This window comes from Haliotis rubra, unplaced genomic scaffold, assembly GCF_003918875.1.
Source record: "Haliotis rubra isolate DU_JTF1 unplaced genomic scaffold, ASM391887v1 Scf1608, whole genome shotgun sequence".
Taxonomy (NCBI): domain Eukaryota; kingdom Metazoa; phylum Mollusca; class Gastropoda; order Lepetellida; family Haliotidae; genus Haliotis; species Haliotis rubra.
The window spans coordinates 1-142,950 of record NW_025765568.1 but is presented as its reverse complement, the minus strand read 5'-3'; the positions used below and the strand labels follow the sequence as shown (position 1 = coordinate 142,950).

General features: G+C 44.5%; 2 protein-coding genes and 1 long non-coding RNA gene across 5 annotated transcripts; 2 read left to right on the top strand and 1 right to left on the bottom strand.

Annotated features, from left to right (window-relative positions):
- Positions 1–53,968: 53,968 nt before the first annotated feature.
- On the bottom strand, positions 53,969–55,179 carry LOC124271508 (cell wall protein AWA1-like). Its single transcript, XM_046706657.1, has 2 exons — positions 55,171–55,179; positions 53,969–54,823 (listed from the first exon to the last, which is right to left on the bottom strand). Exons 1-2 carry the CDS (start codon positions 55,177–55,179, stop codon positions 53,969–53,971), a joined length of 864 nt encoding a protein of 287 aa, XP_046562613.1.
- LOC124271509 (solute carrier family 35 member C2-like) lies at positions 54,809–111,369 on the top strand. Its single transcript, XM_046706658.1, is given in 12 exon segments — positions 54,809–55,412; positions 72,732–72,927; positions 77,101–77,164; positions 77,167–77,253; positions 87,458–87,521; positions 88,251–88,323; positions 95,516–95,684; positions 99,492–99,575; positions 101,614–101,789; positions 106,796–106,919; positions 108,289–110,679; positions 110,930–111,369. Coding segments are annotated over 11 exon segments (1,233 nt in total). The 5' UTR covers positions 54,809–55,362; the 3' UTR covers positions 108,435–110,679; positions 110,930–111,369.
- Positions 111,370–111,523: 154 nt separating this feature from the next.
- Positions 111,524–112,385, top strand: LOC124271510. 3 transcript variants are annotated; one of them, XR_006897058.1, is made up of 3 exons: positions 111,524–111,595; positions 112,078–112,250; positions 112,288–112,385. It is a non-coding gene; the product is annotated as an uncharacterized LOC124271510 (long non-coding RNA). The 3 variants fall into 3 exon arrangements; XR_006897059.1 differs by lacking the exon at positions 111,524–111,595 and adding an exon at positions 111,746–111,782; XR_006897061.1 differs by lacking the exon at positions 111,524–111,595 and adding an exon at positions 111,845–111,956.
- The last annotated feature ends 30,565 nt before the right edge of the window (positions 112,386–142,950 follow it).

The following is a 142,950-nucleotide window of genomic DNA, read 5'->3' as shown; positions in this document are numbered from 1 at the left end:
CCCGCGCGCGCGTTGAGATATCATTACCGTCATCGGTCATTACTTCGCCATCATTACCACATCAATAATAATTAAGCCATGTTAATGGGGTCACAATGTCATCACTTTCCTCCTCTCACTAATAATAATATTGCTTCACACACAATAATAATAATAATAATATTTCATCACACACACACACACACAACAATAATACAATAACACACACACACAATATTGTCAATAATACACACAATAATACACAATAGTCATTGACACACACATTGTCAATACTTTCAGTCATTGGTTGTTATTTCATCAGCCACAATTTTCATTACTGGCCACACAACAATACTACACATAGAAAGTATACAATAATACTAATAATAATACAATATGTTACTTCGAATAATATTGAGCGACATCAATAGCCTCATCAGTTCACCAGCAACTTCTCGGAGACTCCTTACTTCTCCCAGGTATTAATGGGTAGTATCGCGAATCCATGTCTCCTGGAGATCTTCATTCCCCAGGTGATTACCGGTATCTTCTGAAGGAGTTCACCAGTGTTCCTGGAGACTTTTGTTCAGTAATATCGCGAGATCATAGCCCCTGAGACTATTCTCAGGTCAGACTGGACATGCTGAAGCCTGGGACAAGCGTCTCCCGGTTCTTGCATCTGTGTAGTGGTTTCGGTACTTCACAGCTCCATGTCTCCTGGGGAATCTACCGCCAGGTATTATCGGGTATTCATTGAAGTTCACTGAAATCTTCGGGGAATTCCATTCCCGTATTACCGTAGACCATGTAGTTCGCGTCTCCGTATTCACCCCGAAGCTGAGTTGCGACGGTATCTCGGCTGAAGCCATCAGTGCGTCTCGGTATCTGTTCGTACACGCCGGTGAATTTAACATCATACCGGCGCAACCTTATTCAGGTAAGGTCCGGGCCAGTATATTCACGAATTATTGCCTTCGGGAATTACCCCAAAGCATACGCGACCATTGTGCTCATCAGTGTTCTCCCGGAGACCATCTCCAGGTATTATCGGTATTCATTGTACCACCGGTACCCCGGACTCATTCGCATAACTGGCATATCACAGCCCGTTCCATCTCATCTCCAGTTATTACTGGTGATTGTTCACCAGCAAGTCTCCCGGAGACCTTCGATTCGGTATTACTGGTGATTCGCAGTTCATCGCAATCTTCTGGAGAATCTAATTCCAGGCATAACTGGCGATATTCGGTATTCATGTCTTCCGGGTAGTCCACCCCAGTTATCGTCAAGATTCGAAAGCTCATCAGCAAACCTCTGAGCATTCTTATCCAGGTATTATCGGTAACTAATAGTTCAATCGGCGTCTCCGGCAGTTCCACCGCATAACCGAAACATAGACACAGTTCATCCGGAGACTTAATCTCCAGTTACTGGCATTCATTGTGCCCGATCAGGCAACTTCCCGGAGACCGCACCTCATAATACCGGGAACGGAAACGGAAAACCAGAGAAATAACGTAGATTCAAAATGAATTTATTCTGCCCCTTTAAAGCACGCCAGAGGAAGGCCGACTTTGAATGATATCTCTTTCGATTCCATCATTTGAAGCGATTTTAGAGGATGCATGGAAAATGCAGCGATTCCGAAAACTTAAACAGGATAATGACAGCGAATAATACGGACTCAGCGAATTTGATATCAGAATTTTATCATAAATCACCAATCGCCGAGTCAGCACCGATAGCTCTCCACATGCGGCGATTGAATTTCGCACAAGATGAGAAAAAAAACGGATTATTCTCAACTGATAAAAACGTTAATAATGCAAAGTTAGAAACTCCGGTCAGAATTTATGAAGAAAAAATGATCTATCATTCACGGAGTAACGAAAACCCAGATAAGAAGAGATATGGCATTGGTGAAAACCCCGTCGTAAGCAAGACTAGATCATTTCACTTTAAAACTCCCGAAAGTTTCATCACATATCGCGACACGCGCGATAGTTCGATCAATCAATACCTTCCGGATTAATTCGTTGATCGCGAGATAGCGTTCGTGCCACTGAAATTCAACACTTCCATGACAGTAATATGCGCAAAAACAAACCACGATACAATGAACAAAGACCACAAATCTGCCGCAGATTTAAAACAGGGAAATATGTTCAGCAACGATCGCTTCTTCGAAACGCTTCGTTAATGATCGATACGCAACAGTCTGCCTGAGTAAAGAAGAAATTTGAAGAGGCCAAACGCTTGAAACAGGATACTGGCGTACGAAAAGCGACTATCATTACGATAGATTCGCGCCAAAGTTATGGTGATAAAGCCAAGAGCAAACAGAGAAACAGAGACCGGTTGCACAAAAAGAAAATGTAGCGACATTTGTCACATTCAAAATCTAAATGGAAAGAAGGCGAGAAAACCACAAAAACATTTCGGTTCAGAAAACGAAATCTTTTAAAACAAAGCGGGCTTTATAAAACTTTGAAACAATCAAAGGAAATTCTGTTCAAAAGTTTAAAGACTTTGAGCAACGGAAACGGAATCAGCCAATCATACCTTTACACATCAAATGCGTAAAGCGAATCCCAACAGAATTGCTTAAAACATAGACGTTCCAAAGTTATCGTAATCAACAAGAAAATTCAGAAGGACAATACAGGCGGTGCGATAACAAAGTCTTTGAAAAAATGAAAAATGAAAGAGTCCTGGTCATCGGAAGCCACTGCCGAATTCCCTTCATTTTTAACCAATTGCGATACCGTTGAATTTAGCTGTTTGAAAGGAGAATTAATCTTTGACCGAAAGCAAGCGTTATTATAACCTGTTTTCCTTAAAAGGTAAATCCAAACATTTACTGAATTACGCCCATTATTGCCGAATGTATCGATCATCAATCATTGCAACAGTCTATTTCGGAATTTCCTGGAATAAATGGCGATCAAAACAGTTTATGTCAAAATGATTTGCGAGCGTACTGCCTGAATATATGACATCATTGACTACTGAAGATGAATATACAAGGAATTCTTACTTTATTGACCATGAAAAGAAGCATTCGATTCTGTTGACTGGCATTCATTCAAAAGTTCTTCATTCTTTACCTCTTGACCATCGATTACAAGACGGACAATCCACAGTCAATCATGCCGTTGCGGTATTTCTTCAACATTCGCATAGCGAGATCCCATCTCCCGCCATATTTTCATCAGGCGCAGAATTTTCGCTGTTCGATTGAGAATACAGCTGCACAGAATTCAAACGGAGATGAAGAGCCGCCCGTCATTGCGTTCTGAAGAAGAGTTCATACCTCCGATACGGAGCGGGCCGAACATGGAAATGACCAGTTGCCTTCGGCATACGCCATGATTTAACCGAAGTATGAAGAACTTGCGCCAGCGATGAGGTAACACAGCAAATAATCTCTGTTACTCATTTGTGGAAGTTACCAGCAACGGTGCCCGTTCCCCGGAATAATGGCACAGTGTACGAACAGCGTTCTTTCTTCGTGGTTACCTTCGCGCACTCGTGAAACTATTCATTGAGACAACGACTGTGCCGATACTTCAGCGGAAACCATATGGCCAATACCGTAAAGCCGCATACCGGTTGAGCCGCGCGCCGGTGCCGGCATAAAATCATTGCTCAGAGTCAGGGCACACCCGGAGTTGTCCGCCTGCGTTAAACTCAATTCCGTGTTAAATCCATCAAAGTTCACGAGTTGTTCTTCCACTGCAAACCACTCGGGTGTTGTTCCACTCATATACCCCATGTTGTGTCATTCTGAGTTGTCTCATTCACTCAGTTACCGTGTTAACTTCATCTATGCAAATACCCGAGCACCAATTCGTGTTGCATCATCGGTAAACCTTCCGGAGCTAAAATTCATTCGCGCGTCCCACCCGAAGTTAACCTTTACCCGTTTTGTACCGCCTCGAAACTCACCGACAGTCCACCGCCGTTCATTCGATGTTCACCAGTTTAAATACTCAGTTGTTCATTCCGATTCATCGAGTTGTCCACTAATTACAGCCAAATACCTGTACAAAACCATCTGGCGCCATCATTCCGTAAATAAACTTCAATTCCGCGTTGTGGGTTTGTTTCGTAAACAACTAACTCCGTACAACACTCGTGCTGTTCTGCCTATAAAGGCATCATTCGAGCTGTCCTGACGTGCTGAATGTTCGTGCTGGTTTCAACTGAAAGCTGTCTTCCACTTCAGTACACCCTTCATTCGAGCGCCTTCATTCCGTGCTGTCCATCACCATTCGAGTTGTCCCCTGACCGATTAAACCAAAACCGTAGCCACTCGACAAAACCATCTCCGATGTCCACCACCCGAAACCCCACCCGGAAAGCCGTCCCATTCGTACAACCAATTCGAGCCGTTCCATTCGCGTCAAAATCAATTCCGCAGCCGACCAATTCGCCAAACCTCCATTCGAAGCCGTTCCAACCGAAATAAATTCCGGAGTTAAAATCACACCCGACAAACCATCCCGTGTGCCAATCAATACGCCGACTGACCAAAACCAAAACCAATTCGTATTGTTCATCCCAGTACCCGGTGCGAATAAACCATGTTCGACGACGGTACGTTGTTCCCGGTAACCTCTTTCATGCCCAACTTCCGACACAGCGTTAGTTGTACGTTTCGGTACGATGTACGGGCAACCTCGATGACCGTGACGGGTGCGGTTTCAGCCGGACCGTACGCGTCCCCATACCGACCGTTATGATCATGATTCTACGATTAACACACGTAATATGCCACTCACGATTGCCGCGGTGACACTTTTCTTTCGACGATTTGCGGACATAATTTACAGTCAATCAATTTCCTTTGAATTAACGGAAGTCATTTGTAGCGGTCAAACGGTCACGTCATATTTCAGATCACACTTTCAGTACAGCACAGATTCCAGTTTTCAAGTTGTCCGTACCTGAACCGCACCAGCGTTCGAACCTGACGACCTCGTCCCTCAAAAGTACTAGAATTTGTTCATTAAGTAGCGTTATCGCAAACATAACACGTAACACTTCTTGAATATAATACACAGCCGATATTGAAAACCGACGAGCCGAAGAACAGCAGTTGTTCATGTTTCAGTAAATTTGATGCGAGGAATCAACATAACGGGCATCCGGTAGGGTAGGTATCGGTAAGTACCCGGTAGACCGAACCGCCCCTTTCCTGGTGACGATGCGCTGATGGTAACATCCCTTATCTCTTTTCACAGCAGCCTCAACAACCAGCGAAACATATCTTCGAAACAGCCATTCAATTCGTAGTTTCTGTCCTTGACCTCTACGCAGAACATAGCTCAACACCTTGTTCAAGTTATTCTCACTTCCACCGAATCAATAATTTCATCTTCATCCTGATCTCAATTTCTCTGTCCTCCATTCCTTATTCCAGCTTCAACCACATCAAACAAGTCACGATAACCCCGTTACAATCATTCAACACTCATTAATATCATCCTCTTACACTTGTTTAAAACCGGCCTCGTGTTCGACGATTCATGATTTTACGTTTCACCGTTCACCGAGCCATGCCCACTTCATTAACATTCCATGACTCTCCAGTCCGTACATTTCATACATACCCTACGAATTCCTCTGGTTAACGACCCCACCGGTGCCAATTTGGTCAACAATACTCCGTTCACTCCATGAGCGACTTCATGATCCCCCGACCACGGCCCACCAGCCTCATTCTACGATGACCACATACTTCGTCGAGTTCACTCATACGCATTAACTTTCTGCCTCAAGCTCAATCGGTTACTTCATTAATAGAGTCCTCTCCATCATCACCTTTCGTTCAATACACCTTACGACGCTTCTTCACCAGAGTTCACTTCCGCTGTTATGACCCCTTTCCATCAATATTCACCACTGACACACCTCGCCACATGCTCACATGCCCACCGGTCACCATAACCTCCTCCATCTCCAAATTCGTTCACCGACACACCATACACAGCGCCATTGCTCACTTCCGACATTTGCGACATCTTCATCATTTCCTTCATAGTGCCCACCGACACACACTCTACACACTTCTCAACACCACTGTTCTCATCTCACGACACACCCCCTCTGACATCATCCCCTTACTCTGCTCGCCTGACGATTATCGTGCGGCGTTTGGTTAATATACCGTCACGTTCCGTTCATTCGACACACTTTTCAATACCCTCTGTTTCCGTTTCGCTACGACATTTTACATATCTCGGTCATCGTCACACGGATATACCTTTCGCTAAGGCTAATACGCGAAGAATATACAAGACTGCTCGTTTGTTTGATACATTTCTACATATCTCGTCACCTGGCCATTCCGTACCGACACGTTTACACTTCAATATCATTGTTATCATTTCGTTCATTAATACCACAATACCGTAATTAATAATATCTCTCCTCACCGAACACTTTCACTTCGTTCAGTGACACATTCGTTATCACTCACGTCTTCAATTCCGTCATCACAGTTGTAGTTTTACCAATATCTCAATACCTCGGTGAAATTCTTCCTCGGCCTCTCAGCCAATTACCTCCTGCTCATCGACAATACTATTAATAATACCTTCACGGCTTTACCGGTTACCGTAAGCAAGTATACAATTTACACACAATTCCCCACAATTAATAATGACTAACATCACTCTGTGCCTGCCGGTTAATACCTTATTATCACCAAATTACTGTTACTTATATACCATAATTTCATCAGCCACGGTTACCACAATACCTCATTATTAATTCTCACTAAAGTCACGTTACGCCATACTGCTGCCAATTACAATCTTCACTTCACTACTGGCACAATTTCTTTCGTCTCTCAGCCATTTATTCTAATTTCCTGTCACAATTTCACAATCTTCACTCATTACTACCTCACAATTCAACGCTAAGTCAATACGATACTTGGCCAATATTACTCTTCGTCGTCTTCACTACCAGCTGGCGATAATATCGTTACTCACTACCAGCTCTGTTGTTGCTGGTCCTTAATACTCACTTCAGCCTGGTTACCTTCGTTAATACCTCACATTCGTTCGCTACCGGGCAGTCTTCGTCTTCAGCCCTCACCCAGCCTTCAGCATTACCTGCTATTACCTCTTCCACTGTTGCGCACACCGCTCACGTGACGTTTCACCAGCTCGCCGGCCTTAATACAACTTCACTCGTTCGGTCGTTGTCATTTCACCACTTTCACCGTTACCATCAATATTTCCAGCATTACGTTTCCTGTTCAGCACAGCTTCTTTCTTTCACAGAACTGTAGAGACACCGATATTTCGACTGCGAGTCCTCTTTCCACTTCCGTTCAGCGTTTCAAAGCCGATTCGTTACCAAAGCTCAATACGCCTTTATGCGATTCGCTGGCAGTTACCAGTTTGCATCACAAAGTCAGTGGCATAGACAGACAAAACATTTTACTTAATACGCATATCTGCAGCAGTGACACGTTCAGCTATGAAGAATGATGTGAGCAGCCATTTTCGAGTGGGGCATCACGTGTCATGAAGTGAAACTTCAGTTCAGCAACACGACACGCTAATGTAACACGAGATTGTTGGTGACCAGGCACTCCATCTCGTAAGTCAGACAGAGAGTTAAAGGCAGACGCGTCAGTGACCTTCGGCAAAACAGATAGACGGTTGTTACACCATACAAGTCAGGCATCTTCCCGTCAGATAGACGGTTGCGCCACAGACCAAGGCGTCAGGCAACCTCGTGTCAGACAGTAGGTTGTGCCATATACCAGCAACAGTAACTTCGGTGTCAGATAATAGCTGCTGGCACCATACGTCGTGACGACTCTCCGGTGTCAGATAGACGGTTATAGATCATGCGTCAGGTGACTTCGGTAAACAGATAGACGGTTAAGAGACCATACGTCAGGTGACCTTCCCGGTTCAGATAGACATTGTTACAGACCAAAGATGACTCTTCCTGGTAAAACAGATAGATGGTTGCCACCATAAGGGTGATTCTTCCCGCGTCAGACAGGTGGTTACAGATCATGGCGCCGATGATCTTGCAAGTCAGACAGACGGTTGTTACAAGACCATGTCAGGTGACTCCTCCTGGTGTTGATAATTTGCCGTTGAAAATATATGTCAGGTGACTCATCTCTGGTAAACAGACAGACGGCCGTTATGACGATATGTCAGGTGAGGGTGTCAGGGATAGACGCCGTTAAGATCATATGTCAGGGTGATTCCTCCCGGTGTCAGATATGGTTGTTTGTTCATAGTCGCATTTTCTGGTGTCAGACAGACGGTTGTTACCATGTCAGGTGGTTTTCCTCGCCAGACGGCCGTTACAGACGATAAAGTCAGGTGACGTCGATAGATGGTTACGCTACGTCGATGACACCCCGGTGTCGATGATTTGTTGTTACAGCACCGCGACTCTTCCCAGATAGACGGTTGTTACAGACCATGCCGCACACCGCGTCAGACAGAGGGTTGGTTACAGATCATATGTCAGGTGACTTCGGCAGATACAGATGGTTGTTACAGACCATACCTCTGCGTCAGATAGACGGTTGTTATAATCATATGCCAGGTGATCTCCTCCGGTGTTTCGATAATGGTTGTTACAGAGATCATTGTGTCAGGTGATTCCCGGCGTCGATACGGCTGCCGCTGGCATCATGTCGTGGTGCATTCCTTCCCGGTGTCGCCAGACGAAGAAAGATCATGTCAGATGACCTCCTGGTAAAGTCAGATATGATAAGCTGTTTGCTGGTATCATAAAGTCGATTCCTTCCTGGTAAAGTCGATAGTGACGGCTTCGTTACATATTCACACGTCAGATTCTTTGGCAGTCGATAGATCTTTTATTGTTACAGACTGATACGTCAGACTCCTCCTGGCAGTTAGATAGACGGCCGTTGCTGAGAACATAAGCATCCTGGTAAAGTCAGACAGACCGGTTGTTACAAATATATGTCAGGTGACTTCTCTCGGTGTCAGATAGACGGTTGCTTGAGTCATATGTCAGACTTTCCTGGCAAGTCAGATAGACGGTGTTGTTACAGACCATACGTCAGGTGACTCCTCTGGTGTCAGACAGACGGTTGTTACAGACCATGTCAAGTGGTTTCTCCCACAGTTACAGAACAGCGTCGGGTGATTCTGCAACAGATAGATGGTTGTTAAGATCTTCCGGTGATAAGACGGTTGTTACAGACCATATGTCAGGTTCTTCCTGAAACAGATAGATTTGTTGTTACAGACTGGCGCAAGTCAGATGATCTTCGGTAAGTCGATAGATTTGTTGTTACAGACTGATAAACAGGTGACCTTCCCGGTACGATGGCTGTTACAGATCATACGTCGATGACACTTCCTGGTGCTGAGGATGGCAGCCACAGCATCATACGTCAGGTGATTCTCCTGGTGTTAGATAGACGGTTGTTATTCGATAGCGTCAGGTGACTATTCTGGTGTTTCAGACAGACGGTTACAGGTCAGTGACTTCTCCTGCAAGTCAGATAGACGGTTGTGCCAATTATGTTCAGGTGACGCCCTGGTGTCAGATAGACGGTTGTTGGCGACTGATACGCCTGCGACTCTTCTGAAACAGATAGACAGCTGTTACACTATGTCAGCGGCTCCTCCTGCGTCAGATAGACGGCTGTTACAGAACATATGTCAGGTGACTTCCTGCGCCAGATAGACGGTTGTTACAGACCATACGTCAGATGACACTCCTGCGTCAGATAGACGGCTGTTACAGACTACACGTCGTAGTGACTCCTCCCGGTTAGATAGACGGTTGTTACAGAACATATGTCAGGTGACCCTTCCTGGTGTCAGACAGACGGGTGTTGGCAGACCATATGTCAGGTGACCTTCTGTGTCAGATAGACGGTTGTTACAGACGATATGTCAGGTGACCCCTCCTGCGTCAGATAGACGGCTGTTACAGACCATATGTCAGGTGACCTCCTGTGTCAGATAGACGGTTGTTAAGCAGACCATACGTCAGGTGACCCCTTCTGTGCCGATAGACGGTTGTTACAGACGATATGTCAGGTGGCTCCTGGTGTCAGGATAGGACGGTTGTTGGCAGAACATATGTCAGGTGACCCCCTCTCCTGGTGTCAGATAGACGGCTGTTGTTCATGTCAGGTGACCCTCCTGGTGTCAGACAGGCGGTTGTTACAGACCATGCTGTGTGACTTCTTCCTGGTGTCAGACAGGCGGTTGTTAGCAGACCATGTCAGGTGACCCTCCTGCGTCAGTATTGCAGACGGCTGTTACAGACGATATGTCAGGTGGCTCCTCCCAGTCAGATAGACGGTTGTTACAGACCATACGTCAGGTGACCCTCTGGTGCCAGATAGACGGCTGTTACAGACCATACGTCAGGTGACCCTTCTGCGTCAGAGGACGGTTCGTTACAGACGATATGCCAGCACCTTCTGGTGTCAGATAGACGGTTGTTACAGACCATGTCATGTGGCTCCTCCTGGCGAAGAAGAGTAGTCCCCCCTCGCAGCCTCAGCAATGTGACAATCAAGCACCCAGTGTTTGCTACTATCCCTGAACAGCTGCAGGCCCCAGACACCGAGAACCGTGAAAACTTGGCGGCCCAGGCTAGCTTTTCTCCAAACGTTCGTAGCCCTATGAACTTCTTAAGCACATTCTTAACACATTGGCTGTGATCAAAGTTAAGAATTCTTAGGGCTACGAACGTTTCGAGAGTAAGGGCCCTGGATCAGAAAGTGTAGGCCCTATAATTTAGCTACAACATAAATAATTCTCAGCAAATAACAAAGTGAGTTAAAGAGTTTAATTTAACTCTTGTGACTGACTATGTCTGAAAAGTCTAAATCAGAATGTTCAGGCAGCGATATGTCAGAGCTGATCGAGATAAAAACTGGAAATTACTGAATGATATTTTCTGAAAAATAATACTCTTTGTTATTGGGGATGAAAAAGCTGTCGGCCATAAGGACCTGCAGAAAACAAGAGCTGTGGGTCCGAGTGGCTTTTAGTAGGCTTCTGGCCTAAGGACCGACGTTCATTTCGAACGCTGCAAGCACTCGCGTCACACTTGCTCCCGTCTAAGGGGGAACACTGAACACAAAATTCGAAACCGCATTCCGGAGAGAATGTGAAATTAGAATTTTTTTTCAAGTTTTGTAAGAATGCAACTCCCAAATTCTATCTGACGTTTCAGTGACAGGTGGCCACTTTTTAATGCGATTCGGCGGTGTTATGATGACGTCAGGGCTCATTTGAAGAACATTCAGGACGTTCTGACTGTATTCGATGTGTATTTGAGGTACATTCGAGCTTTATTCCAACTGCAATCGAAATATGTAACAACCGTCTATCTGACACCAGGATGGGTCACCTGACATATGGTCTGTAACAACCGTCTATCTGACACCCGGAGGGGTCACCTGACATATGCTCTGTATCAACCGTCTATCTGACACCAGGAGGGGTCACCTGACATATCGTCTGTAACAACCGCCTGTCTGACACCAGGAGGAGTCACCTGACGTATGGTCTGTAACAGCCGTCTATCTGACACCAGGAGGAGTCACCTGACATATGGTCTGTAACAACCGTCTATCTGACACCAGGAGGGGTCACCTGACATATGTTCTGTAACAACCCTCTATCTGACACCAGGAGGAGCCACCTGACATATGGTCTGTAACAACCCTCTATCTGACACCAGGAGGGGTCACCCGACGTATGGTCTGTAACAACCGTCTATCTGACACCAGGAGGAGTCACCTGACATATGGTCTGTAACAACCGTCTATCTGACACCAGAAGGGGTCACCTGACATATGGTCTGTAACAACCGTTTATCTGACACCAGGAGGAGCGACCTGACATATCGTCTGTAACAACCGTCTGTCTGACACCAGGAGGAGTCACCTGACATATGGTCTGTAACAACCGTCTATCTAACACCAGGAGGAGCCACATGACATATGGTCTGTAACAACCGTCTATCTGACACCAGAAGGGGTCACCTGACATATCGTCTGTAACAACCGTCTATCTGACACCAGAAGGGGTCACCTGACGTATGGTCTGTAACAACCGTCTATCTGACACCAGAAGGGGTCACCTGACGTATGGTCTGTAACAACCGTCTATCTGACACCAGGAGGAGCCACCTGACATATCGTCTGTAACAACCGTCTGTCTGACACCAGGAGGGGTCACCTGACATATGGTCTGTAACAACCGCCTGTCTGACACCAGGAAGGGTCACCTGACATATGGTCTGTAACAACCGCCTGTCTGACACCAGGAGGGGTCACCTGACATATGGTCTGTAACAACCGTCTATCTGACACCAGGAGGGGTCACCTGACATATGTTCTGTAACAACCGTCTATCTGACACCAGGAGGAGCCACCTGACATATCGTCTGTAACAACCGTCTATCTGACACCAGAAGGGGTCACCTGACGTATGGTCTGTAACAACCGTCTATCTGACACCAGGAGGGGTCACCTGACATATGGTCTGTAACAACCGTCTATCTGACACCAGGAGGGGTCACCTGACATATCGTCTGTAACAACCGTCTATCTGACACCAGAAGGGGTCACCTGACATATGGTCTGTAACACCCGTCTGTCTGACACCAGGAAGGGTCACCTGACATATGTTCTGTAACAACCGTCTATCTAACACCAGGAGGAGTCACCTGACGTATGGTCTGTAACAACCGTCTATCTGACACCAGGAGGTGTCATCTGACGTATGGTCTGTAACAACCGTCTATCTGACACCAGGAGGGGTCACCTGACATATGTTCTGTAACAACCGTCTATCTGACACCAGGAGGAGCCACTTGACATATGGTCTGTAACAACCGTCTGTCTGACACCAGAAGGGGTCACCTGACGTATGGTCTGTAACAACCGTCTATCTGACACCAGGAGGGGTCACCTGACATATGGTCTGTAACAACCGTCTATCTGACACCAGGAGGGGTCACCTGACATATCTTCTGTAACAACCGTCTGTCTGACACCAGGATGGGTCACCTGACATATGTTCTGTAACAACCGTCTATCTAACACCAGGAGGAGTCACCTGACGTATGGTCTGTAACAACCGTCTATCTGACACCAGGAGGTGTCATCTGACGTATGGTCTGTAACAACCGTCTGTCTGACACCAGGAGGGGTCACCTGACATATGGTCTGTAACAAATCCGCCCTATCTGACACCAGGAGGGGTCATCTGACATATGGTCTGTAACAACCGTCTATCTGACACCAGGAGGAGTCACCTGACATATGGTCTGTAACAACCGTCTATCTGACACCAGGAGGGGTCACCTGACGTATGGTCTGTAACAACCGTCTATCTGACACCAGGAGGGGTCACCTGACATATGTTCTGTAACAACCGTCTATCTGACACCAGGAGGAGCCACTTGACATATGGTCTGTAACAACCGTCTGTCTGACACCAGAAGGGGTCACCTGACGTATGGTCTGTAACAACCGTCTATCTGACACCAGGAGGGGTCACCTGACATATGGTCTGTAACAACCGTCTATCTGACACCAGGAGGGGTCACCTGACATATCTTCTGTAACAACCGTCTGTCTGACACCAGGATGGGTCACCTGACATATGTTCTGTAACAACCGTCTATCTAACACCAGGAGGAGTCACCTGACGTATGGTCTGTAACAACCGTCTATCTGACACCAGGAGGTGTCATCTGACGTATGGTCTGTAACAACCGTCTGTCTGACACCAGGAGGGGTCACCTGACATATGGTCTGTAACAACCGTCTATCTGACACCAGGAGGGGTCATCTGACATATGGTCTGTAACAACCGTCTATCTGACACCAGGAGGAGTCACCTGACATATGGTCTCTGCAACAAACTGTCTATCTGACACCAGGAGGGTCACCTGACGTATGGTCTGTAACAACCGTCTATCTGACACCAGGAGGAGTCACCTGACATATGGTCTGTAACAACCGTCTATCTGACACCAGGAGGGCTCATCTGACGTATGGTCTGTAACAACCGTCTATCTGACACCAGGGGGGGTCACCTGACATATGGTCTGTAACAACCCTCTGTCTGACACGAGGAGGGTTACCTGACATATGGTCTGTAACAACCGTCTATCTGACACCAGGAGGGGTCACCTGACATATGGTCTGTAACAACCGTCTATCTGACACCAGGAGGTGTCATCTGACGTATGGTCTGTAACAACCGTCTATCTGACACCAGGAGGGGTCACCTGACATATCGTCTGTAACAACCGTCTATCTGACACCAGGAGGAGCCACCTGACATATCGTCTGTAACAACCGTCTGTCTGACACCAGAAGGGGTCACCTGACGTATGGTCTGTAACAACCGTCTATCTGACACCAGGAGGGGTCACCTGACATATGGTCTGTAACAACCGTCTATCTGACACCAGGAGGGGTCACCTGACATATCGTCTGTAACAACCGTCTGTCTGACACCAGGATGGGTCACCTGACATATGTTCTGTAACAACCGTCTATCTAACACCAGGAGGAGTCACCTGACGTATGGTCTGTAACAACCGTCTGTCTGACACCAGGAGGTGTCATCTGACGTATGGTCTGTAACAACCGCCTGTCTGACACCAGGAGGGGTCACCTGACATATGGTCTGTAACAACCGTCTATCTGACACCAGGAGGGGTCATCTGACATATGGTCTGTAACAACCGTCTATCTGAACCAGGAGGGGTCACCTGACGTATGGTCTGTAACAACCGTCTATCTGACACCAGGAGGAGTCACCTGACATATGGTCTGTAACAACCGTCTATCTGACACCAGGAGGGGTCATCTGACGTATGGTCTGTAACAACCGTCTATCTGACACCAGGGGGGGGTCACCTGACATATGGTCTGTAACAACCCTCTGTCTGACACGAGGAGGGGTTACCTGACATATGGTCTGTAACAACCGTCTATCTGACACCAGGAGGGGTCACCTGACGTATGGTCTGTAACAACCGTCTATCTGACACCAGGGGGGGGGTCACCTGACATATGGTCTGTAACAACTCTCTGTCTGACACGAGGATGGGTTACCTGACATATGGTCTGTAACAACCGTCTCATTATTTATTAAGCGTGTCGTGTTGAGTGGAGAACGGAACACTTGGAGGCTAAGAGTTTCACTTTCCCCATGACACGTGTTGTTTACCTTGCCCCCCACTCGAGGACAAAACACTCACATCATTCTTCACTTAGCTGACTTTCAGGGCCATTGTCACTGCTGCAAATTATGCATGACAAAGCCAGTCACGTGAACATCTGTCTAATGCCACTGACTGTGATTGCAAACTGAGGTGCTACCAAGCGGATCACCTCACAAGAAAGACCATTTGTGTGAAACTGAGTAGCAGGGCAACAGAGCACTAGGGAACCAGAGTGGAAGGACTCCTGTGGGTCCAAAGATGTATAAAATATTCAATTGTCACTCTCTGGTTCATAACGAAGAAAGAAGGTTCTTGTGCTGCTTCACTGAACAGTGCACTAGGGTGTGTCTGGAATGTGTGATGGTGTGCCGGTGAACGGGTGAGGGTGTGGGGTGTGTGTAGGGTGTGCCGGTGAACGGGTGGGGGATTGTGGTGTGTGTGTGTAGGGTGTGCCGGTGAACGGGTGGGGGATTGTGGGGTGTGTCGGTGAACGGGTGTGGGATTGTGGGGTGTGTGTTGGGTGTGCAGGTGAACGGGTGGGGGATTGTGAGGGTGTGTGTAGGGTGTGCTGGGTGAACGGGTGGGGATTTTGGGGCCGGTGTGTGTAGGGTGTGCCGGTGAACGGGTGTGGGATTGTGGGTGTGTGTAGGGTGTGCCGGTGAACGGTGGGGATTGTGGGACCGGTGTGTGTAGGGTGTGCCAGGTGAACGGGTGAGGGAGTGGGGTGTGTGATGGTGTGCCGGTGAACGGGTGGGGATTGTGAGGGTGTGTAGGTGTGTCGGTGAACGGGTTGGGGATTGTGTGAGGGTGTGGGGTGTGCCGGTGAACGGGTGGGGATTGTGAGGGTGCGTGTAGGGTGTGTCGGTGAACGGGTGGGGGATTGTGAGGATGTGGGGTGTGCCGGTGAACGGGTGGGGATCAGAGGGTGTGTGGTGTGTAGAGGTGCCGGTGAACGGGTGGGGATCAGAGGGTGTGTGTGTAGGGTGTGCCGGGTGAACGGGTGGGGATCAGAGGGTGTGGGTTGTGTGTAGAGGTGCCGGGTGAACGGGTGGGGGATTTGGAGGGTGTGTAGGGTGTGCCGGGTGAACGGGTGGGTCATTGTGAGGGTGTGGTGTGTGTAGGGTGTGCCGGTGAACGGATGGGGATTTTGAGGTGTGGGGTGTGTGTAGGGTGTGTCGGTGAACGGGTGGTGGTAGGGGGTGGGGTAGGGAGGATTTCTGAGGGTGTGGGATGTGTGTGTAGGCTGTGTCGTTGAATGGGTGGGGGGTTGTGAGGTGTGTGTGTAGGGTGTGTCGCTGAACGGGTGAGGGTGTTTCGGTGGGAGGGTGTGTGGTGTGTGTAGGGTGTGTCTGTGAACGAGTGAGGGTGTGTGGGGGTGTGTAGAGCGTGTCGGTGAACAGGTGTAGGTGGTAGGGATGTGTGTAGAGTGTGTCGGTGAACGGGTGAGGGTGTGTGTAGAGTGTGTCGGTGAACGGGTGGTGGTGGGGATGTGTGTACAGTGTGTTGGCGAACGGGTGAGGGTGTGTGAAGAGTGTGTCGGTGAACGGGTTGTGGTGGTGGGGTGTGTGTAGAGCGTGTCGGTGGACGGGTGGAGGTGGGGATGTGTGTAGAGTGTGTCGGTGAATGGGTGGTGGTGTTGAAGTGTGTAGAGTGTGTCGGTGAACACATGAGGGTGGTGGGGATGTGTGTAGAGTGTGTCAGTGAACGTGTGAGCATGTGTGTAGGGTGTGTCGGTGAACGGGTGGAGATGGAGGGATGTGTAGAGTGTCAGTGAACGTGTGAGCGTGTGTGTAGGGTGTGTCGGTGAACGGGTGGTGATGGAGGGAATGTGTGTAGAATGTGTCGGTGAACGGGTGAGCGTGTGTGTAGGGTGTGTCGGTGAACGGGTGGTGATGGAGGGGATCTGTGTAGAGTGTGTCGGTGAACGGGTGAGGGTGTGTGTAGGGTGTGTCGGTGAACTGGTGAGGGTGTGTGTAGAGTGTGTCGGTGAACTGGTGGTTGTGGTGGGGATGTGTGCAGAGTGTGTCGGTGAACGGGTGAAAGTGTGTGTAGAGTGTGTCGGTTAACGGGTGGGGTGTTGTGAGGGTGTGATGTGTGTAGGGTGTGTCGGTGTACGGATGGGGGTTGTGAGGGTGTGGGGTGTTAGTAGGGGTATGTCGGTGAACAGGGGTGGGGCGTAGAGAGTGTGTCAGTGAACGGGTGGGGTTTTGTGAGGGTGTGGATGTGTGTAGGGTGTGTTGTTGGATGGGTGAGGTGTAACGGGGGGTTGTATGAGCTTGTTTGATTGTGGTTGGCAGGAATAGGATAAGGACAGAGAGCAGGGGTGGGATGGGATGGGAGGTGGTATTAATTAAATTGTGTAAGTTCGGTGGGGTGGGAATAGCGATGGAGTGTAGGGTTGTTTAATTGTCATTCTGTGGGAATAGGACAGAGAACTACGGGTGGGGTGTGACTGGAGATATATGTATGTTTAGCTGGTTGTTGGGAAATGAAGCTGCTTTCTGTAGAAAAGAGATAAAGGAATATTCCTGTCCAGCATCAGTACCAGGAAGGGCTGGGACGGGTCTACCCGGGTACCCCACCCCCTATTACCCTACCCTACCCGGATACCCGTTATGTTAATTCCTCACATCAAATTTGCAAGACATGACAATATATTCTTCAGCTCGGGGGCTAAAATTTCGAGTTTTTCAATATCTTAACAATGTATTATATTCAAAAGAAGTGTTACATGTTATGTTTGCGATAACACTCTCTTAGTAAAGAACAAATTCTAGTACTTTTGGGGGTTGAGTCCCATCCAGGATTCGAACACTGAGGGTGTGGGTTCGAATCCCGGATGAGACTCAACCCCCAAAAGTACTAGAATCTGTGGAGCCGTTGTACTAAGAAAGTGTAATCCCAAATATAACATGTTACATTTGACCACTTTCTAAATGGCACCGTGTAATTCAAAAGAAGTGACTGTAAATTATGTCTAAATCGTCAAAGAAAATGCAACCTTTTAATCATGAAGGAATAACATATTACATTGTTTAATCTATTAGTCACATGATCATAACGGGTCCGGGTACTGAGACGCGTACCCGGGTCCAACTCATTACCCACCCGTCCCGGGTATCCGGGTTGCCCGTCCCATCAGTACCGGGGGTAACAACTAACACGCTGAAGTAGTCTAAAGGTTGACATAAACAGGGTGGTTACCGGAGGCATGTCCCTGTCATCAGCTCCCTAACCTTGATTCATTGCTACACCGGGAATTTCGGACAACTCGGGTGGGACAATACAGGTGAGACGAGACAGGTGGGTCAACACATGTGGTACAACACAGGTGGGACAACTCAGGTGGTACAACTCAGGTGGGACAACTCAGTTGGGACAACTCAGGTGGGACAACTCAGGTGGGTCAACACAGGTGGTACAACACAGGTGGGACAACTCAGGTGGGACAACACAGGTGGGACAACTCAGGTGGGACAACTCAGGTGGGACAACTCAGGTGGGACAACTCAGGTGGGAAAACACGGTTTGGACAACTCGGGTGGGACAACTCAGGTGGGACAACACAGGTGGGACAACACAGGTGGGACAACTCAGGTGGGACAACACAAGTGGGACAACTCAGGTGGGACAACACAGGTGGTTCAACACAGGTGGGACAACTCAGGTGGTACAACATAGGTAGGACAACACAGGTGGTAAAACACAGGTTGGACAACACGGGTGGTACAACATAGGTGGGACAACACAGGTGGTACAACATAGGTGGGACAACACAGGTGGTACAACATAGGTGGGACAACTCAGGTGGGACAACTCGGGTGGGACAACACAGGTGGTACAAAACAGGTGGGACAACTCAGGTGGGACAACACGGGTGGGACAACTCAGGTGGGACACCACAGGTGGTACAAAACAGGTGGGACAACTCAGGTGGGACAACACGGGTGGGACAACTCAGGTGGGACACCACAGGTGGTACAACACAGGTGGTACAACTCAGGTGGTACAACATAGGTGGGACAACACGGGGGGGACAACACAGGTGGGACAACACAGGTGGGACAACTCAAGTGGTACAACATAGGGTATACAACATAGGTGGAACAACACGGGTGGGACAACACAGGTGGGACAACTCGGTGGGACAACTCGGGTGGGACAACACAGGTGGGACAACACAGGTCGGACAACTCAGGTGTACCCTGTCTATCCGACATGGTCACATACCGGCACCAGCATCAACCAGTCTATGTAACTACGGTGTGTACACGCTATATGGTTTCCTTGAAGTATGTGCTGAATGCTCAGGTCGTGTTGTCTCAATGAGATAGTTTCCACAGGAGTGTGCGAGGTGAGCTGCACAGAGAGGGCCGCTGTTGTACACGCTGTACGCCATTATTCAGGGCAGGCTTTGATTGCACTGCGTGCTTCCCGGCCCAGTAGGTGTTCACAGTTAACACTTGTGACATTTTATATTGCTGCCACCTGACACCTGAGGTTCACTGTAATACCTTGGGTCAAGTGTGAATTGTGTACTCGAGAAACGCTGATTGACTGTGACAAACCCATTGATATCCGGAGAGTGTGAGCTGTGTACCCAGACACAATGACAGATGTCCAGTAATACCTGTATCTCCAATTTGAATTCCTTTTATTTTATTATTATTTCTAATCATTGTTGCCAAAAATTCTGCGCACAGTATAAAAATATAATGGGAGATGGGATCTCCTTGTCTGCGTCCTCTTGAGATATTGAAATAATTTGAAAGGAAACCATTTACAACAACACATGATTGACTGTTATTAAAGAAGGTATTTATCCATCTTGTAATCGATGGTCCAAAGTTAAAGAATAGAAGAACTTTTTGAATGAAATGCCAGTCAACAGAATCGAATGCCTTTTCATAGTCAATAAGAAGTAGAATTCCTTGTATATTCATATCTTCAGTATAGTCAATGATGTCATATATTAGGCGAGTACACTCACCAAAATATCATTTTGACATAAACCGTTTTTGATCCTCATTTATTATAGAGGGTAGGGCTGTTTTTATTCTGTTTGCAATGGTTGATGATCCGATACATTCAGCAATGAAATGGGTGTCCAATTCTGAAGCAAATGTTTGGATTTACCTTTTAGGGAAAACAGGTTATAATGCCTTGCTTTCGAGTCAAAGACAATTCTCCTTTCTCGTAAGCTAAATTTAATGATCTTATAAGATACTCGTGTATATTGGACCAAAAAAATGTGAAGAATTCAACAGTGAAACCCGATGAGCCAGGACTGCTTTCATTTTTTCATTTTTTTAAGACTGTTTAATACTTCTTCATATATTAATTGTCCTTCTAGATTTTCTTGTTGATTTTTTTTGATAGCTTTGGGACGTCTATGTTTTTAAGCAATTCTGTTAGGTTCACTTTTACGCATGTTTTGGTGTGTAAAGGTTATGGTTAAACGATTTAGTTTCAGTTATAAGATCTTCACTTTTGGTTAGGGTTTCCTTTTGATTGTTTTCAAGTTTATATATTGCTTTGTTTAAAAAGTTTCGATTTTCTAGAGACAGAAAATATTTTGTAGGTTTTTCTCCGCCTTCTTTCCATTTAGATTTGGATCGTAGTAGTATCCCTTCTGTTTCTTTTTTATTAATAGTCTCTATTTCTCTATTTGCTTCTTTTAATTTATCCTGTAGCTTTGTTTTGGAATCTGTATCATGTGATGAATCTATTTTTATTTCAAGCTCATCTATGTTTTTTTCAAGCGTTTGGCGCATATTCAAATTTTCTTTCTTTTTATAGAATGAATAATTTTTTGTGTGTCCTCTGATCATTAACAAAAGCGTTTCAAAGAAAAGCTGATCGTTTACTTTGAAGACATATTTCCCTGTTTCGTCTACGTAAGATTTGTATTGTTCTTTGATTTCATTTATCAGTAGTTTGTTTTTTGCACATATTTTTTATCATAGAGTAAAGAATTGTTGAATTTCCAGTAGCTTTTGGCACTTTCTATCTCACTGATCTTTAGATTAATCCAAATTATTGAATGGTCAGACCTATATGCTGCGTCAATGCCGGTATCGTGAATTAAACTTTCGAGGTTTTTGGAAACGATAAAGTAGTCTAGTCTTGCCTGTTTGACGGGGGTTTTCTGTCTCCATGTGTATCTCTTGCTATCTAGGTTTTGTTCTCTCCATGGGTCTATTAGATCATTTTCTTCCATAAATTCTAACCAGGTTTCTCTTGCTTTTGCATTATTAACGTTTTTATAGTTGAAATAATCCATTTTTATATCTTGTACAAAGTTCCAATCACCACATATGGAGAAGCTGTCGGATTGTAACTCAGCGATAATTGAGGTGATTTCATGGTAAAATTCTGGCGTATCGGTATTTGGTCCGTATATTGTTGCTAAAGTAATTGTCTTATCCATAATTTTCAGTTTTAGTGCTACATAGTTTCCATGTACATCATATCTAGAGTACTCAATGGTAAAATCAAAGATATCATTAAAAAGTATTGCTGTTCCTCTGGCATTGCTTTTAAAAGAACCGAAATAGTAGTATTTAGATCCCAATTCTTCTCTAATTTTGATTTCCATTTCCATTCCCAGTAATACCTGGGAGTAGGGTCTCCAGGAGACACTGGTGGGCTGTGAGATACCCAGTAATAACTGGGAGTAGGGTCTCCAGGAGACATGGGCTGTGATATACCCAGTTATACCTGGGAGTAGGTTCTCCAGGAGACACCGGTGGGCTGTGAGATACCCATTAATACCTGGGAGTAGGGTCTCCAGGAGACACTGATGGGCTGTGAGATGCCCAGTAATAACTGGGAGTAGGTTCCCCAGGAGACATGGGCTGTGATATACCCAGTTATACCTGGGAGTAGGTTCTCCAGAAGACACTGGTGGGCTGTGAGATACCCAGTAATACCTGGGAGTAGGGTCTCCAGGAGACACTGGTGGGCTGTGAGATACCCAGTAATAACTGGGAGTAGGGTCTCCAGGAGACATGGGCTGTGATATACCCAGTTATACCTGGGAGTAGGTTCTCCAGGAGACACCGGTGGGCTGTGAGATACCCATTAATACCTGGGAGTAGGGTCTCCAGGAGACACTGATGGGCTGTGAGATGCCCAGTAATAACTGGGAGTAGGTTCCCCAGGAGACATGGGCTGTGATATACCCAGTTATACCTGGGAGTAGGTTCTCCAGAAGACACTGGTGGGCTGCGAGATACCCAGTAATACCTGGGAGTAGGGTCTCCAGGAGACACTGATGGGCTGTGAGATGCCCAGTAATAACTGGGAGTAGGTTCCCCAGGAGACATGGGCTGTGATATACCCAGTAATACCTGGGAGTAGGTTCCCCAGGAGACACTGGTGGGCTGTGAGATACCCAGTAATACCTGGCAGTAGGTTCCCCAGGAGACATGGGCTGTGAGATACCAAGTACTACCTGGGAGTAGGGTCTCCAGGAGACACTTGTGGGCTGTGAGATACCCAGTAATACCTGGGAGTAGGGTCTCCAGGAGACATGGGCTGTGATATACCCAGTAATACCTGGGAGTAGGGTCTCCAGGAGACACTGGTGGGCTGTGAGATACCCAGTAATACCTGGGAGTAGGGTCTCCAGGAGACATGGGTTGTGATATACCCATTAATACCTGGGAGTAGGGTCTCCAGGAGACACTGGTGGGCTGTGAGATGCCCAGTAATAACTGGGAGTAGGTTCCCCAGGAGACATGGGCTGTGATATACCCAGTAATACCTGGGAGTAGGTTCCCCAGGAGACACTGGTGGGCTGTGAGATACCCAGTAATACCTGGGAGTAGGTTCCCCAGGAGACATGGGCTGTGAGATACCAAGTAATACCTGGGAGTAGGGTCTCCAGGAGACACTTGTGGGCTGTGAGATACCCAGTAATACCTGGGAGTAGGGTCTCCAGGAGACATGGGCTGTGATATACCCAGTAATACCTGGGAGTAGGGTCTCCAGGAGACACTGGTGGGCTGTGAGATACCCAGTAATACCTGGGAGTAGGGTCTCCAGGAGACATGGGTTGTGATATACCCATTAATACCTGGGAGTAGGGTCTCCAGGAGACACTGGTGGGCTGTGAGATACACAGTAATACCCTGTAGGGTCTCCAGGAGACATGGGCTGTGAGATACCCATTAATACCTGGGAGTAGGGTCTCCAGGAGACATGAGCTGTGATATACCCAGTAATACCTGGGAGTAGGGTCTCCAGGAGATATGGGCTGTGAGATACCCAGTAATACCTGGGAGTAGGGTCTCCAGGAGACATGAGCTGTGATATACCCAGTAAAACCTGGGAGTAGGGTCTCCAGGAGACATGAGCTGTGATATACCCAGTAATACCTAGGAGTAGGTTCTCCAGGAGACATGGGCTGTGAGATACCCAGTAATACCTGGGAGTAGGGTCTCCAGGAGACACTGGTGGGCTGTGAGATACCCAGTAATACCTGGGAGTAGGGTCTCCACGAGAGGCTGATGGGCTGTGAGATACCCAGTAATACATGGGAATAGGGTCTCCAGGAGAGGCTGATGGGCTGTGAGATACCCAGTAATACCTGGGAATAGGGTCTCCAGGAGTGGCTGGTGGGCTGTGATATACACACTAATACCTGGGAGTAGGGTCTCCAGGAGACATGGGCTGTGATATACACAGTAATACGTGGGAGTAGGGTCTCAAGGAGTGGCTGGTGGGCTGTGATATACACAGTAATACCTGGGAGTTGGGTCTCCAGGAAACATGGGCTGTGATATACCCAGTAACACCTGGGAGTAGGGTCTCCAGGAGACACTGGTGGGCTGTGAGATACACAGTAATACCCTGTAGGGTCTCCAGGAAACATGGGCTGTGAGATACCCAGTAATACCTGGGAGTAGGGTCTCCAGCAGACATGAGCTGTGAAATACCCAGTAATACCTGAGAGTAGGGTCTCCAGGAGACATGGGCTGTGAGATACCCAGTAATACCTGGGAGTAGGGTCTCCAGGAGACACTGGTGGGCTGTGAGATACACAGTAATACCCTGTAGGGTCTCCAGGAGACATGGGCTGTGAGATACACAGTAATACCTGGGAATAGGGTCTCCAGCAGACATGAGCTGTGAAATACCCAGTAATACCTGAGAGTAGGGTCTCCAGGAGACATGGGCTGTGAGATACCCAGTAATACCTGGGAGTAGGGTCTCCAGGAGACACTGGTGGGCTGTGAGATACACAGTAATACCCTGTAGGGTCTCCAGGAGACATGGGCTGTGAGATACACAGTAATACCTGGGAGTAGGGTCTCCAGCAGACATGAGCTGTGAAATACCCAGTAATACCTGAGAGTAGGGTCTCCAGGAGACATGGGCTGTGAGATACCCAGTAATACCTGGGAGTAGGGTCTCCAGGAGACATGACCTGTGATATACCCAGTAATACCTGGGAGTAGGGTCTCCAGGAGACATGAGCTGTGATATACCCAGTAATACCTGGGAGTAGGGCCTCCAGGAGACATGAGCTGTGATATACCCAGTAATACCTGGGAGTAGGTTCTCCAGGAGTCATGGGCTGTGAGATACCCAGTAATACCTGGGAGTAGGGTCTCCAGGAGACACTGGTGGGCTGTGATATACCCAGTAATACCTGGGAGTAGGGTCTCCACGGGAGGCTGATGGGCTGTGAGATACCCAGTAATACCTGGGAATAGGGTCTCCAGGAGAGGCTTATGGGATGTGAGATACCCAGTAATTCCTGGGAGTAGGGTCTCCAGGAGACATGGGCTGTGATATACCCAGTAATACCTGGGAGTAGGGTCTCCAGGAGAGGCTGATGGGATGTGAGATACCCAGTAATACCTGGGAATAGGGTCTCCAGGAGAGGCTGATGGGCTGTGAGATACCCAGTAATAACTTGGAGAAGGGTCTCCAGGAGACATGGGCTGTGAGATGCCCAGTAATAACTGGGAGTAGGTTCCCCAGGAGACACTGGTGGGCTGTGAGATTCCCTGTAATAACTGGGAGTAGGTTCCCAGGAGACATGGGCTGTGAGATACCCAGTAATACCTGGGAGTAGGGTCTCCACGAGAGGCTGATGGGCTGTGAGATACCCATTAATACCTGAGAGTAGGTTCCCCAGGAGACACTGGTGGGCTGTGAGATACCCAGTAATACCTGGGAGTCGGTTCCCAGGAGACACTGATGGGCTGTGAGATACCCAGTAATAACTGGGAGTAGGGTCTCCAGGAGACACTGATGGGCTGTGAGATACCCAGTAAAACCTGGGAGTAGGTCCTCCAGGAGACACTGATGGGCTGTGAGATACCCAGTAATACCTGGGAGTAGGTTCCCAGGAGACACTGATGGGCTGTGAGATACCCAGTAATACCTGGGAGTAGGTTCCCAGGAGACACTGGTGGGCTGTGAGATACCCAGTAATACCTGGGAGTAGGGTCTCCAGGAGACACTGATGGGCTGGGAGATACCCAGTAAAACCTGGGAGTAGGTTCTCCAGGAGACACTGATGGGCTGTGAGATACCCATTAATACCTGGGAGTAGGGTCTCCAGGAGACACTGATGGGCTGTGAGATACCCATTAATACCTGGGAGTAGGTTCCCAGGAGACACTGGTGGGCTGTGAGATACCCATTAATACCTGGGAGTAGGGTCTCCAGAAGACACTGATGGGCTGTGAGATACCCAGTAATACCTGGGAGTAGGTTCCCAGGAGACATGGGCTGTGAGATACCCAGTAATACCTGGGAGTAGGGTCTCCAGAAGACATGAGCTGTGAGATACCCAGTAATACCTGGGAGTAGGTTCCCAGGAGACACTGATGGGCTGTGAGATACCAAGTAATAACTGGGAGTAGGGTCTCCAGGAGACACTGGTGGGCTGTGAGATACCCAGTAATACCTGGGAGTAGGGTCTCCAGGAGACACTGATGGGCTGTGAGATACCCAGTAATACCTGGGAGTAGGTTCCCAGGAGACACTGGTGGGCTGTGAGATACCCATTAGAACCTGGGAGTAGGGTCTCCAGAAGACACTGATGGGCTGTGAGATACCCAGTAATACCTGGGAGTAGGTTCCCAGGAGACATGGGCTGTGAGATACCCAGTAATACCTGGGAGTAGGGTCTCCAGAAGACACTGATGGGCTGTGAGATACCCGGTAATACCTGTGAGTAGGGTCTCCAGGAGACATGGGCTGTGAGATACCCAGTAATACCTGGGAATACGGTCTCCAGGAGACACTGATGGGCTGTGAGATACCCAGTAATACCTGGGAGTAGGGTTCCCAGGAGTGGCTTTTTGGCTGTGAGATACCCATTAATACCTGGGAGTAGGGTCTCCAGGAGACATGAGCTGTGAGATAGCCAGTAATACCTGGTAGTAGGTTCCCAGGAGACACCGATGGGCTGTGAGATACCCAGTAATACCTGGGAGTAGGTCTCGAGGAGACACTGGTGGGATGTGAGATACCCAGTAATACCTTGGAGAAGGGTCTCCAGGAGACATGGGCTGTGAGATGCCCAGTAATACCTGAGAGTAGGTTCCCCAGGAGACACTGGTGGGCTGTGAGATACCCATTAATACCTGGGAGTAGGGTCTCCAGAAGACACTGATGGGCTGTGAGATACCCAGTAATACCTGGGAGTAGGTTCCCAGGAGACATGGGCTGTGAGATACCCAGTAATACCTGGGAGTAGGGTCTCCAGAAGACATGAGCTGTGAGATACCCAGTAATACCTGGGAGTAGGTTCCCAGGAGACACTGATGGGCTGTGAGATACCAAGTAATAACTGGGAGTAGGGTCTCCAGGAGACACTGGTGGGCTGTGAGATACCCAGTAATACCTGGGAGTAGGGTCTCCAGGAGACACTGATGGGCTGTGAGATACCCAGTAATACCTGGGAGTAGGTTCTCCAGGAGACACTGGTGGGCTGTGAGATACCCATTAGTACCTGGGAGTAGGGTCTCCAGAAGACACTGATGGGCTGTGAGATACCCAGTAATACCTGGGAGTAGGTTCCCAGGAGACATGGGCTGTGAGATACCCAGTAATACCTGGGAGTAGGGTCTCCAGGAAGACACTGGTGGGCTGTGAGATACCCGGTAATACCTGTGAGTAGGGTCTCCAGGAGACATGGGCTGTGAGATACCCAGTAATACCTGGGAATACGGTCTCCAGGAGACACTGATGGGCTGTGAGATACCCAGTAATACCTGGGAGTAGGGTTCCCAGGAGTGGCTTTTTGGCTGTGAGATACCCATTAATACCTGGGAGTAGGGTCTCCAGGAGACATGAGCTGTGAGATAGCCAGTAATACCTGGTAGTAGGTTCCCAGGAGACACCGATGGGCTGTGAGATACCCAGTAATACCTGGGAGTAGGTCTCGAGGAGACACTGGTGGGATGTGAGATACCCAGTAATACCTTGGAGAAGGGTCTCCAGGAGACATGGGCTGTGAGATGCCCAGTAATACCTGAGAGTAGGTTCCCCAGGAGACACTGGTGGGCTGTGAGATTCCCTGTAATAACTGGGAGTAGGTTCCCAGGAGACACTGACTGGCTGTGAGATATCCATCAGATCTTACATAAAACACCATGGGCCATGGAATATATACACAGTTTGTCCTCACCTGTGAGCAAGACCCGTCATTTACTTGATGTAAATCTATACTTCTCCAATGACTTCTCCGTGCCTGCCTGTACACTGGCAAATAACGAATCTTGACTGGAATGATCCGGCCACGATCAACGCTGGAGGAGCCGGAGACGACAGATGATTGAATTCATACAGGAGAGCATGCAGTATGATGTTACTATTCTGACTTAAATCTTCTCGATTTTAATTTGTACAATTGCTTGACGAGCCTTTGCGTGTGTTTGTGACGTGCACCACCTGTGGTGTGGTGGTTCACCAACATACCCACAGTGTGGACTCGGAGCCGTACAACGGACCATGCTTTCAGCAGATATTGTTGAGGATTATGGAACGGGTTGTGTTGCTGTTACTTTCATCAACTGTGGGGACTAGATTAGCCCTTACCCAACACCATAAGTCACCTGTGTGATATTGATAAGCTGGTTTATTGTAGCCACAGGCCGATGTCCTAGACAAGAGCATTTATATCTGTGAATGTAGAAATAACTGTTCCATGGGAGTCGAAATAGCAACGTCACCTTCCATTAACTGGTGATTGATATCGATCGCAGTATAGACTTGGCATTATTTCAGATTATTACAGATAAAAAGCGGCTTGGAAGATACTGCATGCTGACTGTAACGTGAAGCGTATATTACATGTTGAATAAAACGTAAAGGCCATAGCACAAGCCGAATATACCTGAAGGGCATACTACAAGCTGAATATACCTGAAGGTCATACCACAAGCCGAATATACCTGAAGGACATGCCACAAACTGAATATACCTGAAGGGCATACCACAAGCTGAATATACCTGAAGGGCATACCATAAGCCGAAGATACCTGAAGGGCATACCACAAGCCGAATATACCTGAAGGGCATATCACAAGCCGAATATACCTGAAGGCCATACCACAAGCCGAAGATACCTGAAGGGCATACCACAAGCCGAATATACCTGAAGGGCATACCACAAGCCGAATATACCTGAAGGGCATACCACAAGCCGAATATACCTGAAGGACATGCCACAAACTGAATATACCTGAAGGGCATACCACAAGCTGAATATACCTGAAGGGCATACCACAAGCCGAAGATACCTGAAGGGCATACCACAATCCGAATATGCCTGAAGGGCATATCACAAGCCGAATATACCTGAAGGCCATACCACAATCCGAATATACCTGAAGGGCATACCACAAGCCGAATATACCTGAAGGGCATACCACAAGCCGAATATACCTGAAGGCCATACCACAAGCTGAATATACCTGAAGGGCATACCACAAGCCGAATATACCTGAAGGGCATACCACAAGCCGAAGATACCTGAAGGGCATACCACAAGCCGAATATACCTGAAGGGCATATCACAAGCCGAATATACCTGAAGGCCATACCACAATCCGAATATACCTGAAGGGCATACCACAAGCCGAATATACCTGAAGGTCATACCACAAGCCGAATATACCTGAAGGACATGCCACAAACTGAATATACCTGAAGGGCATACCACAAGCTGAATATACCTGAAGGGCATATCACAAGCCGAAGATACCTGAAGGGCATACCACAAGCCGAATATACCTGAAGGGCATATCACAAGCCGAATATACCTGAAGGCCATATCACAAGCCGAAGATACCTGAAGGGCATACCACAAGCTGAATATACCTGAAGGGCATACCACAAGCCGAATATACCTGAAGGGCATACCACAAGCCGAATATACCTGAAGGACATGCCACAAACTGAATATACCTGAAGGGCATATCACAAGCCGAATATACCTGAAGGGCATACCACAAGCCGAAGATACCTGAAGGGCATACCACAAGCCGAATATACCTGAAGGACATGCCACAAACTGAATATACCTGAAGGGCATATCACAAGCCGAATATACCTGAAGGGCATACCACAAGCCGAAGATACCTGAAGGGCATACCACAAGCCGAATATACCTGAAGGGCATATCACAAGCCGAATATACCTGAAGGCCATACCACAATCCGAATATACCTGAAGGGCATACCACAAGCCGAATATACCTGAAGGGCATACCACAAGCCGAATATACCTGAAGGCCATACCACAAGCTGAATATACCTGAAGGGCATACCCTAAGCCGAATATACCTGAAGAGCATACCACAAGCCGAATATACCTGAAGGGCATACCACAAGCCGAATATACCTGAAGGGCATACTACAAGCTGAATATACCTGAAGGGCATACTACAAGCTGAATATACCTGAAGAGCATACTACAAGCTGAATATACTTTAAGGACATACCACAAACTGAATATACGTGAGGGACATACTACAAGCTGAATATACCTGAGCTACGAACTGAAGTTTGTTACGCAATGGGTGTAAATAAACTCTTCCGAAAATGAAACGCACAGGCCAAAATATGCAAATGTTTTAGACGTATTTAAGTGTACATAAGTCGATTAAACTTGTTCATAGATGAAGGAAATTCGACACACTGATGGACATATGTATTGTTTTTCATTGTCAACTATAATTCACTCACACCACATGTGTAGACAAAGGGGGCGTTCAGGTCAGTACCTGGTGACACCACCCCATGCAGCCGTCACTGCTCGACGCCGCCTTGGAAGGGATTGCACAAGTCGTCGGATTTTTGCTTGGGGAATTTTATGCCATTCCCCCTGCAACGCGTTGTTGGCATGTTCTGCAAGTATCTGAGGGTGATGGAGAGATTCATGGAAACGTCGATCAAGTTGTCGTATTGAAACAGCTCCCTCTGGCTGTTAAAAGTGGGAGGACGTGGTTGCAGGACGTGGCCGATGTAAAGATTTGCTGTAAGATTGTCTTAAACCACCACTAGCTCTGATCTATCCGTGTAGAACATGGCTCCCCACATCATGACTATTTCTCCACCAAATATGTCCACCTGTCGAACGCCGTTCGACTCAAAACGTGCGTGTCGACGTGGATAGATACGTTGTCTCCTATCCCGTCGTTGCAGGGGGAAACGCGATGAACCAAACGCGTAGTCAATTCCCCATGTTTCATGCCTGTACCACGTTACACCATTGAACACGTTGGTGTCGGTGTAGTCGTGTCGATCCTGGGTCGAATTGAAGCGGGCATATCTATGCAATAGTCAAGATATGGTGTTGTTGTGTACGTTGAGGTGTCTTGCAACGGCAGACTGGGACACCCTTGTATCCAAACGTGCAACGGCGATATTTCGGTCAGTAGCATTTAATCTTGGCAAAAAAAATTATCTTCGTTTACATCGTAATAAAATGATGAATTTGGTGTGGCCTGTTATAGTCGATGTCTCTACTCATGTTCCCGACACATTGCACGTCCATTACGTGGAAAACGTTTTCTGCATGCAATTTTCATTTTATGATGCGTTTGCATCTCGAGAAGCTGGAAGCCCTCAGGCTCCAGAACCATAAAAGTTGTAGGTCCGGGTCAGAATCAACAAACTCAACATCCATGTCAAGATCCGAGTCTTCTGAAAAGTCTGAATCAGAATGTTCCGACAGCGATATGTCAGTGCAGTCAACCACAGTCATTGGGGATGAAAAACCTGTCGGTCATAAGGACCTGCAGAAAACAAACGCTGTGGGTCCGAGTGCTTTTCAGTTGGCGTTGGGCCTAAAGACCGACGTTAAGTTCGAACGCTGGTTTCAAACATACGACGATTGCTGTAAAATATACCGAAATGAACTGCTGAAAACGCTTTCATTTTCTGAAGAGAGTAGTTAAATTTGGCTAACCAAAGCTCAGGTAATAATTCAGTAATATTTATATTTTCTTGTATGTATGCGTCTTCCACCTGATCAGTGATGCGATGTGAACACTTGAAAACAGCAAAAGGACGTTTGTCAGTCGTAGCCCAAGGTGCAATAGTCATTATTTATCTCTGTGACGCCTGAGACAACATCACGGTGATGAGAGATCACTTGATCAATATTGTACAGAACCACGTGAAGATCACGTAGACAACGCCGTTTGCCGCTGGGTGTGTCACGCTGTCCGGGGTAACACAGATAGGCCCGTGCAGGAATGTTAACTAGATGCTCGATCATAATGTGATATCTGTGAATAATTAATATACCAGTATATTATCCTGTTACAATAGGCTATGGTATGATGCGATGTGAACAGTGTAAGGTTTCACACCACATGGATGGTTCACAATTGGTGACACTCAAGACGTGTCTGGTGGGACAGTCCCTGATTATTAATTGAATAAGCCTTTTGAAATATATTTTTCATATACACTCTTCAAACATAGAAACGCATAGGTGATTTTGAGAATATTGGAGCTGCGGGGAAAACAATACAAATATACTATTTCTTTCCAAAACGTCAACTGTGTGTGATTGGAAATAGCTTCAGTGCAGTATTAACTTTCCGATTGTTTTAGGAAATATTCGCCAAAACGTCACCAAGAAAACATGTAAAGCAAAATGCACGTGCAAGTAAGCGGAAAAGCATGCTGTATCGATCACTGTAAAAAGGCAAGCGTTGTGTTTTTCATTCGTTTTTGCCTGGAAAAGAGGAACTCATCATGCCACGACTGAGTGTCACCAATCGAAACATCGCCATAGGCCGCCTTGAAGCTGGGGAGTCGCAGTCAGCAGTTGCCCGACATTTCAACGTTCATCAGAGCACCATATCTCGCCTTTGTGATAGTTTCCTGCGTATCAATTCCGTTCCCTGTTTTGAGAGACTTTCATCGGCGCAATCGCTTGTGGTGGTGTCGTAGAGTCCGGAACTGGAACCTTAGAAACTGGAGGTGAGTCTGGTTCAGTCATGAATCACGATTTCTTCTTCACCGGCGAGATGGAAGACAGCGTGTTTACCGTCAGAGAAAGGAACGTTTTGCCCCTAATAGCATTCTACAGGTCGACAGATTCGTCGGAGACAGTGTCATGGTGTGGGGTGTGTCTCATTTAGTGGTGGTTTTAGGGGAATTTGACAGCAAATCAACAAAGCCCTTGCACGTCACATGCTTCCGATTATGGACCGACAGAGGGAGTTGTTCCAGCATGACAACGCTACTTCACATTCAATTTCCTGCCCTTGCCTTCCCGATCACCAGATCTAAACCCGATGTGATAAACTCGATCGACGTGTACGTCAACGTCAAAACACTCCTCCTCACACACTTCCACAAGTAGCCATCGCATTGCAGGAAGAGAGGGGATGAATACGCAAGAGCGTCTTATCCAGACTGTGCCGAGACGAGCAGTAATTGCTGCCAACGGTGGTCATACAAGGTACTGATTTTGACGCCACCTTGTGAACTCAAGTAAACAGAAACACAACAATAAAGGCTGCTGTTGTGTTGGCGAACTCTGTGTCTATAGACTTTTGAAATTTCACCTTGTTACGATTGAAATTACATGAAATAATTGCTGTTAAACTAAATGCTTCTAAAACTGGCTTTTGCGTTTCTTTTTTTATGAGTATATATACGAAGCAGAGTCGATTGTACGGTTGCAACTTATTAACGAGCAAGGGTTTATAAATCACTATCAGTTGTTATGATACCAAATGTTCGATAAACGACCCCATCGGGTGCACCAGTCACAAATACATGCATAGGCAAGTTAATTGTTTACCTGGCAAAACATATGTTACTCTCAAAATAGGGAATCGTATAGGACAGGGTTTTCTTCAGAATGCCCACCCATAAAACTGTTTAAAACCTTAACTAGTGTTTGAACGTTATAACCTTGATAAAACAGCTGTCGTATGACACTTTATGAAATCTTGATAAAAGAGCATACTCGAATGTATCTAAAAACTGAAATTTAAACACTGAATGCGGAAACTGCTGGAATATTGCTCGACATAAAATGAACTTTGACTTTGGAAAGTTGAAGTCATCCTTCTTGCCATACGGATTGATATACACTAGCCAATAATATCTAGATGGGACAAGAACTTGAATGATACACATTGGCTTGCGTAATAACGTCCAGCTATGACTAGGATTGATACATATAAGACAGTGATATTTAGCTAGGACATTGCCCAGATCGATATGTTTTAATACCCATGGTCTAAGTCCTAAAATGAAAAAAATGATTCATAATATGTATGAAAATGTTAAAGCTTGTGTTAAGAATAACAATGAATTCTCAGATTCGTTTGAACTACAAATCGGGGTAAGACAAGGCTGTATACTTAGCCCATTTTTATTCTCATTTTTCATAAATGAATTAGCAACCCAAATTGAAAACAATTGTGAGTATGGAATACAGTTACACCCTGACCTAGTACATATTTTTCTTCTGCTTTTTGCAGACGATATCGTGATATTCTCAAGCACTGTTGCAGGTTTACAAAGACTTATACAAGAACTTGAGAATTATTGTGACCAGTACAAATTAGCTGTAAATAGAAATAAAACTAAAGTAGTAGTTTTAAAAAGGGGACGTTTATCAAAAAACGATAAATGGTTGTATAAAGGTGAAGAATTAGAATGCACCAGTTCGTACAAATATTTGGGAATGTTCTTTAGTAATTGTTTATCTTGGACAACACATGTTAATTACGCTTGTGTGCAAGCACAAAAGGTCATGATAGGTATCTTTAAACAATTAAATGTACTTGGTGACATAAATATAAGTTCATACTTTAAAATATTTGATGCCAAAATTAAGCCAATTTTATTGTATGGAGCCGAAATATGGGGTTTGAATTATTACAGTGATATTGAAAGAGTTCAATTGAAAGCATGTAAAAGATTTCTTGGTGTTAAATCCAATACGATGAATACAATGGTGTATGGAGAATGTGGTAAATACCCGATGCACTTATTTACAAATATCAGAGTTATAAAATACTGGTTAAAATTACTGAAGATGCCTTCTTATAGGCTACCAAAGAAATGTTACAATATGATGATGCTATTCGATAAAAAATGGACACACAAATTGGGTTTCTGCTGTTAGACATTTTCTATTCTCGAAAGGGTTTGGTTTTGTATGGAACGATCAGTATGTTGATTCTGAGGGTAAGTTTATTTTAGAACTAACACAAAGATTAAAAGATATCTATTTGCAAGAATGGTTTGAAAAGATATCACTTTCCAGTAAATGTCTGTATTATAAGATGTTTAAATGTAGTTTTGACTCCGAAACTTATCTTTCATGTCTAAACGTAAAAAAATATAGGATAGCGTTAAGCAGATTGAGATGTTCTTCACATGATTTATCTATCGAAAGTGGAAGATTTGAAAATGTCAAAAAAGAAAATAGAACTTGCAAACTATGTGATCTTAACCAAATAGAAGATGAATATCATTTTCTTTTAATTTGCCCTGTTATAATTCCATCAGAAAGTTGTATATTAAGAAATATTATTGTGCCCATCCAAACCTTTATAAATTCTCAGCATTGTTGAATAACAAAACCCATACTATACTTCAAAACTTGTCCATGTTTGTTTACTATGCCATGTTGTTTAGGACAGAATATATCTCAGAACACAATGTAACCTAAAGTTGATTATTTTCCCTTCTTCATGTATATTATCCGTGCGTGTAAATATTTATAAATTTATAAATGCATTGTACTACAGGCCTGTGGCCTTTCAGTACCGGAAATAAATATATATAATATATATATATCAGTATTAACAAATGAGGTGAGGTGAGGTGAAATTGGGTTTAACGTCGTGCTTGAGAATATTTCGCTCATATGACGACGTGAATGCGTGTGTATGTGTATGTGCGGCTGCTTGTACTAGCCCAGACTTAAGCTGGTTTTATAGTGCTAGCTCACTGAGATACCATGCCGCAGTGAAGCATGAATACCCCACTCAGACACATTATACTGACTCCGAGCCGACCAGTCCTTGTTGTCCCCATTAATTCCGAGCACCAGGCAGGGACCAACAAGTACCATATTTTAACGTCTTTTGGTATGACGCGGTCGGGGATCGAACCCGCGACCTCCCGCTCTCCGGGCGGACGCTCTAACCACTACACCACGGAGGCGGTCATTAACAAGGCATGGGTTGATATACACTAGCTAATGATATCTTTAGTTGGAACAAGGCATGGATTGATACAGACTAGTCAATGATATCTTTAGCTGGAACAAGGCATGGATTGATACAGACTAGTCAATGATCTTTAGCTGGGGCAAGGCATGGATTGATACAGACTAGTCAATGATCTTCAGCTAGAACAAGGCATGGATTGATACAGACTAGTCAATGATATCTTTAGCTGGAACAAGGCATGGATTGATACAGACTAGTCAATGATATCTTTAGCTGGAACAAGGCATGGATTGATACAGACTAGTCAATGATCTTTAGCTGGGGCAAGGCATGGATTGATACAGACTAGTCAATGATCTTCAGCTGGAACAAGGCATGGATTGATATACCCCGGCCAATTATATTGAGCTTGATTGATGTAATATTTGTACCCAGATCTCTGGAGTAATAAGGGATATCGCTAAATGCTAGTCTGAAGCTCAAAACCCCTCTTGAAAAGCAAAATGGCATTTGAGCAGTCGTAGCTTGAAAACGACACTGTGTGCTGCACAGTACTGCACAAGAAGTGTGAACCTGTTAGCCGTCTAAAGGATCTATCAGGGGAGAGGCGACGCCGTTTAATGAAAAATGTATTTCCAATAAATATTTAATGTTAAATTTTGGACATTGTAGTGATTAATATCCATGTATAATCCTGACACTTAAAGTTGCTTCAAGCAGAACAAACATCTTCCTGTATATATGAGGTACAAACGAAATATACATTTTCATATTGCCTTGATATTACCACGTTAGGCAGAATAACATCCGTGATATAGAATCATATGTGAGAAAGTGTATACACTTTCATATTATATCAATACCACACCATATGGGGCAAATCAGAACATACGCTTACTTAATTCCTTGATATTACCTCATGATACGTGACAAACTAAGAATTTATGCCTCAATATTTCCCTGGTTTCCCAGATTATATGCGACAAAGGACTTGTGTGAGTGTGTCCTGTTGCTCCCATTCCACACAGAGACTCTCTGATGTGACAACGTGACAGAAACACGGACATTTACAGCAGGAAATTTACTTTGATGAGAAAGATTAATGCTTCCCTACATCCAGCCGTGTGAGGGTTGTTGTCAGAACACAGACATGTCTTTGTCATCATACTACATTCAGACCGACACGTACAAGGCCATACAACTGTAAATCACATCACGCTTCACTGGAACAATGAAGGTTTTGTCGTGGCACAGGGTTTACAAACAAGTAATATCTCAGGATAATTTCAGTGTGATGTATCGGAACCTTCCTGGGTTCCGCGGAGCGGTACACTATACAGCGACTGCCTTGGAGTTGGGCGGATCATCGGCGCGACTGCACCCCCGATATTTGGGAGCAATCGGGAGTCTTCGACATATAATTTGGATCGTTGATAATTTAAGAGAATAATTACGACACCGTCGAAGGATCTGCTATTTCATGAAAAGCAAATGTATTTAAATTCCAACGATTTCCGAAAGTCAGATATCTCTACAGAAAGCTAAACTTACCTTTTGTAAATTGGATCCTCTTTAGAGAATCGAGTAAAAAGTTTCTCCAGGAAGAGCAAGAGCTGCCTCTCGCTGTCCATGAGCTTCTGAAGCTGGGCCGATGAGGTATAGACGTCCGACATGATCACCGCCATCCCTGTCCACATCAAGTACAACAATAACAACGAGGAACACAGCATGGTTCTATTGCAGCTGCTGAAGGCTCTATACAGAGCAGTTGAGGTTCTATTGCAGCTGCTGAAGGCTCTATACAGAGCAGTTGAAGGTTCTATTGCAGCTGCTGAAGGCTCTATACAGAGCTGTTGAAGGTTCTACTGCAGCTGCTGAAGGCTCTATACAGAGCAGTTGAAGGTTCTATTGCAGCTGCTGAAGGATGTACATGGAGCTGCTGAAGGCTCTACACGGAGCAGTTGAAGGCTCTATACGGAACAGGTGTAACCTTACTCTAGCTGTTGATCACTGGTGTAACCTTCCTCTAGCAGTTGATCACAGGTGAAACCTTCCTCTAGCTGTTGATCAGAGGTGAAACCTTCCACTAACAGTTGATCACAGGTGAAACCTTCCCCTAGCTGTTGATCACTGGTGTAACCTTCCTCTAGCAGTTGACTGCAGCTGAAACCTTCCTCTAGCAGTTGATCACAGGTGCAACCTTCCTCTAGCAGTCGATCACAGGTGAAACCTTCCCCTAGCTGTTGATCACTGGTGTAACCTTCCTCTAGCAGTTGATTGCAGCTGAAACCTTCCTCTAGCAGTTGATCACAGGTGCAACCTTCCTCTAACAGTTGATCACAGGTGAAACCTTCCTCTAGCTGTTGATCACTGGTGTAACCTTCCTCTAGCAGTCGATCACAGGTGAAACCTTCCTCTAGCAGTTGATCAAAGGCGAAACCTTCCTCTAACAGTCGATCACAGGTGAAACCTTCCTCTAACAGTCGATCACAGGTGAAACCTTGCCCTCACATGGTGTATCCCGGTACGCAGTCTGACAGGTTGTGCTGTAGTGCTACACTCCGTCAGGAAATGTCGGGCCTTATTAGAGGGAGTGGAGCGACAAATCATTGCCAAAGTGGTTATCAACACCATATTATATTTTGGGATATTATTTATATAAAACACGTCTGTTAGTCAACGAATGGCAGTTAAAGATAACATAGTTGTGTAGATATAAATTCAAATGTCAACAATATCACGACGACTTCAAACACTTAAACTGCTTCTTTCCTTCAATACTAGTATAATCTGCAAAAACTGATTCTTTCCTTCAATACTTGTAGATTCCGCAATTTTGAAACCCCAAATGCAAGATGTGTAGGTGAGATCTTCCCACGCCTGTCCTTCCAACCCGCCGATGTATGTTTTCATGCGGGTAGACGGCATTGATTAATTAAACACCAGGTACAAAGACAGCGTTCACTCACATCCAGGAAGAAGCGGGTCCAAGTACTTCAGGTATCCTCATCGTTGTGTCCCACTTCAGAGTTGTGAAGATATTATGCAAGTCCCAAAGCAGAACATTTGTTTTTGTCGTCTAAAGCTTTGTTATTGATGAAATCCCGAAATACAAATCTTCCCAGCAGCGAGTTGCGAGGAGTGTTGACATATCATCCTCCCCGCCCGTGTAGTTGGTACAAGGCTTCACCGTCTGCTGTGGTATAAATCATGGGACCACTGACACCAGACATTCACTGTACTGCTGTCACGATATCTGCTTAGCGCAAAGTATGATTGACAAGTAGCAGACGACACGGCACTCTCACTGCGTACCGCCCGCACCCTCCTTATAACGCCATCGCTATACCATTTTTGGTTCACATGGAATGAAAACATCTGCCCAGCCACACAAGAATATGCTGCAAGATACGGCCACAAACAAGCAGAATTACGTGTAAATAAATAAATACATGTGCGTGTGCGTGTGCGCGTGTGCGTATGCGCGCACACGCACTTGTGTTTAGTGAACTATATTGATTGACTATTTTGATCATCTCTCTTATGGTTTTTATATTATTTACTTCGCAATAAATTCTACTTCCTATGACAATCTGGAGTTTCATACGATATATCCGAATGCAAACTTGACAAAAGCTTGTCCAAGCAGTAGATATATCCTACTAAATGATTGACACAGCCTCCCCCAGCAAGCATGAGATACATTAGATATATCCTACGACATGATTGACACAGCCTCTCATGGCAAGCATGATATACATTAGATATATCCTACGACATGATTGACAGAGCCTCTCCCAGCAAGCATGAGATGCATTAGATATATCGTGCTAAATGATTGACACAGCCTCTCCTAGCAAGCATGAGATGCACTAGATATATCGTGCTAAATGATTGACAGCCTCTCCCAGCAAGCATGAGATGCACTAGATAAATCGTGCTAAATGATTGACACAGCCTCTCCCAGCTAGCATGAGATCCACTAGATATATCCTACTAAATGATTGACACAGCCTCTCCCAGCTAGCATGCGATACCCTACATATATCCAACTAAATGAGTGACACAGCCTCTCCCGTCAAGCATATGAGATACCCTAGATATACACCACTAAATGATTGACACAGTCTTTCCCAGCTGGCATGAGATACCCTAGATATATCCAACTAAATGATTGACAGCCTCTCCCAGCAAGCATTAGATGCACTAGATATATCGTGCTAAATGATTGACACAGCCTCTCCCAGCTAGCATGAGATACACTAGATATATCCAACTAAATGATTGACACAGCCTCTCCCGTCAAGCATATGAGATACCCTAGATATACACCACTAAATGATTGACACAGTCTTTCCCAGCTAGCATGCGATACCCTAGATATATCCAACTAAATGATTGACACAGCCTCTCCCGTCAAGCATATGAGATACCCTAGATATACACCACTAAATGATTGACACAGTCTTTCCCAGCTAGCATGCGATACCCTAGATATATCCAACTAAATGATTGACACAGCCTCTCCCAGCAAGCATGTGATACATATATACTGCTAAATGATTGACACAGCCTCTCTCAGCAAGCATGAGATACACTAGATATATCCTTATAAATGATTGACACAGCCTCTCCCGTGAAGCATATGAGATACATTAGATATACACCACTAAATGATTGACAAAGTCTTTCCCAGCTAGCATGCGATACCCTAGATATGTCCAACTAAATGATTGACACAGCCTCTCCCAGCAAGCATGTGATACATATATCCTGCAAGTTTCACAGCCTTGCACCAAGCCGTGTTTTCTTACAAAAAGGTGCTTCGAATCAACTCAATCCTCTGAGACCTTGAGACACATGGCTCATTCATATCCATAAGCTTGAGTTGTAAGAGTCGACACTGTATGGCGCTGTATGTGTGGTGGCCTTATCCCGCGCGTGGAGAGGACGATTGCTTCTGAGTTATTGTCGGCCTGGCTTGTTAAGGGAGATAATCCTTTGACCTTACAACAAGAGGTGTTACAGGGATCGTCATGTTGGGCTTTCGGCTGTCGGCAATAATAACACTAGCGGTCTTACTTACTTGGGCTGTCGGCAATAATAACACTAGCGGTCTTACTTACTTGGGCTGTCGGCAATAATAACACTAGCGGTCTTACTTACTTGGGCTGTCGGCAATAATAACACTAACGGTCTTACTGACTGACGATGGGGGAGTCGTGTTGTTTGTTACCACTTTTAGTCAATAAGTCAATATTGACAAGGGAATGATATATTCTACCAGCTCTAGTGCCTGCATGAAGTAATGAAAGTCTATCATCGGTTGGGCACCGTAAACACTAAGCATTGTGTGGGCCGGGCAGTAAGTCTGTAGAGACAGTGATTGGGCGAGATACTGCGTGCGTGTGGAGAGGGGTGGGCTGGAGTGTGTTGGGGTGGGGACGCAGTAAGTGGGTAGAAATTTGTGGGAGGGACACTGAGTGGGTGGGACTATGAGTGGGTGGGGCTATGAGTGGGTGGGGCTATGAGTGGGTGGGACAATAAGAAGGTGGGACAATAAGTGGGTCGGGCACCGAGAGGTTGGGACAATTGGAGGGTGTGGACAATGAGTGGGTGGGACAAAATCAAGTCCTTAGATCTGTGTTATCATTTTCCAATATGGTATTCTAAAGGATACATCTGTCACAGAGGAAATATTGACCTGGGTTAAAATTTCAAAGAACAGTATGTCTAATCATTCATTATATCCAGGCTGCTGATTCTATTATTCGTTTGGAGTATGCAATTGGTATTTTGTAGAAAGAACTTTCAGCAGATGTATATAATACACTCTTAAAAAAAAAAGAAACGTATAGGTGATTTTGAGAATGTTGAGCTCATGCGGCAAAACAATACAAATATACTATTTCTTTCCAAGACGTCATCTTTGTGTGATTGTTAACAGCTTCAGAGCCAAAACGCGGCAATTTTAATCTTTTCCTTTGTTTTAGAAGCGTTTGAAGAAATATTCGCCAGAACGTCACCAAAAAACAAACATGCAAAGCAAAATGCGCGTGCAAGTAAGCGGAAAACGTGCGGTCTCGTTCATCATGGTAAAAAGACAAACGTTGTCTAATTTTGTCATTCGATTTTACTTGAAAACGAGGAAATCATGATCATGCCACGACTGAGTGCCGCCAATCGAAACCTGGCCAATGGCCGTCTTGATGCTTGGGAGTCGCAGTCTGCAGTTGCCCGACATTTCAACGTTCATCAGAGCACCATATCACGCCTTTGGGATCGTTTCCTGCAGACCAATTCCACCCAAGATCACCCAAGAAGCAGCCGCCCAAGAGTTACCACGCAAGCCCAGGACCGCTACATCCGGGTTGCTCACTTGCGTCATCGTCTTGCCACAGCCGTGGAGACTGCACAACGCATCCCTGGTTTGAGAAGAATTTCCGACCAAGCTGTCAGAAAAAGATTGCGTGAAGTGGGGATTCGACCAAGAAAGCCAACTGTCGGCCCTGTTTTCAGAGACTTCCATCGGCGCAATAGAGTGTCGTAGAGTCTGGAACTGGAACATTAGAAACTGGAGGTGAGTCTGGTTCAGTGTTCAAGAAGAAGAAATGAATGTTTTGCCCCTAATAGCATTCTACAGGTCGACAGATTTGGTGGAGGCATTGTCATGGTGTGAGGTGCGACATCCAGCACACAAATATCTGATTTAGTTGTGGTTCAGGGAATTTGACAGCAAATCGGTACATCAACGAAGACCTTGCACGTCACATGCTTCCGATTATGGACCGACAGAGGGAGTTGTTCCAGCATGACACTATTTCACATGCAGCACGCGTCACGATCCGATACCTTGCCGATTCTAACGTCAATGACGTGCCAGGCCTTCCCGATCACCAGATCTAAATCCGGTAGAACACCTATGGGATGAATTCGATCGACGTATACGTCAACAACTAAACACGCCTCAGACACCTCCACAACTGGCCATCGCATTGCAGGAAGAGTGGGGAAGAATTTTGCAAGAACCACTTCGTTGTCTTATCCAGTCTGTGCCGAGACGGTGCCGATCAGTAATTATTGCCAATGGTGGCCAAACAAAGTACTGACTTTGACGCCATCTTGTGGACTCAAGTAAATACTTTCACTAGATATATGATATACATTTACCAGATTATGAAATACCTTTCCTAGATATAAATAATACTTTAACTTCATGTTTGTAATGCTTTTACTTGATGTAATACTTTCACTAGATGTATGTAATACTTTCACTAGATGTATGTAATACTTTCACTAGATGTATGTAATACTTTCACTAGATGTATGTCATACTTTCACTAGATGTTTGTAATACTTTCACTAGATGTATGTCATACTTTCACTAGATGTATGTAATACTTTCACTAGATGTATGTAATACTTTCACTAGATGTATGTAATACTTTCACTAGATGTTTGTAATACTTTCACTAGATGTATGTAATACTTTTACTAGATGTATGTAATACTTTCACTAGATGTATGTCATACTTTCACTAGATGTTTGTAATGTTTTCACTAGATGTATGTAATACTTTCACTAGATGTATGTTATACTTTCACTAGATGTATGTAATACTTTCACTAGATGTTTGTAATACTTTCACTAGATGTATGTAATACTTTCACTAGATGTATGTAATACTTTCACTAGATGTATGTCATACTTTCACTAGATGTATGTAATACTTTCACTAGATGTTTGTAATACTTTCACTAGATGTATGTAATACTTTCACTAGATGTTTGTAATACTTTCACTAGATGTATGTAATACTTTCACTAGATGTATGTAATACTTTCACTAGATGTATGTCATACTTTCACTAGATGTATGTAATACTTTCACTAGATGTTTGTAATACTTTCACTAGATGTATGTAATACTTTCACTAGATGTATGTAATACTTTCACTAGATGTATGTAATACTTTCACTAGATGTATGCTTGTTTAACTTTCACAAGATGTATGTAATACTTCCACCATATGTACGACATACTTTCACCCTAGTATGTCTGACACGTATATCAGATACTAAGATATAGATGCAGTCAAGAGTAAAAAGTGGGCTTCGGGTAGAAGGAATATTGTCCTTCTGGTTTGGGGGTTTGTCTGGGAGTCTCCATATGTTGTTGAGACGAAATGTTCCTTGAATGAATTCACCAGCTGGATTAATGTCCCCAACAAACGTTCTTCTGGGGCTTCGATGTACTCTAAACTGGAATCATGGTCAGTGTTACAGGTTATGTCAGATGTACTCTTGTTATGTATATCATCAAAATAACCAGAGATATGTATCCTTTATCAAGGAAAGGTGAATTAATAACTATCACAGAGATATGTATCCTTTATCAAGGAAAGGTGAATTAATAACTATCACTAATATGGAGAGGGCTTTTCTAAGTTGGATAACTTGTGCCCAATCCTTTTCTTGAATGAATAAAATATGTTTAAAACAAAAAACAAACTAATATGGGAGGAACACTGGCATTAGACATCTTTGCCCATTGTGTAACTTACATGTATTTGACAATAATATGCCCTATATATTACCATATATGGTAATATTTCCTATGTTTCAATGTCAATGGTTATGCGAGTTCAGGGGATAGTTAGATACGAATGCTGCAGTCCCCAGATGTATTCGTCCTAAAACATTTAGCAAATTACCGCAAAGATGCCAGCAATCTACCATCTTAAAACTTGTAAATATTTGTTTTCCACATTTATATGTAAACTTTTATTTCTGGTCAAGTAGGTTGCTTCTATTCTTAGTCCCCGTGTTTGGACAAAACGTGTTGTCACCTGTCAACTTAAGCACAAATAAATGAAAACTGAGGTCGAATCACACGTAACATTCAGCGTGAACGTAAAATTCAATATTTGTAATATAAAGTTTAAAGGCCTTTGGGTGAGTTTTGGCACATTGTTTTTCTGCTGCGTTTGCGCAACGGTCCTTCCGTGTAGTAAAGCGCGAGTGTTGGGGATCAGCTCGCTTGGCAAGAGCTACTACTATCAACACACACACAACACAATACCTGAGTGAATAAACGTGTGCTTGGTAGACAGCCACCACATGGTTTGTGACTGTCGTCCGTGTTATATACCTAGTCCAGCCACCACAGATAATGACATTTACTGATAACACTCACGATAAAGTTATTATTGTGAACTCAGGATTATATCATTTAGTTGGACTCAAGCAGCGATGCTATGTGTCTAATGGATGACCAGTTGCGAGTATACCACGAATGTATGTGGCACGAGCGTGATCTGACCAACCTGGAATATATACATACAATACAGATAAACGTACTGCACCTTGGGTTTGTTAGCATAAGAGATACTGGGTTATCGTTATCAGGGTGACATCAGTGGCAGGTTTAAGATAGTGGAACGTGGTCAGTTAGTCTTTAATATTTTCGGGGCGGTGGGGTAGCCTAGTGGTTAAAGCGTTCGCTCGTCAAGCCGAAGACCCGGGTTCGATTCCCCACATGGGTACAATGTGTGTAACCCATTTCTGGTGTCCCCTGCCATGGTACTGCTGGAATATTGCTAACAGCGGCATAAAATTAAACGCACTCACTCACTCACTGTAATATTTTCAGTTTCCAGTAAGATATGTTATAAAATACTGGTACAACTTTGTCCATTCTCTCTATGGTAATACATACATTAACTGAGTGTTTGCCGCCTCTGGTTGGGTCAAGTTGGTTCATCGCTCACGGCAGATATCTTCATCACTATTTGTCTGCCATTTCCTTGTCATTACATCTACTACTATGGCAGTGTGTAATCATGGCTTTCGGCCGTGGGAACCGTGCCAATTTACACTTCTCAGAGGGGTACACAAAGTCCTTGGTCAAGACTACCAGTTGTCAGACTTCCATTTTGTGTGCCGACGATTAGGTCCCTGACTTTGAGGGCGTGGGTTCCAATCCCGGATGGGGCTCAATCCAACAAAAGTGCTAGAATCTGTACTTTACTGAGAAAGTGTAATCCCAAATATAATATATGTTAAAACAGGATACTTTCTAAAGGAAATAAGACGCCCAAAACTTCATACTGTAATTTAGGACCTGTATAGATTGCTGTATTTAAAGATGTGTCTTCCTACTTTGATGATGCACCTACCAAAGTCTGACTTCTGTAGTTTGTCGGGGAGTACACACGGGAAGTAAGGCAGATACCACTTGCTTATGATGACATTATTCAGCAATATTTGCCAGAAGGGAATATCCACAAAATACAACTGAGAGTCCTTCCATACATTTTTCTATGTACATCAACGGTGGAAGAGTCATGTGATAGTCGTTAGACAAATTTTGAACTTGTCTTCCAAGAGCCACCTTTACGACGTTCATTTCCATACAACATTTACATACATCCCTTGCACTTCAGCAGCACCAACTTTCAGGTTCTGACGTGGCTAGTTGTACGTGGGATACTGGAATATATGATTTATGCTATATTGTATATGAAAACTACATCAATGAAGTTATTCCTTAGCACCAACTCTCTCCCCGCCGCTAGGCTGAAATACACAGCTGTACAAGCTCCAGTTTCGTCCATACCTTCAGCCAAGACAAACCATGAAGAACACGAGGTGAGGTGAGGTGAAATAGGGTTTTAACGTCGTACTTAAGAATATTTTGCTCATATGACGACGTGCATGCGTACGTGTGTATGTGTGGCTGCTTGTACTAGCCCAGACTGAAGCTGGTTTTATAGTGCTAGCTCACTGAGATACCATACCGCAGTTAAGCATGGATACCCCACTCAGACACATTATACTGACTCCGAGCCGACCAGTCCTTGTTGTAATCATTAATGCCGAGCGCCAGGCAGGGACCAAAAAGTACCATATTTTAATGTAGTTTGGTATGACGCAACCTTCCGCTCTCCAGGTGGACGCTCTAACCACTACACCACGGAGGCGGTCCATGACGAACATGAGTATAGCTTCACCCATACCTTCAGCCAAGCCGAAACAGGAAGAACATGAGTATAGCTTCACCCATACCTTCAGCCAAGCCAAAACATGAAGAACATGAGTATAGCTTCACCCATACCTTCAGCCAAGCCGAAACAGGAAGAACATGAGTATAGCTTCACCCATACCTTCAGCCAAGCCAAAACAGGAAGAACATGAGTATAGCTTCACCCATACCTTCAGCCAAGCCAAAACAGGAAGAACATGAGTATAGCTTCCCCATACCTTCAGCCAAGCCAAAACAGGAAGAACATGAGTATAGCTTCACCCATACCTTCAGCCAAGCCAAAACAGGAAGAACATGAGTATAGCTTCACCCATACCTTCAGCCAAGCCGAAACAGGAAGAACATGAGTATAGCTTCACCCATACCTTCAGCCAAGCCAAAACAGGAAGAACATGAGTATAGCTTCACCCATACCTTCAGCCAAGCCAAAACAGGAAGAACATGAGTATAGCTTCACCCATACCTTCAGCCAAGCCGAAACAGGAAGAACATGAGTATAGCTTCACCCATACCTTCAGCCAAGCCAAAACATGAAGAACATGAGTATAGCTTCACCCATACCTTCAGCCAAGCCAAAACAGGAAGAACATGAGTATAGCTTCACCCATACCTTCAGCCAAGCCGAAACATGAAGAACATGAGTATAGCTTCACCCATACCTTCAGCCAAGTCAAAACAGGAAGAACATGAGTATAGCTTCACCCATACCTTCAGCCAAGCCGAAACATGAAGAACACGAGATACTTACGTTAACTAAATATAATGATGGTAAATAACGGTAAAACTGTTGTGATCCTTATTGGCACAGAAGTTCTAATTAACAAAAATGTGGTTTCCTTGTCCTCGCGAGGATATCTGTAGTGTTAAGTATTTCCGGGTGTGACTGCACCCAGACCCATCAATGGATGCTCCATGGAGACTACCAGTGGCAGAGAGACGGATTCAGATGAGATCAAGGAGGCAAAGAGGTTGCACATTTTAACCAAACTAGAAACGTGGAAATTCTCACCAGGATCCTCTCTACACACTACTGAGGATCCACGGGGTCTCTGTATTGCCTGCCTCGAGACCCCGAAAACCACCATGATGTTGCTTCAGTACTGTTGACTATAGATTCAAGTCATCACTGCGTGGACACAATTCCGCGAGTATGTGTTACTGTCGGGTATTTTACGGGCGCTTCCGTACAGTCCGTTTTGTGTGGGGTGGATACATTTATATGACAAGCTGATCTTTGATGAGAACCTTCACATCTATTCTGTTTACCCCAGACTGCACTGTTTCCGTGAACCTCGGCTATACATATTTATGCGTTTTCGGGTCATTCCCATCTTATTTATACATTGAATGTTATTATCACTGCAATATCATACAATTACATACCAGCACCCCTGTATGACCATTCCATCTCTGTATCGTGTAGTGATGTACTGCTGTCTATCTGTAATATACGGACAGAACGATGTCTTGACTGTCTTGCCTCCAGTACTGACTACTAACAGAAGTACCACACGACCACCATGCAACCACCCACGACCACCCACAATCACCACACAACCACAACAAACGAAAACCCACAACCACCACACGACCATCAAACACACGACCACCCACAACCAAAATACAACCACCACATGACCACCACACAATCACCACACAACCACCACACACGACCACCCACAACCACCACACAACCACCACAGACTACCACCCACAACCACCACACAACCACTACACAATCACCACATACAACCACCACACGACCACACACGACCACCTACACAACCACCACTTACACACAACTACCACACACAACCACCCACAACTACTAATAATCACCATCAATAACCACCACATAGACTACACACAACCACCACCAATAATAACCTTAACAATCACCACACACAACCACCACACAACCACTACACAATCATCAATTAATAATAACCACCACACAACCATTCATACACGACCACCACAATAACAACCACCACACACAACCACCACACAACCACCACACAATCACCACACGACCACACACACACGACCACTCCATTAACCACCACACACCACCACCCACAACCACCACACAAACCACCATACAATCACTACACACAACCACCACATCGACTACACACACGACTACCACTCAACCACCACACACTACTACCACCACTACTTTCACACCAATACACCACACACGACCACTCTCATAATAACTCCACTACACATCAACTACTCATAATAATAACTACCATTAATCACTTCATTATCGACTACACACGACTACCCACAACCACTTACACACTACCACCCACAACTACTCACTACACAATCAATACACCATTAATAATAACTACCACACGACCACACACTGACGACTCACTCACTCAACTACCATACACATAAATCCCACAACTAATCTACACATAACTACCACACATAACCACACAACTACCCACAACAACTACCATACACAAACTACCCATACGACTACCCACAACTACTCACACACAACCACACACACTACTCACGACTAACCACTACTACATAACCACCACACGACTACTCCACAACCATAACACATTTAACCACATTATCGACTACTCCACAACTACTCACACAACTTACTACACAATGACTAACACAACCACTACATTAATAACACACATACCACCACACAACACACACAACCACATTACGACTACTCACACAACTACTCACACACAACCACACATCGACTACTCATACAACAACCACCACATAACCACACACGACTACTCCACAACCATAACAATACAACCACACATCGACTACTCCACAACCACTACTAATAACACCACATACTACTAACACGACTAACCACATTAATAACTAATACCATAATAAACTAATAATACATGACCACTCCACAACTAAACATTAACAACAACATGGCCACCATTACAATCACTAAATAACCACACACGACTACACCACATAATACAACCATATACACGACCACTAATATCGACTACTCACAATAACCACACACGACTACCCACAACCACAACACACAACCACATTAATGACTACCCACAACTACTACACATTATAACCACTACACAACTAACCACAACCACTACACAAACCACTACATACAACCACTACACATTACTAACCACACATCGACTACCCACAACTAAAACACAACAAATAATATGGCTACCACCTAATAACTCACTCACACAATAACCACACACGACCACCCACAACCACTCACACACTACCACCCACACAACAACACACAACAACCACACACTACCACAACACAACCAATTTCACTACAACCACACACGACTACCCACAACCACACGACCACCACCACAACCAGCACACGACCACCCACAACCTTCCTCACAACCACCACTTTACATCCACTACACAACCACCATACACAATCTCACACAACCACCACACAACCATCACACAACCACCACCACACAACCACCTCACACAACCACCAACTTAACTACTCCACAACCACCACACAACCACAACTTAACTACCACACAACCACCACACAACCACACAACAACTACAACCACAACTTAACTACCACACAATCTCCACACCACCCACACCACCACACATCCACTACACAACCACCATACAACCACCACACAACCACCACACACAACCACCATCACACAACCACCACACAACCACCACAACCACAACCACAACTTAACTACCCACAACCACCACACAACCACCTCACACAACAACCACAACTTAACTACCACCAACCACTACACAAACCACCTCACAACCACAACTTAACTACCCACAACCTCCTCACAACCACCATACATCCACTACACAACCACCATACAATCTCACACAACCACCTCACAACCATCACACAACCACCACACAACCACCTCACAACCACAACTTAACTACCCACAACCACTACACAACCACCTCACAACCACAACTTAACTACCCACAACCACCACACAACCACCTCACAACCACAACTTAACTACCCACAACCTCCTCACAACCACCACACAACCACTACACACCACCACACCACACACCACCACAACCACCTCACAACCAACAACCACACACACTACCACCACAACCACCTCACAACAACAACTTAACTACCACCCACAACCACCACACAACCACCACACAACCACAACCAGCTACTCCACAACACAACCACCACACAACCACCATCACAACCACAACTTAACTACACCACAACCACCACACACAACCACCTCACAACCACAACTTAACTACCCACAACCACCACACAACCACCACACAACCACCACACAACCACCACAACCACCACCTCACACCACCACACAACCACCACACAACCACCACACAACCACCACACAACCACCACACAACCACCACACAACCACCACACAACCACCACACAACCACCACACAACCACCTCACAACCACAACTTAACTACCCACAACCACTACACAACCACCTCACAACCACAACTTAACTACCCACAACCACCTCACAACCACCATACATCCACCATACAATCTCACACAACCACCACACAACCACCTCACAACCATCACACAACCACCCACAACCACCACACAACCACCACACATTTAGTACAGGAGACACCACATGAATGCAGCCTGTCAGTTACTATTGTCCCTATGCATAGAACTCCTAGGCTGACAGTGCATGCAACTCTGCAATTAAAATGATATTTTAGAGTGCTGTTTGCCGTACCAAACACATTCAGTTTCGGTAGAAACTTTATGAGGAATATAGAGTTTATTCTACACGTTCATATTTTATAGAAAACATAAAACCGAAAAATATGTGATCCCCGTGTTAGCTTTAGCCTGGAAATAGAACAGCAAATACACTTCATATCTCCCTGGTTGATCGTGTCGTCAGAGGTGTGTGCAACAATTACCTACTCGTATTGTCGTTCAACGTTGTCATGGGAGATGAAAGCACTCGCCTGGAATGAGGGTCGCTAAGTCAAAGAGTGAGGGACCGGACGACCGTAACTCCTAACAGTCAACATGCACTGGCGCCCAGTCATACAATGATTAACACAACCCCAGGCTCTATACTCACATAGGTTTACTTCGTCTCGACACAAGTCAGGATAGCCTCGTCCCGGAGTGGGAAAACTGAGCAATAGCCTGGGTCAATGTAAAGCCCGCACCACTCTGCTAGTTGAAGGTATCTTAAGGTGTTATCCGACCCTGAACTCCTGTTGATCGTTATTCAGCCCCGCCTTGTTGACTTGTCCTTTCCTCATCAACGCGATCTGTCTTTGGTGTCAACTTCAACAGATTCGACAGCATCGAAACAATCCCTAACCTAACAGGTTTCTACCAAGCTAACAATTTCACGTTGTCACAACGTTATGCTTTCGTGATTACAATGTTATTCTGTGGACTCCCATCTACGTTGTCACAACGTTGTGGCCTGACGCTGTGATACGCCATTTGTACGTCGCACAAGGTTAATGTATTTAACGTATTTTACGTTGTCCTAACGTTCTATTTAACTTTAATTGTTGGAGCGCAATACTGCAGTGGTAAAGCGTATGCCTATCACGCTAAAGGCCCGGGTTCGATCCCCGGTGGAGGCACCTAGGTTCGGGTCCCGAGGTGGGCACACTTGCGTAGTATCCTTGGACAAGATACTTAGATCCACATTGTGTCAGTTCACCAAGCTGTAAAATGGGTACCCGTAAGGATGTGCTGGCAATGTGAGTGTTAGTTCATTGCGCCTAACAGGCAGCATGGCTGTATGATCCCCAGGGAGTTGAAAAGTATTGGAAAGTACGATAGTGACCGGGGATAGTAATGTACGTAGCGCCGTGAGCAGGCAATGTGCCTGGATATGAGCGCCATATAAGCGGACTATTACAATCACTAATAGTTCTCCCAGTAGTGAACAGTACATAAGAACAAAGCAGAAATTCACTTCAATGTTTATTGGTCAATTTGCACGTTGTTTTGGTCGTGTGTTTTTTAAGCTGTAGCTGAATAGTGAAGAAAGAGTCTGAAAGTGAAAGGTTTTACAGAAACCTCTATCGTGACAAGTTATAGGAACAGATAAGGGCAGTACTCAAAATTCGCGTATCGTTCCTTCTTGTTATAAAACTGCTCGAAAAGTGTAACATATTTGGCTTTAATGGTTATAACACCAGACTCTTCGTTTGAACAGAGACTTGCTCGGGCCGTCTTCATTTTCACAAGCTGTTCCGAATGAAGTCCTGTGTGGTTGTGTTCGTGGGGGTGGGCGTTGTTATAACGTTGTGAGGATCCCCAAAGCATAACGTTTCCTTAACGTAAATTTGCAACGTTGTTATTACGTTGTGACATAATGTTATACAATGACTTAATACTAACGTGACAACGTTGTGCCATGACGTTACCAATCTACAGAGGGGCATCGCTACTCCATGATGCTTGTCTTAACACCAAGAACTACCGTAACGTTCAAGCCGGCATCACGGCAAGCGTCAGGTTAAAAGATGACTTTCTTACAATTTTCTAAGGTTTTGGGGATGCCGTTTTTACTTATAACAATACCAGGTTCTAAATTCAAATTAAACAAGTAATTTAACTCAGTCTTTGTTCATTTAAAAAAATAGTTAAAGATTAATTTGTTTCTGTTTTGAACTTATTTGTTTGTAACTAGTTTCGCGTCTGAAGTATGCCTGTAGCTCACTAACAGTTCCTTAACAAAGGATGCATCTTTCTAAGATGTAATATCACATTACAGAACTCATTAGGCCTCGAGCCTTTGTCTGGAGGTGGCGTTTCGTTTCTCTGACACTTGGCTTGAGGACTTCAATCAGTATTATCGTATCTAAAAATATATATACCTACAAGCAAACTATGAAGCTAAATAAAAACGCAAAGTGAGCATAGACCAGTTTTGAATTTCAGAGCTGAGAAAATATAGACTTGCCCAGTCATTCTAAACTGCATAGGGCCTACTTGAACCCGATATCATTTAATACCCAGCTGATCCGACCAGAGCAGATCCCGGCACAACAGATCCACACTCAGTGGACCCCAAGACAGCTGATCCTGCAGCACAAGATCGTGGCACGCTGAATTCTGGCCCAGCGGGTCCATGGGCAGGGGATCCAGACACAAGGTGTCCCGAAATAGCTGATCCTGTCACAGCGGATCCAAACACAGGGTGTCCCGAAATAGCTGATCCTGTTACAGCGGATCCTGTCACAGCGGATCCAAACACAGGGTGTCCCGAACCAGCTGATCCTGTTACAGCGGATCCAAACACAGGGTGTCCCGAAACAGCTGATCCTGTCACAGCGGATCCAAACACAGGGTTTCCAGACACAAGGTGTCCCGAAACAGCTGATCCTGTCGCAGCGGATCCAAACACAGGGTGTCCCGAACTAGCTGATCCTGTTACAGCGGATCCTGTCACAGCGGATCCAGACACAAGGTGTCCCGAAACAGCTGATCCTGTCGCAGCGGATCCAGACACAAGGTGTCCCGAAACAGCTGATCCTGTTACAGCGGATCCAAACACAGGGTGTCCCGAAACAGCTGATCCTGTTACAGCGGATCCAAACACAAGGTGTCCCGAAACAGCTGATCCTGTCACAGCGGATCCAAACACAGGGTGTCCCGAAACAGCTGATCCTGTTACAGCGGATCCAAACACAAGGTGTCCCGAAACAGCTGATCCTGTCACAGCGGATCCTGTCACAGCGGATCCAGACACAGGGTGTCCAAAACAGCTGATCCTGTTACAGCGGATCCAAACACAGGGTGTCCCGAAACAGCTGATCCTGTCACAGCGGATCCAGACACAGGGTGTCCAAAACAGCTGATCCTGTCACAGCAAATCCAGACACAGGGTGTCCCGAAACAGCTGACCCTGACACAGCGGATCCTGTCACAACGGATCCTGTCACAGGGGATCCAGGCACAGTGTGTCCCGAAACAGCGGATCCATTAACAGCGGATCCTGTCACAGCGGATATTGAAACGTGAGATAAAGTTTCTCATTCTGAAGAGGGGATCGAATATGTTTGCAGTGCCCTTGACAGTGAAACTAGTGGAAATCCATGTATGTAAGCGTTTGTTATCATGCCTGTGTGAGTGAGTCATTATTTGTTTGAAAGGTAATGAACGTCGGCAATATTTCAATCATATCGTGCCCAACATGTCTGGACTGACTAGCAACATGGCGGCTGTACATACCGGGCCCTGAAACACCACGTCCGGGACCACTGTGTTTCAGTGAATTGTTCTTGTATACGAGCTGCCCAATAGGAACCTTGTGTCAAGTCCACACCCACACCTGACAACGCGTGTTGGGAACCGCGGGCCATGTACACGTGAGGAGGTAGCAGAACACCCTGTCATAGCATGCACAATGTTATACAGCGACATGTGGCCAAGTCAAGTATGGAACACACGTGAGTATATGTGTACATTTTGGTTGTGGTTGTGGACGCTGGGCGAGTGTTTGTGACACTAGTTGTGTGACGATCCAGACATGAGCTAACTGTCGCAACGTTACCGCAAGCCTTTGTAGTTAACCCTTGACATCCCACGGATACTGATATGAAACAGAATCGAATCCCACAAGCAAATATCACAAGTTGTGTACTTCTAGTGATGTAGTTTTTACACTAATATCCTTGCCCGAGACCCAGGTGTTCCGCTCTGACGTCTGACCGAGCAGGCGCTCATGATTGCCTCCAGCAGTGAACGGGTTAACGCCATTCGCTGTCTGCTAAAAATATCGGCTTACACCTGGCGGGAGTTGTTGATTCGACTGTCATTGACTGGAGTTTTGTCAGCCATTATATACCTACTGTATTTAAGTAGACACGAAGGTCAAGGTCGCTTTGACAAGTGGCCAGCATTGTAAATTGTTATTAAGTAGGCAGTGTCGGTGGAAGTTGTCCTCTAGTTAGTCCCTGGGTAGTCCACCGCAAGTGTCAGAAATCAAATTGTGTTTCATCAGTGGTCTCCCCAGCCGCACTGCCTCAGGATACGGCGCGGGCAGTGTCTGGGATCTGGGAACTCACGCACGCACGCACGCACGCACAGACACACACGTTTACGCACATCCAGACACGCATAAAAGATTTTTTATCACTTCTGACAAAGAAAGAGATATCTGTAATTAAGAAATACAGTTCGCTCTACCACCATGTATAGTGTAATAAAACTCACTTTTGCCCTGAACTATTATGACGTTAAAGCACATAATAGTTCAGGGCAAAAGTGAGTTTTATTACACTATACATGGTGGTAGAGCGAACTGTATTTCTTTTCTAAGATGCCAAATTTAATACTTTCTAAGGATAACTACGATAAATTTAAGGCAGAAAACAAATGACGGTAAATTAAGAATCCTCGCACAGGGCTAACTGGCGCGCTGTTCTATTGGTGTGTCTGCCCCCCTACGTTACGACGAACGTTACTAGAAAAACAAATGATAAACAGTTTGATGACGGTTTACGTTCGGGTTAAATATCTTCTCTAAATTATTTTTATTACTCTCGTGATTAACGTAAACCATGTGAACGTCGCATTTCTACTACCAACGTATGTTTAGATCAGTACATCCAGACGAAGCTGTGTAGTCAAGCGGCATTCCACGATTGCATTGTGGGAATGTAAACATTGCGAACGTTACCGTGTCGCTGAAAACTTGTGAGTCGAATTGAGACATTTAAAATGTCAGAAAACATAAACGTAATGTTTCCACCAGTGATGTTAGGTGAGTGAAGCAACTGCAAACCAAGAAACGGGATGCAACGCAGTAGTTTACTGTAGGAGGCTGTACGAGGCGATGACAACTGCCATGCATCGTGACGTTGCTTACATTGTAAAATGGTTCGATTACGAGGGGGCACACTAGAATGGCGCAGTGACGGGATAACGTCATTCAATTGTTACGTCATCAAAAAACTATACCTTTATTGTATGATAATGTTTGTTTTTTTCGATTGTTCTAAGCGCTAGGCATCTTAGAACGTGTCATAGTAAAATAAATAAGCCACATTTAACAAATAACTTTATACTCGATTCAAGACAGATACCATGAAACGTCACTACAACGCGACGTATGGTATAGACACGTTACAGTCACGTGATGCGTGGTAAACACAAGTCACTGTAACGAGACGCATGGTATAGAAACGTCACTGTAACGAGATGCATGGTATAGACACGTCACTGTAACGTGATGCATGGTATAGAAACGTCACTGTAACGAGATGCAAGGTATAGAAACGTCACTGTAACGTGGTGCGTGGTATAGAAACGTCACTGTAACGTGATGCGTGGTATAGAAACATCACTGTAACGAGATGCATGGTTCAGAAACGTCACTGTAACGTGATGTATGGTATAGAAACGTCACTGTAACGTGATGCGTTGCATAGAAACATCACTATAACGTGGTGCCAGGTATAGAAACGTCACTGTAACGAGATGCATGGTATAGAAACGTCACTGTAACGTGATGCATGGTATAGAAACGTCACTGTAACGTGATGCGTGGTATAGAAACGTCACTGTAACGTGATGCGTGGTATAGAAACGTCACTGTAACGAGATGCATGGTATAGAAACGTCACTGTAACGAGATGCATGGTATAGAAACGTCACTGTAACGTGATGCGTGGTATAGAAACGTCATAGAAACGTCACTGTAACGAGATGCATGGTATAGAAACATCACTGTAACGTGATGCATGGTATAGAAACGTCACTGTAACGTGATGCATGGTATAGAAACGTCACTGTAACGTGATGCGTGGTATAGAAACGTCACTGTAACGTGGTGCGTGGTATAGAAACGTCACTGTAACGTGATGCATGGTATAGAAACGTCACTGTAACGTGATGCATGGTATAGAAACGTCACTGTAACGTGATGCGTGGCATAGAAACGTCACTGTAACGTGATGCGTGGTATAGAAACGTCACTGTAACGTGGTGCGTGGTATAGAAACGTCACTGTAACGAGATGCGTGGTATAGAAACGTCACTGTAACGAGATGCGTGGTATAGAAACGTCACTGTAACGAGATGCATGGTATAGAAACGTCACTGTAACGAGATGCATGGTATAGAAACGTCACTGTAACGTGATGCATGGTATAGAAACGTCACTGTAACGTGATGCATGGTATAGAAACGTCACTGTAACGTGATGCATGGTATAGAAACGTCACTGTAACGTGATGCATGGTATCGAAACGTCACTGTAACGTGATGCATGGTATAGAAACGTCACTGTAACGTGATGCATGGTATAGAAACGTCACTGTAACGTGATGCATGGTATAGAAACGTCACTGTAACGTGATGCATGGTATAGAAACGTCACTGCGTAACGTGTAATGCGTGGTATAGAAACGTCACTGTAACGTGATGCATGGTATAGAAACGTCACTGTAACGTGATGCATGGTATAGAAACGTCACTGTAACGAGATGCATGGTATAGAAACGTCACTGTAACGAGATGCATGGTATAGAAACGTCACTGTAACGTGATGCATGGTATAGAAACGTCACTGTAACGTGATGCATGGTATAGAAACGTCACTGTAACGTGATGCATGCATGGTACTGAAACGTGCATGGTCACTGTAACGTGATGCATGGTATAGAAACGTCACTGTAACGTGATGCATGGTATAGAAACGTCACTGTAACGTGATGCATGGTATAGAAACGTCACTGTAACGTGATGCATGGTATAGAAACGTCACTGTAACGTGATGCGTGGTATAGAAACGTCACTGTAACGAGATGCATGGTATAGAAACGTCACTGTAACGAGATGCATGGTATAGAAACGTCACTGTAACGTGATGCGTGATGCGTGGTATCGAAACGTCACTGTCACGTGATGCATGGTATAGACAAGTCACTGTAACGTGATGCATGGTATCGAAACGTCACTGTAACGTGATGCATGGTATAGAAACGTCACTGTAACGTGATGCATGGTATAGAAACGTCACTGTCACGTGATGCATGGTATAGAAACGTCACTGTAACGTGGTGCGTGGTATAGAAACGTCACTGTAACGTGATGCATGGTATAGAAACGTCACTGTAACAGTGCGTGATCACTGTAACGTGATGCGGTATAGAAACGCGTGGTAACACAAACGTCATAGAAACGTCACTGTAACGAGACGCATGGTATAGAAACGTCACTGTAACGATGCATGGTATAGCGTCATGGTATAGAAACGTCACTGTAACGTGATGCGTGGTATAGAAACGTCACTGTAACGAGATGCATGGTATAGACAAGTCACTGTAACCTGATGCATGGTATCGAAACGTCACTGTCACGTGATGCATGGTATAGAAACGTCACTGTAACGTGATGCATGGTATCGAAACGTCACTGTCACGTGATGCATGGTATAGACAAGTCACTGTAACGTGATGCATGGTATCGAAACGTCACTGTCACGTGATGCATGGTATAGAAACGTCACTGTCACGTGATGCATGGTATCGAAACGTCACTGTCACGTGATGCATGGTATAGAAACGTCACTGTAACGTGGTGCGTGGTATAGAAACGTCACTGTAACGTGATGCATGGTATAGAAACGTCACAGTCACGTGATGCGTGGTAAACACAAGTCACTGTAACGAGACGCATGGTATAGAAACGTCACTGTAACGAGATGCATGGTATACACAAGTCACTGTAACGTGGTGCGTGGTATAGAAACGTCACTGTAACGAGATGCATGGTATAGAAACGTCACTGTAACGTGATGCATGGTATAGAAACGTCACTGTAACGTGATGCATGGTATAGAAACGTCACTGTAACGTGGTGCGTGGTATAGAAACGTCACTGTAACGTGATGCATGGTATAGAAACGTCACTGTAACGTGATGCATGGTATAGAAACGTCACTGTAACGTGATGCATGGTATAGAAACGTCACTGTAACGTGATGCGTGGTATAGAAACGTCACTGTAACGTGATGCGTGGTATAGAAACGTCACTGTAACGTGATGCGTGGTATAGAAACGTCACTGTAACGAGATGCGTGGTATAGAAACGTCACTGTAACGAGATGCATGGTATAGAAACGTCACTGTAACGTGATGCATGGTATCGAAACGTCACTGTCACGTGATGCATGGTATGCATGAAAGTCACTGTCACGTGATGCATGGTATAGAAACGTCACTGTAACGTGATGCATGGTATAGAAACGTCACTGTAACGTGATGCATGGTGCATGGTATGATGAAACGTCACTGTCACGTGATGCATGGTATAGAAACGTCACTGTAACGTGATGCATGGTATAGAAACGTCACTGTAACGTGATGCATGGTAAACGTACTGTAACGACGGTATACACACTATAGAAACGTCACTGTCACGTGATGCGTGGTATAGAAACGTCACTGTCACTGTAACGTCACTGACGCATGGTATAGAAACGTCACTGTAACGAGATGCATGGTATAGAAACGTCACTGTAACGTCACTGATGCATGGTATAGACAAGTCACTGTAACGTGATGCATGGTATCGAAACGTCACTGTCACGTGATGCATGGTATAGACAAGTCACTGTAACGTGATGCATGGTATCGAAACGTCACTGTCACGTGATGCATGGTATAGAAACGTCACTGTAACGTGATGCGTGGTATAGAAACGTCACTGTCACGTAACGTGATGCGTGGTATAGAAACGTCACTGTAACGTGATGCATGGTATAGAAACGTCACAGTCACTGATGCGTGGTAAACACAAGTCACTGTAACGAGACGCATGGTATAGAAACGTCACTGTAACGAGATGCATGGTATAGAAACGTCACTGTAACGTGGTGCGTGGTATAGAAACGTCACTGTAACGAGATGCATGGTATAGACAAGTCACTGTAACCTGATGCATGGTATCGAAACGTCACTGTCACGTGATGCATGGTATAGAAACGTCACTGTAACGTGATGCATGGTATCGAAACGTCACTGTCACGTGATGCATGGTATAGACAAGTCACTGTAACGTGATGCATGGTATCGAAACGTCACTGTCACGTGATGCATGGTATAGAAACGTCACTGTCACGTGATGCATGGTATCACTGTAACGTCACATGGTATAGAAACACTGTGACGTGATGCATGGTATAGAAACGTCACTGTAACGTGGTGCGTGGTATAGAAACGTCACTGTAACGTGATGCATGGTATAGAAACGTCACTGTCACGTGATGCGTGGTAAACACAAGTCACTGTAACGAGACGCATGGTATAGAAACGTCACTGTAACGAGATGCATGGTATACACAAGTCACTGTAACGTGGTGCGTGGTATAGAAACGTCACTGTCACGAGATGCATGGTATAGAAACGTCACTGTATCGTGATGCATGGTATCGAAACGTCACTGTAACGAGATGCATGGTATAGAAACGTCACAGTCACGTGATGCGTGGTAAACACAAGTCACTGTAACGAGACGCATGGTATAGAAACGTCACTGTAACGAGATGCATGGTATAGAAACGTCACTGTAACGTGGTGCGTGGTATAGAAACGTCACTGTAACGAGATGCATGGTATAGACAAGTCACTGTAACCTGATGCATGGTATAGAAACGTCACTGTCACGTGATGCATGGTATCGAAACGTCACTGTAACGTGATGCATGGTATCGAAACGTCACTGTCACGTGATGCATGGTATAGACACGTCACAGTCACGTGATGCGTGGTAAACACAAGTCACTGTAACGAGACGCATGGTATAGAAACGTCACTGTAACGAGACGCATGGTATAGAAACGTCACTGTAACGAGATGCATGGTATAGAAACGTCACTGTGACGAGATGCATGGTATAGAAACGTCTCTGTAACGTGATGCATGGCATAGAAACATCACTGTAACGTGGTGCCAGGTATAGAAACGTCACTGTAACGAGATGCATGGTATAGAAACGTCTCTGTAACGTGATGCATGGTATAGAAACGTCACTGTAACGAGATGCATGGTATAGACAAGTCACTGTAACGAGATGCATGGTATAGAAACGTCACTATAACGTGGTGCGTGATATAGAAACGTCACTGTAACGAGATGCATGGTATAGACAAGTCACTGTAACGTGGTGCGTGGTATCGAAACGTCACTGTAACGTGGTGCGTGGTATAGACAAAAACTGATAATAACAAACTGCCAATTGTACTCCAATAACGTTTCGATGTCTTGCTGCGCTCTCACGGAGTTTTCTCCTGGTGATAGACTTCAGTCTTAATTTGTACTTGAAATCATTTTACATGGTGCCTATCCTGCACATACATGTAAACGACTATCTGGGTACAATCGGTGGGGGTATACGTGACTCTGCCCCGACCCTCCCTTCACCCCTTTTGGTTCACTCTCACTTAGCCAGAGTCTACCCAAAAAGGTACAGTTAAGACAACATTGCACTATGGCTAGGTGAGAGATGTAATGGCCAAAATGGGATTATTATTCTATTTTCATTTAGTTGTATCTTTATTAGGTGTTCAAGTTCATTAGCAAGTTAATTTTTCCAGTAAAGTAATGTTTTACATTATTTTTCTAAATGTAAGTTCATATAAGAATATTTATTCATTCTTCATCTTAAGTTATTAATATTTTTCTATTTTATTTTAAGCTTGAATAGGTTTGTGCATCTGTACCTTAAAAGTTACTAGTTAAAGGGAGATAATTTCCTATTATTTCATTAATTTTAAGTATTCCATTATTAAGGGAGGTAATTCAGGGTGGATTGTATTTTAGCCCTTGATCTTAGTTCTGGGAACCCTGGTTATTTCTCATATCACTTATGACAGAGCACATGGAAGGGTGCACATGGCAGGGTCCTCATGGCAGGGTGCACATGGCAGGGTCCTCATGGAAGTTTGTCAAGCAGAAGTGGAAGTTTGTTCAGTTAAAGTTATCTTTATGGGAATACAGTAATGGTGATCTATTTCTATTTATTTTGTAATTTATTATTTTATGTATAATAATTTGCTAGGATATTTTTAGGTATGTATATTAAACTGTTTCTCTGTTTGCATTTCTTGTAAGTAACTTTTGATATTACACAGAAATAGGGTTTTATGTTATAAGTATTAAGCTCGAGTAGCAAGTGTATATTGTCAATCTATTTATCATAAATAATTATACTATTTTACTCTTTTGTCAGTCACTTTTTAAGATAGTTATTTTATTGTTTTGCAGTTAATCTGCTAGTTCTGACTAAAAAAGAAAAGAAGAAGTCAACATTAAGTTTAAGTGAAGTTTGTTGGTCCTACAAGAGATGTGAGCCAAGTAATTAGCATTAGCCACTGACTCGCTAGCCTTTGTTCAAGGGCTATATAGTCTGTATCTACAATGCGACACAATCTCTGCGTGTGTGCGTGCGTGTGTGTGTGTGTAATAAATACCAGCGCCTTGAGCATGTACTAGTTGCGTGGATACGTGCGCTATATAAATATCCCATAATAAAAAAAATAATAATATTAAAGCGAAAGAAACATTTGTGATAAAATAATATTTATTAACATGTTAACATTTTCAGCCACCATTTCTTCATAATTTTCTTAATGCAATACACCTTTTGCACCATGCATGTATTTATTTACATTTTGTGAAAGTCACTTTATAAAAAAAACATTGTGTCAAGTTGTATACAATACCTGTCTTGATTCTTTAAACGTTGGACCTTCTCTTAAAACAACTGGATTAAAACCTTTTACAATTATATAACTTCAAGTGTCAATGGATTTGCATCTGATTTCTTTTTTGCAAATAACAAGAGGATGTAGACAGGGTGATCCTCTGTCACCTTACATCTTTCTTATTTGTGCTGAAATACTTGCCCACATGTTACGAACAAACAAATATAGAAGGTATTAGAATGTTTGATCTTGAGTACCTCCTTACCCAGTTTGCTGACGATACTACTATTATTCTTGATGGCACTGAAAATGCTTCAATGCAACCATTGATACCCTAAATATATACGCGTCCTTCTCTGGCCTCAAAATGGACATTGAAAAAAGAGTGACATGGATTGGATCAAAGCAATTTGCTTCCACGATATATACTCAAAGGCAAAATTTAATGTGATCATCACATTTGTTTAGATACATTAGAAAACATTTATGACGCGTTTTGACATTCTTTATAATACACTTAATCCGTAGCCCAAACAGACGTCGTCATATGAGCGAAATATTCTCAAGCACGACGTCAAACCCAATTTTACCTCACCTCATAACCCAAACAGGGACCTGTTGGTAGGTTTGGTTTAGCATGAGTTTCTAGTGCTTTCAAGAAGTCGGTGGAAAAAAGGCATAAAACGTCCCTTTCAGAAAGTATGGCTCTAAACCTCGAATCATTGTTCAGACGTCGACGGGTCCGAACAACACAAATTCGGAAGAATATTCTTGCATTTCTCTATGCCACGGCTAACTGAAAATGAAAGGTGGTGAGCCGTATGAATGCTTGAAACAGGAACACCCCAGCGCAACGTTGCACAGTAGATTAACGTGCACAGGAACACCATATGCCGCTTGCGGAGACGTTATCAACAGACCGTCACCGAAGTGTCCGTCCACCTGTAACCACGCCACGTAACGAACGTTGGATTCGAACCACCCATCTGCGCCAAAGATTCCAACCAGCCACACTAACAGCCCGAACAGTTCCTGGTGTCAACAGGATATCGCCAAGGACCATTCGCCGACAAATTTTGACATTACGTCACAGACGTCTACGACTGCAATGATGCAGACAGCATCTGCGGCGGGGAGCGCGTGAGTAGAGACATGTTCTCTTCAATGACGAGTCCTGATTCCTCTTGCACCGCCATGACGGCTGAACCCAGATCTGTTCCCTATCGAACACGTCTGGGACGGAATGTTGAGGAGATTGAGACGTTGGCCAAATCCCCCAGGACCTCAGCCAGGTGCTTCCACAGATATGGAATGCCATTCCACAAGACTTTTTGCGACGTTTGATTGACTCTACTCTATGAGGCGCAGGTGTCAAACATGCACCAATGCTCATGGCGGACATACACGTTATTGACTGTGAATTTCATTTTGTCCGTTCTCTCACTGTGACCTCATTAGCATGTGTCCGCTAGAAATGTTTAAGATGTGCCATTTGCAATCATTTTGTGGAATGATTTTCTTGCAATATTGAAAAAAGTCCCATCATAAACATATCAGTTGTTTACTCACATATCTAACTTCAAGTCAATCACACAAACGTTTGCATTTGAGTATATTTATGACTATAGTATATTGAGTATATTATGACTATAGTATATTGAGTATATTATGACTATAGTATATTGAGTATATTATGACTATAGTATATTGAGTATATTATGACTATAGTATATTGAGTATATTATGACTATAGTATATTATGACTATAGTATATTGAGTATATTATGACTATAGTATATTGAGTATATTATGACTATAGTATATTGAGTATATTATGACTATAGTATATTGAGTATATTATGACTATAGTATATTGACTATAGTATATTGAGTATATTATGACTATAGTATATTGAGTATATTATGACTATAGTATATTGAGTATATTATGACTATAGTATATTGAGTATATTATGACTATAGTATATTGAGTATATTATGACTATAGTATATTGAGTATATTATGACTATAGTATATTATGACTATAGTATATTGAGTATATTATGACTATATATTGTATATTATGACTATAGTATATTGAGTATATTATGACTATAGTATATTGAGTATATTATGACTATAGTATATTGAGTATATTATGACTATAGTATATTGAGTATATTATATTGAGTATATTATGACTATAGTATATTGAGTATATTATGACTATAGTATATTGAGTATATTATGACTATAGTATATTGAGTATATTATGACTATAGTATATTATGACTATAGTATATTGAGTATATTATGACTATAGTATATTGAGTATATTATGACTATAGTATATTGAGTATATTATGACTATAGTATATTGAGTATATTATGACTATAGTATATTGAGTATATTATGACTATAGTATATTGAGTATATTATGACTATAGTATATTGAGTATATTATGACTATAGTATATTGAGTATATTATGACTATAGTATATTATGACTATAGTATATTGAGTATATTATGACTATAGTATATTGAGTATATTATGACTATAGTATATTGAGTATATTATGACTATAGTATATTGAGTATATTATGACTATAGTATATTGAGTATATTATGACTATAGTATATTGAGTATATTATGACTATAGTATATTGAGTATATTATGACTATAGTATATTGAGTATATTATGACTATAGTATATTGAGTATATTATGACTCGTTAGACATGGATTGGACTCAGCGTCCATTCAAACTTCTTGGTACACAGCTTCAGCATGTGGCAGAAATGGTGGATCGAAACTACAAAGATAAGCTTAAAACATAGATAATCAAATGACTGTATGGTGGCGTATGGACCTCACACCTATTGGTATTATAGCAGTTCTGAAAAGCCTTCATTTGCCAACAATAAATCATCTCTTTACGCCAATTCCCAACCCAAAGGCAGCTACGTATAATAAGTTACAGCAAGAATGCTTCTCGCGATGGAGAGGTAAACCAGATAAAGTAAAACCGGATTGTTGAAGACTATAAACATGGTGGCCTAACAGTCCCCTTGATACTAGAAACTATGCCAGAAAATGTCATGGATACGAAGACTACATATGAGGAATACTGAGTTGAACAATCTTCTAGATGCTCTTACCAGATAGTGTTTTAGATCCTGTAGAAATGGGATCAACATATTGGAGAAACTTTATTATACCAAATATTAACACTGTTTTCTGGAAAGATGTTTTCAACGCATGGACCATCTTACAAAGCAAGAGAGTGAGTGAGTTTAGTTTTACGCCGCATTTAGCAATATTCCAGCAATATCAAGGCGGGGAACACCAGAAATGGGCTTCACACATTGTACCTATGTGGGGAATCGAACCCGGGTCTTCGGCGTGACGAGCCAAAGCTTTAACCACAAGGCTACCCCACCGCCCCACAAAGCATAAGAACTGTTAATGTCTCAAATGCATGAATACATTTAGACAAATGACAATATTTTGATTGACAAAAAAACCCTGTTATGCTCAAACGCTGTGTGAGAGAAAATGTAAAATACGTTAAAGACCTTTTGAAACATGATGGTTCATTTCTCAGTTTCTCAAATGTTTTAGAAATACATGCATATCAACTGAAAACTAACTTCTTGGAATATACGGGCTTCATTCACTGCATAAAATAATTCATTAAAAACAATTGCTTAACAATTGACAAGCAATTCAATATGCCTCTCCTGCCTGATAAGCTGAAAATATTATTCCGGGCTACCAAAGGATGTAAAGAATTCTACATGAGCCTAATGAAACAAAATGTGTTAGCAAATCAAATCAGTAGTGAAATAAAATGAGAAATTGATATTGGGTCAAATATAAGTGAAGACGTGTGGAAATATATAATCGTTTCGAAGTACAGTTAGTTTTAAATTAAGATGGTTTCAATATCGCACAATTCATAGAATACTTACAACAAACAGAAGTGATTTTATCTACAAACTGCAAGATTCTCTTTTATGTGCATTTTGTAAGGTACAAATGAAACTATATATAACATCTTTTATTTGACTGTGTACATGTGAAAAGCTAGACTAAGGCTTAGTCTCTGAATATATATAATTTTCAAAGTAACAAACAAGCCCATTTAAATTGAAAAGGAGACCAGAGATCCTGAACCTGGGGAAGTCTAGACTTGCTTCGTTTATGGCTTTAGCACTACAGGGAAGGCTAGGCTGTAGGGAAAATAATGTGGTTCAGGGACTGTGAGACAGACTAGTAATAAGCTTGTGGCAACACTTGTTGGAATGGATCAAACATATAACTGGAATCAGTTTAGAACCAAATGTAACACATATCATATTTGGTTACAAAGAAAAAAAAACCGATGTACTAAACTTGATTTTTATTGTTGCCAATATAACATATATATACTGAACTGCAAAAGAAACGCAAGTATCGAAAAAACGAAACCTCATAAAAGTAAGCGTTCATGTTGATGGAACGTTCATGGTAAAGTGACGCAGGCCAGACCTGCGTTTCTTTTGCTGTTCAGTATATATGCGAATGCCAGAAAAAAAGCTGCACATAAATGGCCTTAAGTTAGTTTTAAAATACTCCTATAACGTCAGAAAGCATCTTCTCTACGCAGATTGTAGATATGAACAATTCGTCTCCTTCTGGTCTTCATTCCCGACTTTTTACATCATTGCTTTTAGTTGTATTCTACCATATTGAAATGGATGCCATGAAACAGAAAATGTCTGGATCAACAGTATACGCTATGTTGAAAATGTATGTGTAGATGTTGTGATGCCTATGAAAAATACATTAAATACAATACATGAAGTGATAAAAAAAGTTATATACAATACATTCAGATAGTGAATACAATACATTAAATACAATACATTATATACAATACATTCAGATAGTGAATACAATACATTATATACAATACATTATATACAATACATTCAGATAGTGAATACAATACATTAAATACAATACATTATATACAATACATTCAGATAGTGAATACAATACATTATATACAATACATTATATACAATACATTCAGATAGTGAATACAATACATTATATACAATACATTATATACAATACATTCAGATAGTGAATACAATACATTATATACAATACATTATATACAATACATTCAGATAGTGAATACAATACATTATATACAATACATTATATACAATACATTCAGATAGTGAATACAATACATTAAATACAATACAGACAGGGCTGGTAACTTCAAAATGTTACCAGACAATCCAAAGGAAATCAACTAAATTTTTTAGTTACAATGAATAATTCAATGAACCTGAACATGTATTTACTGTTCATCTATTCACAGCAGTCATTTTCAATGAAATCCGACTCCGCATCGATAGGTGTCTGCTTCAGTCAGACATAGTGTAATTTATGTCAACGCAGTGCTTTGAGCTTGCGATACACTAGTTCAGTGTTCAAACAGTGATTGTCAAGTCTAAATGTAACGCTCAATTTGAAAACTAGATTTTAACATATGGTGAATTTACTCAGATGTATGGAACATGCTATCAAAAGATTTTACCAGACCATCGGGCTGGCTAGCTGTAAACTTAGACCGTCCGTCAGAAATCGAGCCCGTCTCCGGCGGTCGGACGGGCCTTATTTCATACACTGTCTTCACATGTTGGAGTCTCGTCTCAAGATCGCGGTACATCTTCCTGTATCTCAGTCTCCCAGATGACTGGAGCTGAATGATCTTCGTCTCAGTCTAAGCTTGCAGTCTGTAACAGTTTGTACAGGCTGGGACGTGGTGTCTTCATCGTCCCGTTCAGCTTGTGGTGTCTTCATCATCCCGTTCAGCTTGTGGTGTCTTCATCATCCCGTTCAGCATGTGGTGTCATCCCCCAACGTGGCGGTCCTAGGCCCTACTGTCTCAAAGTGGATCCGGGATGACCGATTGTATGTTGATCCACTGGTCTGTGACATAATCTGCAAACCTGTTAACACCTGGCACCTCTGACGGTCTGTCTTCAAGTTGAAGAACCAAGTCTTCAACTCTGTTGACGGTTAGAAGGGCAAACACTGCAGCAAGTCTAACGAAGGAATGAACAACGGGGTTGTCCTTGTAGGGAATGGCAGGCCTCCATACACACTGTGTGTAGTGAAAAAACACCACTTAACTTCAGATGTGGGAAACACTGACATCACTGCATTCCTTGCTGCTGTCTCGAAGTTTGTGAACACTGTTGTCGGCGACACAGGAACAGGAGAACGGGTACCGAGTGCGGAGAACAGATGTTCATAGGTCGTCTGCTTCTTGTCGGGTAGAAGGGCGTGTGCTCTTGTCGGGTAGAAGTGTCGAATGTACTGGTTGGAGCATCTGTGGAAAACAGGAGCATGTTGTCCTCGCTGGTATGGAAATTCTCCCCGGTCGTCATCTCTCTCCATGGACATTATAGTTTGGCATGAAATGCATGTGGACCCGTTTTTTTGTAAATATCTCTTCATCCAATGACCCAATCGATCTTAAACTGTGCAAGTGGATGTTTTGTCAGACAACCTAATCACATTGTAAATCACCGGGTTTAAGCATTTGAATTAAAGAATCTGTCTATGTAACTGTCAACAAAATAAACAGCAGAACGCAGAATGCTTGCAGAGGGCGGGAGCCAATGACCTGTAACAGCGTCAGTGTTGGGTCATAAAGGTCAATGCACGTGCAGTTCATGATAGTTACCTGTGCACTGCACAGTGATAGACCGTTTGGATCATTCACATTGACTACTTCTAGCTGTCATCATGAAAGCTTATTCAGATGATGCTAAACGTTTAATAAGAAATGTGTTGAATTTTTTTTTAAAAGAGAGCAAACGTAGCAAACCGATTGATAAGGGGTCGGATTACATGAAACTACAACTTTTGCTCTTGGCATGAAAAGAATATCGTGCTAAAAATTGTGAAAAACCCCAACAACCAATAAACAAAACCTTGTACAAAAAGGTAGGCATCCAAAGTTAGGTTCTTTTTGCGAAGATTAAAGATTTAACAAAATTGACTCGAAATGCTACTCAGTACAATACATCATGACAAGGCCGGACACTTCGGTGTACCCCACCCGCCTCCTTTGCCGATCGCTACGCTACCATCGTATGTAATCGAGTAAAACTTAATGTAAACATAATCATGGATGATTGGCCTACCGAGCACCACTCATGACACCTACCAATTCTTTATTGTTGTTTCTGCAAGTGAAACCCAATTTTGACCCTCAACTAAACGATCTTGACATAAATGTGTGACGATATGTCCGCACAAAACGGGTGTGTGGTCAAAGCACATGAGTTAACAAAGAAAACATTGCAATGGTGAAAAGCAGTTTCATTACTTGGACGGGCGATGGGGGTGGCCTAGTGGTTATTAAAAGCGTTCGCTCGTCACGCTGAAGACCCGGGTTCGATTCCCCACATAGGTACAATGTGTGTAGCCCATCCCTCGTGACCCGCCGTGATATTGCTGGAATATTATTGCTAAAAGCGGCGTAATTTAACCGTACTCACTCACTCATTACTGGGAGCACTGAACATTACGCTGATCAAATATGATGCGCTGTCTAATTTAAAGATGATAAGAGAAATATAACCCAAGTCACAACATTGTACCATTCTTATTTTCTCGTCTACTTGGTTGCGCATTGCGGTGTAAAACAGTTTCACTCACTCCGTTAACTTTGGATGCGTTCGAGTTGGTGCTCTAATGGGAACAAAGTTCTGCTTTTGTTTTATTTATTGCGTTGTAAGCGGCAGAATGGCTATACTCCTTTTCTATGTGAATTAGTCTAAAACAAATGAAGCTTGTCACAGTCATAGTAACATTGCTTCAATGGTTCTTACCTAAGACTAGCTATCAGGAAATGAAGTACTGCACCGCATACATCAACATCAAGTGGCCAACATGTCACTCGGAAGATGCGGGGTAACTTATTTGTAGGTGGTGAATGCGACAGCGAGATCATGTGATTCGGGTTTTTTACGTGAGCAAGCACAGGTAATTGAAGTGTTTTAGACCGAAGCACGAATAACAATAGATCATGTCCAAAACTTCATCTCACGAGTTGTGAGACTCGGAGGAAAGGCACTTGGAGATATGGATTTTGCCATCTGGTGACATCGTCCTATCGCCTACTGTAGATGCATGTTGTCAGATGTAGGCCGCCTTGTGACACTTTTACTCGCTAACCAATATATGACCACATGGAGTGTGTTTATTATAAATATAAACTTTATATCATGCTGACCTTTAGGTCGGTTGTATGACGGACCTTAGGGTCCGTTCTTGATTTATGGCTTAGAGGGTTGATGGTGATTTTTATGGAGAATCGTACAATGTGGATAGCGCCACCTCCCCCGACCCGAAATCAATGACAGTACTGACACCCATGTGATGCTGATTGACTGAACTGAAAACAGGAACAGTTACACCAGACAACCCTAAAAATGACAAGGAACTAATCTGTGCCAAGTTTGTAGTTTAAATTGAGCAACAATGAAAAACACATAATACATAAAAATGGTAGATTTACCTTGATATGGAATAGATTTGATTATTATTCTATAAATCCAGACCCAAATCTCTCAGGAGTATCACATATCTACACAACCTGGACTGTACGTTTTGTCTTCCCATAGTCATGAAAGTTTGTAGAGGTTTACAAGTCATGATAAACATACAGGTCCAGATTGTGAAAATAACACAAAAATAACTGTCGAAACAAGTGTGATTCAAACCAGTTTCCTTATCCAAATTGTATGATTAAACTACAGCTCTATGATACAACAATAAAACATGACATACAGACATTAACAGTATTGAAAACCCTGAACATTCACCAAAAGACTAATTTTTTGGTACAGTTCTTTGTCGAGTAATGAAAATATGATTAGTGTATATACACAGTTATGTACCTTAACCTCACCTTGATGAATCAGTGAATAAGTTACAAATATTTATCTGAACAAATTTATGTTACCATGGTTACAGGACTTCCAAGGAGGAGGGGATGGGGAAACTGCCGAAGCTTCGAGTGCTGGATGTGGCCAAACCAAAAGCCGAATTGGTCAAGAAGTCCATGTGCTCGGCCAGCTACCTGGCATCGGCCATCAAGACACTCGGCCTTGTCATTTTTTACTTCACTTTCTCTATCAGCCTCACCTTCTACAACCAGAAGTTCATTAAGGTCAGTCATTTGTAGATAATATGGTCTTACATCTAGCTTGGTATCACCTGAGACCTGTCAGTTCTAGATAATATGGTCTTACGGCTAGCTTGGTATCACCTCAGACCTGTCAGTTCTAGATAATATGGACTTACGGCTAGCTTGGTATCACCTGAGACCTGTCAGTTCTAGATAATATGGTTAGCTTGGTATCACCTGAGACCTGTCAGTTCCAGATAATGATTTTTAATATGGTTTTATGGCTAGCTTGGTATCACCTGAGACCTGTCAGTTCTAGATAATATGGTCTTACTGCTAGCTTGGTATCACCTGAGACCTGTCAGTTCTAGGTAATATGGTCTTACCACTAGCTTGGTATCACCTGAGACCTGTCAGTTCTAGATAATATGGTCTTAGGGCTAGCTTGGTATCACCTGAGACCTGTCAGTTCTAGATAATATGGTCTTACGGCTAGCTTGGTATCACCTGAGACCTGACCTCAGTTCTAGATGGTATATGGTCTCTAGACATTTTAATCTAGAGACCTGGTTTACTGTTCTAGACCTGTCAGTTCTAGATAATATGGTCTTACCGCTAGCTTGGTATCATCTGAGACCTGTCTGTTCTAGATATTATGGTATTACGGCTAGTAGATGTCCAGATCAGCGTGACCTGATATAAGTGGCTAGTTTAGTGTAACCTAAGTAGATGTCCTGATCAGTGTGACCTGATGTTAGTGGCTAGTTTAGTGTAACCTAAGTACATGTCCTGATCAGCGTGACCTGATATAAGTGTCTAGTTTAGTGTAACCTAAGTACATGTCCTGGTATCAGTTTGACCTGAGATATATTTTTTAGGTCTAGTTTAGTGTAGCCTAAGATAATATGTCCTGATAGCTTGGTGTCACCTGATATAAGTGTCTAGTTTAGTGTAGCTTATGTATCACCTGTCCTGATCAGCTAGATGATCTGGTCTTACGGCCTAGCTGGTATCTAGCCTTAGTGTAACCTGATGGTATCACCTGAGACCTGTCAGTTCTGATGATATGGTCTTAGGTAAGTGGCTAGTTTAGTATAGCCTATGTACATGTCCTGATCAGTTTGACCTGATGTAAGTGGCTAGTTTAGTTTAGCCTAAAGTACATGTCCTGTCCAGTGTGACCTGATGTTAGTGGCTAGTTTAGTGTAGCCTAAGTACATGTCCTGATCAGCGTGACCTGATATAAGTGTCTAGTTTAGTGTAACCTAAGTACATGTCCTGATCAGTTTGACCTGATATAAGTGTCTAGTTTAGTGTAGCCTAAGTACATGTCCTGATCAGTGTGACCTGATATAAGTGTCTAGTTTAGTGTAGCCTATGTACATGTCCTGATCAGCGTGATCTGGTGTAAGTGGCTAGTTTAGTGTAACCTAAGTACATGTCCTGATCAGCATGATCTGGTGTAAGTGGCTAGTTTAGTATAGCCTATGTACATGTCCTGATCAGTTTGACCTGATGTAAGTGGCTAGTTTAGTTTAGCCTAAAGTACATGTCCTGATCAGCATGATCTGGTGTAAGTGGCTAGTTTAGTGTAGCCTAAGTACATGTCCTGATCAATGTGACCTGATGTAAGTGGCTAGTTTAGTTTAACCTAAGTACATGTCCTGATCAGTGTGACCTGATGTAAGTGGCTAGTTTAGTTTAGCCTTAAGTACATGTCCTGATCAGCGTGACCTGATGTAAGTGGCTAGTTTAGTTTAGCCTTAAGTACATGTCCTGATCAGCGTGACCTGATGTAAGTGGCTAGTTTAGTTTAGCCTTAAGTACATGTCCTGATCAGCGTGACCTGATGTAAGTGGCTAGTTTAGTTTAGCCTTAAGTACATGTCCTGATCAGCGTGATCTGGTGTAAGTGGCTAGTTTAGTATAGCCTACGTACATGTCCTGATCAGCGTGACCTGATGTAAGTGGCTAGTTTAGTATAGCCTATGTACATGTCCTGATCAGCGTGATCTGGTGTAAGTGGCTAGTTTAGTGTAGCCTATGTACATGTCCTGATCAGCGTGACCTGATGTAAGTGGCTAGTTTAGTATAGCCTATGTACATGTCCTGATCAGCGTGATCTGGTGTAAGTGTCTAGTTTAGTATAGCCTATGTACATGTCCTGATCAGCGTGATCTGGTGTAAGTGGCTAGTTTAGTATAGCCTATGTACATGTCCTGATCAGCGTGTTCTGGTGTAAGTGGCTAGTTTAGTATAGCCTACGTACATGTCCTGATCAGCTTGGATCTGCTGCGCTAGTTTAGTATAGCCTATGTACATGTCCTGATCAGCGTGATCTGGTGTAAGTGGCTAGTTTAGTATAGCCTATGTACATGTCCTGATCAGCGTGATCTGGTGTAAGTGTCTAGTTTAGTGTAGCCTACGTACATGTCCTGATAGGCGTGTTCTGGTGTAAGTGGCTAGTTTAGTATAGCCTACGTACGTCCTGATCAGCGTGATCTGGTGTAAGTGGCTAGTTTAGTATAGCCTACGTACATGTCCTGATCAGCGTGATCTGGTGTAAGTGGCTAGTTTAGTATAGCCTACGCATGTCCTGATCAGCTGGATCTGGTGTAAGTGGCTAGTTTAGTATAGCCTACGCATACGTCCTGATCAGCTGTTCTGGTGTAAGCGGCTAGTTTAGTATAGCCTACGCATACGTCCTGATCAGCGGTTCTGGGTGTAAGTGGCTAGTTTAGTATAGCCTACGCATACGTCCTGATCAGCTGATCTGGTGTAAGTGTCTAGTTTAGTGTAGCCTATGTACATGTCCTGATAGGCGTGTTCTGGTGTAAGTGGCTAGTTTAGTGTAGCCTACGTACATGTCCTGATCAGCGTGATCTGGTGTAAGTGGCTAGTTTAGTATAGCCTACGTACACGTCCTGATCAGCTGATCTGGTGTAAGTGGCTAGTTTAGTATAGCCCACGCATACGTCCTGATCAGCTGATCTGGTGTAAGTGGCTAGTTTAGTATAGCCTACACGCATACGTCCTGATCAGCTGGATCTGGTGTAAGTGGCTAGTTTAGTGTAGCCTACGCATGTCCTGATCAGCTGGATCTGGTGTAAGTGGCTAGTTTAGTATAGCCTACGCATGTCCTGATCAGCTGATCTGCGTAAGTGGCTAGTTTAGTATAGCCTACGCATATGTCCTGATCAGCTGATCTGGTGTAAGTGGCTAGTTTAGTATAGCCTACGCATACATGTCCTGATCAGCATGATCTGGTGTAAGTGGCTAGTTTAGTATAGCCTACGCATTATGTCCTGATCAGCTGATCTGGTGTAAGTGGCTAGTTTAGTATAGCCTACGCATACGTCCTGATCAGCTGGTCTGGTGTAAGTGGCTAGTTTAGTATAGCCTACGCATTACGTCCTGATCAGCCGATCTGGTGTAAGTGTCTAGTTTAGTATAGCCCACGCATTACGTCCTGATCAGCTGATCTGGTGTAAGTGGCTAGTTTAGTATAGCCTACGTACATGTCCTGATCAGCCGATCTGGTGTAAGTGGCTAGTTTAGTATAGCCTACGTACATGTCCTGATCAGCGCGATCTGGTGTAAGTGGCTAGTTTAGTATAGCCTACGTACATGTCCTGATCAGCGTGATCTGGTGTAAGTGGCTAGTTTAGTATAGCCTACGTACATGTCCTGATCAGCGTGATCTGGTGTAAGTGGCTAGTTTAGTATAGCCCACGCATACGTCCTGGCTATCAGCATACGTCCTGATCAGCGTGATCTGGTGTAAGGTGAGTGGCTAGGTAATGTATCTCATAGGTCCAATACTGTGGGTGTCTGACACGAGAGCATATGAACAGACGTTTCTGTATGTCTGCTTCTCAGACATGGAATAGTGTAGGATGATGAAGGATAGTGTACCCTGTACAAATGCTACATGCTATGTGGGAAAACACATGTGCAGAAACTGAATTTCCAACACATGAATCATTTCATTGCCACTGGAGGATTTTTCATTCATTGTGGTAGTTTGTTTTTCTTTTTGTTTTCACTGAACAATATGCATGTTTACAAACCTGGAGCGTGTACTGGCTGCGTTAGTGTAGGTTGTGCCTGGATTGGAACAACAGTGAGATTATCTATTATTTGGAGCAAGACACATCTTAGTTAGATCGCTTTGACTAATATTCATTTTCACAACCTGAGTGTTTGTCGTTCTCAGGCATTGCACTATCCGCCGCTGACCTTTACGATGACCCACCTGGTGTTCAAGTTTATGAGCGCAGCGTTGTTCGCTGCATCTTGGAGTGTCGCAGCAAGGAGGAGCGGGTAACTCTGTCCTGGACTAACTATGTCAAGCACATAGCTCCCACTGGTGAGTGTGTAAGGGGTGGGTAACTCTGTCCTGGACTAACTATGTCAAGCACATAGCTCCCACTGGTGAGTGTGTAAGGGGTGGGTAACTCTGTCCTGGACTAACTATGTCAAGCACATAGCTCCCACTGGTGAGTGTGTAAGGGGTGGGTAACTCTGTCCTGGACTAACTATGTCAAGCACATAGCTCCCACTGGTGAGTGTGTAAGGGGTGGGTAACTCTGTCCTGGACTAACTATGTCAAGCACATAGCTCCCACTGGTGAGTGTGTAAGGGGTGGGTAACTTTGTCCTGGACTAACTATGTCAAGCACATAGCTCCCACTGGTGAGTGTGTAAGGGGTGGGTAACTCTGTCATGGACTAACTAGGTGAGTGTGTAAGGGGTGGGTAACTCTGTCCTGACTAACTAGTTGAGTGTGTAAGGGGTGGGTAACACTGTCATGGACTAACTAGGTGAGTGTGTAAGGGGTGGGTAACTCTGTCAAGGACTAACTAGGTGAGTGTGTAAGGGGTGGGTAACTCTGTCCTAGACTAACTAGGTGAGTGTGTAAGGGGTGGGTAACTCTGTCATGGACTAACTAGGGGAGTGTGTAAGGGGTGGGTAACTCTGTCCTGGACTAACTATGTCAAGCACATAGCTCCCACTGGTGAGTGTGTAAGGGGTGGGTAACTCTGTCCTGGACTAACTAGGTGAGTGTGTAAGGGGTGGGAAACTCTGTCCTGGACTAACTATGTCAAGCACATAGCTCCCACTGGTGAGTGTGTAAAGGGTGGGAAACTCTGTCCTGGACTAACTATGTCAAGCACATAGCTCCCACTGGTGAGTGTGTAAGGGGTGGGTAACTCTGTCCTGGACTAACTATGTCAAGCACATAGCTCCCACTGGTGAGTGTGTAAGGGGTGGGTAACTTTGTCCTGGACTAACTATGTCAAGCACACAGCTCCCACTGGTGAGTCTTTGTCCTGGACTAACTATGTCAAGCACATAGCTCCCACTGGTGAGTGTGTAAGGGGTGGGTAACTCTGTCATGGACTAACTAGGTGAGTGTGTAAGGGGTGGGTAACTCTGTCATGGACTAACTATGTCAAGCACATAGCTCCCACTGGTGAGTGTGTAAAGGGTGGGAAACTCTGTCCTGGACTAACTATGTCAAGCACATAGCTCCCACTGGTGAGTGTGTAAGGGGTGGGTATGTCTGTCCTGGACTAACTATGTCAAGCACATAGCTCCCACTGGTGAGTCTTTGTCCTGGACTAACTATGTCAAGCACATAGCTCCCACTGGTGAGTGTGTAAGGGGTGGGTAACTCTGTCATGGACTAACTAGGTGAGTGTGTAAGGGGTGGGTAACTCTGTCATGGACTAACTAGTTGAGTGTGTAAGGGGTGGGTAACTCTGTCATGGACTAACTAGGTGAGTGTGTAAGGGTGGGTAACTCTGTCCTGACTAACTAGGTGAGTTTGTAAGGGGTGGGTAACTCTGTCCTGGACTAACTAGGTGAGTGTGTAAGGGGTGGGTAACTCTGTCCTGGACTAACTAGGTGAGTGTGTAAGGGGTGGGTAACTCTGTCCTGGACTAACTATGTCAAGCACATAGCTCCCACTGGTGAGTGTCTAAGGGGTGGGAAACTCTGTCCTGGACTAACTAGGTGAGTGTGTAAGGAGCGGGTAACTCTGTCCTGGACTAACTATGTCAAGCACATAGCTCCCACTGGTGAGTGTGTAAGGGGTGGGTAACTCTGTCCTGGACTAACTATGTCAAGCACATAGCTCTCACTGGTGAGTGTGTAAAGGGTGGGAAACTCTGTCCTGGACTAACTATGTCAAACACATAGCTCTCACTGGTGAGTGTGTAAAGGGTGGGAAACTCTGTCCTGGACTAACTATGTCAAGCACATAGCTCCCACTGGTGAGTGTGTGGGGTGGGTAACTCTGTCCTGACTAACTATGTCAAGCACATAGCTCCCACTGGTGAGTGTGTAAGGGGTGGGTAACTCTATCATGGACTAACTAGGTGAGTGTGTAAGGGGTGGGTAACTCTGTCATGGACTAACTATGTCAAGCACATAGCTCCCACTGGTGAGTGTGTAAGGGGTGGGTATGTCTGTCCTGGACTAACTATGTCAAGCACATAGCTCCCACTGGTGAGTGTGTAAGGGGTGGGTAACTCTGTCCTGGACTAACTATGTCAAGCACATAGCTCCCACTGGTGAGTGTGTAAGGGGTGGGAAACTCTGTCCTAGACTAACTTTGTCAAGCACATAGCTCCCACTTGTGAGTGTGTAAGGGGTGGGTAACTCTGTCCTAGACTAACGATGTCAAGTACATAGCTCCCACTGGTGAGTGTGTAAGGGGTGGGTAACTCTGTCCTGAACTAACTATGTCAAGCACATAGCTCCCACTGGTGAGTGTGTAAGGGGTGGGTAACTCTGTCCTGGACTAACTAGGTGAGTGTGTAAGGGGTGGGAAACTCTGTCCTGGACTAACTATGTCAAGCACATAGCTCTCACTGGTGAGTGTGTATAGGGTGGGAAACTCTGTCCTGGACTAACTATGTCAAGCACATAGCTCCCACTGGTGAGTGTGTAAGGGGTGGGTATGTCTGTCCTGGACTAACTATGTCAAGCACATAGCTCCCACTGGTGAGTGTGTAAGGGGTGGGTAACTCTGTCCTGGACTAACTATGTCAAGCATATAGCTCCCACTGGTGAGTGTGTAAGGGGTGGGTAACTCTATCATGGACTAACTAGGTGAGTGTGTAAGGGGTGGGTAACTCTGTCCTGGACTAACTATGTCAAGCACATAGCTCCCACTGGTGAGTGTGTAAGGGGTGGGTATGTCTGTCCTGGACTAACTATGTCAAGCACATAGCTCCCACTGGTGAGTGTGTAAGGGGTGGGTAACTCTGTCCTGGACTAACTATGTCAAGCACATAGCTCCCACTGGTGAGTGTGTAAGGGGTGGGAAACTCTCTCCTAGACTAACTTTGTCAAGCACATAGCTCCCACTTGTGAGTGTGTAAGGGGTGGGAAACTCTGTCCTGGACTAACTATGTCAAGCACATAGCTCCCACTGGTGAGTGTGTAAGGGGTGGGTAACTCTGTCCTGGACTAACTATGTCAAGCACATAGCTACCACTGGTGAGTGTGTAAGGGGTGGGTAACTCTGTCCTGGACTAACTATGTCAAGCACATAGCTCCACTGGTGAGTGTGTAAGGGTGGGTAACTCTGTCCTGGACTAACTATGTCAAGCACATAGCTCCCACTGGTGAGTGTGTAAGGGGTGGGTAACTCTGTCATGGACTAACTAGGTGAGTGTGTTAGGGGTGGGTGACTCTGTCATGGACTAACTAGTTGAGTGTGTAAGGGGTGGGTAACTCTGTCCTGGACTAACTTGGTGAGTGTAAGGGATGGGTAACTCTGTCCTGGACTAACTAGATGAGTGTGTAAGGGTGGGTAACTCTTTCCTGGACTAACTAGGTGAGTGTGTAAGGGGTGGGTAGCTCTGTCCTGGAGTCACACATATACTTTTGATTGGCCTGGAAACACAGAGACTGTTGATTGACCTGGGAACATAGAGACTGTTGATTGACCTGGAAACACAGAGACTGTTGATTGGCCAGGGAACACAGATACTGTTGATTGACCTGGGAACACAGAGACTGTTGATTGACCTGGTAACATAGAGACTGTTGATTGGCCTGGGAACACAGAGACTGTTGATTGACCTGGTAACAGAGAGACTGTTGATTGACCTGGGAACACAGAGACTGTTGATTGACCTGGGAACACAGATACTCTTGCTTGGCCTGGGAACACAGAGACTATTGATTGACCTGGTAACAGAGAGACTGTTGATTGACCTGGTAACACAGAGACTGTTGATTGACCTGGGAACACAGAGACTGTTGATTGACCTGGGAACACAGAGACTGTTGATTAGCCTGGTAACACAGAGACTGTTGATTGGCCTGGGAATACAGAGACTGTTGATTGACCTGGGAACACAGAGACTGTTGCTTGGCCTGGGAACACAGAGACTGTTGATTGACCTGGTAACAGAGAGACTGTTGATTGACCTGGCAACACAGAGACTGTTGATTGACCTGGAAACACAGAGACTGTTGATAGACCTGGTAACACAGAGACTGTTGATTGACCTGGAAACACAGAGACTGTTGATTGGCCTGGGAACACAGAGACTGTTGATTGACCTGGTAACACAGAGACTGTTGATTGACCTGGGAACACAGAGACTGTTGATTGGCCTGGGAACACAGAGACTGTTGATTGGCCTGCTAACACAGAGACTGTTGATTGACCTGGAAACACAGAGACTGTTGATTGACCTGGTAACACAGAGGCTGTTGATTGACCTGGTAACACAGATACTGTTGATTGACTTGTAAACACAGAGACTGTTGATTGGCCTGGGAACACAGAGACAGTTGATTGGCCTGGGAACACAGAGACTGTTGATTGGCCTGGGAACACAGAGACTGTTGATTGACCTGGTAACACAGAGACTGTTGATTGACCTGGGAACACAGAGACTGTTGATTGACCTGGGAACACAGAGACTGTTGATTGGCCTGGAAACACAGAGACTGTTGATTGACATGGAAACACAGAGACTGTTGATTGGCCTGGAAACACAGAGACTGTTGATTGACCTGGTAACACAGAGACTGTTGATTGGCCTGGAAACACAGAGACTGTTGATTGGCCTGGGAACCAAGAGACTGTTGATTATCCTGGTAACACAGAGACTGTTGATTGACCTGGTAACACAGATACTGTTGATTGACTTGTAAACACAGAGACTGTTGATTGGCCTGGGAACACAGAGACAGTTGATTGGCCTGGGAACACAGAGACTGTTGATTGGCCATGGAACACAGAGACTGTTGATTGACCTGGTAACACAGAGACTGTTGATTGACCTGGGAACACAGATACTGTTGATTGACCTGGGAACACAGAGACTGTTGATTGGCCTGGAAACACAGAGACTGTTGATTGACCTGGGAACACAGAGACTGTTGATTGGCCTGGGAACCAAGAGACTGTTGATTGGCCTGCTAACACAGAGACTGTTGATTGACCTGGAAACACAGAGACTGTTGATTGACCTGGGAACCAAGAGACTGTTGATTGGCCTGGGAACACAGAGACTGTTGATTGACCTGGGAATACAGAGACTGTTGTTTGACCTGGTAACAGAGATACTGTTGATTGACCTGGGAAGACAGATACTGTTGATTGACCTGGAAACACAGAGACTGTTGATTGACCTGGGAACCAAGAGACTGTTGATTGGCCTGGAAACACAGAGACTGTTGATTGACCTTGCAACACAGAAACTGTTGATTGACCTGGTAACACAGAGACTGTTGATTGACCTGGTAACACAGATACTGTTGATTGACTTGTAAACACAGAGACTGTTGATTGGCCTGGGAACACAGAGACAGTTGATTGGCCTGGGAACACAGAGACTGTTGATTGGCCTGGGAACACAGAGACTGTTGATTGACCTGGTAACACAGAGACTGTTGATTGACCTGGGAACACAGAGACTGTTGATTGACCTGGGAACACAGAGACTGTTGATTGGCCTGGAAACACAGAGACTGTTGATTGACCTGGGAACACAGAGACTGTTGATTGGCCTGGAAACATAGAGACTGTTGATTGGCCTGGTAACACAGAGACTGTTGATTGGCCTGGAAACACAGAGACTGTTGATTGGCCTGAGAACCAAGAGAGACTGTTGATTATCCTGGTAACACAGAGACTGTTGATTGACCTGGTAACACAGAGACTGTTGATTGGCCTGGGAACACAGAGACTGTTGATTGGCCTGGGAACCAAGAGACTGTTGATTATCCTTGAAACACAGAGAGACTGTTGATTGGCCTGGGAACACAGAGACTGTTGATTGACCTGGTAACACAGAGACTGTTGATTGGCCTTGAAACACAGAGACTGTTGATTGGCCTGGGAACACAGAGACTGTTGATTGACCTGGGAACACAGAGACTGTTGATTGACCTGGGAACACAGAGACTGTTGATTGACCTAGGAACACAGAGACTGTTGATTGGCCTGGAAACATAGAGACTGTTGATTGGCCTGGAAACATAGAGACTGTTGATTGACCTGGAAACACAGAGACTGTTGATTGACCTGGAAACACAGAGACTGTTGATTGACCTGGGAACACAGAGACTGTTGATTGGCCTGGGAACACAGAGACTGTTGATTGACCTGGGAACACAGAGACTGTTGATTGGCCTGGCAACAGAGATACTGTTGATTGGCCTGGGAGCACAGAGACTGTTGATTGGCCATGGAACACAGAGACTGTTGAATGACCTGGTAACACACAGACTGTTGATTGACCTGGGAAGACAGATACTGTTGATTGACCTGGGAACACAGAGACTGTTGATTGGCCTGGAAACATAGAGACTGTTGATTGGCCTGGAAACACAGAGACTGTTGATTGACCTGGAAACACAGAGACTGTTGATTGACCTGGAAACACAGAGACTGTTGATTGACCTGGGAACACAGAGACTGTTGATTGGCCTGGGAACACAGAGACTGTTGATTGACCTGGGAACACAGAGACTGTTGATTGGTCTGGCAACAGAGAGACTGTTGATTGGCCTGGGAACACAGAGACTGTTGATTGACCTTGCAACACAGAAACTGTTGATTGACCTGGTAACACAGAGACTGTTGATTGACCTGGTAACACAGATACTGTTGATTGACTTGTAAACACAGAGACTGTTGATTGGCCTGGGAACACAGAGACAGTTGATTGGCCTGGGAACACAGAGACTGTTGATTGGCCTGGGAACACAGAGACTGTTGATTGACCTGGTAACACAGAGACTGTTGATTGACCTGGGAACACAGAGACTGTTGATTGACCTGGGAACACAGAGACTGTTGATTGGCCTGGAAACACAGAGACTGTTGATTGACCTGGAAACACAGAGACTGTTGATTGGCCTGGAAACATAGAGACTGTTGATTGGCCTGGTAACACAGAGACTGTTGATTGGCCTGGAAACACAGAGACTGTTGATTGGCCTGAGAACCAAGAGACTGTTGATTATCCTGGTAACACAGAGACTGTTGATTGACCTGGTAACACAGAGACTGTTGATTGGCCTGGGAACACAGAGACTGTTGATTGGCCTGGGAACCAAGAGACTGTTGATTATCCTGAAACACAGAGACTGTTGATTGGCCTGGGAACACAGAGACTGTTGATTGACCTGGTAACACAGAGACTGTTGATTGGCCTTGAAACACAGAGACTGTTGATTGGCCTGGGAACACAGAGACTGTTGATTGACCTGGGAACACAGAGACTGTTGATTGACCTGGGAACACAGAGACTGTTGATTGACCTAGGAACACAGAGACTGTTGATTGGCCTGGAAACATAGAGACTGTTGATTGGCCTGGAAACATAGAGACTGTTGATTGACCTGGAAACACAGAGACTGTTGATTGACCTGGAAACACAGAGACTGTTGATTGACCTGGGAACACAGAGACTGTTGATTGGCCTGGGAACACAGAGACTGTTGATTGACCTGGGAACACAGAGACTGTTGATTGGCCTGGCAACAGAGATACTGTTGATTGGCCTGGGAACACAGAGACTGTTGATTGGCCATGGAACACAGAGACTGTTGAATGACCTGGTAACACACAGACTGTTGATTGACCTGGGAAGATAGATACTGTTGATTGACCTGGGAACACAGAGACTGTTGATTGGCCTGGAAACATAGAGACTGTTGATTGGCCTGGAAACATAGAGACTGTTGATTGACCTGGAAACACAGAGACTGTTGATTGACCTGGAAACACAGAGACTGTTGATTGACCTGGGAACACAGAGACTGTTGATTGGCCTGGGAACACAGAGACTGTTGATTGACCTGGGAACACAGAGACTGTTGATTGGTCTGGCAACAGAGAGACTGTTGATTGGCCTGGGAACACAGAGACTGTTGATTGGCCATGGAACACGGAGACTGTTGAATGACCTGGTAACACACAGACTGTTGATTGACCTGGGAAGACAGATACTGTTGATTGACCTGGGAACACAGAGACTGTTGATTGACCTGGTAACACAGAGACTGTTGATTGACCTGGTAACAGAGAGACTGTTGATTGACCTGGCAACACAGATACTGTTGATTGACCTGGCAACACAGAGACTGTTGATTGACCTGGAAACACAGAGACTGTTGATTGGCCTGGGAACACAGAGACTGTTGATTGACCTGGCAACAGAGATACTGTTGATTGACCTGGTAACACAGAGACTGTTGATTGGCCTGGTAACACAGAGACTGTTGAATGACCTGGGAACACAGAGACTGTTGATTGACCTGGGAACACAGAGACTGTTGATTGACCTGGGAACACAGAGACTGTTGATTGACCTGGGAACACAGATACTGTTGATTGACCTGGGAACACAGAGACTGTTGATTGACCTGGGAACACAGAGACTGTTGATTGACCTGGGAACACAGAGACTGTTGATTGGCCTGGGAAGACAGATACTGTTGATTGGCCTGGTAACACAGAGACTGTTGAATGACCTGGCAACACAGAGACTGTTGATTGACCTGGGAACACAGAGACTGTTGATTGACCTGGGAACACAGAGACTGTTGATTGACCTGGGAACACAGATACTGTTGATTGACCTGGGAACACAGAGACTGTTGATTGACCTGGGAACACAGAGACTGTTGATTGACCTGGTAACATAGAGACTGTTGATTAGCCTGGTAACACAGAGACTGTTGATTGACCTGGTAACACAGATACTGTTGATTGGCCTGGGAACACAGAGACTGTTGATTGGCCTGGTAACACAGAGACTGTTGATTGACCTGTGAACACAGAGACTGTTGATTGACCTGGGAACACAGAGACAGTTGATTGGCCTGGGAACGCAGAGACTGTTGATTGGCCTGGTAACACAGAGACTTTTGATTGACCTGGTAACACAGAGACTGTTGATTGGCCTGGGAACACAGAGATTGTTGATAGACCTGGTAACACAGAGACTGTTGATTGGCCTGGGAACACAGAGACTGTTGATTGACCTGGAAACACAGAGACTGTTGATTGGCCTGGGAACACAGTGACTGTTGATTGGCCTGGTAACACAGAGACTGTTGATTGGCCTTGGAAGACAGATACTGTTGATTGGCCTGGGAACACAGAGACTGTTGATTGACCTGTCAACAGAGAGACTGTTGATTGGCCTGGGAACACAGAGACTGTTGATTGGCCTGGGAAGACAGATACTGTTGATTGGCCTGGGAACACAGAGACTGTTGAATGACCTTGTAACACAGAGACTGTTGATTGGCCTGGGAACACAGAGACTGTTGATTGACCTTGTAACACAGAGACTGTTGATTGGCCTGGGAACACAGAGACTGTTGATTGACCTGTCAACAGAGAGACTGTTGATTGGCCTGGGAACACAGAGACTGTTGATTGGCCTGGGAAGACAGATACTGTTGATTGGCCTGGGAACACAGAGACTGTTGATTGACCTGGTAACACAGAGACTGTTGATTGACCTGGTAACACAGAGACTGTTGATTGGCCTGGGAACACAGAGACTGTTGAATGACCTGGGAACACAGAGACTGTTGATTGACCTGGTAACACAGAGACTGTTGATTGACCTGGGAACACAGAGACTGTTGATTGGCCTGGGAACACAGAGACTGTTGATTGGCCTGGGAACACAGAGACTGTTGATTGGCCTGGTGAACACAGAGACTGTTGATTGGCCTGGGAACACAGAGACTGTTGATTGACCTGGAAACACAGAGATGGTTGATTGGCCGGGTAACACAGAGACTGTTGATTGGCCTGGGAACACAGAGACTGTTGATTGGCCTGGAAACACAGAGACTGTTGATTGGCCTGGGAACACAGAGACTGTTGATTGGCCTGGGAACACAGAGACTGTTGATTGGCCTGGAAACACAGAGACTGTTGATTGGCCTGGGAACACAGAGACTGTTGATTGACCTGGCAACAGAGAGACTGTTGATTGGAATGACTGTGTAAATCTGACTGTAATTCTGTGTTAATCCTTTTTCTGTATGACTAACTGTGTAAATCTGTTTCAGGTATAGTCAGTGCTCTGGACATTGGTCTGTCAAACTGGAGCTTTGAATTCATTACAGTTTCATTGTAAGTTTGTATTAGTATTGCTTTAGAATGTGTGTTGAAGTCTTTTATTATATGAGCATTTGTTTGTACTGTTTATTACTCATTCATGTTTAATTCCTCCATACTCAATTTAAGAAAATGCTCCTGTCATGACCCCTGTCATAGAATGCCACATTGTGGAATTATGTTGATAATCTTGATCTAAGATGCCTTTTCTGGTGTCGCCACATTCCCACCTAGGTCACAATGAAATTTGAAGTGACATCAAAGGGTCACAAATCAGTTAAAGTTAAGCAACGTTGGACGCGGACAGTCCTTGAATGGGTGACTGTGTTCGGCAGCTCTGCTTCTGAGAGTTTCTAGGTCTTTAGTCCTGCCCCACAACGAAGCACATGTGATACATGTGGTCTCACCATAGGCAAGTGAGTTTGTTCAAACATGCCTCTGTTCACCCGGCAGAAAATGGGTACCCAGTGGGATAAGTCATGTGACTATAACTTTCTAGCGCCTCACAGGCAGCTTGGGTTATCCGGGGTAATGATGAAATGTCAATTCGTATGCGCTTCAAGCATACACTTGATGTATGGAATTTAGCGCTATATAAGTACACATTATCATATTATTATAATGGCACGGCCAGTCAGTTGCTATAAACAATACACTGCTATGTGTGCAGCAGTGTTTAGAGCAGCGTTTACAGAAAAATTGTCATACCAAGACTATGGGTGACTAAGTGTTTTACTGTTGCAGATACACCATGTCCAAATCCACGGCCATTGTATTCATTCTAGGATTTTCAATTCTACTGAGGTTGGAGAAATTTGTAAGTACTCATATTCTAAGTATTAGGGCTGCACGGTATTACCGGTAAACCGCAATACGAAATTGTAACAATTATGTATCGTGATATGTTTATGATATACCGGTAAACTGCAATACGAAATTGTAACAATTATGTATCGCGATATGTTTATAATATACCGGTAAACCGCAATACGAAATTGTAACAATTATGTATCGTGATATGTTTATGATATACCGGTAAACCGCAATAGGAAATTGTAACAATTATGTGTTGCGATATGTTTATGATATACCGGTAAACCGCAATAGGAAATTGTAACAATTATGTATCGTGATATGTTTATGATATACCGGTAAACTGCAATACGAAATTGTAACAATTATGTATCACGATTTGTTTATGATATACCGGTATACCAGTAAACCGCAATACGAAATTGTAACAATTATGTATCGCGATATGTTTATGATATACCGGTAAACCGCAATAGGAAATTATAACAATTATGTATCGCGATATGTTTATGATATACCGGTAAACCGCAATACGAAATTGTAACAATTATGTATCGTGATATGTTTATGATATACCGGTAAACCGCAATTTGAAATTGTAACAATTATGTATCGTGATATGTTTATGATATACTGGTAAACTGCAATATGAAATTGTAACAATTATGTATCGTGATATGTTTATGATATACCGGTAAACTGCAATATGAAATTGTAACAATTATGTATCTTGAAATGTTTATGATATACCGGTAAACCGCAATACGAAATTGTAACAATTATGTATCGCAATATGTTTATGATATACCGGTAAACCGCAATACGAAATTGTAACAATTATGTATCGTGATATGTTTATGATATACCGGTAAAAGCCATGAATAATGAAATTGTAACAATTATGTATCGCGGATATGTTTATGATATACCGGTAAACCGCAATTTGAAATTGTAACAATTATGTATCGTGATATGTTTATGATATACCGGTAAACCGCATATAGAAATTGTAACAATTATGTATCGCGGATATGTTTATGATATACCGTAAAATTGTAACAATTATGTATTTGAAATTGTAACAATTAATATCAATGATATGTTTATGATATACCGTAAACTGCAATTGTAACAATTATGTATCGCGATATGTTTATGATATACCGGTAAACTGCAATGCCTAAATTGTAACAATTATGTATCGTGATATGTTTATGATATACCGGTAAACCGCAATTTGAAATTGTAACAATTATGTATCGTGATATGTTTATGATATACCGGTAAACCGCAATACGAAATTGTAACAATTATGTATCGTGATATGTTTATGATATACCGGTAAACCGCAATACGAAATTGTAACAATTATGTATCGCGATATGTTTATGATATACCGGTAAACCGCAATACGAAATTGTAACAATTATGTATCGTGATATGTTTATGATATACCGGTAAACTGCAATACGAAATTGTAACAATTATGTATCGTGATATGTTTATGATATACCGGTAAACCGCAATTTGAAATTGTAACAATTATGTATCACGATATGTTTATGATATACCGGTAAACTGCAATATGAAATTGTAACAATTATGTATCGTGATATGTTTATGATATACCGGTAAACCGCAATACGAAATTGTAACAATTATGTATCGCGATATGTTTATGATATACCGGTAAACCGCAATTTGAAATTGTAACAATTATGTATCACGATATGTTTATGATATACCGGTAAACCGCAATTTGAAATTGTAACAATTATGTATCGCGATATGTTTATGATATACCGGTAAACCGCAATTTGAAATTGTAACAATTATGTATCGCGATATGTTTATGATATACCGGTAAACCGCAATTTGAAATTGTAACAATTATGTATCGTGATATGTTTATGATATACCGGTAAACTGCAATACGAAATTGTAACAATTATGTATCGTGATATGTTTATGATATACCCGGTAAACCCGCGAATTTGAAATTGTAACAATTATGTATCATGATATGTTTATGATATACCGGTAAACCGCAATATTTGAAATTGTAACAATTATGTATCAAACCTGATACGTTTATGATATACCGGTAAACTGCAATATGAAATTGTAACAATTATGTATCGTGATATGTTTATGATATACCGGTAAACTGCAATACGAAATTGTAACAATTATGTATCGTGATATGTTTATGATATACCGGTAAACCGCAATTTGAAATTGTAACAATTATGTATCACGATATGTTTATGATATACCGGTAAACCGCAATTTGAAATTGTAACAATTATGTATCATTGATATGTTTATGATATACCGTAAACCGCAATTTGAAATTGTAACAATTATGTATCGCGATATGTTTATGATATACCGGTAAACCGCAATTTGAAATTGTAACAATTATGTATCATGATATGTTTATGATATACCGGTAAACTGCAATTTGAAATTGTAACAATTATGTATCGCGATATGTTTATGATATACCGGTAAACCGCAATTTGAAATTGTAACAATTATGTATCGCGATATGTTTATGATATACCGGTAAACCGCAATTTGAAATTGTAACAATTATGTATCGCGATATGTTTATGATATACCGGTAAACTGCAATACGAAATTGTAACAATTATGTATCGCGATATGTTTATGATATACCGGTAAACCGCAATTTGAAATTGTAACAATTATGTATCGCGATATGTTTATGATATACCGGTAAACTGCAATACGAAATTGTAACAATTATGTATCGCGATATGTTTATGATATACCGGTAAACCGACAAATATTGTTTTGTTCAATTTAAACTGATCTTGTTCATCCTTTTACCGAGGCTACGTTGTAATTGTGAAGAAGTCCAAAGGCAAGTGTGATGTTGAAGGACAAGGCTACCTTCCTGTCATTTCCTTGCCAGGATCTTATAATGGACGCTGGACCCGCTGGAATAGTGCCTATGACATGATGGCAAGATTCTTAGAAATGTCGTGTGCTGTCCTTACAGTGCTGATGGACAAAAAAGGGGGCAAGTGCAAAGGTGGTTTGGCCACTTTTGCTGATGAGGAAGCGTAACTGGCAGAAGATGTGATACAGTTCTTGAAACCGATGAAGGACATGGCCACAACGCTATGCACCAAAAAATGATGTTTTCGGAAATGTCACAGCCCAAACAGTAAAAATAATAGCACAAACAGAGAAAAACAACAAGCCTGTTATCAAAACTGAACCTGATACAGGTGACAAAGATTCATCATTGCCAAATTTGCCAGACCTATACCCGGACGAACCAGTGAAAACAGAGTGTGAGAATACATCTACTCTGAATCTAACAATGAGGAACCAAAATCAAGTCAATCAGCCACTGGCTGCACCAAACCAATCACACTCCTACAAGGAATGCTCGGAGAGATTTTATTGTTAAATCTGAGCCAGCAAAGTCACCCATTTGACCTAGCTAAACGTGATGTAGACCAGTACTGCAGTGAGCCAGGTATTGTACTGTGTGCAAGCAGCCTTCCCTGGTGGAAGATGAAAGAGGACAAGTACCCTCGCCTGGCACAGTTGGCTAAGATGATGTTATGTATGTCAGCACCAAGCATTCCCTCAGAAAGGGCTTTTTCCTCAATGAAACCTGAAAATGTACACATTCTTCTCTTTCTGAAAACCTATTTACAAGACGATACTTGTAGTCTGGATGGGACACTCTGGCAATCAAAATGTGTTCCTTTACCTGGTGCTTGTGTTCAGAAAATTGTGTTTGTGGTGAAACTTCTTTTTTGACCTTTTTTATTTAGTTTGTAGTCTCAGGTAGAGGCATTTACTGTTAACGAGTTTTAATATGAAAACAGAAGAATGGTCTAGTTTTTCCTTTTTTTACTTTGAAAGAAGCTATACAATGCACAATGGTTACTTGCATATACTGTGATTCAGTTTGAAGGTGAAAGAATATTACAAAGTGGACAGATCTCATTAACTTTTCTTTCACAATATATTGCAATACATATTGCGGTACAGAATATCACAATATATCGCAATACGAAATTTGGAGCGATACACGGCGTAGTCTCCAAATGCCTACAGTGACAAATGCCTACAGTGTAGAATAAACAAAGTAATGCACCGGTGATTTCAAGCAGCAGTATCTTCTCCCCATTACATAAATGGAACATTCCAACAGACAAGGTGGACAAATGCCTACACACAATGAAAAAATGCTGGGGGTTTTCATATATAACAATAATTGAATTCACATCTTTACATATGACAGGCTCAAATATCTTTACATCATCTTATGCATATTTTGACTGGCAAAAAGTCGGAGAATTTGTTTTACTCCATCTTCACTAGTCGACCAACAGCACTGAGAAAGTCCAAGGGAGCCTTCACACCAGCTCGTAGCTGATCCTTTAGTCTATCAAGCCTGCTGTCAATCTCCTTGTACACATGACGTCGTGGCGGTGGTTTAACTCCATGGATGAACTGAACAAGCTTGTTCCGTTCGGTCTTCTCCAGCTTCTGAAGAACCTTCACCAACGCAAAGGTGTTTGGATGAGCTCTCATGACGACCTGGTTCAGATGGGAATGCCACCCCACGAGATGGTTGTTCGTGCGAGGTCCTAGTTTGTCATGCTGGTTCCAGATTCCGACTCTTTAGAAGGCATGGTCGTCAACCCAGGTGTTGGTGATGTAGTCGTGCCACTGGACCTTCTGTGGAATCTCGGGAGCATCTTCCATGATCTCTACCCAGGCATCCTGAACCTGCCTCACAGGCAGAAAGGGTAGAGCTGCAGCACGCCTAATCCACACCTCAGGATCCTGGAGATAGACATCAGTGAACTTAAGTTCTTGCACCTTCCTCCACAGAGCTTGTGAATAGTGAAAGTAGCAACCACGGACAGCACTATTTGGGAACACTGCTTCTGTGGCTCTGATCTAACAGAACTTGCTGCCCACCTTTCTGTGACGTGTAGTACTCTACCTTCTTTGGATTCGCCATGATTTGAAGCGTATCACTGCTGCTCACCTAAAACAACATACTCCGTAGCTATTATTGCCTGCAGGCATTTGTCACTGTAGGCATTAAGAGACCTAACCCAATACACAGCCCTACTCTAGTTTGGCATGAAATGCATGTGGACCCGTTTTTTTGTAAATATCTCTTCATCCAATGAAGAAGAACAAATGCATAAAATCGGTGATTTACAATGTGATTAGGTTGTCTGACAAAAAATCCACTTGCACAGTTTGAGATCGATTGGGTCATTGGATGAAGAGATATTTACAAAAAGACGGGTCCACATGCATTTCATGCCAAACTATAAGTATATTGCATAATAGCAGGCTTCCATGGTTTCCTGATGATAAACTGTTGTACATGGTCTACTGTCAAAACAGCAGTGATGCAGCTGATGATAAACTGTTGTACATGGTCTACTGTCAAAACAGCAGTGATGCAGCTGATGATAAACTGTTGTACATGGTCTACTGTCAAAACAGCAGTGATGCAGCTGATGATAAACTGTTGTACATGGTCTACTGTCATAACAGCAGTGATGCAGCTGATGATAAACTGTTGTACATGGTCTACTGTCAAAACAGCAGTGATGCAGCTGATGATAAACTGTTGTACATGGTCTACTGTCAAAACAGCAGTGATGCAGCTGATGATAAACTGTTGTACATGGTCTACTGTCAAAAAGCCTGTATGCAGCTGATGATTCTGCTGAAGAAAATTTACAAAAGTAGATAGATATCAAACTGTGTCCCAGCCTGACACAGACAGTGCTCCATAACCTGTTGGTGCGAAGCCTGAAACTGTTCATAGCTTCACTGCCTCCTCTGAGTGTCCGTCTGTCTGTGGTCTTCCTTCTCTCTCAACATACAGGGTATATGTCCAGTGTAACCGTGGTAACAGTGGGCTGGTTTGTGTGGCTCCTTCTCTCTCAACATACAGTACCTGGACAGGGTATATGTCCAGTGTAACCATGGTAACAGTGGGCTGGTTTGTGTTGCTCCTTCTCTCTCAACATACAGTACCTGGACAGGGTATATGTCCAGTGTAACCATGGTAACAGTGGGCTGGTTTGTGTGGCTCCTTCTCTCTCAGCATACAGTACCTGGACAGGGTATATGTCCAGTGTAACCATGGTAACAGTGGGCTGGTTTGTGTTGCTCCTTCTCTCTCAACATACAGTACCTGGACAGGGTATATGTCCAGTGTAACCATGGTAACAGTGGGCTGGTTTGTGTGGCTCCTTCTCTCTCAGCATACAGTACCTGGACAGGGTATATGTCCAGTGTAACCATGGTAACAGTGGGCTGGTTTGTGTGGCTCCTTCTCTCTCAGCATACAGTACCTGGACAGGGTATATGTCCAGTGTAACCGTGGTAACAGTGGGCTGGTTTGTGTGGCTCCTTCTCTCTCAGCATACAGTCCTGGACTATATGTCCAGTCTCTCTCTCAACATACAGTACCTGGACAGGGTATATGTCCAGTGTAACCGTGGTAACAGTGGGCTGGTTTGTGTTGCTCCTTCTTTCTCAACATACAGTACCTGGACAGGGTATATGTCCAGTGTAACCATGGTAACAGTGGGCTGGTTTGTGTTGCTCCTTCTCTCTCAGCATACAGTACCTGGACAGGGTATATGTCCAGTGTAACCGTGGTAACAGTGGGCTGGTTTGTGTTGCTCCTTCTCTCTCAGCATACAGTACCTGGACAGGGTATATGTCCAGTGTAACCGTGGTAACAGTGGGCTGGTTTGTGTTGCTCCATCTCTCTCAACATACAGTACCTGGACAGGGTATATGTCCAGTGTAACCATGGTAACAGTGGGCTGGTTTGTGTTGCTCCTACTCTCTCAATATACAGTACCTGGACAGGGTATATGTCCAGTGTAACCATGGTAACAGTGGGCTGGTTTGTGTTGCGCCATCTCTCTCAACATACAGTACCTGGACAGGGTATATGTCCAGTGTAACCGTGGTAACAGCGGGCTGGTTTGTGTTGCTCCTTCTTTCTCAACATACAGTACCTGGACAGGGTATATGTCCAGTGTAACCGTGGTAACAGTGGGCTGGTTTGTGTTGCTCCTTCTCTCTCAGCATACAGTACCTGGACTGGGTACATGTCCAGTGTAACCATGGTAACAGTGGGCATGTTTATGTTGCAGCGCTGGAGCCAGGCCATGGTGATCCTGTGTGTAGCTGTGGGCTTGTTCCTCTTCACATACAAGTCCACTCAGTTTAACTTGGAGGGATTCCTGATGGTCATCACTGCATCCTTCCTGTCAGGTCTCCGCTGGACATTAGCTCAACTGGTCACTCAGAAAGAGGAGATTGGTGAGTGTGAGCTCAACTGGTCACTCAGAAAGAGGAGATTGGTGAGTGTGAACTCAACTGGTCACTCAGAAAGAGGAGATTGGTGAGTGTGAGCTCAACTGGTCACTCAGAAAGAGGAGATTGGTGAGTGTGAGCTCAACTGGTCACTCAGAAAGAGGAGATTGGTGAGTGTGAACTCAACTGGTCACTCAGAAAGAGGAGATTGGTGAGTGTGAGCTCAACTGGTCACTCAGAAAGAGGAGATTGGTGAGTGTAAGCTCAACTGGTCACTCAGAAAGAAGAGATTGGTGAGTGTGAACTCAACTGGTCACTCAACTGGTCACTCAGAAAGAGGAGATTGGTGAGTGTGAGCTCAACTGGTCACTCAGAAAGAGGAAATTGGTGAGTGTGAGCTCAACCATCCCAAATTAGCTCAGATGATGGAGATGTATATCACATGATGGAGATGTGTATCAGCTGATAGTGATGTGTATCAGATGTTGGTGATGTGTATCAGCTGATGGTGATGTGTATCAGATGATGGTGATGTGTATCAGATGATGGTGATGTGTACCAGATGTTGGTGATGTGTATCAGCTGATGGTGATGTGTATCAGCTGATGGTGATGTGTATCAGATGATGGAGATGTGTATCAGCTGATGGTGATGTGTATCAGCTGATGGAGACGTGTATATCAGCTGATGGAGATGTGTATCAGCTGATTGTGATGATGTGTATCAGCTGATGGTGATGTGATGTGGTGATGATGTATCAGATGATGGTGATGTGTATCAGATGATGGTGATGGGTGTATCAGATGTTGGTGATGTGTATCAGATGTTGGTGATGTGTATCAGATGTTGGTGATGTGTATCAGATGATGGTGATGTGTATCAGCTGATGGAGACATGTATATCAATCAGCTGATGGAGACATGAATATCAGATGATGGTGATGTGTATCAGATGATGGTGATGTGTATCAGATGTTGATGATGTGTATCAGCTGATGGTGATGTGTATCAGCTGATGGTGATGTGTATCAGATGGTGATGTAGCTATGATGTATATCAGATATTTGGATCAGCTGATGGAGATGTGTATCAGATGATGTATATCAGCTGATGGTGATGTGTAGCTGATCAGATGTTGGATAGTGCGTGATGGTGATGTGTATCAGATGTTGGTGATGTGTATCAGATGATGGTGATGTGTATCAGATGTTGGTGATGTGTATCAGATGTTGGTGATGTGTATCAGATGATGGTGATGTGTATCAGCTGATGGTGATGTGTATCAGCTGATGGTGATGTGTATCAGCTGATGGATGATGTATATCAGCTGATGGAGATCAGATGTATATCAGCTGATGGTGATGTGATGGTGATGTGTATCAGATGTTGGTGATGTGTATCAGATGTTGGTGATGTGTATCAGATGATGTTGATGATGTATATCAGCTGATGGTGATGTATATCAGCTGATGGTGATGTATATCAGCTGATGGTGATGTGTATCATCAGCTGATGGGTGATGTGTATCAGATGTTGGTGATGTGTATCAGATGATGGTGATGTGTATCAGATGGTTGGTGATGTGGTGATGTGTATCAGATGATGGTGATGTGTATCAGATGGTGATGATGTATCAGCTGATGGTGATGTGTATCAGCTGATGGTGATGTGTATCAGCTGATGGAGACGTGTATATCAGCTGATGGAGATGTGTATCAGCTGATGGTGATGTGTATCAGATGTTGGTGATGTGTATCAGATGTTGGTGATGTGTATCAGATGTTGGTGATGTGTATCAGCTGATGGTGATGTGTATCAGCTGATGGTGATGTGTATCAGATGATGGTGATGTGTATCAGATGATGGTGATGTGTATCAGATGATGGTGATGTGTATCAGATGTTGGTGATGTGTATCAGATGATGGTGATGTGTATCAGCTGATGGTGATGTGTATCAGCTGATGGTGATGTGTATCAGCTGATGGTGATGTGTATCAGCTGATGGTGATGTGTATCAGCTGATGGTGATGTGTATCAGATGATGGTGATGTGTATCAGCTGATGGTGATGTGTATCAGCTGATGGAGATGTGTATCAGCTGATGGAGATGTGTATATCAGATGATGGTGATGTATATCAGCTGATGGAGATGTGTATCAGCTGATGGTGATGTGTATCAGATGTTGATGATGTATATCAGCTGATGGAGATGTGTATCAGCTGATGGTGATGTGTATCAGCTGATGGAGACGTGTATATGGAGATGTATATCAGTGATGGAGATATCATGCTGATGGAGATGTGTATCAGCTGATGGTGATGGTGATGGTGATGTATATCAGCTGATGGTGATGTGTATCAGCTGATGGTGATGTGTATCAGCTGATGGTGATGTGTATCAGCTGATGGTGATGTGTATCAGCTGATGGAGATGTGTATCAGCTGATGGATGATGTGTATCAGCTGATGGTGATGTGTATCAGCTGATGGTGATGTGTATCAGCTGATGGTGATGTGTATCAGCTGATGGTGATGTGTATCAGCTGATGGTGATGTGTATCAGATGTTGGTGATGTGTATCAGCTGATGGTGATGTGTATCAGCTGATGGTGATGTGTATCAGATGTTGGTGATGTGTATCAGATGTTGGTGATGTGTATCAGCTGATGGTGATGTGTATCAGCTGATGGTGATCAGCTGATGGTGATGTGTATCAGATGTTGGTGATGTGTATCAGATGTTGGTGATGTGTATCAGATGTTGGTGATGTGTATCAGATGATGGAGATGTGTATCAGATGATGGTGATGTGTATCAGATGATGGTGATGTGTATCAGATGATGGTGATGTGTATCAGCTGATGGTGATGTGTATCAGCTGATGGTGATGTGTATCAGCTGATGGTGATGTGTATCAGCTGATGGTGATGTGTATCAGCTGATGGAGACATGTATATAAGCTGATGGTGATGTGTATCAGATGATGGTGATGTGTATCAGATGTTGGTGATGTGTATCAGCTGATGGAGACATGTATATCAGATGTTGGTGATGTGTATCAGATGATGGTGATGTGTATCAGATGTTGGTGATGTGTATCAGCTGATGGAGATGTGTATCAGCTGATGGTGATGTGTATCAGATGATGGTGATGTGTATCAGATGTTGGTGATGTGTATCAGATGATGGTGATGTGTATCAGCTGATGGTGATGTGTATCAGCTGATGGAGACATGTATATCAGATGATGGTGATGTGTATCAGATGATGGTGATGTGTATCAGATGTTGGTGATGTGTATCAGCTGATGGAGATGTGTATCAGCTGATGGTGATGTGTATCAGATGATGGTGATGTGTATCAGATGTTGGTGATGTGTATCAGATGATGGTGATGTGTATCAGATGTTGGTGATGTGTATCAGCTGATGGAGACATGTATATCAGATGTTGGTGATGTGTATCAGCTGATGGAGACATGTGTATCAGCTGATGGTGATGTGTATCAGATGATGGTGATGTGTATCAGATGTTGGTGATGGGTATCAGATGTTGGTGATGTGTATCAGATGTTGGTGATGTGTATCAGATGATGGTGATGTGTATCAGATGTTGGTGATGTGTATCAGATGTTGATGATGTGTATCAGATGTTGGTGATGTGTATCAGATGATGGAGATGTGTATCAGATGTTGGTGATGTGTATCAGCTGATGGAGACATGTATATAAGCTGATGGTGATGTGTATCAGATGTTGGTGATGTGTATCAGATGTTGATGATGTATATCAGCTGATGGAGACATGTATGTTTCAGGTCTGGCTAACCCACTTGACATGATGTACCACATACAGCCATGGATGATTGTTGGACTGTTTCCATTGTCAGTTGCATTTGAAGGTAGGTCATCTGCATCCAGCTGTTCCCTCTCACCCGTGACTGTCTGTTCCTTTTGACATGTATCAATGTGTATCTTGCGAATTGTGTCTGCCCCTTCTAACCTGTGTCAATGTGTCTCTTGTCACCTGTCAGTGACTTTTCACCCGTGTCAATGTGTCTCTTGTGACCTGTGTCAGTGTGGCTCTTGTGACCTGTGTATGCCCCTTCTAACCTGTGTCAGTGTGTCTCTTGTGACCTGTGTCTGCCCCTTCTAACCTGTGTCAGTGTGTCTCTTGTGACCTTCGTCACGATGGCTGCCATATTGCCGATGTGACGTTAAATAATAACTCACTCACTCACTCTTGTGACCTGTGTCTGCCCCTTGTAACCTGTGTCAATGTGTCTCTTGTCACCTGTCAGTGACTTTTCACCCGTGTCAATGGGTCTCTTGTGACCTGTGTCAGTGTGTCTCTTGTGACCTTATCTGCCCCTTCTAACCTGTGTCAGTGTGGCTCTTGTGACCTGTGTCTGCCCCTTCTAACCTGTGTCAATGTGTCTCTTGTCACCTGTGTCTGTCCCTTGTAACCTATGTCAGTGTGTCTCTTGTCACCTGTGTCTGCCCCTTGTAACCTGTGTCAGTGTGTCTCTTGTCACCTGTGTCTGCCCCTTGTAACCTGTGTCAGTGTGTCTCTTGTCACCTGTGTCTGCCCCTTGTAACCTTTGTCAGTGTGTCTGTTGTCACCTGTGTCTGCCCCTTGTAACCTTTGTCAGTGTGTCTCTTGTCACCTGTGTCTGCCCCTTGTAACCTTTGTCAGTGTGTCTCTTGTCACCTGTGTCTGCCCCTTGTAACCTGTGTCAATGTGTCTCTTGTCACCTGTGTCTGCCCCTTGTAACCTTTGTCAGTGTGTCTGTTGTCACCTGTGTCTGCCCCTTGTAACCTTTGTCAATGTGTCTGTTGTCACCTGTGTCTGCCCCTTCTAACCTGTGTCAGTGTGTCTGTTGTCACCTGTGTCTGCCCCTTCTAACCTGTGTCAGTGTGTCTCTTGTCACCTGTGTCTGCCCCTTGTAACCTGTGTCAATGTGTCTCTTGTCACCTGTGTCTGCCCCTTGTAACCTGTGTCAGTGTGTCTCTTGTCACCTGTGTCTGCCCCTTGTAACCTGTGTCAGTGTGTCTGTTGTCACCTGTGTCTGCCCCCTCTAACCTATGTCAGTGTGTATCGTCACCTGTGTCTGCCCCTTGTAACCTTTGTCAGTGTGTCTCTTGTCACCTGTGTCTGCCCCCTCTAACCTATGTCAGTGTGTCTGTTGTCACCTGTGTCTGCCCCTTGTAACCTTTGTCAGTCGTCTCTTGTCACCTGTGTCTGCCCCTTCTAACCTGTGTCAGTGTGTCTGTTGTCACCTGTGTCTGCCCCTTCTAACCTGTGTCAGTGTGTCTCTTGTGACTTGTGTCTGCCCCTTCTAACCTGTGTCAATGTGTCTCTTGTCACCTGTGTCTCTTGTGACCTGTGTCTGCCCCTTCTAACCTGTGTCAGTGTGTCTCTTGTGACTTGTGTCTGCCCCTTCTAACCTGTGTGAATGTGTCTCTTGTAACCTGTGTCAATGTGTCTCTTGTCACCTGTGTCTGCCCTTGTAACCTGTGTCAATGTGTCTCTTGTCACCTGTGTCTGCCCCTTCTAACCTGTGTCAGTGTGTCTCTTGTGACCTGTGTCTGCCCCTTCTAACCTGTGTCAGTGTGTCTCTTGTGACTTGTGTCTGCCCCTTCTAACCTGTGTCAATGTGTCTCTTGTCACCTGTGTCTGCCCCTTGTAACCTGTCTCTGCCCTCTCACATGTTGTCTGTAATCACACTTTGTTTAATGATCAGGTGTGTCCAATGTTTTACATCTCTTTAGAACAGTACAAGAATCTGTATTGAAACGTCACACTCACAAAATAAAAGAAGTTGTTATCCATAAATTTTGTCTTTGTTATCTATAAAGTTTGTCTGTTTTGTACTTCCCAACTTCTAAAATGCCACTCAAAGAAGCAATGTTTTACATATTGGTTATGTTATCTTGCAGGTGTTGAGGTAGCAACTAGTGAACAATTCTTCCGTTGTGAGGACGTCAAGATGTTCATGACGACGGCTGGACTTCTCCTGGCTGGTGCAAGTCTTGCCTTTATGCTGGAGTTCAGCGAGTTTCTTCTGCTCTCCCAGACATCCAGTCTCACGCTGTCTTTGTCTGGCATTGTGAAGGTGGGTATGTTGGCAGTCTCACGCTGTCTTTGTCTGGCATTGTGAAGGTGGGTATGTTGGCAGACTCATGCTGTGACTGTGTCTTTCTGAAAAGATCTTTATGTATACCTTTGTGATGTCTCTCTATTGAAGATCTCCTTTGTGCTCTGCCTGTCTGCAGAAGATCTTTATGTACACCTTTGTGATGTCTGTATTGAAGATCTCCTTTGTGCTCTGCCTGTCTGCAGAAGATCTTTATGTACACCTTTGTGATGTCTCTCTATTGAAGATCTCCTTTGTGCTCTGCCTGTCTGCAGAAGATCTTTATGTACACCTTTGTGCTGTCTCTCTATTGAAGATCTCCTTTGTGCTCTGCCTGTCCGCAGAAGATCTTTATGTACACCTTTGTGATGTCTCTCTATTGAAGATCTCCTTTGTGCTCTGCCTGTCTGCAGAAGATCTTTATGTACACCTTTGTGCTGTCTCTCTATTGAAGATCTCTTTTGTGTTCTGCCTGTCAGCAGAAGATCTTTATGTATACCTTTGTGCTGTCTCTCTAATGAAGATCTCTTTTGTGTTCTGCCTGTCTGCGGAAGATCTTTATGTACACCTTTGTGATGTCTCTCTATTGAAGATCTCCTTTGTGTTCTACTGTCAGCAGAAGATCTTTATGTATACCTTTGTGATGTCTCTCTATTGAAGATCTCCTTTGTGTTCTGCCTGTCTGCAGAAGATCTTTATGTGTACCTTTGTGGTGTCTCTCTATTGAAGATCTCCTTTGTGTTCTGCCTGTCTGCAGAAGATCTTTATGTGTACCTTTGTGATGTCTCTCTATTGAAGATCTCTTTTGTGTTCTGCCTGTCTGCAGGAGATCTTTATGTATACCTTTGTGATGTCTCTCTATTGAAGATCTCCTTTGTGTTCTGCCTGTCTGCAGAAGATCTTTATGTATACCCTTGTGCTGTCTCTCTATTGAAGATCTCCTTTGTGTTCTGCCTGTCAGCAGAAGATCTTTATGTATACCTTTGTGATGTCTCTCTATTGAAGATCTCCTTTGTGTTCTGCCTGTCTGCAGAAGATCTTTATGTACACCTTTGTGCTGTCTCTCTATTGAAGATCTCCTTTGTGTTCTGCCTGTCTGCAGAAGATCTTTATGTATACCTTTGTGATGTCTCTCTATTGAAGATCTCCTTTGTGTTCTGCCTGTCTGCAGAAGATCTTTATGTACACCTTTGTGATGTCTCTCTATTGAAGATCTCCTTTGTGTTCTGCCTGTCTGCAGAAGATCTTTATGTGTACCTTTGTGATGTCTCTCTATTGAAGATCTCCTTTGTGTTCTGCCTGTCTGCAGAAGATCTTTATGTATACCTTTGTGATGTCTCTCTATTGAAGATCTCCTTTGTGTTCTGCCTGTCTGCAGAAGATCTTTATGTACACCTTTGTGCTGTCTCTCTATTGAAGATCTCCTTTGTGTTCTGCCTGTCTGCAGAAGATCTTTATGTGTACCTTTGTGGTGTCTCTCTATTGAAGATCTCCTTTGTGTTCTGCCTGTCTGCAGAAGATCTTTATGTGTACCTTTGTGATGTCTCTCTATTGAAGATCTCTTTTGTGTTCTGCCTGTCTGCAGGAGATCTTTATGTATACCTTTGTGATGTCTCTCTATTGAAGATCTCCTTTGTGTTCTGCCTGTCTGCAGAAGATCTTTATGTATACCCTTGTGCTGTCTCTCTATTGAAGATCTCCTTTGTGTTCTGCCTGTCTGCAGGAGATCCGTATGTACCCTGTCTGTCTGTAGGAGATCCGTATGTACCCTACCTGTCTGCAGGAGATCGGTATGTACCCTGCCTGTCTGCAGGAGATCGGTATGTACCCTGTCTGTCTGTAGGAGATCCATATGTACCCTGCCTGTCTGTAGGAGATCTGTATGTACCCTGCCTGTCTGCAGGAGATCTGTATGTACCCTGCCTGTCTGTAGGAGATCTGTATGTACCCTGCCTGTCTGCAGGAGATCCATATGTACCCTGTCTGTCTGTAGGAGATCGGTATCTACCCTGCCTGTCTGTAGGAGATCTGTATGTACCCTGCCTGTCTGCAGGAGATCAGTATGTACCCTGTCTGTCTGTAGCAGGAGATCTGTATGTACCCTGCCTGTCTGCAGGAGATCTGTATCTACCCTGCCTGTCTGTAGGACATCTGTGTCCCCCTGCCTGTCTGTAGGACATCTGTATCTACCCTGCCTGTCTGTGGGACATCTGTATCTACCCTGCCTGTCTGTAGGACATCTGTGTCCCCCTGCCTGTCTGTAGGACATCTGTGTCTCCCCTGCCTGTCTGTAGGACATCTGTATCTACCATGCCTGTCTGTAGGACAACTGTATCTACCATGCCTGCCTGTAGGACATCTGTTTCTACCCTGCCTTTGTTAAACATCTCTCTGGAGGAGATCTGTATGTAACCTGTCTCTATGCAGGAGGTCTGTATGTAACCTCTCTCTCTGCAGGAGGTATTTATGTAACCTCTCTCTATGCAGGTCTGTATGTACCCTGTCTCTCTGCAAGGCATCTGTATGTAACCTGTCTGTCTGCAAGAGATCTGTATGTAACCTCTCTCTGCAGGAGGTCTTTATGTAACCTGTCTCTATGCAGGAGGTCTGTATGTACCCTGTCTCTCTGCAAGACATCTGTATGTAACCTGTCTCTCTGCAGGAGGTCTTTATGGAACTTCTCTCTATGCAGGAGGTCTGAATGTAACCTGTCTCTCTGCAGGAGATCTGTATGTAATCTGTCTCTCTGCAGGACATCTGTATGTAACCTGTCTCTCTGCAACAGATCTTTATGTAACCTCTCTCTGCAGGAGGTCTTTATGTACCCTGTCTTTCTGCAGGATATCTGTATGTAACCTGTCTCCCTGCAGGAGATCTGTATGTAACCTGTCTCCCTGCAGGAGATCTGTATGTAACCTGTCTCTCTGCAGGAAGTCTGTATGTAATATTTCTCTCTGCAGGAGATCTGTATGTAACCTGTCTCTTTACAGGTCTGTGTCTAACCTGTCTCTGCAGGAGGTCTGTATGTACCCTGTCTCTCTGCAGGAGGTCTTTGTGTAATCTGTCTCTGCAGGAGTTCTGTATGTTACCTGTCTCTCTGCAAGAGTTCTGTATGTAACCTCTCTGTGTGTAGGAGGTCTTTATGTAACATGGAGGAGATCTGTATGTAACCTGTCTCTCTGCAGGAGATCTGTATGTAACCTGTCTCTCTGCAAGAGATCTGTATGTAACCTGTCTTTCTGCAGGAGATCTGTATGTAACCTGTGTCTCTGCAGAAGGTCTGTATGTAACCTGTGTCTCTGCAGAAGGTCTGTATGTAACCTGTGTCTCTGCAGAAGGTCTGTATGTAACCTGTCTCTATGCAGGAGGTATTTATGTAACCTCTCTCTCTGCAGGAGGTATTTATGTAACCTCTCTCTATGCAGGTCTGTATGTACCCTGTCTCTCTGCAAGGCATCTGTATGTAACCTGTCTGTCTGCAAGAGATCTGTATGTAACCTCTCTCTGCAGGAGGGTGTTTATGTAACCTCTCTCTATGCAGCAGGTCTGTATGTACCCTGTCTCTCTGCAAGACATCTGTATGTAACCTGTCTCTCTGCAGGAGGTCTTTATGGAACTTCTCTCTATGCAGGAGGTCTGAATGTAACCTGTCTCTCTGCAGGAGATCTGTATGTAATCTGTCTCTCTGCAGGACATCTGTATGTAACCTGTCTCTCTGCAACAGATCTTTATGTAACCTCTCTCTGCAGGAGGTCTTTATGTACCCTGTCTTTCTGCAGGATATCTGTATGTAACCTGTCTCCCTGCAGGAGATCTGTATGTTACCTGTCTCCCTGCAGGAGATCTGTATGTAACCTGTCTCTCTGCAGGAAGTCTGTATGTAATATTTCTCTCTGCAGGAGATCTGTATGTAACCTGTCTCTTTACAGGTCTGTGTCTAACCTGTCTCTGCAGGAGGTCTGTATGTACCCTGTCTCTCTGCAGGAGGTCTTTGTGTAATCTGTCTCTGCAGGAGTTCTGTATGTTACCTGTCTCTCTGCAAGAGTTCTGTATGTAACCTCTCTCTGTGTAGGAGGTCTTTATGTAACCTCTCTCTATGCAGGAGGTCTGTATGTACCCTGTCTCTCTACAAGACATCTGTATGTAACCTGTCTCTCTGCAGGAGGTCTGTATCTAACCTGTCTAAGCAGGAGGTCTGTAGGTACCCTGTCTCTCTGCAGGAGGTCTTTGTGTAATTTGTCTCTGCAGGAGGTCTGTATCTAACCTGTCTAAGCAGGAGGTCTGTAGGTACCCTGTCTCTCTGCAGGAGGTCTTTGTGTAATTTGTCTCTGCAGGAGTTCTGTATGTTACCTGTCTCTCTGCAAGAGATCTGTATGTAACCTCTCTCTGTGTAGGAGGTCTTTATGTAACCTGTCTCTATGCAGGAGGTCTGTATGTACCCTGTCTCTCTACAAGACATCTGTATGTACCCCGTCTCTCTACAAGACATCTGTATGTAACCTGTCTCTCTGCAGGAGATCTGTATGTAACCTGTCTCTCTGCAGGAGATCTGTAAGTAACCTGTCTCTCTGCTGGAGGTCTGTATGTAACCTGCTTCTCTCCAAGAGATCTGTATGTAACCTCTCTCTGCAGGAGGTCTTCATGTAACCTCTTTCTATGCAGGTCTGTATGTACCCTGTCTCTCTGGAAGACATCTGTATGTAACCTGTCTCTTTGCAAGAGATCTGTATGTAACCTGTCTCTGCAGGATATCTGTATGTAACCTGTCCCTCTGCAGGATATCTGTATGTAACCTGTCTCCCTGCAGGAGATCTGTATGTAACCTGTCTCCTGCAGGAGATCTGTATGTAACCTGTCTCCCTGCAGGAGATCTGTATGTAACCTGTCTCTCTGCAGGAGATCTGTATGTAACCTGTCTCCTGCAGGAGATCTGTATGTAACCTGTCTCTCTGGAGGAGATCTGTATGTAACCTGTCTCTCTGCAGGAGGTCTGTACACTGGGACTGGCTGCTGCAATAAATGGAGACCAGATGAACTCCGTAAACATCATTGGCCTCTTTGTGTGCTTGTGTGGGATCACTTTACGCGTGGTGCTCAAGGCTGTGTTCAGTAAGTATTTCAGTTCCTTATCTGGATATTTCAGTCCCCTGTCTCTATGGACAGCCCAGATGGTCGCTTGCATGTGTTTGTATATATATATCCAGGTGACCTCTTGCTTGTCTCTTTCTGCCTGTGAGGTATATCTTGTAAAACTTACCTAATGCTTGTCACTCAGGCATATATATATCTAGTAAGAGGTACCTAATGCTTGTCTCTCAGGGGTATGTCTAGTAAGAGGTACCTAATGCTTGTCTCTTAGGGGTATGTCTAGTAAGAGGTACCTAATGCTTGTCTCTCAGGGTTATATCTAGTAACAGGTACCTAATGCTTGTCTCTCAGGGTTATATCTAGTAACAGGTACCTAATGCTTGTCTCTCAGGGTTATATCTAGTAACAGGTACCTAATGCTTGTCTCTCAGGGGTATATCTAGTAAGAGGTACCTAATGCTTGTCTCTCAGGGGTATATCTAGTAAGAGGTACCTAATGCTTGTCTCTTAGGTATATATCTAGTAAGAGGTACCAAATGCATGTCTCTCAGGCATATATCTAGTAAGAGGTACCAAATGCATGTCTCGCAGGGGTATATCTTGTAGGAGGTGCGTAATGCGTAACAAGCATCTGATGCTAGTCTCATTAGGCACATCTAGTACAAGGTACTTGTCAGCAGGTATTCCAACATGGCCTGGCATGCAGTGTTATACAGTAATCATTGTCCTGTACAAACACCTGCAGTGTTAGACAGTAATCAGTGTCAGTACAAACAGCTGCAGTGTTATACAGTAATCAGTGTCTGTACAAACACCTGCAGTGTTATACAGTAATCAGTGTCTGTACAAACAGCTGCAGTGTTATACAGTAATCAGTGTCTGTACAAACAGCTGCTGTGTTACACAGTAATCAGTGTCTGTACAAACAGCTGCAGTGTTATACAGTAATCAGTGTCTGTACAAAACAGCTGCAGTGTTATACAGTAATCAGTGTCTGTACAAACAGCTGCAGTGTAATACAGTAATCAGTGTCCTGTACAAACAGCTGCAGTGTTATACCGTAATCAGTGTCTGTACAAACAGCTGCAGTGTTATACAGTAATCAGTGTCCTGTACAAACAGCTGCAGTGTTATACAGTAATCAGTGTCTGTACAAACAGCTGCAGTGTTATACAGTAATCAGTGTCCTGTACAAACAGCTGCATTGTTATACAGTAATCAGTGTCTGTACAAACAGCTGCAGTGTTATACAGTAATCAGTGTCTGTACAAACAGCTGCAGTGTTAGACAGTAATCAGTGTCTGTAGAAAGAGCTGCAGTGTTACACAGTAATCAGTGTCTGTACAAACAGCTGCAGTGTTATACAGTAATCAGTGTCCTGTCCTGTCAGATAATCCAGAGAGCAAGAAGCGAGTGTTTGAGCGGACGCCGGAGTCACTGGAGATGCTGACCAGAGATGGCCAGGCCAACCAGGGCTACGAAGAAGATGAAGAGCCTGATGAGGTGGATGTGTTTAACCTGAAGCGGGACAGATAGCCCCGGCTAGTGACTGGTGTGTGTGTGTGTGAGTGACAGTGCTTGTGTGCGTGTGTGTACATACAGACTGTGAACAGTTCTTGTGTGAGTGCATGTGTGTGTATTCTTCTTTGTTGGTTTACAGATTTGACTGACCGATCGTGGAAATAACATAAAGTAACACATATTCTTACTTTTCTGACCGCAACAGAAAACAATTGATATTTGCAAAGTGAGAATTTTTTCCACTTAAAACGGAATTACCCAAACAATTTATTCCGAACATAATAATTATTAAATTCTGCTATTTCAACTAATCCTTGATGGAAAGTTAGCTAAATCTTGAAACCATCAGATTATGTACATATGTATACATAAGTATTTATCATGTAAATAATTTGAGAAACAAATCATGACAATAACAGTTTCATAATATGGATTATATCATGAATGTGAGCCACATATTCCTCTCGGTGGATATCAGGTGGAACACTGTTAAAAGGAGCCAAATATTCCTCTCGGTGGATATCACGTGGAACACTGTTAAATGGAGCCACATATTCCTCTCGGTGGATATCACGTGGAACACTCTTAAATGAAACCAAATATTCCTCTTGGTGGATATCACGTGGAACACTCTTAAATGGAGCCAAATATTCCTCTCGGTGGATATCACGTGGAACACTCTTAAATGGAGCCAAATATTCCTCTTGGTGGATATCACGTGGAACACTCTAAAATGGAGCCAAATATTCCTCTTGGTGGATATCACATGGAACACTGTTAAATGGAGCCAAATATTCCTCTTGGTGGTTATCACGTGGAACACTCTTAAATGGAGCCAAATGTTCTTCTTGGTCGATGTCATGTGGAACACTATTCAATGGAGCCAAAAATTCTCCTTAGTCGGTGTCATGTGGAACACTATTCAATGGAGCCAAATATTCCTCATGGTGGAAGTTACAGGCAACACTGTTTGAATGACTTCTATGTTCCATCAGGATGGTGTCATTGTGTATCTGTTCTACAGTAATGTGATGAATGACTTTGTCTTTAATACCTGATACTTTAATCAGTGTGCTTGAACATATCATGTATGTAGATGGTATCATACCCCGACACCAGGTGTTGAGAGTGGGAATGAAGTCTACAGCATCAGCAGGTGTAAAGCCTCAGATAAGTGCTTCACAACATGTCATACTATGGAAGTGCTGAAAATCAACCGACACACACCAGACATCACGCTCCACACACCAGACATCAGGCTCCACACACCAGACATCACATTCCACACACCAGACATCACGCTTTGCTCCACACACCAGACATCACGCTCCACACACCAGGCATCACGCTCCACACACCAGACATCACACTCCACACACCAGACATCACACTCCACACACCAGACATCACGCTCATCCACACACCAGACATCACACTCCACACACCAGACATCACGCTCCACACACCAGACATCACAGTGCTCCACACACCAGACATCACGCTCCACACACCAGACATCACGCTCCACACACCAGACATCACACTCCACACACCAGACATCACTCTCCACACCCAGACATCACGCTCCACACACACACCAGACATCACGCTCCACACACCAGACATCACGCTCCACACACCAGACATCACGCTCCACACACCAGACATCACGCTCCACACACCAGACATCACGCTCTCCACACACCAGACATCAGACACACCAGACATCACTCCACACACACCAGACATCACGCTCCACACACAGACATCACACTCCACACACCAGACATCATCGCGGCCACACACACAACATCACACTCCACACACCAGACATCACGCTTCACGCTCCACACACACACCAGACATCACGCTCCACACACCAGACATCACGCTCCACACACCAGACATCACGCTCCACACACCAGACATCACACTATACAAAGCAGGTTGGTTAAACCCTAGCGGTGGAGGGACGGCTGTAGGTTTTGGTTGTGGTGTTCTCAGTATAATGTATATAGCTGTTTTATGTCACTGTGATGTATGAGTACCCTGGTACCCAGGTGATATATGTGTGTTGGATGAATGTACCCTGGTACCCAGGTGATATATGTGTGTTGGATGAATGTACCCTGGTACCCACGTGATATATGTGTGTTGGATGAATGTACCCTGGTACCCACGTGATATATGTGTGTTGGATGAATGTACCTTGGTACCCAGGTGATATATGTGTGTTTGATGAATGTACCTTGGTACCCAGGTGATATACAAACTACAAACTGAAATGTGTTGGACACCGCATGTTCTCCTACACAGCACCGGTGATCTATGTGTGTTGGATGACATCAAAGACTCTGACAGGTTTTGATATATGTGTGTTGGATGAATGTACCTTTTCTCAGTACTTCATAACTTCACCCATCTTATCTGTGTTTTGAGCATGAATGTACATTATAAATGTGTACCCATTATGATATATGTGTGTTGGATGAATGTACCTTGGTACCCAGGTGATATATGTGTGTTGGATGAATGTACCCTGGTACCCACGTGATATATGTGTGTTGGATGAATGTACCCTGGTACCCACGTGATATATGTGTGTTGGATGAATGTACCCTGGTACCCACGTGATATATGTGTGTTGGATGAATGTACCCTGGTACCCAGGTGATATATGTGTGTTGGATGAATGTACCTTGGTACCCAGGTGATGTATGTGTGTTGGATGAATGTACCCTGGTACCCAGGTGATGTATCTGCGTTGGATGATGTTATGAACAAAGTATATCAGGAATGCCCTGCTCATTGTCATTCCTTTGGTGAATCGGGGTGTTGTTGTTACCATGGTGACTGCTCATAATTTTTAAAGACTTTTCAGGAAATGTTTTGAAGGTATAAATAATTTGTCTGCTGCTCAATAAACAACAGGACGATCCATGGCTAAAAATGTTATGTAATTATTGACATTATTTAGATTGTGTTCCAGTATGCAGCTACCCGGGAAGGTCAGAATACTGAACTAAACTCACCCACTCCAACATGCAGTTACCCGTGAAGGTCCGGATTAGAATACTAAACTAAACTCACCCACTCCAACATGCAGTTACCCGTGAAGGTCCGGATTAGAATACTGAACTAAACTCACCCACTCCAACATGCAGTTACCCGTGAAGGTCCGGATTAGAATACTGAACTAAACTCACCCACTCCAACATGCAGTTACCTCACCCACTCCAAGGTCCGGGTCCGGATTAGAATACTAAACTAAACTCATTCACTCCAACATGCAGTTACCCGTGAAGGTCCGGATTAGAATACTGAACTAAACTCACCCACTCCAACATGCAGTTACCCGTGAAGGTCCGGATTAGAATACTGAACTAAACTCACCCACTCCAACATGCAGTTACCCGTGAAGGTCCGGATTAGAATACTGAACTAAACTCACCCACTCCAACATGCAGTTACCCGTGAAGGTCCGGATTAGAATACTAAACTAAACTCACCCACTCCAACATGCAGTTACCCGTGAAGGTCCGATTAGAATACTGAACTAAACTCACCCCCCAACATGCAGTTACCCGTGAAGGTCGGATTAGAATGCTAACCAAACTCCAAGTTACCCCATTCACTCCAACATGCAGTTACCGTGAAGGTCCGGATTAGAATACTGAACTAAACTCACCCACTCCAACACGCAGTTACCCGTGAAGGTCCGGATTAGAATACTAAACTAAACTCACCCACTCCAACATGCAGTTACCCGTGAAGGTCCGGATTAGAATACTGAACTAAACTCACCCACTCCAACAGCAGTTACCCGTGAAGGTCAGTTTAGAATACTGAACTAAACTCACCCGTGAAGGTCCGGATTAGAATACTGAACTAAACTCACCCACTCCAACATGCAGTTACCCGTGAATGTCCGGATAGAATACTAACTAAAACTCACCCACTCCAACATGCAGTTACCCGTGAAGGTCCGGATTAGAATACTGAACTAAACTCACCCACTCCAACATGCAGTTACCCGTGAAGGTCCGGATTAGAATACTGAACTAAACTCACCCACTCCAACATGCAGTTACCCGTGAAGGTCCGGATTAGAATACTAAACTAAACTCACCCACTCCAACATGCAGTTACCCGTGAAGGTCCGGATTAGAATACTGAACTAAACTCACCCACTCCAACATGCAGTTACCCGTGAAGGTCCGGATTAGAATACTGAACTAAACTCACCCACACCAACATGCAGTTACCCGTGAAGGTCCGGATTAGAATACTAAACTAAACTCACTCACTCCAACATGCAGTAATTGTTATATCAGTGACTGTAACATATATTTCAACATTGCCGAGTGTCAGGGAGATACAAGCAATAAACATTCTTATTACACAGTCTGATAAAAGCATTAATGTGTACCTGGTCTTGTGTTTGTTGTGGACCTGGTGCCTGGCCGCGTGGCTTCCATGCTGTAACATCATACTCTACATGTTCATGGTGGTGTGGCTTCCATGCTGTAACATCATACTCTACATGTTCATGGTGGTGTGGCTTCCATGCTGTAACATCATACTCTACATGTTCATGGTGGTGTGGCTTCCATGCTGTAACATCATACTCTACATGTTCATGGTGGTGTGGCTTCCATGCTGTAACATCATACTCTACATGTTCATGGTGGTGTGGCTTCCATGCTGTAACATCATACTCTACATGTTCATGGTGGTGTGGCTGGTTCATGGTGGTGTGGCTTCCATGCTGTAACATCATACTCTACATGTTCATGGTGGTGTGGCTTCCATGCTGTAACATCATACTCTACATGTTCATGGTGGTGTGGCTTCCATGCTGTAACATCATACTCTACATGTTCATGGTGGTGTGGCTTCCATGCTGTAACATCATACTCTACATGTTCATGGTGGTGTGGCTTCCATGCTGTAACATCATACTCTACATGTTCATGGTGGTGTGGCTTCCATGCTGTAACATCATACTCTACATGTTCATGGTGGTGTGGCTTCCATGCTGTAACATCATACTCTACATGTTCATGGTGTGGATGACTGAATCGTTTTAATGTTTGTTTGAGGTATTAATTATCAAAATACATCGATATGAAATTATTTACAAAGGTATTCCATTGTCAGAATATACAAAAATAAAATATTTAATCTCCTGATATGAAATTATTTGTTTATGGGTCTCTTTGTCAAATCTGTTTCCTGGAAAGACACACCCAGCACTGCAATCTGGCTTGTTAAGGGTACCATGTTCTGGCACCACAATCTGGAATGTTCTACATGGTCTTGGTGTACATGTAGTGGAGATCCCTGCCAGAAGGGTGTTTGGACCACTATTACGCCACGTTATTGTTTCAGCGGTTGCTCCATGTGGCTACCCTGTATGTTCACATGGACAGGTGTAACGGTTTGATGGCAGTCCTAGTCAAGTCAAGTCAATCTTTATTCCATACTGAAAAGGCCACAATAACATGATTCCATTGTCCACTGTGGGCTAAGTTGTTCATACCATGTGGAACCCTGGGGGTGTATATAGACACAAGCAGAAAGTATGTCTGAATCAAGTCCAAAAAGGGACTTATAATAAACAATGAAGATAGTATATTCTATAACTCTTGACCATTTTATGTATTGAAATATATGTTTTCTAACCATAACCACTACCCACATGAGTGTCTACCACATATAGATATTCTGTCTGCATCTTTACAGAGAGACACATAATCTGAATATGTCTTCTAATCCTAGGTTAGAGACATTGCTCCATGTCTCAGTTAGACCAACTAAATCGAATGTGTTAAAGTCCGTATCCTCTACTTCTGATGAAAGTCCAGAAATATTACACAAAAGAAAATACAGTTACCAGTTCTCATCAGTGTGTTCACATGAGTCACTTACATCTGAGTGAAGCGTCCTACAATCATCTGTCACTTAGCCCTGGCCACACCCCCAGCGAGCCTGTCCACCCCCTGAGGTGTGTGTGTGTGGTGGGGAGGACCTCGGCTGACGCGCGCACGCACGCTGCAATGTGTCTTGTTAAGGGCTCCGTGTTCTGACACCACAATCAGGAATGTTCTACATGGTCTTGTTCTACATGTAGTGGAGATTTCTTTGATTGGCATTCTACAAGTTGAGATGAAGAATGACAGTGTTTATGGATATACAACGTCTTTATTCTGTATAGGCGACGTGTCGAATTAATTCTAATGTCGTTGTCAGGCAAGTAGCGGCGATCCCTGCTAGAAGGGAGTTTGGACCACTATTACACGGCGTTATTGTTTCAGTGTTTGCTCCATGTGGCCACCATGTATGTTCACGTGGACAGGTGTGTCGGTTTGATGACAGTCATCTAGAGACGTTAACCTTAGGCTTTTTGAGTAATCATTACAGTGTAGGCCAAAAATTATAATCGCTTGCCATATTACTGTTTTTTACGTGTGTTTTTAAAAAAAACAACCCAACTAAACAATTCTTTTACAGGTTCTTGATAGGTATCTTGATAGGTATTCAAGTATAAGAATAAATATAATGGATGACAACTTCTTATTGTGTACACAACGTTTCTGGGCCTTTCCTTGACCCTTCGTCAGGTGAATGCTAACTAACAGATATACAGGATATATATATATATATAGTAATGTACTTGACGCCAGAGTGAATTTGAGCATGTACATATGCAATAAACAGGGGATCATGAGACAAAAGAGAATAGATATACAGACGCAGATATGGTGTTGTTACAGTAGATTAAGTGGGTAAGTGATAGAAGCCAATGGGTCTTATTTATGTACAACAGGGTGGGTGATAGTCTAACTGATATGACAGGATGACATACAGAAGGTAGGGATGCTGCTGTTACAGTAGATTAGGTGGGTAAGTGATAGAAGCCAATGTGTCTTATTTATGTACACCAGGGTGGATGATAGTCTAACTGATATGACAGGATGACATACAGAAGGTAGGGATGCTGCTGTTACAGTAGATTAAGTGGGTAAGTGATAGAAGCCAATGTGTCTTATTTATGTACACCAGGGTGGATGATAGTCTAACTGATATGACAGGATGACATACAGAAGGTAGGGATGCTGCTGTTACAGTAGATTAAGTGGGTAAGTGATAGAAGCCAATGGGTCTTATTTATGTACACCAGGGTGGATGATAGTCTAACTGATATGACAGGATGACATACAGAAGGTAGGGATGCTGCTGTTACAGTAGATTAAGTGGGTAAGTGATAGAAGCCAATGGGTCTTATTTATGTACACCAGGGTGGATGATAGTCTAACTGATATGACAGGATGACATACAGAAGGTAGGGATGCTGCTGTTACAGTAGATTAAGTGGGTAAGTGATAGAAGCCAATGTGTCTTATTTATGTACACCAGGGTGGATGATAGTCTAACTGATATGACAGGATGACATACAGAAGGTAGGGATGCTGCTGTTACAGTAGATTAAGTGGGTAAGTGATAGAAGCCAATGGGTCTTATTTATGTACAACAGGGTGGGTGATAGTCTAACTGATATGACAGGATGACATACAGAAGGTAGGGATGCTGCTGTTACAGTAGATTAAGTGGGTAAGTGATAGAAGCCAATGGGTCTTATTTATGTACACCAGGGTGGATGATAGTCTAACTGATATGACAGGATGACATACAGAAGGTAGGGATGCTGCTGTTACAGTAGATTAGGTGGGTAAGTGATAGAAGCCAATGGGTCTTATTTATGTACACCAGGGTGGATGATAGTCTAACTGATATGACAGGATGACATACAGAAGGTAGGGATGCTGCTGTTACAGTAGATTAAGTGGGTAAGTGATAGAAGCCAATGGGTCTTATTTATGTACACCAGGGTGGATGATAGTCTAACTGATATGACAGGATGACATACAGAAGGTAGGGATGCTGCTGTTACAGTAGATTAAGTGGGTAAGTGATAGAAGCCAATGGGTCTTATTTATGTACACCAGGGTGGATGATAGTCTAACTGATATGACAGGATGACATACAGAAGGTAGGGATGCTGCTGTTACAGTAGATTAAGTGGGTAAGTGATAGAAGCCAATGGGTCTTATTTATGTACACCAGGGTGGATGATAGTCTAACTGATATGACAGGATGACATACAGAAGGTAGGGATGCTGCTGTTACAGTAGATTAAGTGGGTGAAGAGTGATAGAAGCCAATGGGTCTTATTTATGTACACCAGGGTGGATGATAGTCTAACTGATATGACAGGATGACATACAGAAGGTAGGGATGCTGCTGTTACAGTAGATTAAGTGGGTAAGTGATAGAAGCCAATGTGTCTTATTTATGTACACCAGGGTGGATGATAGTCTAACTGATATGACAGGATGACATACAGAAGGTAGGGATGCTGCTGTTACAGTAGATTAAGTGGGTAAGTGATAGAAAGCCAATGTGTCTTATTTATGTACACCAGGGTGGATGATAGTCTAACTGATATGACAGGATGACATACAGAAGGTAGGGATGCTGCTGTTACAGTAGATTAAGTGGGTAAGTGATAGAAGCCAATGGGTCTTATTTATGTACACCAGGGTGGATGATAGTCTAACTGATATGACAGGATGACATACAGAAGGTAGGGATGCTGCTGTTACAGTAGATTAAGTGGGTAAGTGATAGAAGCCAATGTGTCTTATTTATGTACACCAGGGTGGATGATAGTCTAACTGATATGACAGGATGACATACAGAAGGTAGGGATGCTGCTGTTACAGTAGATTAAGTGGGTAAGTGATAGAAGCCAATGTGTCTTATTTATGTACACCAGGGTGGATGATAGTCTAACTGATATGACAGGATGACATACAGAAGGTAGGGATGCTGCTGTTACAGTAGATTAAGTGGGTAAGTGATAGAAGCCAATGGGTCTTATTTATGTACACCAGGGTGGGTGATAGTCTAACTGATATGACAGGATGACATACAGAAGGTAGGGATGCTGCTGTTACAGTAAATATAAGTGGGTAAGTGATAGAAGCCAATGGGTCTTATTTATGTACACCAGGGTGGATGATAGTCTAACTGATATGACAGGATGACATACAGAAGGTAGGGATGCTGCTGTTACAGTAGATTAGGTGGGTAAGTGATAGAAGCCAATGTGTCTTATTTATGTACACCAGGGTGGGTGATAGTCTAACTGATATGACAGGATGACATACAGAAGGTAGGGATGCTGCTGTTACAGTAGATTAGGTGGGTAAGTGATAGAAGCCAATGTGTCTTATTTATGTACACCAGGGTGGATGATAGTCTAACTGATATGACAGGATGACATACAGAAGGTAGGGATGCTGCTGTTACAGTAGATTAAGTGGGTAAGTGATAGAAGCCAATGGGTCTTATTTATGTACACCAGGGTGGATGATAGTCTAACTGATATGACAGGATGACATACAGAAGGTAGGGATGCTGCTGTTACAGTAGATTAAGTGGGTAAGTGATAGAAGCCAATGGGTCTTATTTATGTACACCAGGGTGGGTGGTAGTCTAACTGATATGACAGGATGACATACAGAAGGTAGGGATGCTGCTGCTACAGTAGATTAGGTGGGTAAGTGATAGAAGCCAATGTGTCTTATTTATGTACACCAGGGTGGATGATAGTCTAACTGATATGACAGGATGACATACAGAAGGTAGGGATGCTGCTGTTACAGTGGATTAAGTGGGTAAGTGATAGAAGCCAATGGGTCTTATTTATGTACAACAGGGTGGGTGATAGTCTAACTGATATGACAGGATGACATACAGAAGGTAGGGATGCTGCTGCTACAGTAGATTAGGTGGGTAAGTGATAGAAGCCAATGTGTCTTATTTATGTACACCAGGGTGGATGATAGTCTAACTGATATGACAGGATGACATACAGAAGGTAGGGATGCTGCTGTTACAGTGAATTAAGTGGGTTAGTGATAGAAGCCAATGGGTCTTATTTATGTACACCAGGGTGGGTGATAGTCTAACTGATATGACAGGATGACATACAGAAGGTAGGGATGCTGCTGCTACAGTAGATTAAGTGGGTAAGTGATAGAAGCCAATGTGTCTTATTTATGTACACCAGGGTGGATGATAGTCTAACTGATATGACAGGATGACATACAGAAGGTAGGGATGCTGCTGCTACAGTAGATTAAGTGGGTAAGTGATAGAAGCCAATGGGTCTTATTTATGTACACCAGGGTGGATGATAGTCTAACTGATATGACAGGATGACATACAGAAGGTAGGGATGCTGCTGTTACAGTGGAATAAGAGGGACTGATGAAGCCATATGAGTCTAATTAATTTGCCAGGCATTGGGTAGGTAATCTAAGAACCACATTCATCAACCTCAACGGTTATCCCAAACATCAGCCACCAAATCAGCCGACTGCTCAAGAACCCTGCCGGCAAAGATGTGGCTTTCGACTCTGACAAAACACTAAAAACCGTTCTGAACCGTTGGAGAGGGGTTTTTTAAGTTGAAAGAACTTGTGCCCGGTCCTTTTCACAGTGTGAATAAAATATGTTTAAACTAACCGTTCTGAAGGCCATTGAAAGATGTATTTCATCTAACACCACTCCCAACCCCAGGGGTTGCATCTACAAGCTAACGTGTGACTGTCACAGCATCTAACACCACTCCCAACCCCAGGGGTTGCATCTACAAGCTAACGTGTGACTGTCACAGCATCTAACACCACTCCCAACCCCATGGGTTGCATCTAGAAGCTAACGTGTGACTGTCACAGCAGCTATGTAGGAGAGGCCTTTGACATTAGGTTCCAAGAGCACAAAACCTTGGTGCTGAAATCAGATCTGAAATCAGCCCTTTCTGAACACATTGTGAACAAACCAAACACGCCATTGACAGGCAACCATCGTCCATTATAGCATCAAACATCCAGGATTGGCGACGACGCAAGATTTCAGAGTCAATCAGCATCAACAGATGAGCGCTACAGATGAATAGGGATCAAGTGGTTTACCTACCCAATGCCTGGCCAATTAATTAGATAATATGGCTTCATCAATCACCTCTTAATCCACTGTAACAGCATCATCCCTACCTTCTGTATGTCACCCCTGCTTTTGAATATCAATTAAAATATCATCCACCCATTTTGTACATACTCATTTGTTATACTCATTGGCTTCTATCACTTACCCACTTAATCTACTGTAACAACACCATATCTGCGTTTGTATAACGATTCTCTTTCATCTCATAATTCCCTGTTATTATATATACATGCTTAAATTCACTCTGAACATTGCTAGTATATATATCCTGTATATCTGTTAGCATTCAATTGACGAAGGGGCAAGGAAAAGCACAGAAACGTTGTCAATAAAATAAAGAAGAAGTTGACATCCATAATATTTTCTTTTATACGTATATAATACTTTTACAAGCATAACATATCACGTAGAGCAAATTGTTTATTCACCGGCCCCGTACAGCATGTACTCTATAAACACGGATGTTTCTGATGTACCTGAAACATCGCCTTCCTCTTACACATGTGTTGCCACCTGATATATTGCAGGAATGAGTAGAGCTACCACCACCTGTTTCCCAAAGACACGTTCCATAGTTTGTTTCACAATGACATTTTTGTCGCAGGACGACATGAATTTAGTTTCTAATTCCCAACTTCACATAAAATACAAGGTGTTTGTTTACAAGCACGGGCGTGGCGACAAGAAAACCAAGAGCATGGGCGTGATGACAAGAAAGCCATGAGCATGGGCGTGGTGACAAGAAAACCACGAGCATGGGCGTGGTGACAAAGCCACGAGCATGGGCATGATGACAAGAAAGCCACGAGCATGGGCGTGGTGACAAGAAAACCACGAGCATGGGCGTGGTGACAAGAAAACCACGAGCATGGGCGTGGTGACAAGAAAGCCACGAGCATGGGCGTGGTGACAAAGCCACGAGCATGGGCATGATGACAAGAAAACCAAGAGCATGGGCGTGATGACAAGAAAGCCAATGAGCATGGGCGTGGTGGCAAGAAAGAGCATGGGCGTGGTAACAAGAAAGCCAAGAGCATGGGCGTGGTGACAAGAAAACCAAGAGCATGGGCGTGATGACAAGAAAGCCAAGAGCATGGGCGTGGTGACAAGAAAGCCACATGCATGGGCGTGGTGACAAGAAAACCAAGAGCATGGGCGTGGTGACAAGAAAGCCAAGAGCATGGGCGTGGTGACAAGAAAACCAAGAGCATGGGCGCGATGACAAGAAGGCCACGAGCATGGGCGTGGTGGCAAGAAAACCAAGAGCATGGGCGTGGTGACAAGAAAGCCAAGAGCATGGGCGTGGTGACAAGAAAACCAAGAGCATGGGCGTGGTGACAAGAAAGCCAAGAGCATGTGTGTGATGACAAGAAACTCAAGACAGTTGTTTACTGGACATGTACTTTGTTTATATGAATTTTCTTTGTTTAGCTGACCATCGATGTATTCACGGTGTGGTTTGAGCTTGGCCTATCGGAATATAAAGGATTAGGCTGAAGTTTCCACAACTAAGTGCTCTCCTCGTGTTTACATGACTGGAGTAATGTAGTGTAAGGCAGTGCAGATTACATGAGACTGTCTACAGAGAGAAACAGTTGTAGAGTGATTCACTCTTATTAGTTATAGTGAAACAGAGTGGACAGAGTTAAACAGCCATACAGTTTCCTTGGTCCGTGGATGGGAGGTGGCATTTAACAATATTTACACATCAGGGACTTCCTTGTTTTGCAAAGTGTCTGTTGTATATACTTTGATATAATGGCGCCGTTTGAAAGTCTTTCTTAAACGTCTAAACCTCCCACTCTAGAGTTACAGCACGCACACAACACTGTTACACAACCCATTCACACTGCACGTTTTTTCAAGGGCAAAAGCATAATATCAGAAACTGTGTTGCCACTGTCCCTGTGAGACTGGAGCAGCTCTGACTGAACTAGCTGAATGACGCCGCCAATCAGGCGGTCAAGGTCGACACACATACTGAACCGGTAATGTGTCCACATATTGACCCAGTCATGTATCCCAGTACAGTAGAGGGACAATCATGCTGAAAAACGCGGTCATAACACGCTCAACGATTATTGCAATGAGTGACTCGTGGTACACGAGCACCTGTTCTGTCGTGACATCCCCACAGGGGGACACTCATGGGGTACAAGGGGATCTGTTCTCACCTCGACATCCCCACAGGGGGACACTCATGGGGTACACGGGGATCTGTTCTCACCCCGACATCCCCACAGGGAGACGCTAATGGGGTACAAGGGGACTTATTGTCACCCTGACGTCCCCATAGGGACACACTTATGGGATACAAGTGGACTTCTTCTGACCCCGACATCCCCAACAGGGGGACACTCATGGGGTACAAGGGGACTTATTCTCACCCCGACATCCCCACAGGGGAACACTCATGGGGTACAAGGGGACCTGTTCTCACCACGACATCCCCACAGGGAGACACTCATGGGGTACAAGGGGACTTAGTCTCACATCGACATCCCCACAGGGGGACACTCATGGGGTACAAGGGGGCCTGTTCTCACCCCGACATCCCCACAGGGGAACACTCATGGGGTACAAGGGGGACCTGTTCTCACCACGACATCCCCACAGGGAGACACTCATGGGGTACAAGGGGACTTATTCTCACATCGACATCCCCACAGGGGGACGCTCATGGGGTACAAGGGGATCTGTTCTCACCCCGACATCCCCACAGGGAGACACTCATGGGGTACAAGGGGATCTGTTCTGACCCCGATATCCCCACAGGGAGACACTCATTGGGTACAAGGGGATCTGTTCTCACCCCGACATCCCCACAGGGAGACTCTCATGGGGTACAAGGGGACTTCTTCTGACCCCGACATCCCCACAGGCAGACACTCATGGGGTACAAGGGGATCTGTTCTCACCCCGACATCCCCACAGGGAGACACTCATGGGGTACAAGGGGATCTGTTCTCACCTCGACATCCCCATAGGGAGACACTCATGGGGTGTAAGGGGATCTGTTCTCACCCCGACATCCCCACAGGGAGACACTAATGGGGTACAAGGGGACCTCTTCTGACCTGGACATCCCCACAGGGGGACACTCATGGGTACAAGGGGATCTGTTCTGACCTCGACATCCCCACAGGGAGACACTCATGGGGTACAAGGGGATCTGTTCTCACCCCGACATCCCCACAGGGAGACACTAATGGGGTACAAGGGGACCTCTTCTGACCTGGACATCCCCACAGGGGGACACTCATGGGTACAAGGGGATCTGTTCTGACCTCGACATCCCCACAGGGAGACACTCATGGGGTACAAGGGGATCTGTTCTCACCCCGACATCCCCACAGGGAGACACTCATGGGGTACAAGGGGACTTATTCTCACATCGACATCCCCACAGGGAGACACTCATGGGGTACAAGGGGATCTGTTCTGACCTCGACATCCCCACAGGGAGACACTCATGGGGTACAAGGGGATCTGTTCTCACCCCGACATCCCCACAGGGAGACACTCATGGGGTACAAGGGGACTTATTCTCACATCGACATCCCCACAGGGGGACACTCATGGGGTACAAGGGGATCTGTTCTGACCCTCGACATCCCCATAGGGAGACACTCATGGGGTACAAGGGGATATGTTCTCACCCCGACATCCCCACAGGGAGACACTCATGGGGTACAAGGGGATCTGTTCTGACCCCGACATCCCCATAGGGAGACACTCATGGGGTACAAGGGGATCTGTTCTGACCTCGACATCCCCACAGGGAGACACTAATGGGGTACAAGGGGATCTGTTCTCACATCGACATCCCCATAGGGAGACACTCATGGGGTACAAGGGGATCTGTTCTGACCCCGACATCCCCATAGGGAGACACTCATGGGGTACAAGGGGATTGTTCTCACCCCGACATCCCCATAGGGAGACACTCATGGGGTACAAGGGGATCTGTTCTCATCCCGACATCCCCATAGGGAGACACTCATGGGGTACAAGGGGATCTGTTCTCACCCCGACATCCCCACAGGGAGACGCTCATGGGGTACAAGAGGACTTATCCTTACCCCGACATCCTCGCAGGGGGACCCTCATTGAAAAACCACCCTTGAGAGAAAGGCAACATTCTGCATGAATTAACGTGTGTCTGCAGTGCCGCAGTGCTGTGGATCTATCTCCTGTGACCGGCAACACGGTGTCACATGACATCCCGTCTACCCGATACGACGATGACTCGAAAGTTTCCTTACAATCTGGGCTTGAACTACACCTTTTTGAGCGAAAGGGGAAACGTGGAAAATAAACTAGGTTACGACAGAAACTCAGTCAGCTGCTCACAAGTAACTGAAGTACACTGGCAACAACCCCCTGCTGGCTCTTGTATGGTCCACTGGTCGGGTGTGTTTGTTTCTTAGCAGAATATACCTGAGCAAGTGATGACTGACGAGAGCTGAGGCGTTCGGGGTTTCATTCACAGCAACACCTTTCTCATGATCCCAGTTAAAGAGTACAGTTTCCGAGCTATGCCGTACGGCAGGGTTGACTTCTGACGTCAGACATCATCCATGTTCCAATGACACAGATTACCTGACAAAGCTAAATGCAACAGAACGAAAAAGTAGTTTATTCAGAGCAAACATGGCAACAAATGACTCATTTTGTAGTGCTGATAACTATGGTCGTGTGGCGTTACCATGTGCGACAAGTCTGACAAACAATCCTCCAGAAATCACTCAAGTATCAGCAGCATCAGTCAATCTGGTGCAATCTCTGTCAACTGCAACAATTTCTTAACACATCAGCATTTAGTACTGTAGGATCTCTGGAGTATTCTGCGACGAATAATGTCCCAATCATGCTCTATGGGCTTGAGACCTGGACTCCTGTCGGGCCAAGGAAGAGTTGCACGTTATGGGCTAGCTGTACATCAGCCCTGTCTGGGACGTCACTGATAAACCTAGTCCATTCAAATTTGGTCCTCTGGTAAGGGTTACCCCACCAAACACGTCACGTGACGCCTAAAAGGTCTGTGTCCTCCTAGGAGTTGTCGTGGTCGACGTTAACACAGACGACCCTTGATACCAATAGAGTGTTATTTGCTACGCGGCATTTCTTTTGTGTGCTTTTTGTTGCTGTGATCCCAACGTGTCGAGTCAGCAGTTTTATACAGTTGAACTGACCTGATAATCGTGCTGAGCATAAACGACCGATGATGGACAAGATTTTAATTTTCAGAACGTTTCCAAGGTGTTCACAGGGCTCGTGTTGTAGTCAGGAAGATGTTCCAACATTTCCCTGGTCAGCTAAATCTACAGACATGTCACCGACTGAACACCTTTGAATGTTCTGTGCGAAATTGCTCCCAACCTAAAGGTTCCCAGAATCTGCAATAACTTGAGCAGGTCCAACCAGAAGGATACCACGAAGGCAATTCGGCTAAACCAGATAATGCCTGCCTGCATCGATGTTCACGGGGTATTGACCAGATACTCACTTTAGTATGAAGGCTGAATTTCACACTGTCATTTCTTTTCGTGCCATTTCGTATTTAACATATTTGAATGTTTCCTTAGAGATCGACCGTGGTATTTTTGATAATAATGTATGTAATAAATATGCATCAGCAAGAAGAAATGACGTGATGCAACAAAGGTTTTATCGACTACCTAAAGTTTTTCTATGCATTCTCTTGTATCTAGACGATATTCCATTTTTAAGTTCGACTCATTTATTTTCTATCATACACACGAATCGATCCAAACTATGGGCGGCGAGACTTTCATCCAGGTGAATCACTACAGGTACAGCAATGACTCAGGTTGCCTAACGCTGTGCACGGCTGTAATGCAGTCTACGAGACAACGTTTACTTATTCTTTTTTGTATGAAAACATACTTGAACGTTTCCCATGTTCCAAACCAAACGTACACGATTGAAAACCCCGGAAATATTTGATCAATTGTGAAAAACACCGCGCACTTTACCAAAATGACATTACGTCCCGTAGCACGGGATGCACGTGCAGTTCAATTGTATAAATCTGCTGACTCAACATGTCGGGATCACAACAACAAAATGCACACAAAAGAAATTCCACGTTTGACAGCGATTGAGAGAGAGAGAGTCGTTGGAATGGTTCAACAGGGAGCTACTCACACCCACGTCGCCAGAGGGTTAGGATGCGCGTATACCCGTTTTCTAACTTCCTGTATTGTATTGTATATAATCTTCATAATGAAGGTATTCACAGCTGTAGCTGGATTTCATGTAGAGAGAATACTGTTTAATAACATTGGTTTAAGTTATGTATGGCTTTCACAGTCTCCTATGTCATCTTCCTGGATAAAAAATACAGCTAATTGAATTTTAAATACCAATGCTTTTCAAATCTGGAGCTCAGAGGTGGTAAATTCTTAAAAAAACAACATATTCTTTTTTATAATATCAATTTGAGTTTGATAATTATCTAACGTCCCTACCCTTTATCAAAATTATCCCCTTACTCCATTTTCGTACTTGATGCCACCATTTACCAGTGCAATCTCTCATGCTGTATAAGATGAGTTACGAATTTAAAAAAAATAATCAGCGGCGTAGTGTAAACGCAGCATTAAATGCACATATTCTAGAAAAGAAAGATCAACGTTATACTATATAGCAGCTTCCTTTATAAAAGGCCAACTATGATAAAAGTTACATCACTCTTTACATGTAAAAATATATTTGTTATGAAAAATCTCATTAAATTCTGTAAATACTTTATGCAAATTGCAAAATATTCCGGCTAACTACTATTCCGCATAATCTTATCATTTATCATATGCCAATGATATCGGCCTGAGTGTAATAAAGTTCTGTTCTGTTATTTATTTTAATGGGCCATTCCTATTTCATTAAGATGTAACATGCAGGGGATTAGCTGTCCACTCAACCCGATGGTTTGTTGTTTTAACCTGTCTGACTATTGGGATGTCTGACAAACGGGAGGATACCAACAGGCCGAGAAGCGGGAGACCACGGGTGACCACGCCTGTTAAAGACCGTCACATCCGGGTATTTCATCTCCGGAACCGTTTCATCACGGTGACGTTAACGGAAAGGACGGCACTGGGACACGTGATCCCTGTCGACAAACCGTTTACAGGAGATTGCAGACACATGGTATCCGAGCACGGACGAGGTTTCCGACGAGGGCAGATTTTGCATCTTCAGGAACGATGGTCGGCAGCGGAGGTTTCATGGTTTGGGGTGGATTCTGCGGTGACGAGGCTCGTCGTTATTTGAGGGAACCTGAATGCACAGCGTTATGAAGATGAAATTTTACAACCAGTTGTGGAGCCATTCATCCAACAACAGCCTCGTGAAATCATTTTCCAGTACGATAATGCGAGGCCACATACGGCAAGGCTGACTCAGAACATCCTCGCCAATGCCAACATTCAGGTTTCACCATGGGCCGGATATGAACCAAATCGAAAAGTTATGTTACCATCTCGATCGCCAACTCAGAAATCGCCCTGTGCCTCCAGTCAGCCTCCGGGAATTAGAACAATGCCTCCTTGACGAATGGCAACGTACCCCTAATTTTAAAACATCGGTAAGGTTTGTACAATCAGAATGTATCTGGGCACCTTTTCCTAAAAAGTTCATCTCTATTTTCTTCATATATGCGGCATTGGAACAGTTTATGAAATTCGTCCTCAATTTCATTGCAGTTGAAACATAGTGTTTCTTCTGCTGGTCAGTTCTCATAGCGGCCTGTCTCAATCCTCATAGTCTTCCTTCTGCTGGTCAGTTCTCATAGCGGCCTGTCTCAATCCTCATAGTCTTTCTTCTGCTGGTCAGTTCTCATAGTGCCCTGACTCAATCCTCATAGTCTTCCTTCTGCTGGTCAGTTCTCATAGCGGCCTGTCTCAATCCTCATAGTCTTCCTTCTGCTGGTCAGTTCTCATAGCGGCCTGTCTCAATCCTCATAGTCTTCCTTCTGCTGGTCAGTTCTCATAGCGGCCTGACTCAATCCTCATAGTCTGCCTTCTGCTGGTCACTTCTCATAGCGGCCTGTCTCAATCCTCATAGTCTTCCTTCTGCTGGTCAGTTCTCATAGCGGCCTGTCTCAATCCTCATAGTCTTTCTTCTGCTGGTCAGTTCTCATAGTGGCCTGTCTCAATCCTCATAGTCTTCCTTCTGCTGGTCAGTTCTCATAGCGGCCTGTCTCAATCCTCATAGTCTTCCTTCTGCTGGTCAGTTCTCATAGCGGCCTGTCTCAATCCTCATAGTCTTCCTTCTGCTGGTCAGTTCTCATAGCGGCCTGTCTCAATCCTCATAGTCTTCCTTCTGCTGGTCAGTTCTCATAGCGGCCTGTCTCAATCCTCATAGTCTTCCTTCTGCTGGTCAGTTCTCATAGCTGTCTCAATCCTCATAGTCTTCCTTCTGCTGGTCAGTTCTCAGCGGCCTGTCTCAATCCTCATAGTCTTCCTTCTGCTGGTCAGTTCTCATAGCGGCCTGTCTCAATCCTCATAGTCTTTCTTCTGCTGGTCAGTTCTCATAGCGGCCTGTCTCAATCCTCATAGTCTTTCTTCTGCTGGTCAGTTCTCATAGCGGCCTGTCTCAATCCTCAGAGGGGCGACGCCAAAACGAAACTTCGCAAACGCGCATCTGTGTGTTTATATGACTAGGAGCGTGTAAATATGACTCTGTGCAGAAATCTTGCATAAAATGACTGTAGTTTCGCAGCTAGACTAACAACTAGTCTCTGAAATTAACATATTTTACTGAAAAAAGTTCATAGTAAAAATATAATATAATGAAAAGGAGCCCTGAGACTTTCTTCATTCCTGCAGCTGAGGAAATCTAGACTTGCCACATTTTCTAGACTTGCGTGGGCTTTCTTGGATATATTTGCTTCAGGTTCTGTACGACAGACTATTTCGCAGCGTGTTTCTGTCGTTTCTCGTTTCTTCACACTGAACGTTTTCCCTCCAGCTGGAGTGATTAAAAGTTAGTCTTTTTACAGTTCTTACAAAGAAGCGGAAATCAACTCGCTGTGCTGTTGTTAAGTGGGCAAGATTATTTTCATCCATTAACACTGTTATTCTGTGAGCCCGGTTTTCCCCTGATGCTATCAGACCATAGAAACGTGGTTGTATGTGTCCTTGTCTCTCGCATGTTCTAGAATGTAGCGCACTGTCGCGCTACGGCAGACCATTGTACAATAGGAGGAATCCATTCCGAGTCGCACTGCTAAGTTGAGTGTGTACTTACCTACACCAAGATAGAAGCGAATATGATGCACTGTGTAGATGCATGAAAATGGAGATGTACCCCAGGTTGACGAGCTGTTCTCAATACCTGACCACACCATGGGTAAACACTTGGGTAAACACATGGGTAAACACTTGGGTAAACACATGGGTAAACACTTGGGTAAACACTTGGGTAAACACATGGGTAAACACATGGGTAAACACTTGGGGTAAACACTTTGGTAAACACTTGGGAAAAACATTAAAAGGTAGTTCCCCAGAACTTTTGGATTTGGAAATGACGAGACCGAGAGCTCGACTGGCGGATTTAGCTGCTGTCATGAGTTGGTAATTCAGATGATCGGTGAGGAGCACTCCAATGCACAGGTAACTGTCAGTCTACTTCCAGAGTCTAGGCTCCACAAGTAAACACGGCACCTGTTCTTGTAGCTGAAGGACCCCTGTGAATAACATTGGATTTATCGTGGTTCACTATCCTCTTGTTTGTAGTAAACTAACCGTAAAGAGTGGAGAGTAATATGTTGAGATCGTCCTCATTCTCAGCAAGCAGTACTATGTCATCTGCATAAGCTAACACACTTATTCAACGTCCTCCACAGATTACACCTTTTCCAACATGAGGTCGTCTATGTACAGGCTAAACAGCAGCGGGGATAATATACAACCCTGTTCAAGACCACTGTTTACGCTGAACCAAGCTGTCTGTTGATGACTGACTTTGAGCATTGAACGTTGTGATATAAAGATTTGATTGCTGACACCATTCTTCCTTGGACGCCACACTTCATTAATCTTTCCCATAGTTTTTCCCGATTTATTCCATCATACGCTTTCTTGAAATCGATGAAGGCTACATACGTCGATTTACTAAGCAGTTTCCTAGTCTCGATGATGGTAGTTAGTGTTCCTATAACCCGCGAAGATCCGGGTTAGAACTGATCTTCAGTAACCCATGCTTGTCGTAAGAGGCGACAAACGGGATCGGGTGGCCAGGCCCGCCGACTTGATTGACACATGTCATCGTATCCCAATTGCGTAGATCGATGCTCATGCTGTTGATCACCTGAGTAGATAAAAATTGATAAGTCCAGACTCGATTATTTACAGACCGCCGCCTTATAGCTGGAATAATGCCGAGTGCGGCCTCACTAAAACTCACTCACTAGAGTTCTCATATGGTTCTGGGTGGAGCGAAATCCGTTTTTGGCAGCACTTTTACGTCATTACTTTCAGCCGAGGAACAGAGTCTGTCATTCAGAACATTACAGTACAAGTTGTACACGGCAAACTCAGATCAGCAAGATCTCAGAAACCGCTTCCTGACGGTGACGTCATCAGCGGCGCATGGCTTGGGTCACCGTGTAAGCCGATACACAGTCGCCAGACGACTGAGGTCCTATGGAATCTAGGCTCACAGACCTATCCGGGGACAGCAGTTGACACCAAACATCGTCTGCGGAGACTTAGATGGGCAAGGACGGATGGACGTTGACAGCGACGTGAGTGGCAGAGGGTGTTATTCTCGCATTAAGCCGATTCTCTATGTCCATTTTGTTGCATGGATGTATCTTTTGTAGTTATTTCTGAATATGGTTTCTAATGTACGATAGCGTTTCTTTAGCAAGTCAATGTCTTTGAAGGAATGTTTCCTTGTGAAAATTATAATAGAAATATTTGAAGCCACTCACATATTGTTTCTGTAACTAGCTATAACACTGTCACGCACCATATATCGCTATCCTTCCTAACTACGTTCTTTGTGTGACGGGTTCAGGTCTTGGATTGTCCGAGGCCAATACATGATGAGACGGGGTACATCGCTGAAGATCCAAACCACTTTACTGCCTGTGAAATAATACGATTACAACATGAGAAATATGTTGCACGCCCGACATGGTCGGATGGTGACATGAACGTGTCGTATATATATTATTACATGAATACATAGGCAATAAACAATACAATTAAAGATATAAGCTTGGTATATAATAGTTATGCTATAATTGTATGATTGATGAACTATAAATTATATGACGTCACGCATTAGAGCTTCGTCCGCGATATTGACAATTGATGTCACGTCCCGCATTAGCGATCAGCCAGAACTATATAAAATTGATGATTTGGTATACTTATGATATAAAATCATAATGATTAATCATTCACATATTGTCTTACGTGCAATGCTAAGTGCCTAAGTGATCCACGCGAGAGAAAGTTTATTACATTACTAACTCAATTAGATATATGTTATCGCTATGTTTATGATAATACTATATACTAGCAATGATATAGATGTAGAAAGGGTGCTTACCTGTGAAATAAGATTATAACATAAGAAATATGTTGCACGACCGACATGGTCGGATGGTGACATGAAAGTGTCACACGTTACAGGCATGGAAAGCACGTGGGCACGTACAACTCTCTACATATAGACAGTGGAGAAGCAGGCTTCTGGTTAAATAAAAGGGAAACAGAGGGAAAAAAGAACGGTGACGTGTGTTTGCGAGTTTCAAGCATGTGCTGCGCCCAGGTTTTCATTTGCCGTCATTTAGACTTTTGTAGGCGGTTGTTGTACCCGACCAAAGAACCTTTTCGTGTGTGGTGTTTACAGTAACTAGGACACCTCACGGCTATACCTTTACACTGTGCACACATTGAGCGTGACGCTACCCAGGGTCAGAAACTGGGCCGCGAGACACGGAGATGTCAAGGGGTTTCCCTGATCGGTCCTCGGATACACAGACTGCCATCTACCGCCATAGTGTCATGTCACTTGTCCCCTTCGTCACATGTTCTGCTACCGTCCTACGGAATTTCAAGAAATAGTTTGGAATCTAAATGCAATATTATCCATTCAATACATTTATGTAATATCCTATTGTAAATTTGAATATTTTTACATTTTCTCTCCTCCTTTATCCTTACTGATGTGTTCTGTCATAACAACGCATTCTGAGGGTAGATCTATTCCTATTTTCAACGTAGAATCCGCTCAATATATTGCGCAGTGGAATAAACGTGCAGAGTGAGTGAGCGTGTTAATATTTAACGTCACATCGGCAACGTTTCAGTCGTATCGTGGCGAGAATAATTTTGACGTTTTCTGAAAGTATATAGAAGTATATATGTGTATATATATATATATATATATAAAATACCTGTCGCCAAAGGACAGTAAAGCAAACAACGAGACCATCACAGTTCGAGTTAAAACTAGCATGTAAAGTTAAAACTAATAGCACTATTTGGATAGCACATGATATAAAAACAGGCTATAGATCGCCTGAAGGGGGATGTGAGATGTTTGGGGATGGTAGGACCTTTGTTTAGGGATGGTTCATGGTAGATGTAAAATATTGTGTGAGTACATTTATTAGTAATCTGTCGGTATAGAGTCACGCAGACTTCCTCATCAACTTCAGCGTTACTTACAAAATGCACATTGGTTTTAGAAGAAATATATTCCACATTAGATGAATCGCCCAGGCGCTCCGGCAAGACAGACGAGGTTTTACCATGACCCGTGTGTCAGGGTGTTACCACTACATACTGCAGATAGAAATGTACATTCCTTTATGGCCCTTTTGAAACAACGTTTGCCGGATCAGTATATTTGTGATATATATACTAGCCACATAAAGAAACTGTGCATTGTCAAAATAGTATCCCAGTTGATAAGTACGATAACAATGTCAAAGGTACATATAAACTTTAATGGAGGGATCATGAGACCATAACAAGTCGGGAGAATTTCAATTGAAAAGACAATCACAATGACGTCCACAAGCGGGACAGGGGTCAAACGACCATGTCACAAGCTCAATAACGGGTATGTCCACCATCGGCATTGAGAACAGCAGTGCATCGACGACGCATAGAGCCTATCAAACGTGCAAGGAAGGCTTGCGGGATGTCACGCCAGATTCTCTCAAGTTCTGTTGCAAGGTCAAGGACGTTATCTGGCGGATGAGGAAGACGGCGTAGACGTCGATCCATCTCGTCCCAAACATGCTCTTTCGGGGAGAGATCCGGTGAATTTGCAGGCCAAGGCAGTAAGTCAACGTTGTGGTGTTGCAAGAAATCCATAGCAACCCTTGTCGTATAAGGGCGGGCATTGTCCTGTTGGAATGTTAACCGAAGGCCATGACGTTTCAGAAAAGGAATTGCCACAGGTCGAAGAATCTGATCCTGTAGCCCACACCAGTTAAGTTGCCTGAACAATCACCAAAGGAGTTCTTTGGCGTGCTGTTATTCCACCCAAAACATCACGGAACCACCACCAAAGCGATTCCTCTCCAAGACACAGGCCTGTGCATAACGTTCTCCCACGCGTCTATAGGCACGTTGACGTCCATCACTATGGGAAATGTTAAACCTGGACTCATCTGTAAAAACAACGTTTCTCCACCAATACAAGGGTCTGCGGACATGATTTCGGCACCACATTCGGCGAGCTTGCCGATGGCGTTGTGTCAGGATAGGTCGTATGGCGGGACGTCTTGGTCTGATCCCGTGATGACGTAAACGTTGTCGAACTGTGTTGGGGTGGATACGGCTAAGTCCTGGGATGGTTCGGGCAGTCATCACTGCAGTCTGAAACCTGTGGCGAAGATGGGTCACCCTTATCCATCTGTCCTGTCTTGGCGTTGTTACACGTGGACGTCCAGAACGTGGCCGATCGATGACGTCATTTGTGTTCTGGTAGCGTCTCACCAGTGCAGAAATGGTGCTCCGGTGGCAGTGGAAATGTGCAGCCACTTGTCGTTGAGACATTCCCCACGGACCATCCCAATGGCCTCATGACGTTGTGCAGACGTGAGGCTTTGCATGCTATGCGTTTCAATAGCCGTTTAATTTTTGAACGATCGCAAGGGCAGGGGTTGAGCTTTTCTAAAGTGACAGTATTGTGCCGCATTCATTTGCTCTGTTTCTCTTTCCCGGAATGCGTGCAACAACGTATTGCACGTCTCAAGGACGAACCCACTGTCGTCACGGAACGTGGCACGTGCATGCATGTTGGATACATGTCACTAATCTCTGAGTTTGAATCCTTATGTGTCTACACAGGTTTGATAAATTTAGATTTTAAATTTTGTATGCACAGTTTCTTTATGTGCCTAGTATATTTTGTGATGTCACAAACTGAGTGAATCCTCCTCTTCTATGACATTTAAACTATTTGAAGGAATGTTTCCTTATGAAAAATGATAATATAGATATTTTAAGCCACACACACATATTGTTTCTGTACCACTGTACCACTATGAACCACGATATACGGTATCGGTCGCGCTGCTCGGGCGGAAGGTTCCTACAGGTTGTAAGGACAATGATTTACAAGATGAACTCCATTTGTAATACAACGTCCAGTAAACGGCCAGCTTATATCAAATTAGGAGATGCCATTATAATAATCGGTGAGCATTTAAGTTAATTTCAGTTAAAGGATTGGGAAGCAGGAAGCCAGCAGGATGCAACAGCCAGACAGGCATGCTTGAACGGACCAGTCGCCCCGAGGGCTGTTTGTACTGACCAGCCGCCTTGAGGGATGCTTGAACTGACCAGTCGCCTTGAGGGATGTTCGTACTGACCAGTCGCCTTGAGGGATGCTTGAACTGACCAGTCGCCCGGGGATGCTTGAACTGACCAGTCGCCCCGAGGGATGCTTGTACTGACCAGTCGCCTTGAGGGATGTTTGTACCGACCAGTCGCATTGAGGGATGCTTGAACTGACCAGTCGCCCCGGGAATGCTTGAACTGACCAGTCGCCCCGAGGGATGTTTGTACTGACCAGTCGCCCCAAGGGATGTTTGTACCGACCAGTCGCCCCTTGAGGATGATGCCAGTTGCTTGTACTGACCAGTCGCCCGAGGGATGTTTGTACTGACCAGTCGCCCGAGGGGATGTTATGGTACTGACCAGTCGCATTGAGGATGTTTGTACTGACCAGTCGCCCTGAGGGATGTTTGTACTGACCAGTCGCCCAAAGGGATGTTTGTACTGACCAGTCGCCTTGAGAGGGATGCTTGTACTGACCAGTCGCCCCGAGGATGTTTGCTGACCAGAGGGAGGATGCTTGTACTGACCAGTCGCCCCGAGGGATGCTTGAACTGACCAGTCACCCCGAGGGATGCTTGTACCAGTCCAGTCACCCGGAGGGATGCTTGTACTGACCAGTCACCTGTGAGGGATGCTGCTTGTACTGACCAGTCACATTGAGGGATGCTTGTACTGACCAGTCACCCTGAGGGATGCTTGTACTGACCAGTCGCCCTGAGGGATGCTTGTACTGACCAGTCACCCCGAGGGATGCTTGTACTGACCAGTCGCCTTGAGGATGCTTGTACTGACCAGTCGCCCCGAGGGATGCTTGAACTGACCAGTCACCTTGAGGGATGCTTGTACTGACCAGTCGCCTTGAGGGATGCTTGTACTGACCAGTCACCCCGAGGGATGCTTGTACTGACCAGTCACCCCGAGGGATGCTTGTACTGACCAGTCACCCTGAGGGATGCTTGTACTGACCAGTCGCCTTGAGGATGCTTGTACTGACCAGTCGCCCCGAGGGATGCTTGTACCAGTCGCATGCTTAGCGCGGTGAGGGATGCTTGTACTGACCAGTCGCATTGAGGGATGTTTGTACTGACCAGTCGCCCCGGAGGGATGCTTGTACCTGACCAGTCACCCCGAGGGATGCTTGTAACGACCAGTCGCATTGAGGGATGTTTGTACTGACCAGTCGCCCCGAGGGATGCTTTGTAACTGACCAGTCGCCCCGAGGATATTTGTACTGACCAGTCGCCCGAGGATGCTTGTACTGACCAGTCACGGAGGGATGCTTGTACCGACCAGTCGCCCCTGAGGGATGCTTGTACTGACCAGTCGCATTGAGGGGATGCGCTTGTACTGACCAGTCGCGTTGAGGGATGCTTTGTACTGACCAGTCGCCCCGAGGGATGCTTGTAGACCAGTCACCCCGAGGGATGCTTGTACCGACCAGTCGCATTGAGGGATGCTTGTACTGACCAGTCTCCCTGAGGGATGCTTGTACTGACCAGTCACCCCGAGGGATGCTTGTACTGACCAGTCGCATTGAGGGATGCTTGTACTGACCAGTCACCCCGAGGGATGCTTGTACTGACCAGTCGCATTGAGGATGCTTGAACTGACCAGTCACCCCGAGGGATGCGACCCAGTCGCATTGAGGGATGCTTGTACTAACCAGTACACCTTGAGGGCCGCTGTCTCCTGAGGGATGCTTGTACTGACCAGTCACATTGAGGGATGCTTGTACTGACCAGTCACTTGAGGGATGCTTGTACTGACCTGTAGTCACCCTCCCATGACTTTGTAGTGACCAGTCGACCAGTCACCCCGAGGGATGTTTGTGTCCAGTCGCATTGAGGGATGTTTGTACACCAGTCGCATTGAGGAGGGATGCTTGTACTGACCAGTCGCATTGAGGGATCTTGCCGACCAGTCGCCTTGAGGGATGTTTGTACTGGCCAGTCGCCCTAGGATGCTTGCACCGACCAGTCGCCCTGAGGGATGTTTGTAATGACCAGTCAACTCGAGGGATGTTAGTAATGATGAGTCAAAAACGAGGGATGCTTGTAGTGACCAGTCGCCCCGAGGGATGCTTGTAGTGACCAGTCACCCCGAGGGATGCTTGTACTGACCAGTCACCCCGAGGGATGCTTGTAGTAACCAGACGCCGTGAGGGATGTTTGTAGTGACCAGTCACCCTGAGGGATGCTTGTAGTAACCAGACACCCTGAGGAATGCTTGTAGTGACCAGTCACCCTTAGGGATGCTTGTACCCGTTTGTAACCAGACACCCTGAGGGATGCTTGTAGTGACCAGACACCCTGAGGGATGCTTGTAGTGACCAGTCACCCTGAGGGATGCTTGTACCAACCAGACACCCTGAGGGATGCTTGTAGTAACCAGACACCCCCTGAGGGATGCTTGTAGTAACCAGACACCCTGAGGGATGCTTGTAGTAACCAGTCACCCTAAGGGATGCTTATAGTGACCAGACACGCTGAGGGATGCTTGTAGTAACCAGACACCGTGAAGGATGCTTTGTAGTGACCAGTCACCCTAAGGAATGCTTATAGTGACCAGTCACCCTGAGGGATGCTTGTAGTGACCAGTCACCCTGAGGTGAGAGTGAAAATCTGGGTGTTGCCGTCGTGCTGGAGAATTTTTCGCTCATATGAAGACGTGCATTGCATGCGTGTGTATGTGTATGTGCGGCTGCTTGTACTAGCCCAGACTTAAGCTGGTTTTATAGTGCTAGCCCACTGAGATACCATGCCGCAGTGAAGCATGAATACCCCAAACAGACACATTATACTGACTCGGAGCCGACCACTCTCTTGTTGTACCCATTAATGCCGAGCGGAGGCAGGGACCAACCAGTTCCATATTTAACGTCTTTTGGTATGACGCGGTCCCGGGATCGAACCCGCGACCTTCCCCTCTCCGGGCGGACGCTCTAACCACTACACCACGGAGGCGGTCCAGACACCCTGAGGGATGCTTGTACTGACCAGTCACCCTGAGGGATGCTTGTAGTAACCAGACACCCCTGAGGGATGCTTGTACTGACCAGGCACCCTGAGGGATGCTTGTAGTAACCAGACACCCTGAGGGATGCTTGTACTCACCAGTCACCCTGAGATTTGTGATATATATACTAGCCACATAAAGAAACTGTGCATTGTCAAAATAGTATCCCAGTTGATAAATTACGATAACAATGTCAAAGGTACATATAAACTTTAATGGAGGGATCATGAGACCATAACAAGTCGGGAGAATTTCAATCACAATGACGTCCACAAGCGGGACAGGGGTCAAACGACCATGTCACAAGCTCAATAACGGGTATGTCCACCATCGGCATTGATAACAGCAGTGCATCGACGACGCATAGAGCCTATCAAACGTGCAAGGAAGGCTTGCGGGATGTCACGCCAGATTCTCTCAAGTTCTGTTGCAAGGTCAAGGACGTTATCTGGCGGATGAGGAAGACGGCGTAGACGTCGATCCATCTCGTCCCAAAAATGCTCTATCGGGGAGAGATCCGGTGAATTTGCAGGCCAAGGCAGTAAGTCAACGTTGTGGTGTTGCAAGAAATCCATAGCAACCCTTGTCGTATAAGGGCGGGCATTGTCCTGTTGGAATGTTAACCGAAGGCCATGACGTTTCAGAAAAGGAATTGCCACAGGTCGAAGAATCTGATCCCTGTAGCCCACACCAGTTAAGTTGCCCTGAACAATCACCAAAGGAGTTTTTGGCGTGCTGTTATTCCACCCAAAAACATCACGGAACCACCACCAAAGCGATTCCTCTCCAAGACACAGGCCTGTGCATAACGTTCTCCCACGCGTCTATAGGCACGTTGACGTCCATCACTATGGGAAATGTTAAACCTGGACTCATCTGTAAAAACAACGTTTCTCCACCAATACAAGGGTCTGCGGACATGATTTCGGCACCACATTCGGCGAGCTTGCCGATGGCGTTGTGTCAGGATAGGTCGTATGGCGGGACGTCTTGGTCTGATCCCGTGATGACGTAAACGTTGTCGAACTGTGTTGGGGTGGATACGGCTAAGTCCTGGGATGGTTCGGGCAGTCATCACTGCAGTCTGAAACCTGTGGCGAAGATGGGTCACCCTTATCCATCTGTCCTGTCTTGGCGTTGTTACACGTGGACGTCCAGAACGTGGCCGATCGATGACGTCATTTGTGTTCTGGTAGCGTCTCACCAGTGCAGAAATGGTGCTCCGGTGGCAGTGGAAATGTGCAGCCACTTGTCGTTGAGACATTCCCCACGGACCATCCCAATGGCCTCATGACGTTGTGCAGACGTGAGGCTTTGCATGCTATGCGTTTCAATAGCCGTTTAATTTTTTGAACGATCGCAAGGGCAGGGGTTGAGCTTTTCTAAAGTGACAGTATTGTGCCGCATTCATTTGCTCTGTTTCTCTTTCCCGGAATGCACGTGCAACAACTTATTGCACGTCTCAGGGACGAACCCACTGTCGTCACGGAACGTGGCACGTGCATGCATGTTGGATACATGTCACTTATCTCTGAGTTTAAATCCGTATGTGTCTACACAGGTTTGATAAATTTAGATTTTAAATTTTGTATGCACAGTTTCTTTATGTGCCTAGTATATTTTGTGATGTCACAAACTGAGTGAATCCTCCTCTTCTATGACATTTAAACTATTTGAAGGAATGTTTCCTTATGAAAATGATAATATAGATATTTTAAGCCACACACACATATTGTTTCTGTACCACTGTACCACTATGAACCACGATATACGGTATCGGTCGCGCTGCTCGGGCGGAAGGTTCCTACAGGTTGTAAGGACAATGATTTACAAGATGAACTCCATTTGTAATACAACGTCCAGTAAACGGCCAGCTTATATCAAATTAGGAGATGCCATTATAATAATCGGTGAGCATTTAAGTTAATTTCAGTTAAAGGATTGGGAAGCAGGAAGCCAGCAGGATGCAACAACCAGACAGGCATGCTTGAACGGACCAGTCGCCCCGAGGGCTGTTTGTACTGACCAGCTGCCTTGAGGGATGCTTGAACTGACCAGTCGCCTTGAGGGATGTTTGTACTGACCAGTCGCCTTGAGGGATGCTTGAACTGACCAGTCGCCCCGAGGGATGCTTGAACTGACCAGTCGCCCCGAGGGATGCTTGTACTGACCAGTCACCCGGAGGGATGTTTGTACTGACCAGTCGCCCAAAGGGATGTTTGTACCGACCAGTCGCCTTGAGGGATGTTTGTACTGACCAGTCGCCTTGAGGGATGTTTGAACTGACCAGTCGCCCTGAGGGATGCTTGTACTGACCAGTCGCCCAAAGGGATGTTTGTACTGACCAGTCGCCTTGAGGGATGTTTGTACTGACCAGTCGCCTTGAGGGATGTTTGTACTGACCAGTCGCCTTGAGGGATGTTTGTACTGACCAGTCGCCCAAAGGGATGTTTGTACTGACCAGTCGCCTTGAGGGATGTTTGTACTGACCAGTCGCCTTGAGGGATGCTTGAACTGACCAGTCGCCCCGAGGGATGCTTGAACTGACCAGTCGCCCCGAGGGATGCTTGTACTGACCAGTCACCCGGAGGGATGCTTTTGTACTGACCAGTCACCTTGAGGGATGCTTGTACTGACCAGTCGCCTTGAGGGATGCTTGTACTGACCAGTCACCTTGAGGGATGTTTGTACTGACCAGTCACCTTGAGGGATGTTTGTACTGACCAGTCACCCTTGAGTGATGTTTGTACCGACCAGTCGCCTTGAGTGATGCTTGTACTGACCAGTCACCCTGAGGGATGCTTGTAATGACCAGTCACCTTGAGGGATGCTTGTACTGACCAGTCGCCTTGAGGGATGTTTGTACTGACCAGTCACCCTTGAGGGATGTTTGTACTGACCAGTCACCTTGAGGGATGTTTGTACTGACCAGTCTCCCTGAGGGATGTTTGTACTGACCAGTCGCCTTGAGTGATGCTTGTACTGACCAGTCGCCCCGAGGGATGCTTGTAATGACCAGTCGCATTGAGGGATGTTTGTACTGACCAGTCGCATTGAGGGATGTTTGTACCGACCAGTCGCCCCGAGGGATGCTTGTAATGACCAGTCGCATTGAGGGATGTTTGTACTGACCAGTCACCCCGAGGGATGCTTGTACTGACCAGTCGCATTGAGGGATGTTTGTACTGACCAGTCGCATTGAGGGATGTTTGTACCGACCAGTCGCCCCGAGGGATGCTTGTAATGACCAGTCGCATTGAGGGATGTTTGTACTGACCAGTCGCATTGAGGGATGTTTGTACCGACCAGTCGCCCCGAGGGATGCTTGTAATGACCAGTCGCATTGAGGGATGTTTGTACCGACCAGTCACCCCGAGGGATGCTTGTACTGACCAGTCGCATTGAGGGATGTTTGTACCGACCAGTCACCCCGAGGGATGTTTGTACTGACCAGTCGCATTGAGGGATGTTTGTACCGACCAGTCGCATTGACGGATGCTTGTACCGACGAGTCGCATTGAGGGATGTTTGTACCGACCAGTCGCATTGAGGGATGTTTGTACCGACCAGTCGCATTGAGGGATGCTTGTACCGACCAGTCGCATTGAGGGATGTTTGTACCGACCAGTCGCATTGAGGGATGCTTGTACCGACCAGTCGCCTTGAGGGATGTTTGTACTGGCCAGTCGCCCTAGGATGCTTGCACCGACCAGTCGCCCTGAGGGATGTTTGTAATGACCTGTCAACTCGAGGGATGTTAGTAATGATGAGTCAAAACGAGGGATGCTTGTAGTGACCAGTCGCCCCGAGGGATGCTTGTAGTGACCAGTCACCCTGAGGAATGCTTGTAGTGACCAGTCACCACGAGGGATGCTTGTAGTAACCAGACGCCGTGAGGGATGTTTGTAGTGACCAGTCACCCCGAGGGATGCTTGTAGTAACCAGACACCCTGAGGAATGCTTCTAATGACCAGTCACCCTTAGGGATGCTTGTACCAACCAGACACCCTGAGGAATGCTTGTAGTGACCAGACACCCTTAGGGATGCTTCTAATGACCAGTCACCCTGAGGGATGCTTGTACCAACCAGACACCCTGAGGGATGCTTGTAGTAACCAGACACCCTGAGGGATGCTTGTAGTAACCAGACACCCTGAGGGATGCTTGTAGTAACCAGTCACCCTAAGGGATGCTTATAGTGACCAGACACGCTGAGGGATGCTTGTAGTAACCAGACACCGTGAAGGATGCTTGTAGTGACCAGTCACCCTAAGGAATGCTTATAGTGACCAGTCACCCTGAGGGATGCTTGTAGTGACCAGTCACCCTGAGGTGAGGTGAAATTGGGTGTTACGTCGTGCTGGAGAATTTTTCGCTCATATGAAGACGTGCATGCGTGTGTATGTGTATGTGCGGCTGCTTGTACTAGCCCAGACTTAAGCTGGTTTTATAGTGCTAGCCCACTGAGATACCATGCCGCAGTGAAGCATGAATACCCCAAACAGACACATTATACTGACTCCGAGCCGACCACTCCTTGTTGTACCCATTAATGCCGAGCGCCAGGCAGGGACCAACCAGTTCCATATTTTAACGTCTTTTGGTATGACGCGGTCGGGGATCGAACCCGCGACCTTCCCCTCTCCGGGCGGACGCTCTAACCACTACACCACGGAGGCGGTCCAGACACCCTGAGGGATGCTTGTACTGACCAGTCACCCTGAGGGATGCTTGTAGTAACCAGACACCCTGAGGGATGCTTGTACTGACCAGGCACCCTGAGGGATGCTTGTAGTAACCAGACACCCTGAGGGATGCTTGTACTCACCAGTCACCCTGAGGGTTGCTGGTAGTGAACAGTTACCCTGAGGGATGCGTGTAGTAACCAGTCCCCCTGAGGAATTCTTGTAGTGACCAGTCACCCTGAGGGATGCTTGTACCGACCAGACACCCTGAGGGATGTTTGTACAGACCAGACACCCTGTGGAAAGCTTGTACAGACCAGACACCCTGAGGGATGCTTGTAGTAGCCAGTCACCCCGAGGGATACTTGTAGTAACCAGTCCCCCTGAGGGATGCTTGTACTGACCAGACACCCTGAGGAATGCTTGTAGTAACCAGTCACCCTGAGGGATGATTGTAGTGACCAGTCACCCCGAGAGATGCTTGTAGTGACCAGTCGCCCCGAGGGATGCTTGCAGTCACCAGTCACCCTGAGGGATGCTTGTACTGACCAGTCACCCTGAACACTGCTTGTACTGACCAGACACCCTGAGGGATGCTTGTACCGACCAGACACCCTGAGGAATGCTCGTAGTAACCAGTCACCCTGAGGGATGCTTGTACCGACCAGTCACCCCGAGGGATGCTTGTAGTAACCAGTCACCCTGAGGGATGCTTGTAGTGACAAGTCACCTTGAGGGATACTTGTAGTGACCAGTCTCCCTGAGGGATGCTTCTTCTGACCAGTCACCCTGAGGGATGCTTGTAGTGACGAGTCACCCTGAGGGATGCTTGTAGTGACCAGACACCCTGAGGGCTGCTTGTAGTGACCAGACACCCTGGGGGCTGCTTTTATTGACCAGACACCCTGA